Source organism: Poecilia reticulata, chromosome 5 (genome assembly GCF_904066995.2).
Source record: "Poecilia reticulata chromosome 5, P_reticulata-male-v2, whole genome shotgun sequence".
NCBI classification, from domain to species: Eukaryota; Metazoa; Chordata; class Actinopteri; order Cyprinodontiformes; family Poeciliidae; genus Poecilia; species Poecilia reticulata.
The window spans coordinates 10,795,747-10,919,935 of NC_088834.1; the positions used below are offsets into that span (position 1 = coordinate 10,795,747).

Genomic DNA, 124,189 nt, shown 5'->3' on the forward strand with positions numbered 1-124,189 from the left:
TGAGTTGTTTAAATTGCCAAAGCGATCTGTGTGCATCTGTCAAGCTTGTTAACTGTTCACAACTTATCTAAGATTTATTTCACTTCCAACAAACTCAACATGATATAACATTATTCTGAAACTATTGACGCTAATTTTTCACAAAACAATTGCTTCAAAACATGACCCTTAAGCTTTAGTAAAATAATACATCTGGGAGTTTTTTTGTCTTTTTTTTTTTTTTTTACAATTACACAAGTGGGGAGCGGAAACAACTAGGACTTATCATGTCAACACATTCTCCCACATGACCTGTTAATCTACGTAGCTCCTCTAGAGTTACCATCGGCTTCTTGACTGGTTTCTAAAAAGTCTCCTTACTGAGTCTGTTAAATTAGGAGGATGTCATTTCTTTAGAGCTTGGGATTTTTTATAATCTAACCCACCTTTTAACTTATGCGCAGTTTTAACCCTGACGTGTCTGCCTGTCTGCTGTGTTGTTTGTTCACTAATGTTCTGAAAGTTATAAAAAGTTCGTATTTTAAATTATGCATGGGTGAGCTCTGTTTTATAATGAAATGAGTTTTGAAGGCAACAGACTGCAATGGATGTTATTCAGTGTGAAAAAGTAAAAGGGACTTAATGCAAATTCATTTGAAAATATGAAAATACATTTTCACAATTTTAATTAAACACCACTTTTGGTTTGTCTGTCACAAAAAAAAATTGGTCGAAGCAAGTGATTGTAATGTGACAAAATATGAAAAGGTTTAAGGGGAATGAGTATTTATGTATGCTCTGTATTTCAGCTTCAGATGAAATAACTATAGCGATAAAGAACAATCTACATGGAGATCAGTGACTTAAAACCAGAAATATACAAAAGCTTTTTAGAATTAACATTAGCTCATGTGTCTCACGTCTTTTCTAGTTTATTAGACTCGTGTGCTTTCTTCCGAAGATTTTCTTTGATGCTTTGTTTCCTCTCTGACCCCAGTAGAGGGCAGGAGTGCAGGGACCTGAAGGAAGCATCCTTCCCTTGGCCCAGCCCAGCCCACTCTAGCCCGGCTCGGCCTGGGTTCAGCGTGGGCCACATCGCGGTGTCTTTGGTCAGGCAGCCTGGAGCCCTTGGGCGCTGGCAAGGGGTGCGGGCGTCCGGGAGGGGCCCCCTCAAAAGCCATCTACGAGGGGCCACACCCACACGGCCATTACGGTGTAGGCTGTTCTGGGCTTCTCCCGAGGCCGCCCGCCTGCCATTTTTAGAGCAGCAACACAGTAGACCACATACTGTGGCTTCAGGCAAGTGGGGGGAAGGAAAGGTTTCTTCTTTATTTTCAGTCAAAGCGCCAAGGGCTTTGGGAGAATTTCTACAATTGCTCTCCAGTAGAAAAAGTTTGTCAAGAGGAACTGTTTATCTCAGTTTCACTTGGAAAAAAGAATTGAACAATCAACGGCTTTCAGAGTTAGAACCCAAAGTTTTGTCCAGCAGCATCCGGTGGAAATCGAGCCCTCAGTACCTTTAATTGGACTGTTTTACTTGTGTGGTTTGGTCTTTCTCTTGGTAATAAAAGAATAGATGAGCCGAAAGCATCAAGCTCAACTCCAAGATTTGGAGAAGCGAGTTACGGTTGGTTTACACAGTCCTGCACAGTCTCAGTGTTTTTCAGGAGAGTATGTGGGTGAAGCATTGGGTGGTCTAAAGTGGAGAAGACTTGAGCTTCCTCTTGCTCACATATGGTGCGGGTTGGCCTTTTTGTTTTGATTTCAGGGGTTTTAGGTTATAAGAAAGTAAGTCCCCTTTAGGTACAACCTGCTTATTTTACTTACCTATAATGTAATTCTATTTCTGTATACGGTTTCTCCACTCGTTCTGCAGATTCTCCAAGTGCTTTCAGACTTTTCCAATTTGAACTCACGCCACATTTAAGTGTGAACATTTTGCATTATATCAAGCAAAATGTTGATTTAAGCATCAAGCCCTTTACTTTTAATGGTTTTTTGCTCATTTTCATTTCATGCTCTCTTATTGTTGAGCACAGCCCTATAAATCAAAAATAATCAAGAATGCTTAACTGCTTTTCCACACAATTTCTCAGTTGTCTGGGACATCTGATACTCTCAGTCACCCGACTGAAATGTAGAGACAAATGTACTCTTTTGACCCACTTGAAGATCTTATCCCCCTCCTGCAGTGCAATGTGTCTGTCATAAATAAACGATTGTTCCAACCCAACAAACCACATCGTTATGGCTCGAAACGATCTAACGTAAAGCTTTGAACAATCGTCTGCAAAGGAGCAAAGGAGCTGGAAAAGATGGAGGCTTTGTCTTGTGAGTGGCAGACCACAAAACTGGAGTGGATCTCTGAGGGAAAAAAGAAATGCAATACAGACAGAAAAAAATTGAAGAAAAAAAAAGAAGGCCTCCACTAAAACCAGTTTTAGTAGAGGCATTCACCACGTCGTGTTTTGCAAGATGAAAAATGTATGAAAAGTGTAGATTTATAAGTATGAGATGACCTGTTGGTGAAGAACAGGTCAAGACCGAGGGAAAAGTCATACTGTTTTAAAGCTTCAAATGTCTCGATTCTGAGAAATTAGGATAAAAAAGTACAGATGCTAATTCTGGATTTATTGCAATAAGGAGGGAAGTTCATTAAATGAAGAGAGCGGAAATTATTTCCAGGGTGACAGAGAACCAGAGCTGACTGCTGGTGGCACACACACGACACATGGAACAGATCACACCATGCATGGAGCTGGATTTGCCCGTACAAAATAAAGAAACCCAAAAGAGAAAACCTCAATTTACTCCCTTTAAAAAAACCCTTCCTTCTTTTCTGGCGAGGCTCCACCAAGAAGTAATGAGCTCCCACCCAAACCTCAGCAACAGCTGCTGTCAGGGTCTGGGGGCACTGACTAAATAAATCTGAATCGGCGGGGGCAGAGGGTAGGGTGGTCTGCCGAAGCTGGTGGAAATAAGTGAGCATAACTACAGAGATTGTGATGCAAAAATAAATGAATACACCTGAAAAAGCAAAAAATAAAATAAAAATAAAAACAATAAATCTAAAAATAGCAAAAAAATAAATAAAACCCTGAAATTATAAAGTTATTTTGATCCCTACAACACTTACTTTCCACTTACAGGGCCTAAAATATCAGTTTTTTATCATTTAAAAAAATTAATTTTGATAAACTATCTCAAATCTTGTTTCACATATATAGTTGAAGTACATAATTTTTACATTGAAGTTAAAACAAATATATTTGTAAGATGAAGAATAAAAAGCTGCATTAATCTGGTTGCATAGATGTTGTTAAGCTATTGTACAACCATTTTTTATTTCTAGTTTTTATTCTTCACATTTCTGGATTAAGAAGAAAATTTAATGGAGTTGCAATAAAAAAATATACAAAGAACAATTGAAAAAAATTAGATCTCATGAAACCAAATGGGAACATTTTGTTCCAAAAATTATGCAATGTTTGTATGTTTGACAAAAATTCAACACAATGCATCCTGAAAGAGCACAATGTCTATTTTGTAGATGTAACTGAGCCTTTTGCCAATGTGAAACAGGTTAAATTATGCAAGATAAATGACGCAAATGCTAATACAATACAAATGCTAGGTCAAGGAAGAGCTGAGAAATCCATCCATCCATCCATCCATCCATCCATCCATCCATCCATCCATCCATCCATCCATCCATCCATCCATCCATCCATCCATCCATCCATCCATCCATCCATCCATCCATCCATCCATCCATCCATCCATCCATCCATCCATCCATCCATCCATTTTCTTTACACCCTTGTCCCTTGGTGGGGTCAGGAGGGTTGCTGGTGCCCATCTCCAGCTAACGTTCTGGGCGAGAGGCACGGTTCACCCTGGACAGGTCGCCAGTCTGTCGCAGGGCAACACAGAGACACACAGGACAAATAACCATGCACACACACACTCACGAGCTGAGAAATCATTTAGTTAAATTATTCAGTTAAAAATATAATAATTTTTTTTGTTTTATTCTAAAATCTTTGCTCCTTACATCCTAAACCTTTCATCTTAGCCACAGTAAAGACATAATGTTTGTCATAGGGAAATAGAGACCTAGAAAAAAGACAAAATATAACTTCAATAGTCATTCTCATTCCATTGCAGACAATAACACATTTGTTTTGTAAAAACTCCTTCGCAACCAAGAAAAGCAATGCTTAATCTTTCAGATAGCCCATTTAAGTATTTCAAAAGTACTGATTATTTGTTCAGAACTCACAGGTTTTGTTTCGTGTTGTTGTTGTTGAAACACCTCTGTTTTTGTGAGTGTTGTGAGTGATAGCCTCATAACCCATCATGGTAAGTTGAAGTTCCTGTATTTTTGGACCAAGCAGCAGTGGCTCAGTGAACATCACAGTATAGGTATGGTAAAAGTCAATAATGGTGGCTCCAAATTGGTAAGCTGATATAGCTGCAGCAACAGTTGCCAGAAATGTGCAAGTTTTTTGTTCACTAGAACAAAGTCAAAGTCAATATTGGTTATTGACTTTGCTTACCAGTGATGCATTTCAATGAGCCAAGTTTTTGGGGCCAAAAGAGGAAAAATCTTGAATTTGTAAAAGCATATTGAAATGAACTTCCATTACTATGCTTTTTGAGGTTTTGGTTCACTTCTTTTGGAATCAAATAGCAAAAGAGTTTAGTAATCATTTTTTTTTTTTTAATCATGGACAAGAGCAACAATTTATTATTCTTTTTATTTGATTTGATCTACACAAGACTTTGCTAAAGAAATATTTTCTCAGTTTTTCAGTAGCTGTTGAAGAAAAGTATCCCCCCAGCATGATGCTTCCATGTAGATGCTGTGTTCAAGGTCGTGTACAATGTCAGTCTTCCTATGGCTCCTATTTACTTTTAGCCCCAACATGCCAGTTATCTAATTCATTTGCAGCAAATCTGCATTATTTGAGTGTATACACAGCATTTACTCTTGCAAGTAAGAGAATCTTGTGCTTAGGTTGTTTGACTCTACAACTTATTTTCTGAATCTGAAATTTCAGATTTCAGATTTTCTGAATCAGTAACACATAATTAGACTTGGTGCTAATCGTTTATGTAATCCCAGTCTAAATTTGAACCCACCAGTCATTTCCACCACACACCTCACCACTGTCCCTCTGTGGGTGTATTTAGGCTTAATGAAGCAATCACAGAAAAGAAGGAAAATAAAACAAAAATAACAAACTAAAAAAACACCAAGGCAGTTAAAGAGTTGATGAGAAAAAGAAACAATTTCTTGCCATATTCATCTATTCTTTCTTATAGTTCTAAATATGTTCTAAATAAATCATATGGCTCATCAGGGTAAGAAATAATATGTTTTATTTAGAACAAATAGAAAAAAAACAAAAATACATACATTTGTACATACACATACATAATAATACTACTAGTAGTGTCAGAAAGACTTGGATGATTTTCTGGCAAGCATTTTTGATAAACTGCAGGAATAAAATTACTTTCTGAGGTTCAAGTTGAAGTCATGCCACCAGACTTCCAGAAGTTGCCAGTACTTCAAAGCTCTATGTAATTATTCTTAAAAACAACATTTCATATTCTGTCACATACTTTTTTTTATAGAGCATGTTAAATGTTTATTCTAAATGCAAGCTAGTAAATCTTTTGATCTCACAGTTCTAAAAAAAAATAAAAATACAAACAAAAATAACTTTTTTTGGATTTAAATCTGACATCAGAAGTTAATATAAGTTTAATCGTAACTACGTTAAATGCTAGATTTGTTTATCTTCATGCTGCTTACTGGACACCCAGCAGAGTCCAGTCAGAGTCGTGTCTCGGGAGTCCCTCTCATTTTGCATAACATGTATAAAGAGACATTGAAAGACACTGTCATTGCTACTATTGCACCATGCTGAGCAATTGCATGCATGACGCCTGTTTGGGTCATTAGACGGCCACAGGTCTCGTCAACAGACAGCGAGATTACAGGCCAGATGTCAGCTTGTATACAGCATGAAGGCGGCTCACTGGGATTTGTTTAGGGGTAAATGGACTTTTGTATTCCTAGAGCTGATACTTGCTTGTAATACTGTGAATAACAAACAGCACATACTCTATGTTGCTTAACATACTAGCTTAATTATCATTTTGAAAACAGTGAGTGTTTTAAATAAAAGTAAAAACACTACCTTAAAATATGATGTAGGGTTGTTTCTTGTATCAGAGGTATTGTTCATTCGGTTCATAATTCACAAGAATGTAGAAGGATGAAGAAAAGGACATTTTATTTTTTTTAAATTTGCATTTTCTTTTTATGCAGGTATAACAGTTGACAAGAGACGATACGGGTTGTTGATTTACATAAATAAAACGTTATTCGATTCTGTCTGAAAGGAGGATACGAACAACGTGGGTAGTTCTATTTATCATTAACACTTAAATCAAGAGTTAGAGAAAGACTGTAACCATGAATGAATTAATGTAATCAAGTATTAGAAACCGCACAAATAGGCATACAATTGAGACAGTGGTCAGTCCTCGGTTCTGACATGTCTGGGCAAGACTTCTTGGAGCTCCTGTTTCTCTCTGTCAGTGCCAGAACACAGCTGCCTGTCAGCAGCTACTGGGGAAGAAGTTACTGTTTGCTTGTTTCCACTGAAAGAACTATAAGAACAAGTTATGTTCACGTGCCTCAGAACATCTGTGTTTTGTTAAAAGAAAACGCCCTTTTCCATCTGTGTTGGGAACAAAGCATGCATCATCAGCGGGGGGCTTTACACAGCACAGAAGACGAGCATAGCAGTAAGATGATGGACGCCGGTGGAAACATGCAACACCTGATCGGCCATCGGAGGCGGATGCGAGGAAATGAGCGGCCATGTCTAATGCCACTTTCAGCTGACATGCAATCATTTTGTTGAACTTATAAAAGACTAAAGGCTTTCAGAAATTGTAAATTAGCAACATAAAATAATTTATATGAGATTTATAACCTACATGTTCAGAGGAGGCTGTTTTCCTAAGAATTTCAGTCATAAAAACATAAATATTTTTGAAAAATAAGATATTATTATGACTTAAATTGGGGGTATGTAGCTTTTATTTAAAAAATAAAAAGTTTTTTTTTACATATTTGTTAAAACTGTCACTATCCTGACAGGATAATATGAGACAGATAATCTGGGAAAAGAACGAGCTCTTTCACTCCTCCCAGAATTGCTATTGCCATCTGAAGAAATGCTCCCAGTCAAAAGCAACCAATAAGGGCCAGTAGAAAGGTGTTAGTGCTGTTAATCATCCTTGTGTATCAGGAAATCCTTCATCATTGGTGACCATGCTCACTAGTTCTGCTGACGGGGTTATGCTGTTTTCTGTCAGGTAGCATGTGGGAGAGCATGAGCAGCGTGTACATAAGCAGGACTGATGGCGCTAAAAACCTCCTCCTGGCTCTGATTGATTGTCTTTGACTGAGCTGTGTTTTTCTGTAGTTGGCAGTGGGAGAACTAGGAGAAGGCAAAGAAAATCAATTTTGTCACAGATAATCTGTCTCATACTCTACTGTTATGACATAGGAACAGTTTTAGCAAATATGTAAAACATATATTTTTAAAAAAGTGACATACCCAGGTTAAAAGTGTGAAGAGACTTAGTGAAAGCAGTTAAATATGTTTGAATGGTCATATCTGAGGTGTTGGTGTAGACGCTCCTTGCTTCAGCTAATTATCATGATGCATAAAACATGTATTCACTGGTGGAAACGCAGTCTGCTGGTGGTGAAATTCTTTGAAACCACCAATATGGCTTAATGGAGGGAGAGAGCAGTGAAGCAAAGAAGGTCATTATTAAAAGCATGTCATTCCTTTTCATGTATGGCCTTAAGAGAGAGCAGAAACTAGCATCTGATGCCAAAATCAGCATCATCATCAGCATAAATGAACATGAAATTTGATGCTCTGTTGTATAACCTAAAACCCAGTCTCGCTGTCTATTTGTCTCCCCCTCGCCCTCTCCGTCTCTCCCCCATTTCTCTTGCTTCCCCATTTTCCGTTGACAAGCTCTCTGAATCTTTGACCACACAGCCTGGAAAAATAGCACGGAGTCATGCTGCACGGCAAGTCTATCCCTGACCCTGATTCCCCCTCACCACATTTCCATCAGCAGCAAAGTAAAACACATCTAATCATTTCAATTTTCCCCCTCTGTTGCAGTATTATTAACAATGTTAATTTTCTGAGGGCTGCCGCCTGGAGGGGAATGTCAAGGGAAATGCATTATGGCAAGATATTCCATTGATCCACCATTATGCACACTTTCATCGTCCCTGTAATGGCCTAATGTTACCGAGAAAGCAATTTAGCACAAATGTAAAAAACAGCAGGCTATTCAGCCTGAAAAGAAAAATACATTAAAAACTTTTTATGCGGTGTCAAGAAGTAGATGTCATCTAAGATTTGAAGATTTTCCTTCCTTTGAGTCGTACATGTTTGCTCAGCTTTTCTGAATTAGAACCACTATGGAAATGAGCAGTCTTGCTGATTTCTGATGTGTGCACAAAGAATAATTGAAGCCTAACATGACAACACGTCAGTGCTAGGTGCTAGTGCTTACGACATGCACGGCAGTCACGGGGAAGAAGCAGAGTGCACCCTCGTCAGGGCACCAAACGTCAGTAGAGACAGGACCAGAATGGGCTGTGGGAGGAAGATGGAGGAGCTGGAGAGAATCTACACATTCATGGGGAGAACACGCAAACTCAACTCAGAAGGTCCCGAGGCAGGAGCTGAAGCCAAGTCCTTCTTGTTCTGAGGGAACAGTGCTAACCACTAAGCCTCCACGCTGCATGATTTGTTCTATTTGTGTTATTTTGCATGACCTGAACTAGACCCTTGCTATACCTTGATACTTACTCTTTACTGCACTGGAAATACTTTTAAAGTGGTTGATGAAACTTACATTCACATTTTGCAAACCTAAGCTTTAAAAGATAAAATAAAAATGTAATTTCAAGTTAAATATTTTCTTGACAAAAACCTTAGTGATTTGTAGGAACCAGAACTATGAAAGGCAGCTGTGGATTTTAGGCTGCCTTTTTCATAGAAATAAATGTTTGAAAGATGTTGCTAAAAAGTTAAAGTCATGCAAGATTTCAGCCACACGGAGAAGCAGCTAAAGCAGCTGCTGGTAGCAGCTCAAGTGTAATTTTTCTGAATTAATTGACAAATCTTTATCTTTCCTGCCTTCGAAGTCAGCAGTACTCGCAAAAATGTAAAAGGAAAAACATTAAAAGCTATTACTAGTGCTGTGGATCTGTAACTGTTTCCTTGAACACTTACAGATCCAATTTACATCCAGAAATACAGAACATAATTAAATAAAACCAGAATCCTTTGATTGTGCATAGTTATAAATACAACTGTATACAGTTCAGTTTGAAACTTGTTGCAATACAATACAGCTAAATAAAGTTCACAATGACAACTGGGGAAAGTTGTCCAAGCATCCCTAACAGATTGCCCTGAGTCACTGACTTTTTAGCAAGACATCATCTTGCATGTGGCAACAGTGGACAGTTGATTGCATAGAGTTGAGTCATCACAAGATGGCCAAACTCTCCATCAGTTTGTGTTACTTAGCTTTCTACACACCCCTGGTCTGAGAAAAGAGATGATGACAAAGACCAACTGATCCAGAGGATCAGGATGTATTCAGTTATGCCATTTTTGTCAATATTTTTGTAATTGCCTATTTCATATTTAAAAGTAGTTAACATTAAATAAATACTGTTTTCTCTATTTCATCCACCTGGTGTTTATGAGGTATCTTTGCAGCAGAAACCACCTGGGATATCCGATACTACCGTATCTACATAAACATGCCCACCCAGTGCTCCAAGAACCCCCAAGCCTGGAGCGCCCTTACCCAAAAATCCCAACCACACCGGGAAGAAAACAGCAAATAGAGCAGAGAAAGCTTTTTGATGAGGCCGTTATAGGAGCGTAACACGTTCTCTAATTATAGATCTCACTTGCTCTCTTTTGAAGACAACAGTAAATGCGAACACGCCAAGGTTTTAGATTACGACGAGTCTTATAAAATGGGGAAAAGCGTCCCTTTGCGGGACCACTTTGCAGCAACTTTGAAGGCTTTTTTGATTTACCTCCCCTGTCATTTCATCTAAATGTAAAACATTAATGAATCCTACACAGAAAAAAAAGGAGGAAAATTTCACTTAAAGACTGATGCCGGTGACAGACCCTAAGTCAAATGAGAGGGGAGGGAAATGCCTCAAAAAGTGTGAAAAGATTGCCACGTAACACATGTATTCATCAGGATTTGGCAAGATTAAACCAAGATGGATGGACAAACAGATAGATAGATAGATAGATAGATAGATAGATAGATAGATAGATAGATAGATAGATAGATAGATAGATAGATAGATAGATAGATAGATAGATAGATAGATAGATAGATAGATAGATAGATAGATAGATAGATAGATAGATAGATAGATAGATAGATAGATAGATAGATAGATAGATAGATAGATAGATAGATAGATAGATAGATAGATAGATAGATAGATAGATAGATAGATAGATAGATAGATAGATAGATAGATAGATAGATAGATAGATAGATAGATAGATAGATAGATAGATAGATAGATAGATAGATAGATAGATAGATAGATAGATAGATAGATAGATAGATAGATAGATGAGACTGTGTTTATGATTGCATGCAGCAGCCTTTGTTCTTTCGTTCACACCACTTCTGGAAGAAGAAAGCGAAGCAATGAAGGTCAGTTGCAGAGCAGGCTGCCAAATATAGCCGCTGTGTTCATGTGAGGGCCAGACTCTCCAGAACGACAAGCCCTGCTCTGACCATGCCCTGTAATTGAGGAGAAAATAAGGACAGAAATTATATGTTTATTTTTGACAACAATTTTAATCTTCTGTGCTCTCCTTCAGAAAATGAGACGCCTACAAAAAAAGGCGCTGAGAATCTGTTTTCTGCTCGGAGGCTCAGAGTTCAGTTTTTGAACTTTTTGGTGTTGCAATAAATTAAATTCTCAAGAACAAACCTTGTTTGGTGCTTCGAAAAATATTATTTCATTTTGAAGCCTCAAAAATAATGGAGATCTGTTTATTTCAGGAAGATTTTACAGTGTACTTTGAGGTTGTTTTCAAACATGTAATGACAGTATATTTGCCATGAAAAAAAAACTTTGTTATGCATCACTTCAAATGAGCAAAAGTTCAGCGTTCTTGTTGGACAAAGATCTCAATGTTATCTGTCTTTTTTTTTGTATTTGTTAGGTTGCTACTATAAACATATAATTCAATTCCTACACATTATTTAAAATAACAGTGATAATTTATTTGAAAATCTTATTTTTATTCAAAGAAATTAATAAACTGTGGGCTACTTAGGTAACTTAAGGCTAAATGTAATGTTTTATATGTACCAGTTTACTTTTTTAAATAAAATGCATATTTAAAATTGTGGAAAAAATTAATCTGCCTTTACAGATGTCTTCTGTTTTTGCTTTGTTTCATCAAAATGTTTCAAATAAAAAAAAATGTCTACATAACACAAACATATCCTGAGTAAATGCAACATTTCATATATTAAGTGAAAACATCTTTCCAAATCAGCTGCTTATAAAGATGTAATAACTGGTTGTGCTTCCCTTGGCTGTAACAGCTGCACCCAAGCGTTTGCGATAACTGGCAGTGAGTCTTTTATATCTCTGTTCTCCAACTCTTCTTTGCAGAATAGTTTTACTTCAGCCACATTGGAGAGAATCCCAACCTGTTTTACATCAAGCCACAGCAACTGAATCAAACGTAAATCAAAATTTTAAAAGGCTGCTTTACAACTTTCATTTTGTTTTTTGCAGTGCAATCAGAGGTGGGTTTACTGGTGTGCTTCGGGTCACTGTAATGCTGGGTGAATAAAATCACTAGCTAAAGGTCATAAACTGGAAGACGTTTTTCACTAGATTTGTTGCTTAAGAGGAAACTTCAGTTCAATCAATTGCAGCAAATCGCTCAAGCAAAGCAAACCCAGGCCATCACACAACCACCACCATGCTTGACTGAAGGGGAGACCTTTTTCCAAAAAGTTGTGTTCATTTTTTTTCCAGATGTAGTACTAGCACTGCGCAAAAAGTTCCACCTTTGTCTCATTAGTCCACACTATTTTCCCCAAAGACTCTGTGATTATCATGACAGTTTTTATAAATGTGAAACAGGTTTTTGTGATTGGTTTTTGGATATTTTGACCTTAGAGCTCTCCGTGGATTTTTCTTTGTTGTTGGGTGCTAAATTCAGAACTTAATCTATAGCATTGGTGCAGCTATGCCAACAATGCCATAGCTGTTGTCCTGGATTATTTTGTGTTCTTACAGATAAATTGTGGATGCACTAATGGAGTAATTTAGATCTTAAAATTCATGTCCTCCACTCATGGGAAGGTGGGCTCACTGGAGTCCCAAAGCCTCAGTGCTTTGTAGTTACAGGCTGAAAGAGATCAAGAAGACTCTATATTATGGATTTCGGAGTTCCTTTAGATAAGTTATTGATTTTTGAGATCTTTTAATCTTCTTGATGCTGCCACACAGGTTTTACTGACACGTTTTGAGGTCTTTTTTTTTCATATCTGCCCATTTTCAGGCCTTGGTTTACTTGTTGAACTCTAAAATAAATGTTGTTAATAACATGACTTAGCAATATAACATTTTCACACTGGCCACGCTGGTTTGGATGGCTTTTTATCCTTAAATAACAGAACTTTTTGAAACTGTTTTCATATTTGGTTTTAAGTTAGTTTGATTATTTGAAGTGTTACAAAAAATATCTGTAAATGTGTCTCTCTCTTATAGCCAGACAGACAGACAGACAGACAGATATTTTTTTTCTGTTGTTTACTCTAACATTTGTTTCATTTCTAATGAACCTCCAACATATAAAAGGCGATCTTTCCCGTCGTTTCCGCTTCTTGATGTTTGAATTTATTTTTAATTGCTGTGATAATCTCCCTTTTATTTTATTTAACGACTTAATCCTTTTCTTCTCGACTTGCCTCTGTAGTGCTGCCTCTTTAACCATCGCACTAATGTCTGAAAATGCAGTTAACTACATTTGGGAATATTGGAAACAGAGAGAGGTTTTGAACCAGAATAATAAAACCTCGGATATGGAAACCGCAGTCTTGCTCAACTTAATTTCCTTTATTTGTGTGGCGCAGTCGTTCCCGACTCACAGAAAACGCACACGTTTCACATTTATTTCTCTGTAAGTTGCGGGAAAAAGTTTACATTTGTCTAACAACGCGCGTTGTATATAAATGAAACTAATTTTAGGAAGAATACTTTTTCTTCTTTGTTCAGACCCCAAAGGACTAATCTCAGTGGGGAAACAATAAATGAAACCGAGAAATTGAATTAAAGTCCATATGGTGATTGATGAGTAGCCCGTTAACGCATACAGACTAGGGAATTGAAAACTGATTTTCTCTTTTGGGGAGGTGGGATGTCCTCGTTTTTTAAGCCACCAATCTCCGTCCGTTTCCCTCCATCTTTTGGGGTTTTTTATTGCCTCTTAGCAAGTCTTCAAAGAGCCCAGAGCCTATAATTAGGGGGCGGGCCCAGAGCGCCTCAAAACGCTTCCCCGCATTGGAGCCCGACTCCATCCAAAGTGTCCCGGGACTCAGAGCTGCGCCTCTCCCTCTGCCCTCAGCTTCCTAAAGGATTTAGTTTCTCAGGGATGGCCGCATCTGTTCTGGAGGTAGGGAATGTAATTGTAAGTACATTTTCTTCTTTTTCATCTTCTTCTTCTTGGAACAAACCAAACTTGATGATGAGAATATTGTTACATCTTTATTCCGAGATTTTATTGATGTCGCGTTATTAGGACACGCTGTTTTGCATGAATGTATGTTCTGTTACATCAGGTATTGCTGAAGAAAATCTAAAATATTGAAATCAATGCAACAGTTTCAATCTGGAAGAAAGTTTACCATTTACATTTAGGCTAAGCTTTATTAGTCTGGGAATAATATTTTCTTCACTATAGTCACTCCTAACAGAAAATAGTGATTTAAACAATTATAAAGTATTTAAAGTAACTTTATTTCCCGTGGCTTCGACAACATCTACGTTTAAAAGGTTTAGAATATAACCATCACGATTTATATATATATATATATATATATATATATATATATATATATATATATATATATATATATATATATATATATATATATTCTTTATAAACATGGTAAAATATAATTTTTAGAACATAATTAGAACAAAATTAAATCTATTCTGATCAACCCTATTTTTATTCAAATCCTATATCGTAATAATAATAATGTTAGTTAGGTAGTTTAACTAACTACCAAACTAAGACATTTTATTTAGATAAAAAAAAATTTCTTTTCCACCTTTATATATTTGTTGTCTTTATTTTTAAAATTTCTAGAGTACAATATAATCGCAGAAATTATTCAAATGCATCAATGCAGTTAGTTTGTGTCAGTTACAAAGAAATAAACACATTTTTAAAAATAAAATATTTTCATCTGTAAAATGTTTTATTTTAAATGGTTAATTGGGCATCCTCAACATTATAGTATTTAAGCAAAACCAAAGTTATTTGAGTGTTTTGTATGTGTGGGATTTTATAGAATAATGAGTCCACAAATTTGAGTCTGCGTGTTGGAAACATTAAACAGTTGTTAAGGAATTTTAAGCACCATTAATTGTAAATTCAAGAGAAGCTTGTTAAAAGAGGCTTAAAATCAACCGTGCATGATCCAGTGATTTATCAGAACATTTACAAATTTGAGCATCGGCTGCCTTGACCTCTTTGTAAATGTTGAAAGCAGAAAAAAAGCCAAATGTGTCAGTCAGAAATCCATTTTTTATTAGAGCTGACACTTACAGAGGCTGTGGCAAGCAGCCATATCCTGCAGACAGATCATTTCACTCTCCCCCCCTTGTCTTTTTTTTTTCTTTTTTTTTTTACTATTTTGGTCTCCAGGAAGACGCACGCTATGGATCCAGTCCTCTGGCTATGTTAACTGCTACCTGTAACAAGTTCGGTAGCACCAGCCCCATCAGGGATTCAGCTACACCCGGAAAAACCGGCAGCTCTCCAGTGAAGAAGCAGTACACCATGACCTCTGACCTTCAGACAGCAAAGAACGGGCGGGTGTCGGACAGCAGTGGTCTGACGGACTCCTACACCGGCTCTTTCACCACAGCTGGAGGAGGTGGTGGGCTGCTGAGTCCCACTGGAAGCCCTCCACCGTCGGCTGGGGGGTACACTTCAGAGTACAACCCTTTCTCCCACTCCTTCCAGACCTCTGTGTCCCAGGACCCGTCTCTTTTAGTGTCCAAGACCCATGCTACCCCAGCCGACTGTCTCACCAGTGTCTACACCTCTCTGGATATGACACACCCGTATGGCTCCTGGTATAAGGCTGGGATCCACCCCGGCATCACTGCTGCTCCAGCCAACGCCACTTCCTCCTGGTGGGACGTCCACCCCAACTCCAACTGGCTGTCAGCGACACAGCCCCAAGCTGATGGGAGTCTCCAGGCTTCACTTCAGCCTGTGGCCCCACAGGCATCCCTGAGTCCCCAGCTCCCAAGTTACAGCTCCGACTTTACACCACTTAACCCAGCCCCGTATCCCTCTGTTGGACTGGGCTCATCCTCACACCTCCTCCAACCTTCCCAGCACATGTTGCCCCAGGACATGTACAAGCCCAAGCCTGTGTCAAGCGCTGGGCTAATTGAGAATTCAATGGGCCTAAAGCCTGCTAGGGGATCGGGAGGCTACAGCGGAGGGGCTACACCCAGCCGGTCTTCATGTGACTGCCCCAACTGCCAAGAGCTGGAGAGGCTGGGAGCGTCTGCCGCCTCCCTGAGGAAAAAACCTGTGCACAGCTGCCACATCCCAGGCTGTGGGAAAGTTTATGGCAAGGCTTCCCACCTGAAAGCCCACCTGCGCTGGCACACTGGCGAAAGGCCTTTTGTGTGCAACTGGCTGTTCTGCGGGAAGCGCTTCACCCGCTCTGATGAGCTGGAGAGGCACGTGCGCACCCACACAAGGGAGAAGAAGTTTACCTGCCTTCTATGCAACAAACGCTTCACCCGCAGCGACCACCTCTCAAAGCATCAGAAGACCCACGCAGACTCCGCAATGCAGGGCAAAACTTTAGCCGTGGAAGGAGATACGGACCCTCGGACCGAAGACACAACTGAGCTCAACTCCAACGCCGTGCCAACCAACCCTGTTGCTGACCAAATCGCCAACGGGGATGAGAAGACCACCACACCTAATGGAGTGGAAAACAGCAGTGGTCTGTTGGAAATCTGACTGCCTTAAGTTTTTCCTCTAGCATTCTCTTCTTTTTGAAATAAAAACAAACTTTAAACTCCAAACGAAAAGAAAAAATATTCAAGACGTTTGGACTCAATATAATAGATGAGTGAGCGTGCAGCAACCACATGCAAGTCCAAGAAAAGACATGCAAGCCTGCATCCATATTGCCAAAATTGTATGCAGACACACTGCCAAATACACACAACCAAAACCTTGATGTATATGAGCACAAATATTCCATGCACACGTGCACCATTTGCATGCACAATAATAACTATGAGCAAATGCACAAGCATATATAATGCATTCATGTATGCATGGGCACCCACAAAAAGTGTTCCTGCTCAGGCCCACATACGAGTAAACATTCTCATGTGGACATTTAGCAGTCTGCACACATTTTCTGCCTTTTAAATGAGACAAACCACTGGGGAAATGTAATCTGCAAAAGCAGAAGGAAAAAAGCTCAGAGGCTGCAAAAGGAAAGAACAAGACTTATGGTCGGGATGACGGAGTTGATGAAGCATTGCATGCCTGGAGTGAAAAAAAAATAAAAAATCTGATATACAACTGCACTCTGATACTTATTCAATATTCCTGAAATGGACAATCTCACTTAGAGCTACTTGTTGTCAGAGACGCCGTGATGAAGGTGTTGCATTGTAATTGCTGTTCACTTCCTACTTTGTCTAATTTAATTTCATATTTACATTAATAGTCTAATTTATGTTTTAAATTATACAGCAAGGGGGCTTATCTTACATGTTGTGGGACATATTATACCTAAAGGGAAATTAATGGTTGAAGCTGGCCAAGAAGGAAAAATATGGTGCATTAAATTAAGATTTTCTTTTCTTATTTATTAGTTATGAGTTGGAATTTAGGAAGTATGTTATTAAAGTTTTATTTATAGATCTCGAATCTTTTGTGTGCATTACCTAATTCTGTAACATTTCTCTTTGTGAATTCTTCCACACCATGCAAAGCAATGAATAAAAAGGGCTTCTTGGATTGTTTAAACATACTATATATAATAATAACAATATATAGATTTTGTTAGGTGATATTTTTCTACTTTTTTAATTCATTTTCTATTTTTTCCTCATGAAAAGATGTTTATTTTACTGCAGCTGGCAAAAATATTTATCATTTGGTCCACACAGGAGTTGCCAGAGTTTGCTGTCTTGTTGTGAAATGTGTTTAGAAGAGGCTGTAAATAGTGTTAAAGCAGAAAACCTCAGAAATGTACACATGTACGTTGAAAGATTCCTGGAGCAGAATCATGAATTTATGGTGCTTTCAAGAGTAGACAAACTGAAAACAAGTATTTTATTTGATGGTTTTATTTTCTATTCAAAAGCATTCTGACTTGATTGATAAATAAACGAATAATTAAAAATATGTCATTCCTTTTGCATTAACTTCACTCCTCTGTGCTTCATCCTAAATCCCTCCAATCGATGAGCTTCCTTCCACATCCCTCTACATCCTTAGAGCCAAGCAAATACTTTCATTATCTTTTGCAGTAAAAAAAAAAAAAACAAAACAAAGCCATTCACTGAATTGAAGTCTTGACTCGACACAATGACCCCCTTTCAGGGAGCCACTGTAGTTACACTCAGGACAATTATTCCACTCTGCAGCCTGAAAGGGGTAATTACGGCAAGCGATGCTCCAGCAGAGTCCGGCGAAAGAAGAAGAGGGGATTAGGACAGGAGAGCTGCGGTTATACTGTTTATGGAGGGAGGCGGTCAAACAAAGAACCCCAATTAGGGCAGGAGGCATAAAGAAAGATGAGATCTGGAGAAACAATGCAGAGAAGAAGTTAAGCTGACCAACAAGTGTGTTTTGCAAATTGATTTGCCTCTTGTGTGTAGTTCTTCACCGGGTTTCTGCAAGAGTTAACGGTCACAACAAGTGGAAGTTCATCTTTTCCTGTCCGTGTTACTTTCTGGCTTTTCCAGACTAATTAAAATACCTCAGGAGGGAGGACTTCACGTGCTGCCTTAAAAGTTATACCACCTAACAACAAACTAAACTAGACCTTTAAACATAAACTCTGCGCAGTTTAGCAACAACATAATTAAGTCAAATTTTACCTCACTTGTTCAGAGCTATATTGGTGCAGGTGATTTTGCATTACAATCAGGAAGATTAGCAAAATTCACAAGAGTGTTTCTGCTCTGCGAGCTTTTTAAAATTTTGAGCTTTTATGTGGTGCGAAAGGTGGTGCACAATTTGAAGAGGGAGAAAAAAGCTTTTTTTATACACGTTCCACTTAACTGACAGGTTGGGCAATAAGATGACGGAGCTGCAAAGATCCTGAGTTCAGGTGGAAGAATATATTTACAGAAAAAATTATTCCAGAGCAGCCAATGTACTTCAGAAAGTCAAAGAAGAAAGTCATTGCTAAATGAATCTATGTGTAAGCTTATGGATGGCTCAAAAAATTGATGCTGCAAAATATTCTGAACTCATGCTGTAGGGATTTCTTTACCAGGTACTGGGGAGCTCATTAGAGCTGACACTAAGAGAACTGAAGCTAAATACAAAGAAAAAATCGATATCGATATACAACATCCTTTTTTCCATTTCAAAATTTTCACAATTGCACAATTTTCTGTCTATCAAATAACATCTTGATAAAATGAGGAGATGTTTGTGGTTGCAACTTGATGAGATGAGAAAACTAAGTGGATTAAATGCTTTTTGAAGGACCTGCATTTTTCTACCAGATTTATAAACCTTTCAATTTAACTAAAACAGAAGAAATGATAAGAAAGAAAGTTAAAAAAAAGCACTGATTATATTGCATAAGAAGAGACCGGTACAGCTGACGCTCTCTGAAAGCTTCCGACTCTTCTGCTGCAACATTCACACTTCCCAGGCTGCATGGTTCCAATTTAGGGCTTCTAATAGGCTGTAGTTGAGGTCAATTTATATAAAACGTCCCGGGGCCAACTTTGTCATCAGGGACCAATATGTTTACGGTGGTCTGAAGTGGGCGCACGGTCCAGTCCACAGGATAAAAGGCAAACATGGGGAACAGGGAATGGGTTGGGTGTGTCAGACCAGCAAATGAGAGTGGGGTTAGGGGGAGGGGGTTAAGAAGATGGTCAGTGGCTTTTGAAAACCATCCTCTGCTACTGGTAGTTTCTGTCTGTCTAAAATACACTCCTGGTGGTGGCATAATGTAGCCTTTGCTTTATTTTTACTTCTTTTATTTAGAAAGCCAGGAAACATTAAGTGTTGCTTCAAACAAGGTCATAAAAAGAAAAATATACACGCAGTGACACACAGAGGCCGAAGCAGAAACTGGACAATCTGTTCCATATGCTCTTTACCCACAGATCCCCATTTACTCCCTTTAGAAAATCAAATCACTGCAGACTTAATAAAACTGAAAATAGTTATTCCATAGGATCCCAGAAGAAACACCTGTTAAAGCCATCACACATCTCATTTCCAGTCTAACAAGAAGAGGAAACTTTAAAACATTTTCTCATGCTGTGTTTGGTTTATACTCTCAGACTTGATGAGTTATGCAAACTTACTCTAAATGAGTCACTCCTCCTTGGAGGGGGATTGCAGACTTTAATCATTTTCTTTTACAATGCCTTTCAAACACACACACGCACACACACACACACACACACACACACACACACACACACACACACACACACACATATATATATATATATATATATATATATATATATATATATATATATATATATATATATATAATCTCTTTCTATACATACATTTTTTTATTTATTTTTTTTCACATCCTTGCTACAAATATATCCTATTGATATTTGATTATTTGAGGCAGACAAACAAACAGTAGTGCACAACTGAAAGGTTAAATGTTTTACTTTAATATCTCAGAAAAGTGTGGACAGCACATATTTTTAGCTCCCTTAAGTCACTGTTTTATAGAACCACATTTAATGGTGATTATAGCTGCAAGTCTTTTAGCGTTAGTCTAAGATCATTCTCAGTTAGTTTGCATGGAAGTTTGTCTGGGCATTGTTATTCAACTTTTACCACAAATTTTCATTTGGATTTAGGTCTAGAGTTTGACTGGGACATGCTAGTCCATAAATATCCGCATGCATCTTCCTATCAACACAGACCTGCTTCCCTGCTATGAGTTGATAAAGGGCGTTAATTATGAGGTTGAGCAAATAGCTGTCATCTACAACTCTATTTTAGCTCTTTGTTTCATTTTATAACAGCCCTCTAGCAGGTTTGTCATTAAGTATTCACCTCCATCCATCCTTCCGTCAACTTTGACTAGGTTCTCTCTGTCCCTACTGAATCATGCCCTCAGAGTGAAGCCTGCACCAAAATTTTTTGCTAATTAAATTGTGTTTTGAGGATGATGCACAAGCTCTGACCATAAAACATTCATCCTCATGTTTGGTGTATCTCTTGTGGCCACCTGCCAGCAGAGCTTCTTATTGCTTTCTTTCAACAATGACTTTCTTCGTACAGAAAAGGCCAGATTTATTAAGTGCATGAACACATTTTTCCAAATGAACTGTGGATTCTACAGCTCCTGGAACCTAACCCTAGGTTTTGTGGATGCTTGTTGGATTAATGCTTTCATTAATTGCCAGGATTTATATTTTTGGTGGATGGTCATGTCTTGGTAGGTCTGAAGTTGTACCATATCATTCTGTCTTTTAATTAAGATTCAGAGTTTGGAACGACTTGTTTTACATCTTAAATCTGCTATAAAACTAATACATAACTTTATTTCTAACCTTTTTGTTTCTTGATCTTCATGAGGCCTATAAAGAACAGCCTGGCTAGGGGTACCAGAATAAAGGGGCTAAATACAAATGCATGCCACACTTTTATTATTCTTTACTTATTTTTATTAGTAAGAACTGTTGAAAACTATGCATCATTTTACTGCTGCTGGTCTATCTGAAATGCAACAAACTGAAAAAGTAAACAAATGGTGATTAAAGCATCTTTTCCTCCTATTATCTGATCCACACTGCCTTGATAAGTAAAACAACTGACTGTGATTTGACATAGCCACAGGCACAGGCACTTGTGCATTCATGGTAGGAGGGGGAAGACGGGGAGCACGGGGCAGGACAAAAGCACAGGTGTCTGCAGGTGTGACTGAGCCTCTGTGACAGGGAAACAGATAAAGACTGTCATCATGCCTCAGGGCTCAATAGCATGGCTATAAAAGAAACAAGGTAATGCTTTGTTTTGTGCCAGAGAGGTAAAGGTAAAGTGACCAGAGTGAATCATAACATGACCCAGAGACCAGATGGGTTCAGGGCAAAGAAGACAAAGGTTGAAGAGAAAAACAAAAGAGATTAAAAAGGCCAAAAGGTGAAGAGGCAACATTACCTTCCAGGTGTACGTTAGTGTTTTTCTTATCATTTTAGCCATTGTTTACATTTCTGGATAGGAAGCAGTAGCACATTAAATAGATTTTTTTTTCTATCCTGCTACATACTTGCAAAAGTTTTTTCAGTCTCATAATATGTCCACACTGGTCAGATTCCATCAGTTCTTATCAAGAGCACAAACTTTAATGTAGTATATTGCGTTATATACCTGCATAGCTGTGACGTGGAAGGAAAAGGTTTCCAGTTTTTTTATGACTAATAAATTCCGCCTCTTCTAGTAAGAATAAACAAAAAACAAGTGTAACCAATTGCCTTTCAAAGTCTCATATTTGGTTAACAGAATCCACTTGTGCAATGAAAGCATTACCAGACAAAGCAGCCAAGAGCCCAACTGCAAGTATAGGCCAAACACACACATGCGTATGTGTTTGGCCTATGCGTTCGACATGCACACAAATGCATGCATGCCAATCTTTTCAAATTTTATTACAAGATAAAACATTTAATAATCTTCTTTCTTCCACAATAATGTACCACGTTGTGTTGGTCTACCACATGAAATTCTACAATACTGGTTTGCACTTGTGTGAGGTACCATCCTCCTTCTCCCCCAACAAATTAAATAAATAAATACAAATAAATACAGTATTTTCCAAATTTTATTCATCTTCACTTTTTAATCAAAGACACACATTTATGTCTTGCATCATCACGCCTGGAGTGCTTTTCATTCTTGCTGCTCTAATTATATAGTTTTATGACATTTAAAAGCCCCTAAGAACTGCCCTTGAAGTTTAAAGGGGATCCTCGTTTGCTGCCCAACGCACCAAACCCTCCACCAAAATGAGACCATTTCGTTTATAGGTACAGTGTGAGGGTTGTGGGTGACTCTGTGCCCCTTTATAAGATAATGTGCTTCCCATTTAATGGCATCCGGATGACAAATTGCTTCCAGGGGAAAATTAGGTTAAGAAAATAGCCTGTGTGACACATAAAGGCATATTTCGTCTCCTGAAGAGGTCTGACATCCATAATTTCCTGTATGCGGAGCAGTAGGTGCTTTTAAGATTCTTTGAAAAACCACGTTTGCTCCTGAGACTTCTATATTGATAATCGTGTGCTTTGTTTTTTGGTGGGGGTGTTTTCTCTGTTGGTGCAGATAACTTTTAGCCGCAATGGAAATGTCTGTCCTTTAAGAGACTGATGGTCTGATATCTCTTGAAATTGGATTTGGAAGCCCACTCAGAAAACTATTAAAGTATTGACATACTTAAATAGTGTTCCTTCCTTTTTCAAAAAACTACATCCCAGTCCTTTTCTTGCTTGCTCTTTTTTATTATTTGAGTTGAAACTGCTAAAGGGACAAGATTTAAGAGCCAATGTGCAGGGAGAGAGTGGTGGAGGTGCAAAAACACAATGTCCTCAGGAAAAAAGGTACTAATAAAAAAACACTAGGGAGTCCAGCAACCCAACGATTCAGCGGCGAGTCAGAAAAAAAAAAGAGCTCAGCCAGACAGCAAATGATTTTGAATGCGGCTCAAGTGATGAGGAAACAGAAGAAGGAAAAGTTAACCGGGCAGGAAGGAGTGAGACAAAATGGAGAAAAAGAAGTGAGTGATTTGGGTTGGAAGCCGGAGCAGGGAGCCGGGGTTGGCAGGGTTTTGGTGGAGGAGTGTGGTGGTTCAGAAGTCCTCCAGCACGAGGCGCCAGTGTGTCCGGTGGGGGCCCTGACCATGAGCTGCCTCACCCCCCAGAGCCACGGCCACAACGCCCCCCTCCCACTCTTCACCCGTCCAACCCAAAACCCACTGGCAGTCAGAGCTTCACTGAAGCTGCTGCATGTTTATTTAATATTTTCAAGAAATTGAAATATCTTTGTGGGTTCTCTCACACACACACACGCAGACGCACTCACACACAATTACACATCCCTCACACACATTACCACCACAATATATAAATAAATAAAAGGGGAGCAATAATGTTCTCTTGATCTGTGGCCAAGGAAAGAGTTGGAGAAAATCTTTTTCGAATGGTGTTTTCAGAAACGTGGAGGGAGGAGCGTGAATGTTTTACACTTTGTGTTGCCGGAGCAGGCATCGTGTCTCAGTCTCACTCTCCCGCAAAGGAAACAGTACTTTAACAAAGTGGCTGACAAACAAAAAATAGTTTCCATGTGACAAAAGCACAGAAATACGTTCACATCTAAGAGCCAGGATGATGTAGATTTTATATTAAAAAAGGAAGAAGTGTGTGTGGTCTGCTGAATGAGAACATGAGGTGCTAAATGAATACATTTGCATGCCAGTTCTTTACTCTGTGTGTGTGTGTGTGAGTGAGCGCATGATGGCATGCACACACACAATCATCAGAGGCCAATTCCTTCAGACAGAAATCCCTTAACAGCCACGATTTTGGTCTCCATGCTGTACCCCTTTCTGTCTCCTCTCCCCTCAACAGCCACCAACCAGCGCTGCTGCCAAAAATAACACAGGAGCGCCACTCGAACCCGCGCCTCACCACAGAGCAGCCTGGCCGCAAGAGGGGGATCAAAAAACACACAAAAAAGGAAACACATCATATTGTGGAAGGAGGATGGAGGGGGTGGGGGGCATTCACCCAGCCCTGTGCTTAAAGATCTACTGATGATCTGGGCAACCAAAGAACCACACGTGCTGCGCCTTGCAGTATGCATATCTCCATTGCATTGTTTTTTTCTTTTTTTTTCACATTTTGTCCCATTACAACCAGAAATATCGGTATGTTGTAGTGGGATTTTATGTGACAGACCAAGACAAAGTAGAGCATAAAGTCATGAAGGGGAAGAAAGATAAGTAGTTTTTAAAGGGTTTTTTTGTGTGTGTGGGGTGGGGTGGGGGGGTGCGCGCGTGTGTGTGTGTGTGTGTGTGTGTGTGTGTGTGTGTGTGTGTGTGTGTGTGTGTGTGTGTGTGTGCGCGCGTGTGTGCATGTGTGTGTGTGTGTGTGTGTGTGTGTGTGTGTGTGTGCGTGTGTGTGTGTGTGTGTGTGTGTGATGTGCATTTGAATTCAACCCCCTCTACTTTGATACTCCCAAATCAAATGAAACCAGTTTCCTTCAGAAGTCACTTAATTTGTAAACTGAGTCCAGATGTGTGTAATTTAAATTTAGTATAAATGAAGCTAGTTATAGTTAAGTATAGCAGGTAACTCTGATAAAGCGCCAATCAATCCATCAACCAAAGTCTACAAGAATACAGTACAACTGCAAAGCAAAAGGCTTGTGGAAACATTTCAGAGATCCACAGCTCAGGTTATCTGTCACACTCTCCACAAATCTGACTTTTATGAAAGAATTAATTAAGACATTGTTTTTAACAAATGCCACAAAGCATTTAGGGGACAGAGCCAACATGTTCAAGAAAGGGTTTTGGCTAAATGACAACAAAATGAATTTCTTTGGCTGAATGTCATCAGATGTACATGATCACTACTGTTCAGCATCGTGGGGGCAGCTGGAGGAGCTTAAACCAGAAGAAACACTGTTAGAAGCTACAATTAAATTGTTTAGATCATTTAGATCAAAGAATGTTCACGAGTTAGAAAGGTCTCATTGAAGTCCAGACATAAATTCAAATAATCTGTTGCAAAACCTCAGGTTTTATGTCCATAGATGTGCCTTCCAAGCTGACTGTGCTTGAGCTGCTTTATGATAAATAAAAATGGGCATCACTGTTTTTGTCAGAAAATATATGAATGAAAGGAGAGGGGGTGCACACATATGACATGTAAATAATTAAAATTAAAAAACAAATGGAATCGCACAAATTCCGGACATTTTACCACAATGACTTTTTTTTTCACTTTAGCTAAGGCTAGAGCATTTATGTTTAACTATTTCTTAGTAATACCTTTTCGGACCACCAAACATTAAATATCAAAAATGGGCAAAGGTGGCAGGGACGTAGTCCAAAAACTGAGATAATAGCAAAATTGATACATATTCCACTTCACAATTATCTTGTACTTTGTGTTGCTCTATCACATGAAATTCTAATATCATGTATTGACATATGTAGCTGTAACTTGAGAAAACGTGAAAAAGTTCAAGGAATATTAACTCTTTTGAAAAACTCTAATGCCAAGATGAGCCAAAGAAACGCGTTTCCGGATGTGAGTGCAAATTCTATGAAAAGCATCATAACTGCTAAGGTGGCATTTAAATGTCTGATCTCATTCAGACAACGATTTAACCGCCAGATCCATAAAACACTTACTCTATCACGTTATAGGTCAATAAATTAGAGCATTCCGCTGACAAGTGAAGTCACATCAGTACTGAAGCTCAGAGTAATGAGTAGGAGGGATAAACTCTGGTCACAGCTGCTCGTTGTTGGTTTGGGGGGTTCAAATGGGAGACAGCTTCATAACTGCCATGGCCAGTTCTCCTCATGTTGGCAAAATGTGCTTATCCACACTGACATGTTGATGCCAGTGGATAAAGCCATCAAAATCCCTGCTCTGCTTCAGAGGTGGCCAGCAGGGTTTTACAAGCGAGTCATCATGGGATTAATCGTCAAGCCGCAGAAATAAAAGTAACTCGTAGGAAGATGGAAAATGGAACTGCAATATTTTATGGAAGTGCTGCTATATTCATCGGAAAGGTTGTGGGCCCAAAAGGATTTAACTGGTTGGTATGATTCCTTTTACTGACGCAAAAAGATCCAAACTAAACAGAAACTTGGCATAAATCGGTACCACTGTCAGCCTTTAAAGCTATCTAAATTCATTAGGAATAAATGTTGCTATCACAAGAGCAAAGAATCTTCCCATTCACGTCACACTGCAAACATATGTGTTCAGTTCAGCTGTCTTTTTAAATTAATATCATGTGAAGCAGCTTTGTTTTCTTCTGCTATTTTATTGCTACAGTGAACAACTTTAATGTTTAGATTTAAAATCTGGTTTTCTTCTGGATTAAACAGGTAAACAACTTTATCAGAGAAAGCTGGTGACAAGCGAAGACTTCACAATTCATACAATAAAGTCTATTAGGAAAGTATTTGTGAGCATAGTACCAGAAGGATTACAGTTGGATTTTGTTTATGGTATTTAGTTTCATACGCTGGCAGCACATTGGTAATTACTGGAAGAACACTTATTATGATTGCTATTAATTGCCAGAATTAAAGTAACGCTGTTAATAAGTAATAGAGGATTTCATATGTATTTTTCATTTTTCCCAGATAGTCATAAAGTCCTAGGAAAGAAAAAAATAATAATAATCTAAAGCATAAGATGTCATAAGCAGTTGCCAAAACCCCAAACATCCTAAATGAATTACTTTCAAATTAAAGCATAAATAAAAAGCCATGTTTTCAATAATCTACTTCTTAATTTTTTTTATTAAATAAATGGAATCTTAGCTGCAAAGTGAGAAAAACGATGACTAACACAGAGTTTTTGGTACTGCTGCCTGATGGCATTGAGGAGTATTTGGCTTCCTATGTGTCCTATGTAAAAATGTAATTACCCCCTGAACCTCAAAGCAGCTTGTGCTATCCGGCATTTGTGATAACGGGCAATGAGTCTTTTCTGTCACTGTGAATACATTTTGGTCCCTTTTTGTTTCAGAATAGTAAATCAGCTACACTGGATGGTTTTTGAGAATATAAAGCCTGTATCAGGTCACGCCACAGGTTACCAATAGGGTCTGATGGTGAACATTGGGGTTACATAGAGTCAGACATGAACTCATCTGCAACAAAACTAAATGTTTCTGACAATCAACCAACTTATTAAGTGTATTCATTACTGTAGAAGAGGCAAATAAAAGGTCAAACAAATCTACGATAGTGTACTCTTCAGAGTTCACCGATATTGTGGCATCAAATGTGACTTTGAATTGAACTTCTTCCTAATTCTTCTATTAGTATTGTTTTTTTAAGTTAGTTAGTTTGTTTGTTTGTTTGTTTATTGTTTAACAAACTAACTAGAATTTCTTCAAACAAATACCAAGATGAGACTCTTTTTAGGTGAAGCGATTGCACAACAACCAAAAACAAAAAAGAGATCACAATTCTTGAAGCAATAATTTGCTAGAGTTTAAAAGTTTAATTCTCTAACTTCCTGCAATAACTAGCTGTACTGCAGCTAGTTATTGCTTCTAATCCTTCTACCTGATTATGACATCAGGTTTACTGTGCATGTAAACAAGAACAATAAAAGGTTGTTTAGTGAAAGCTGTGCTGTCATGTATGTATTCTTTAACTAACAACCAAATTTATTTTCATTAAAACAAAATCTATCCACATTTTTAACACTGTTGTGCCCTTTTCATTTATATATACCCATCATATTTCCTGATAATATATATTCTGATGAGAGAAAATACCATACTTCCAGTATAAGAAATCTGACCACTGAAGTTTTTCAAATGTTTCTGGACAGATTGTTTAGATCATTTCTATTTTATCATGCATTTCATTGTATCTTGCTTTTTCAAAAAAAAAAAAAAAAAAAAGAAAAGGAGCCAAATAACCTTAAAAATGGGGCTTTCCGCACATATTGGAGATACGGCCTGGGAGACGACAGGTGCTTGACTAATTAAATATATTTACGTTCACAAAGCCTCACGAAACAAGTTGAAAGATAGGTGACTGAATGTCGCCCTCTGCTGGTTAAAATCTAGCACATCAATTATAGTAAAACCATTTTTAAGCAAATACATTTTAAACTTGGAGGCATTTTTTACAAACTCAACAATATAGGTAAAAACTTTAAAAATAAAATAAAGTAAAACAGTAACATATTCCTTTGCTTCTTAAGTCAAGGCTTCAACCTAATAAACAGCCATCAAGCTTTTTTATTGCTTTTGAAAAACAGATGCCTTGCCAAATTCTGCATAGTGGAGTTTAAATATTTGTTAGACTATTTTAATAAATTAGCTTCGCTGTAGGTCTATTCACAATGCTCTCCACAATTACTGGAAGAGATGAGTGTGGTAAACACATCAAAAATGGCTTTGGAATAATGAGTCAGGCTAACAGGCTACAGTTTCTGGAAGAATGGTGATTTTTACCACAGCAGGTCTTAATTACAAAATTAAGAGACAGTGTTTGTTGTAGAGTCAGTCCATTTTGAGAAGGTGTGATTCAAATAAATTACAAAAAATAAAAAGAAATAGTTCCATCACGATTGCGTGCAAACATCTAACCTCAACTCCACATGGGCACTTTTTCTCTGCGGTTTCTTCTAATCCTTCTACCTGATTATGACAGCATGTTGAGGAAATTGTGTTAGGAAATAACAAAAAGAAAGAGTTTCAGGGCTTAAAATACATAGGAAGAAAAGAATCAGTTAGCGGTGATTTTAGGAATAACAAAAACAATAAATGTCCTGGATCAGGGCTTGAGAGAAACATAATCCATATCCATTCATCTGTTTATCCATCTATTGTCTGTATCTGAATAAATTATAACAGAATATAGTAGAATAGAATACACATAAATAAAAAGTAACAAATGAACTAAATAGAAAAATACATTCTAATTACTGTAATTAAGTCAAAAGATGTGCATAATTTGTGCCTATATTTTAAGTTAGCTTAATTTGTACAAAGCAAGTCTTTTTAGCCAAGAAATAGGTTATGTTAAATATGTTAAATTTTAAAAGAATAGAGAAGCTTCATTGTATGAATATCTGGTAAATGTGGTGACATAAATTTTCCTCACAAATGTATGCAATACTGCTTTAATTTTTTGATGGGAACACTACTGGTTATAAAATGGTTACTATAATAGACAAAAAAATGTACTCAAGTAGCATTACTTCAACATATTTTTACTCAATTAAAAGGTTCTGAAGTACTAAGTGTCTTTTTGATCAAAGCAAAAATTTAAAGCCTTACATAAAAAAATGCAAATATATAAATAACATAAATAACAAATTATTTTTAATTTGGAAGAGGTACCTTGAGGAAGCAATATACATGTTAGAGCAGAATATAGACTTTCAGTGACAATATCTGCAGAGCAGATAGAAAAAAACATTAAAAAAATAAGAATTGTGTAAAAACAGCAAGCGTAACTTTAACATAAACTGCAAGTGTGTGTTTGTGTCTGGTGCATTTTTGGTTGAAACAAATTTGTTACTCATTCAGTTAAGTTACTCGTGGATTTGTACAGTAAACAACCAAAGATTTTAAATAAATGTAGTGATACTTTATAATAATTATATAGTATTATATATAGTAATTATACTTTATAATAGTTATATTATTATTATTATTATTATTATTATTATTATTATTATTATTATTAGAACATTATTATTATTATTATTATTATTATTATATCAGTAATATTCTGATATATCACAAGTTATACTGATATAATTTCTTTTTTATGAGAAGTTTTATCAGTATAACTTCTCATAAAAGAACGTTTTCTTTAAAAACTACTCCATTAAATGTAACTGAGTAAATGTAACTAGTTACTCACCTTTGATGGTTTCTATTATATAAGCTGCAGTTTAAATCCATATGTTTCACATTTGTTAAACAATGTTCAACTGTTTTTGTTTTTATTTGTTCAACGTATGTAGATATCTTGCATACCATCTGGTGGGAAAGTTGGAATACAAGCTCAACTTCGAACGCCTTTGGGTCAATCAGCAGTCGACTTTCACAAGGCGTCACGAACTACGTCATCTTTGCGGGCCGAAGCTTAGCAGATGGGGTTCTCTTTTTCTCCTTTCCCTCCTTCCATCATGTTGTAGCCTCATCATCTGCTTGGGGGCAATAATAAATACCGTCTAATGAAAGCTCGTGTATGTTCTGGTGGGGGGGATTTGCCATCCGAAACCGATCGGTTCCGTCTGCACGCTATAGGTAATGAACGACGAGACAGAACCGGAGAGCTGGAAGAGAAACTCCGGGAGCTCCAGGTGAGGCTGATCAGAGCCGCAGGGAGAGTTGAGCATCCAGGCTCACAGTTAAACGACATCATGGTATTATAGGATCTTCAGAATATTTTGATTTTATGTATGTTTTTTTCTAAACTGATCTGTTTATTTCGTTACAAGTTAACTTAATTAACAGGCGGTGTCTTGGATAAGTAAGCATTCATGTTTTATGTGATAAACAGATACAAAGTAGCACTTTATTATGAAGTGGAGAGAAAAAAAATCATAAAGATGTGTCATCCTATTTAATTAGATTCTTTTGAAAAGGGGTCTACAACCTGCTTCTCTGGAGCCTCTATTGGCTCTTTGAACTTTCCACTATGCCGCCTCAATAATTTGGCTAAAAATTATAACAGAGCAAACTGTTGTTCTCATATATATATATTCTAAAAAGCTAAAAAGTTTTAGCTTTTTATTCTGTGAAAAAGCTAAAACTAGCCTATATATATATATATATATATATATATATATATATATATATATATATATATATATATATAAATGCATTGACTTTAAAAGTAGCAGTAATATTTATTTAAATCTATTTTTCTTGTCTTCAGGTTGGAAACGTGCTTTCTTTTTTTTATAATTTTCCACAAAAGTCAACATCCTGTAGAATAAATAGAAAACTGCAGAAGTTTTGTTTTCTCCATTTTAAAACCTTAAATAAATAAATAAAAATGGCTGGCCACATTTCCTTTACTAGATATTTTGTCAAAAATATTTTTATTTATATAGCATTTTTTTAGCAACAAGGCAGTTCAATTGCAACTGACTGGAGCGACTGTGGCTCTGTGGGTAGAGTAGTTGTCTTGTGATCAGAAGGTTGTAGGTTCAATTCCAGCTTCCTCCTGCCACATGTTGATGTGCACTTGGGCAAGGCACTTAAGCCTACCACTCTGCATAGCAGTGTGAATGGGTGAATGTGACTCAAAATGATTGGGAAAAAGTGCTATATAAGTTCAGTCCATTTACCATTCAAAGTGCCTTCAGTTGAAAGTGTTCAAAATATAATTTGTGCTTTTTTAACAGGGTGATTTATTATGTATCAGTTGGAATTTGGGTCTCAGCCATTTAATTTGTAAAGCTGCTATGCTGCATAAAGTGGTGACCCCAAGATTTTTGCTGGAGTTCTCAAACTGTAGCCTGTCTTACTGATCCTTCTCACTGTTGACAGGATAAATTTAAGTCCTCATCTAGTGGACTTAAATTTGTAAGGGTGATTACAAAATCACCCTTTTGTAATCACCCTTACAAAAGGGTGATTGATAGTAATTAGAAGTTCCTGGAAATCCTGATCAACTTAGATCACTAAGATATTAATTGAAAAAAAAATTCCTCTCCATGTACAAAAAAAAATAATTTTATGCTTCTGCTCAAAAACACACCTATGTGTGCATTCATACTTACTCACACATGCAGGTGAGCGCTAAAAAGAAACATCAGCAAAGTGATTAATATTTCTTTTAACAGTATTATGAAATTTGTATGTTTAAAGACACACGCTGGCCTTGTTCTTTTGTATTACTATCAATTTCAGGATTTAGCTATTTTTACAGATTTGTTCTTATTGTGACAAGCTTATTTCTCCAACATGTCCTTCTATTGTCATTACCACCCTGGGAATGTTTTTCCTTTCTTTAAATCCCCATAAACCTTTTGAACTGCCCACAACTTAATGTCTTCAGCACCATAGTTTCTTTGGTAAGCATCCATTTTGAAAGCTCAGTAAAACAATACTTAATTTCCTTCCTAATTATGTCCCAAAACTATGTCAAGAAACAACAGCATGACTGTTATTCTACTGTATTTTGTCTTAAATGATTGTTTCAGGATGCCGCATCTGCCTGTTGATCTCAGTGTGAAGAGTGAATATTTGTGCAGGGAATGCTGATTTAATTTGCAATGAACTTAGATTTACTTTTAATTACATGTAAACAGACAGAAATGCTTGTAAAAGGCAGCATATGGTGAAATTAAACTTTGTTTTCTTGATCTTACTGTGCTAATGTGTGCACAACATGTTGACTGACATTTTCTTGCTTCTTTTAGAAACATTAAAACCAAGCTCTTTTTTTTTATTTTGACTGTTGCTGGAATCAATTTGCAACTTTACAAGATGGTAGTTTAGACTTTTATGTACAAAAAAAGTCAAAACAAAAAGTGCTTCCATTACTCTCGACATCATGCAGGGTAAAATGTGTTCTTTGTTTTTGTTGTTTGTAGTATTGAGCAAATGCTGGCTGTGAATCCCGGAAAGACGCCCATCAGTCTGCTGCAGGAGTATGGAACGCGGATAGGCAAAACCCCAGTGTACGACCTGCTGAAGGCCGAGGGACAGGCCCATCAGCCCAACTTCACATTCCGTGTCTCTGTTGGAGAGATCAGCTGCACCGGCCAAGGGCCCAGCAAGAAAGCAGCCAAGCACAAAGCAGCCGAGGCTGCTCTGAAGATGCTCAAGGGAGGCCTCGGAGGCCCAGTTGGAGTCGCTCTTGGAGAAGACGGTTTTACTGAAGTTGATGTGTCTGTGGATGGAGACAGGTCAGACCTCTGAGTGATTTATGCGGACAAATGTTAATTCGGCATAAATATTTTCACATAGCTTGAAATTCTCAATGACTTGCAAGCCAACCTAAATGACAGCTCAACATTTAGCAGATGCAAGATAATGGTTTGTGTGGTTTGAGTGTTTCCTTCTCTGTTTTGTGTAGCTCTCAGTCAGAGATGAAGACTTCAAATAGTTCCCAGCAGTCTGAATGTAACCCTGTAGGAGCCCTGCAGGTAAAAAATCTTTGTCTGCTATACAGTTGTATCGCAATAAATGACAATATCATTGTAAAGTTAATCTACATCAGTAACTTATGTAGATTCCTTATACACATGATGATTAAATTAGATTTTTATGGTTTGCACCTAATAAAACCCAAAATTAACATATTGCATCATATCTATTCATTAAAAAAGTGTCATGTTTAGGCCTGTCACGATAACAAATTTTGCTGGACGATTAATTGTCTAAAAAAATTTTGCGATAAACGATAATATTGTTTCAAGACCTTCTGACACTGATTTAATGGAAATGACTAATAATCCATGTGATTTCCTGCCATAGATAGATACACTTTATTTTCAAAAGAACACATAACACTGGAACTGATAAACTAAGTAAACAAAACAACCAAAAACAAAAATAAAATGGATTCTCAGTCTCCATTAACAAAAAACGTACTTGAATAAAAACTAGACAACATAAAGCCAAAATGGAAATAAATACTGCATTCAACCAAAAGAGTGCAGATTATGAAGTCTGTATATTATATGCACGACTGGGCCCTTGGCCGGTGCAGCTGATCTCTCCAACAGAGACGCGGAATGTGAAGTTGGGCTGATGGGCCTGTCCCTCGGCCTTCAGCAATCACTAGATTTAAATAGAGAAGATGAGCACATCTGACTATTTATTGATTTATTGTTTATCGCGACAGGCCTAGTCATGTTTTGATCCACAAAATCTTATGAAAGACATATAAATTGACAGGCAGAATGTCACAAAAGGTCAAAGAAGTTGCTCATCCAGTGTTCTATCTAAACAAAACCATGGAAAGTTGAGTGAACGGAAAAAAGATTAAAATTGCACTGCAGAACTAGGCTTCACAATGTATACAAATTTATTATCACTGCACACAAAATGAATTTGGAAAAGAACTGCTTGAACTACAATAAATATTAGTTAAGTATTTAATGCCAGGCATTCTGGCTCTTTATACAAGTAATATTTTGGTGAAACTTGTTTATTACAAAATTAAAACATTTTAGAATGTAAATAAATGGTAAAGAGCACACAATGGACAGAAACAACATTTGCAATGAAACCTTGTTGTAAAATCCAGGTTTCTCTATCACACGTTTTTCCTCTGCTTAACTTTTTAGTCTTGTACTCTGTGAACATCAATGACCTTGTGAAGGAACTCAATTATTATGATTGGTTAAGTTACAACATGACCATAAGATTTTAGTAGTAAGCATCCTGGTTGTTTTGGTTTGATGTAATATTCCATCTAAAAAAAGACGGTGTGTGTAATGAATCTATGTAATATACCAGTTTAACTTTTGAAATTTATAATTGAATTAAATTAACTTTTGACTAATGTTCTACTTTATTGCGATGCATCTTTTTGGTTATATTTTGTGGTTTTTTGGGGGGGGTTTTGGTGTTAATTTCTGTCAGGAGTTGGTGGTGCAGAAAGGATGGCGTTTGCCAGAGTACACAGTCACTCAGGAGTCCGGCCCAGCTCATCGCAAGGAGTTCACTATGACCTGCAGAGTCGAGAGATTTGTAGAAATCGGTACATTTAAAAATGTTTGACTTATTGAATACATACTTCATGTGTTTGCTTCTGTCTCGCAAATGTGTGTTTTCTTTTTGATTTTATGTCCCACTGGATGACAATGGCTGATCAGTTTTTTTTTCTGCTCAGGAAGCGGCACATCTAAGAAACTCGCCAAGAGAAATGCTGCCGCCAAGATGCTTTCACGGATACACAACGTGCCGGTGGATCTGAGGAGTAGCAATGACGCAGAAACAGAGGAGGACACATTTAATATTGTAAGAATCAAACAGGCGTTACGAAAATTAATAAAGATCAGAAAAAGATGGCTGTTGAGGTAGAAAATGCTATACTGTAACCAGCATAATTAGTCAGGAAATTTAATGTCTGCTAACTGATGTTGAATCTGTGTCTCCTGTAATTAAAGCACATGGGAAGCAGGGTGGAGTCGGGTAAAAGTAAAGGCTACAGCTGCACGTGGGACTCCCTGCGCAACTCTGCTGGAGAGAAGATCCTGCAGCTCCGCAGCCACCCTCTGGGCATGCCTTCTGACTCCAACTTCTGCTCCCTGCTGAGCGACCTTTCTGCAGAGCAGCGCTTCGACATCAGCTACCTTGATCTAGGTGAACTCTTGAACTCTGAGACAGAGCTCTAATATCACTTCAGTTTGCTGCAGTCGGGCTGCACCATATATATGCCTCAGCTGAGCTTCTAATGAACCTGAGTTAAGACTAATTTGTTGCAAAAATATTTATACATCTCAATTTTTGGGGAAGCATTTTGTCACATTACAACCACCTGAAAATGTTTTATTTAACTTTTAGGTGGGAAATTAACAACATGTAGTGCATAGCTGTGATATGGAAGGAAAATTGTATCTTTAATTTCATCTAAGGGTAAATACAGCTGTTCTCTGAAGTCCTTGGAAGTTTATTTGAGAACAAACGGCAACATGAAGATGACTAAAACATATTAGGGATTAAGTTCTAGATAGGTTTAAAGCAGACTCAGTATATAAAACAACATCCTGTTCAATCCATCATCTGAAAATTGAAAGTTTTGGACAACTGCAAACTTACAAAGACTTTCTGTCCACCTATGATGACAGGTAGGGGGAAATGTGTGTTAGGAAAGCTAAGACACAGTTTCCATTGTGAAATTCCATATTAGTTGCAACATCATGGTGTGGAGGAAGCTGCTCGGAGTTGTTAGGAAGTTTAATATTGCCAGATGTCCTGGAAGAAAACCCATCAAAGGGTGCAAAATACTTAAGACTGGCAGGGAGGTTCACCTTCTACTGTGATAACGACCTGAAACATAGATTTAGATTGGCCTGGTCAAAGGTCAAACCAAAATCCAGTTGAGAATTTGTTGCAAAACAAGGAACAACAATTCTGATGTCTTGTCAGAAAGAAAGGGCAAAAGTATCAGTCTCCAGATGGACAAAGCACATTACAAGAAAATAATAATAATTTAGGGAAAAATTGAACAGGTGGATATTGATTTATATTATGACTCCAAAGGCTTTTGGTTTTGTTTCCTCCAGAACCCATAAAACACATTAGGTTTCTATTTACCTTTAAAAAGTTTGACCTCTTTACTGTACCTATCCTGGTTGCTTTGACTGAAAACTATAAAAATCAATTTCTATTTTAAGTGATATTATGCAAACGCCCATATCTGGTGCAACAGTGGGACGAAGGTTGTAACCTAGTTCTGTTTGCAAATGTATCCACTCAGACTGTCTAATGGAAAATAACAACAGTCAAGCATAACAGAAAAGAAGCAGTAATAACGTGTTCCTGTCCTGTCGTTTCTGTTTTCAGAGGAGCGCAGCCTCAGCGGCCTCTGTCAGTGTTTGGTGGAGCTGTCCACGCAGCCAATCACAGTGTGCCATGGCTTCGCTCAGAACATAGACGCTGCTCGAGCCAACGCGGCTCACAACGCACTGCAGTACCTGAAAATCATGGCAGGAGGGAAATGACACGCCTTCTCCGTTTCCTAGCCACAGACTCGAACTCACCAGTACACAGTATGCCATCAAACATCTCCTCTTTGGACGAAGGAGGTATTTTTGTGACATATTTAGAAAACAAAAACAAGAAAACCTCAGATTTGACAATGAGAGACTTTTTCTGCCCTGAAATTTACACATGGAGTCATTTGTTTTTATTTTTTACTGATTAATGGGTGCCACTATTCATATTGCTGTCTAAAATTTCTAAACATATTATGTACAATTTTGTCATAAATTGTTTTAAAAAAAAACTTTTCCCCCTTTTTTAAACTTCTGACTTCATGTAGTCCAATATATTTTCCTAAATATGACCAATAAATACATATATCTCAGAAACTTTAAAATGTTGCTGTATCAGAGTAGGCAATGTTTTGCAGCAAAATATAAAAAAAAATTAGGTTATTTGACTAGCTAGATATAGAGTTAACTATTTATTAGTCCCAGAATGAAATCCATGTGAATGAATGTGTGAAAGAAACTCCCACTCTGTCGAGAAATTGAATTATGTCAGCTGCTATCCCTTAAAAATGAGCTTCCCCGAGTCTTAAAAAAAATAAGACTCAAGTGACTGTTTGTCGCTGTCATTTTCTACATGTTTAAGACTGAAAACTGTACAAAACTCTACACATTTGGTGAACCTGTGTTAAAAGCCTTAAAACGTAGTCGCCACTGCATTTTAAAAACTTTTTTTAAAAATCCAACTTTGATGTTATTTTAATCAGTGAGTGGGGAAAAAAAATATTTGGAAAAGAAATAAGTTGCAGCAACATCACTATAAATATGAAATAATCTTTGTATTGTTATTTATACAGATATTAATAATAATGGATTACTAAACAGTAGGGATGCTCTGATCAGGTTTTCTGCTGCTGATTCCGATATCGATCACCAATGAGGCCGATCTCTGCCGGTCACCTGGATTGACTGTTAACTTTTTGCTTTAGGTATAAATGCTACTGTGTGATCTGACAAAATAAAAAAAATGATCTGGCAATAAATTCACCTAATTTAGGCATAAAACATGCAAAAATACTTGTAGGTACAATACAGCAGTCAAAAGGACAACTGAAAAACCTGCAATCAGTAAAATAATATTTAATAGTCTCAGTACCATAAATTATACATGAGTCAAATAAAGCTGCCTATATCAAATAATGTCAAGTAAAAAAGGAAACATTCACTCAAAGTCAAACGCAGGCTGCATCAAAATAAACAATCCTTCCTGATAGCATGTCTAGCTGATTAATGCTGGTTCTGATTGGTTGTTTCTGACCGAGCGGAGTAATTCAGCAGAACACAGGAGGAGGCAGAGGAGATCGATTCTTTTTTCAGAGATTATCTGTCTTGTGTTAGGACAACGAAAGTTTTAATACATATCTAAAATCGTTTCTTTTTTTAAGTTACGTGCTGGAGCTTTAAGCAGAGGTAGAGGAGGATGGTAATGCAGGCGAAACAAATCCCCAGTTTAAAGATGAATTTAAGGCTTTTTACACCTTCTTATCAGTTGCAAATCTGTTTTTCTTGACAAGTTTCAGAAGTATGACCTTCACACATGTCTATTAATAGTCTGTGAATTAGAAGCTTTGTGTCCACAGCTGTTCTGAAGTACATTAACTCCTGAATTAAAGACTTATTATACAATGACTCTCAACTGTGAACACATCCTTGTTAAAAGACCAGGTTTTTATGTAAAAAAGAAAATAAACAATCATAAATTATTTTAGTTACAATTCAAGTGAAACATTATTAGAGGAAAATGTAAATACCTAAGCGAATACCCATTTAAAGCACCTTTTGATTCAGTGTTCCAACAATTATAATAATCCTTTAATAAAGTTCTACATCTCAGAAAGACATTTTTGAATTAGCTATTACTAACTTTCAGCCAATGCTACAGGTTCCAAAGGATTAAACAATCATTGTTTGAAGGTATCGGTCAGGAGTAGGTCTAAAAAAAAAATCAAAGTTGTACAGGAAGGTTTTACAACAATTTATTAGGGTCTTGTTTTTACAGGTGAGTTTGTCAGGTGAGAGCTGCTGTAATTGTAACAAAATACATCCACTCTTTCTCACAGACCCAGCACATAAAGCTACCACAAATTATAACGTCACCTCTAAAACATTGTGCATGTAATGACCATCATTGACTTGCGTTTTGTTTTGGTTTCTTGAACTTTGACTTGATTTGTAATTATCAGAAACTGTTGTGTCTCTGTGTAAAACCTTTCTCCACTACTAAGAAATCCCTCCCTCTTCTACAGTATGTATTGACAAGTAGTTTTAGCTATCTTCTGTTTCATGTGTTTGCCTACAAAATGCATGTGAGACATTTCTGTGGGTTGTAACCCTTCTCAGAAAAGGTTGATATGCAAACTGTTCTTTTGATCATTAAAGGAGGAAGTTAGGAGCTGGTTTTATTCGACTTCAGTTGAAACTCACCATCTCTCTTTGCTGGCACTTTTATACATTATGAAAATGAAAAGAAATACAATCTCTACTGGACGTCAATGTTTCTTTTCTTTTTTTTTCGATAAAACATTTTTTTTGTAAGAAATGAAGTTGTTTTTACCCTAATTAAAGTACCATTCCATTACATTTCACTGTCCAAGTCTTTGCTCGTTAACACAGTTCTGTTTCACATAATCATTTTTTGCACATTTTCTTTTTTATCTGTAGCCTCTGAAACGATCACATTTTAAGAGTTCAAGCAAAGTCAATGTGGGGATCTGCTTTCCAAATAGAAAAGGTTTCCAGATCTTGTGGTACGTTTTAGTCCTGCTTTTTTCTCTCCGTCACCTGCTGTGTCTGTCTATCGAGGGGCTGACTTCTTCGTCTGCGTAGCCACTGCTGTCGGACTGCACGCTGTCGCCCCGCACCACTTCACCTACATAAGCAGAAAACAAAACAAAACACATTCAGCTCTTCTCCAAGTTCTGCAAACTACAGACTGTTTAGCAGCTGCAGTCTAACCTGAATTTGGCACAGAAAATGCATCGTTTTCTCCTTGAAGACACCTGCTCATTGACCTGAATATGCATGTGTCACTCATCATGCTCAGTGCCTTGAAAAAGTATTCACTCCCCTTGAACTTGTATTGGAATCTTATGTGATAAACCAAAAACAAAGTAGTGGGTAGTAAAAAGGAAAATGACAACTGTTTGTTTTTTATCTTAATAGTGTGGCATGTATTTATATTCAGCCCCCTGAGGCAACACTTTTTTTCAGAAAGTACAGCTGCTAGTCTTTCCACAAACTTTGCACATGTAGAGATGGAAGTTTTTTTTATATGTTTCTCTGCAATTTAGCTGAAGCTTAGTTGGAATAGATGGAGAACGTCTGTGAGTCTCAGTTATTAAAACCTGCCACTGATGTGATCTTTAGACTTTGACTGTGCCGTTCTGACCCATTATTTGACCAATTTCATGATCACTCTGGCTGTTTTTTGAGGGTTACTGTCCTACCAAAGATGAATCTGCAACCCAGTCTCATATATTTTGCAGTATTGCTCTGTTTAGCTCTATTCATCTTCCTATCAACTCTGACCAAGTTCTCTTCTTCCCACAGCATGATATTCCTTTGTTAGTGGCATTTCAGGGGAATGTACAGTAGTTTTCCACCTCACCTAGCATTTTGGATGCATCTGACAAAAGAACTAACCTCTACGTTAGTTCTGATCCCTAGTTTCTGGTAAATTGCAGGATTTTTTTGGCCTTTCTTTCTTGACTCACTTCTGTAGAGGCTGGATTAGTGCTGTCCTCAATTAATAGTTGACTTTACTTAGAACAAGTGGATTTATTAGAACAAGTGAGATTAAAATAAGAATAAATCTGATTGCAGACTTTTAATCAAGTGACCCTTGAAGTAAATTGGTTATGCAGGATGTTATTGAGGGGTATCAGCCTACAGCCCTGGATTGGTTTCTTTCCACTTTACAATTATGCCGTTTTTATTTACCTAAAACATAAAACTACCCTAACCCTACGTTGAAGTTTGTAGCTGAAATTTGACAAAAAGTTTAAGGGATGAGAATACTTTTCCAGTCACACAGCTGCTTTTACACAAGTTGTCAGAATCCATTAGCTGACCGCTGCTAATGACTATATGACACCCTAAAGTGAGCCATAAATGAAGTGTTGCTTTCTATCACTGAGAAAGAAGAAGCATAGAAATAAAACATGCAAACTCATTTAACACATGTGTGAGCTGATAACATCCTTCTCCTCACCCATTTATATGTACATGCACCCTGCTGTTGTGGACCAAAAAATAATCCCCCTCAGAGTGAACAACAAAACTTTCATTAAAGTCTTTCTGCAAAAAGTCACACAAATAAATATAAGCATTTGTCACCTTTGCATGAATGTTTTCTAGAGAGTGACGAAGTGACGGTACTCGCTTCTGGTTGTCCAAAATCTTCCTCTCCTGCGCTATGCACCTAAGAGGAGAGCAAATTAAAAATATTTAACCAAGATACACTTTGTTCTACCAAGGAAAGAAATGGGAGCAACGACAAACCAAGAGTTTTTAGTGCTTCAGTTTAGCTTTGCTAAAAGCTAAACTGAAGCTTATTTACTGATTCAAAGCTTCATTTGACTTTTCTTTTTGTCCTCTTTGTCTATTGGTGTTCAGGTTTTGCTAGTATCCCAACATACTGGCCGAGACGTGCAAAACAACATAAGCATTGCAGAACATATATTTTCAAAATCAAATATCCTTGTAGAAAACACTAGATAGTTTCAAAAGAGAAAATACTGATAAATGCAAAAACATAAATTACTTTGTTTTGTCCAACTAAAAATTTCAAACTAGAAATGTTTTATCTGAAATAAAACATTACTAAAAATGTAAACTTAAACTTAAAATTTAAGCAATTTAGATTTTAAATCATTGCAACATTTTCAGTAAAACTGTGTTTTCCATGAGGGGTGACTAGCTAAGAAATAGATTCAGGCTTATTTGTTATGGGCTGCTGGTGTTTCTACCAAAGTGATGAATTGATCCAAAGTCGTTTTCACAACTGTTTTAATTAAGTTCAGATTAGTTATTAATTAAGTATCTTCTTCAGTTAGTTCCCATGCAGTTTTTTTAGAGTTTTCCTACAAGCACATTACATTTGTCTTTTTTTTGTTATGCTTTGCTCCTATGGGCCTCCATGTCCCATGCCTGAATTGCAAGTAAACCAAAATGACTTCAAAAGAAAATGATGCAAAAGAATGTACAACAACAACGAAGCAGTTTAAAATAGATCCTCACAAAACAGCACTGGTACACGAACCAGTGACCAAAACTAAATATAAGCATGAAGTTCAGGAGGAAATTTCCATTTGTCATGCCAACAATCTTTCAGCCCTGATAATAATTATAGTTTACTTAGTTATTGATTGACTGATGATTGTGTAATTAATTTGTCTCACTCACTGAGTTAAGACTGATTGAAACGTCCTAAGTGCAGTTTAGATTCATCATCAAATCATATGCTAGATTTTCAAACCATTAAAAGTTTCTGTACCTCCTCCAGCTCGAATGAGTTGACCTGCTGACGATTGCTGGAGAATTTGCCCAGGCCCGGATGGGTTAACGGGTTCAGGTACTGTCCCTCTCCCTCATTACACAGCTCTGCAGGAGTCCGCTTGGATAAGGCAGGTGAAGCATGACAGGAGTTCATGGAGGACGAGGACGCGTCCTCGTCTTCCAAGCCCGTCACTGTGATGCAGCAGTGAGCGTTGCTGTCTCTAGGCTCGAGAACCTGAGGTGATCCAGATCCATCCACCTGCAGGCTCTTTCTAGAAGATTCAGGGTGTAGGTCCTCATTAGGCTCAGAGGTAGGGGTTTGCACTGGAGAGCTTAGTCTGTCTCTACTTTCTGTCCCAGAGATATGAAGGAAGCGGTTTTGGTTTTGACAACAGAAAGAAGCCTGATGTACACGCTCCACTATCGGAGGGCAGATTAGATCATATGAAACTTTGGCGGCAGGAGTCAGTTCAGCTGTCCTTGTGTTCCTTTGTGTCAAACATGAGTCCAGCTCTGACCGATTCGTGGCTAGCAGAGTTTCTGTTTCTATCACGGTTTCTCTTGACAACGATGACGTTAGAGATGTTCTTTCACAATATTCTTGCCTGACATTATCAGCATTATCTGCCTCTTCGTTGTCAGGCGTCTCCTCCTTGCAGGTTTTATTCCCCTCCTGATAAATGTCTGTGTCCTCTACAGTCTGCTTCACTTGTGCTATATCTCCACCATCTGATAGCAGCCTAAAATCCTCACAAGATCCACACCTGTCATGTTCCCCCAAATCCAGCTTCTTGGCACTCCCGGTTTTGAATTTCAGCATTATATCCACCACGTCAGGGAGGCTGGATCTCTTTCTGGGTGAGGGCTGTGGAGAGTTGGAGTCCGACCCACGAGGAGAGCCTGTGTAAAGGCACATTTTGTTTACAGTGTCCTTCAGCCTCTCCACAGGAGAGCGAGGCTCGCTGCGAACGCTGGTCCTAAACCGTTCAATCCTCTCCACAGGAGAGGAGAAGCTGAACTCTGGCGTGGCCAGCTTCTGGAGAGGGGTGCGGGACACGTGGGAGTAGAGGGAATAGAAAGCATTGGCCATGGCTGTAAGCACTTGCACTTGTCTGAAACGACCTGTAAGAAGAATAGAATGCAAATAAACAGATGCAAACCACTTCGCTTCATCACACTTCTAGCAATGCAAGATCACTGCACTGACATATAGATAGAGAGATGTAACGAATCCATACTGGCAAGTGAAAGGCTGGGGTCCTCCTCTCTTATTCGCCGGATCTGGGCGTCCAGGAAGAGGCGGAAGTTGATGCCTTGAGCCTGAGAGGGGAAGGTGAAGAATCGAGGAGGGATGCGAACGGTGACCTGCGGTTCTTCACAGCCAAAGCCCAGTTCGTACAGAGTCTCCTCTGCATCCTCTGAACATATCTGCAGAACCTCTGATACACTGAAAGAAGACATACATTCAGGCGCATCTCAATTATTTCACATCAAACAATTTATTTCAGAAATAGATGTATTTTAAAAGTGAAGCTCATACATGCTTTACACACAGATATGTGCATTTATGGCTCTCAGAAAATTATAAAACAAGATGGGGCCACAAAAAGTGATGTTCTGACCCTCACAATCAGAGGGAGAAGTGCTGACTTGATCATTTTCCAATTCATTATGCAAAGCTGTTTAAAAAAATTCTATTCTCAGACTTTTAGTTATAGTTTAGCATTACTATACTGATTATATTATGTTTGTCATTTATGTTATCTGAACAGTGTTTTGTTGAGCTGTATAACTTTCTGTTTGTTACTGATTACTTTCTACTTAAACTGTTTTGTTTCAATGTGCTATAGAAATAAAATTAACTGACTGTAAAAACTAAGTGGCAGGAAAAAGAGTGACAGAATAAGTTCAACAAACAAAAGGTGTGATACAGTTAAGTTACTGAACAGTCTGCTTCTTTAGAAAAAAACTTAGCTGTATTAAAATGGTTACTACATAAAATGTCTGGGTTAAACCAATTTCCAAACCTCACCTTGACACTGTTTTCCAAGTGGAGGAGGAAAGGCCGCTGGAGGCCATGCTGTGGCCCAGGTTGAGTGTCGGTGGGCATAGTTTCTGAAGAGGAGTACTAAAAAAAAAAAACATGTGAAATGTTACAATACCTAAAACTTTTTAAAGTGGTCAGGTGACTCACTCACTCCTTTCCAGGGGGAGAAATGCCCCCCAAAAAAGTTAGATTTTGAATTTGAGAAGCAAGTAAACAACAAACCTGCTGTTGACCCTGCTGAGTTGTTTCGTGAAGGAACGATTTCTGGACAGGGATTATGGAGAACAATAAAAAAAAATAAGAAAAATAGTTCAGCAAGAACGTTTTTGCAAATTCAGAAATTCAAATAGTTTTGGTGCAACATTTCCAGAAATTTTACAGTAACTTCCAGGTAAGCTACAGCAAAGAAATAGCTTCAGGGTGTGAATGTGTGAAACATGTATTTTTACCAGGACTTTCATTATTTTGCAAAAATAAAAACTATATTAGTAATGTGAGATATGTAGAAAACAGTTGAACCAGTGGAAAGTTTCTACTTACCGATAGTTAGTTGTAGTTCCTCCAAAGTTTAGAACTGAGGCTGAGGAAAAAATATTAAGCATTAATTATTGCTGTTGACAATAAGAACTACTTTAGTGTGACAATAAAGAAATTAGCAATTTAGCATCTGTAATATGATTTTAACAGAATTAATCTGAAGAGAAAACATCTATTTTATTACTTCATTTTAAGATTTAAATGTTACTTGGATAACCATTCGTTTTCTGGGTTGTTTTACATCCAGTCGAGAACTGCAGCTGTTATTTTACTTTTACGATCTACAAAAATGTGGCAACTTCACCGCTTATCTTTGCGGCTTAGTTCTAGTTTGGCGTAAATGTTAAATTATCTCTCTGAAATGATTATTGCATAATACCTAGATTGCAACGACACGCAATATTCTAACAAGATAAGGAGGCAAAAAAATACTTGAGACAAGCTTTTCTTTTTCACATGTGAAAAGTCCTGCCTACTGATCCATGAGCGGAGTTTAAAAATAACCATAACCAAACAATACCCAATTTGCTTATTTAAAACTTTTGCCGACTCATTACTTCCCCTTACTTGCCTGTGTGTGCAAATTTAGGTTGACAGTGAAGCCATATTTCAGATAATCAAATTAAATAGAGATCGTCATGAATATTGCCCTTTGAGGACATAGAAACCATTTTGTGCCATGAGTGTTTGCGTGTTTGAGTTCATGTCTGATCATACCATCAGCTCCAAGGCTCAGGTCGTCACAAAAGGTGTTGGCTTGCAGTGCAGACTCTTAAAAATCAATCAGATATGGAAATGTTACACTTTAAACATGTTACATTTTAAATTAGACACTGTGCAAATTATGCAGATGATAAATTAAGGTTTCTAAACTTACATATTTAAAGCTTTTGCATTTATTTATTTCAACCTCACCAGTTGAAACAGATTTTAGCTTATCGCAATAAACATGATACAGAAAATGCTAAACAACCCAGTTTGAGATTCAATCCCCTCAATATGATGAATAAGGAAAATCAGCAGACATCTAACCAAACTTTTTCTGGATATTATCAAGTAATAGAGCTTTGATTTCATTATACAGCATTTTTAATTGCAGAGGCTGTTTTTAGGTAAAATCCCCACATGAAAATAAGAAATATGAGGCGTTGTACTGAACGCCATACATTTGAATTGATTCTGCTCTTTTTTCAACATTTTCTCAAGCAGCCTCATGGTAAGGTGTTCATGGTACGGTGTGTGTGTCTCACCGAAACTTAGCTGGCTGCTGTTCTCCAAGCGGGCATCAGATCTGCAAGACACGTTAGTTTTAAACACAGATGCACAAACACAATCGAGTCATTTGCATGCTTCTGTCAAACATGGTGCTGCGTTTGCATCTCTGGTTTTATGTGAAAAAGGATAGCAGGCAAGGTTACAGTGAAAGTTTGTTCCACTCTTCATAATCAGCATTCTGCTGAAGTCTTGCAACTTCCTCTTGTAGATAAATATTAACATTCAGGTTAACGCCAAGCAAATCTACTCATTTTCATTTTCACTTCTGAGAATGCATTCAGGCACCAGCCATTCCGATAAATGCTCTCAGCAGGAGAGTAAAAGCCCATTTAGAATGTGATTTACTGTCATCTGGGGTGTTTCTGCATTCCAGAACTGCTTCTCTCTCAGTGACTGACACTAAACCATAAAGTATTGTTTCTTCTTTCTATAGTCTGTTCCATTAAAAAAAGAAGAAACTGTTATTTCCTATACCTCAAGGTAATTTCAGATACGTCAAAGAGTTGAAGCTTTACTCATGAGTTATTTTTGTACTATGAACTTTTACACCTTTTAAATCATGACACCCCTGGTGAAACAGCTGAAAAGGAAAAAAAAATCTAACTCAAGAGAAGGTCCCCTCAGCGATTTCAGTTTGTGGTTGATTGAAAGCTTATTTTTCTTTTTCTCTTTTTCCAGTGGAACTATAAGAATGCAGCACCTCAGGCTACTGCAGCAGAAAAAAAAAACTTCTGTGGTAACCTCACAACATCACCTTGCTGCACCACCTGACTTCAGAGAGAGTTTCCATTCTCGCCGCACTCTGTTGTCTGCTGTAGTTTCCATTGATATACATCTTACCAGCTGGAAAATGTGAAAGTCAGCAGTTATGAACTTATATATAAAAAAAACAGGTTAACTCACCCACAACCAAGGAGCCAGTTCTCAATCTTTCCAGTGAAGCTGGCTGTGAAAATGACACATATGAGTACTCTTATTAAGTAAATTGACGGCTCTGATCAGAGTGAACTAATTAGTTTTTCCATCTAGAAAAGTTAAAAACTAATCAAATAAAATACAGTGGGTAAAGTACTTAAAGAGTCGTGTTTGCCCTCACCATCAGAAAAGACATCATCATCATCTGCTATGGAGGCAGAGGCTGCGAGGTTACACAGCGGCCCCTCTATGTCCTCCACTGTCGGCCATTGTCGGCTGCTGTTGATCCAGGCTCGCCGCCTAACGGTGGACGATGACCTATCCATCACCTCAATTCATAAATGGCTGCAGGGCATGACGGGTTCAAAGCTCTGAAACAAAAGAAATTAAAAGTAATTCTAGATTTTTATTGTTGTTTGATGTATGAGCCTGATGATATTTTCAAGATATTTTAAGACTATTTCCAAAAAATATTTAAAAATCTGTTGTTTTCATTTTTCTGTATGAGCAAACACATTCCCAGAAAAGCTGAGAAGATTGTCAAAACATGTTTCAATGTGTGACATGTTCATTTGCTTGAATCTTTATAGTCAAAGCCAAAGTGCAGATCGAATACAAACAAAACAGTTTTTTTTGCGGATGCAGTTCATCTTAACTGCTAAGAACTGCTCAGAATGACAAAATTGTGCATAAAACAAGAATCCACCATATGTTTAGTATTTCCAGGTACGGACTGATTGTGGCTCACCTCATTGCTCCAACTCAGAAAAAGATCATAGATAAAAAAAAAAAAATGACATATCAAATTTACCAAAAATGTGTCTTTCACCATCTAAAGAGCATAATGAAGTCTTCAAGACATGAAGTCACAGCTGCACAAGAATTTTTGGCAGCAAAGATTCAGTAGCAACTAAGACAAACTGTATTCATAAAAACTGTCCGACTCTGTACCTTGAAGTTACATTTGGAATTATATTTGGGAGTGAAGAAGGTAAATAATGCCAATCTCAAGATTTAAGGGACGAGAGAATCTCAAAAACAAAGAGAGCAGAGAGCAGTTCTGTGCTCAGAAAGGTCCATGCAACAGCTGTGTTTGGGGGAAGAAAAGAACATGAGGACATAAGAGCTGAAAGAAGTGCTAGTAGTGGTATAATGGTTGAATCAGTTGCCATGAGGTCCTTGAACGAGTGAGTAGTTATGACTTTTCCAGAGCTGACAGGCATGGGCCAGTTACCAGTATCAAAGTAATCCAAAGTTTCAAGTTATGGTTACAAAACTACTACATTTTTACCTAATACTGTCCCAGTTTGAAGACATTTCATCAACACGCCATAAAGTACTGGAGTTTTCTTGGTTGTATGGCACTAAGTCACTATTGACCATCTACTAGCTGTTGCTTCACAAGAGATGGACAAGATAGACAAATTTGGCAGATGGGAAGTATAATCTGTAGTGAGAAACACAAACAATTGAACAAAAGGATCACAGGGTGTAAATCTTATTAAGATAATTCTGCTTTAAAACTACAGTTGACTCTAGGCCAGCTACCTGAGCTGATAGCCTAATTAATTGCCAGCAAATATCAGCTCATCATTCTTTCTCTAATATGACGAGACTGACAAAAAAAAGCGTTTTTATTCTGTGCAGAAAGTACCTAATATTGTTGCTTATTCTATATCTTTGCTTGTGTCTTACTATTGACACACAAGCAAGATTACTTTTCATAACTGTAACAATCAATAAGTTTTATTTTGTTTCCAAAAGTATCAGCAAATGTCTTGCTTTTCAGTTTTAGATGAAAGCAATTGTGGCATCTTTCGAGTTCACTTTTACAAGTCTGGGAGAACATTAGCAGGTGATGTTCAGAGCAGATTATGTTACTGTGGCTTCTCTGACACACAGCGTACATTTGTTCTCCTGCCAATTTCCTGCTGTTCCGGTCAGTGGAGTCATCTGAAAACTGTTGCGAGTTGGAAAATCTGACCAGAAGAACTGGAAAATGCTGAGAAGTTAAAACCTGGAGTCGAGCAAGAATGGAGACAGATAGCGCTTGCAAATTAACACTTTATGTCTTAAGTTTCCAAATGCAAATGATGAAATTAAGTAAGCGTTGGAGTAAGTGTATTCCATTACTTTTTTAAAAATATGTTTAAATATTTAAACTTTCTTAACAAAAGTGAAGCAATAAAAACTATGTCTTTTGTGTTCGATTTAGCTTGTTTTTTGCATTTTCAAAAGCTTCCCCGCCTTTTTAGCGGAAATGTGGCATGACTTGGCAGCCCACACAACTGAAATCCTCTTCCACAGTGTTTGAATATGGATGTTGTGTTGTAAGATTTCAGAAAAAATAGATCTGTTAAAAGATTGTACAGTTGTATGCCACTACTAAAATGTATATTATATAAAACATATATATAGAACAAAAACAATGAAAGCATCTCTGCACCAAGCCAAAACTAGGGTAAAATAACAATATTGCAGATCAGGTATACGAAATATGCACAAGTTGAGATAAAATATTCCCATGAAGAGATCATGTTACCATAAACCTTATTTCTTCACAAAATTGTACTGATTAGTCTCTTCCAAACTTAAGACAGTTCAAATTAAACCATAATAAAAGAGGAACATGCCTGAAAACAAAATGATTCCAGTCCAGGCAACATTGTACAGAAAATAATGATTTGACTTACTGTGTGGTTATATTGCAGTGCAGACTAGTGCAAGCATAGGAAGCATTAATGATAAAATCAGCACGACCGTAGATCATTTTCACCGAGGTTTATGGCAAACCTTAATAAAAGAACTTGAAGGATTTACCTTGATATAAACAGATATATTCGACTTTCGGAAGGTGCTTCCCAGAATATCAAGTGCGCAGATCAAATGTAAAAGTAGAAATATCTTCAAAATGTTGAGTTAAAATACATTTACCTTTCTACACTACTAAGCAGCGAGTAAACTTTCAAAAGAGACGAGAGTTTTTACCTTCATGCACGCTGCAGGTTTCAGTTCTGTAAGCGGCGCACTTGCTCTGGTTTCCTGTTGAACCGGACTCACTGAGGCAGACAGTATGAGCGCCTTCATCCGCCGTCTTTAAGCGGTCTGTTAAAATAGCCTCCGCTCAGCGCGCCTGCCTCTTCTCAGAGATGGGCCCAGAGATAAATAGCCGGGATTTGAGCTGATTTCCAGCGAAGCCTGTCCCCTGCTCAGCGCGGACAGGTTGGATCATTGCTTGGCCGTGGCGCGTCGGAGGAAGTGAGTTTGCATCTCATCTGACAGACTGAAGTTATCAGCGTGGCGTGGGACGCAGCTGCGGCACATCCTGCATGAAACAAGCGCTCACCCTGACAGGTTGCTGGAAATGTCAGGGGTAACGCTGTTAGTACAACACGATGTTTTTTTGTGTGTGTGTGTGTGTGTGAGAGAGTTTTTTATTTTTTTTTTATTCTCTGCTTTACAAATCAGGAAAATGTAAGCTTAGTTTCCGCAAAGTAACTGTGTGGCATTGTTTTATTTTTATTTGGGGTTTTCCGCATTACAGTAATGTATTTAGCATCCTCTAAATAGACAGTCCGTAAGTACGAAGAGCATTAATGTCAGATTTAAACAATTGCCTGCGGTTAATGTTACGTATTTCCACTTTTGGTATGAGTAAGACCACAATGTATAACTTTGGTATGACCTTCCCGAAAGTGCAACAGTTTTTTTTTGTTTGTTTGTTTGTTTTATTTTGTTTTTTTTCTCGCATACAAAAATAGAGATTTTGTAAGGAAGTTTCTTGGTGAGTCAAGTACAAGCATATTTTAACCAAAAATGCATCAGACACATTTTTACAGTTTAAGACAAAGTTAGACTTCTTGTTTGTACACAAATGTTGCGGTTCTAATATTTTTATCTGTTTAGCCTAAAGTGCCATTTAGAGGCCAAGTGGATATACAGCAGGCATTTGTGTAACGTTACAATATAATATATTACCTACTGTAATTATTGGTTTTAAAAGCCTTTGTTGTGAAAGAAAATAATCTGTAAATGTATCTCTTACATCTGAATTTGTTATCCGGTAATGACACTTACTTGAGTACTTTTTTTTGGCTATTAATAAAAAGTCATTTAACTTAACTGAAGATGTTTTTTATTCTAACAAGGCTTACACCACGAGTTAATCACTTCAAACACTTTTTATGTATTTTTATTATTCTTTGCCCCGTAACACTTTAAATTCATACTTATTATCTACAAGGCATAGAAGCCTTTCAATTGATGCAAGTAATTGATGACTCATGTCATAAATCCACTTGATGAATGCTTGTGGTTTGGTTCCTCTGTGCCTAACTGGGTCATGTCGGGTTCTCTAGAGAGCTTGGTGGAACTCCCCTGACATTCCCATGTTGCACTCTGTTCTTATAGTCTCTGCTACATGGGTTGCTCCAGTGTTGTTTGCATTTCAGCCACAGTCTGCTAGTGGCTTCCTCTGCCTCCTTTCTGAGTGATTTTGGTCACAAGCTTTGAGCTGCTTTAACGTCTGACTCCACGTCTAGACAGAATACCCCAAAGAAGTTGTAATATTTTGACTGAAAATCCCCCTGCCCACATTTTGTTGCTCTGGATAACAAAACATTTGTATACAATTTTCAGAGTAACACCAAAATAGCTCATTGTTACTGCTGTTAGCTGCAGTTGGTCTATGTATATTTACATTTTTCTTAAACTCGAAGGTGTTACCAACATGTATTTTTAAACTTATGCTTGTATAAGCTTTTACTTAAACATACTTCAAGAAAACATTTTTATTTTTCAGTCTTTTTTCCCCAAACATAAAAGGACAGCTTGAACATAGTGTGTTGGAGAGTCTAAGACTTTTTACTCTGCAGCAGTGATTGAGATTCACGACTAATATCCAGACAAAGGTTATTCAAAACTTGTGGTATACCTAGAAATTGAGACATACTGTAATATGGAATACAGCAAAATTACATGGGCTAATCTTTTGTGCCCACACTACTGAAATAGTGGGGTAAAAAGAATGTAAACGGTTTTGGTGTATTAGAAAATGTCTTGCTCATCACACACAACTTTAAATTCCTGTGTCACGTGAACATAGCAATCAGAGAATAAGTTTTCAGTGAGTAGAAGGGGGTCAGAATGTTTTTTTTATCTTGATGTGGGAAAAAAAATCTGAAAAACACAAGGTCAGAGGTCAACAATTAATTAGATTCAAAGTTGCTAACACTTGCAGATCATTCCCTACAAGAAGTTAAAATCTTTAGATATCATTTTACAACTTATCTTTCCATTAAATATCCATTACTTTATCCTTGACCTCCCAAGTGTATTCATTGGTATTTGTTCACTAAAGTTAAGTAAAAAACCTGAGGCCTTCAAAGAAAAGTTGCATTTACACTGGGATTAAATCCCACCCAAACTGACTCTAGACTAAACTCTAAACGTGACTTCTAGACTTCTACAGGCTATTGGTTGCATTTTATTTGGTGCTATCAGAGAAACAAGAACCCTTTCTATTTGTAAGCAAAATTTTCAAAAACCATTATGATTTTTTTTCCACTTCACAGTTATGCTCAGGAATTGTGATATGAAAGTATAAAATGCTGTGTATTTCATATCATTTCATATAAATAATTAGATGTTACAATATGTCCTCTTTTGTACATTACTTCAGGCTGGGATATCCTCCTGACTACCAGTAGTTCCTTTTTGTCCTCTGTAGAGGACATTTCTAAACTTGAACATCTCCCACCCCCTGCATTCTACTGAATTAATTCCTTTTGGTATCTGGAGAGGACATTTAGGGCTTTTCAATGATACCACATGTGAAGGGGTGGGACTTTTGTATGTACCTTTTTCTAATTCATAAAAATTGCATTTATCAGTAATAACACATTTTATGGGAAGAGACAAAGTAAGTGCATAAAACCTTTTATTACCTTACAAAGATTGTGGGATTGGACAATATTGTTTTTCCTGGTAGTCAGGAGGATATATGTACAAATTATGGTATTGAATAAACTTCCTTTGCACTGATTAATGTATACTTTATTAGACTACATCCAGTTTCAAATTAGTCAGGGTGTTCGTATTTATAACCATTCTGTTATATGCAGCAGCCTGTAATGCCTCTGGGTGACTCCAGACAGACCGGGGTGGGTCCATCTTGGACTGAGGATTCACTCCACCCTCTGTTATGTTTACATGGGCACATGTGCTGCTTCATTGACATCCCTCTCATAGTGATAAAAGCCCTCCCACCACAGGACAATGTTCCACTCCCAGTGCGGCTTCAGCCAGTGTGTGTGAGCATGATATGGGGGTTCATCTCCTCCTCAACGGGTGACTCCTCCCGCCACTACACTGTTTAGCGACCCACCGGCCTCCGCTAGGGAGTGGCCAGCAGCCACGGAGGCAAGACTCAAACAGCCAGTCCGCCCTCCTTTTTCCCCACCTCCGTGTTCAAGGCTCCAGATGTGTCTCAGTAAAAAATATATTCTTTTGTATGATAAGATTGGCTTTGATCGAGAAAGAAACGTATCAGTATTTACTTAGATTATTTGCTGGTGACGCTGTTTATGGGAAAAACAGATGACCAAACGTCAATCATGTTCAGGAGCGCAACCTACCATGCTTGATCCCGCCCAGTTAAATGCACGTTCCTTCATCTCATTGGTTGATTCGCTGGCACAGGCGGTTCCACGCTCTTCAATTCGGTATGAAATGTGTCATTTAAAAGGAAGTTAGAACGAGGTGCGCTTCTTTTATAATTAGTGATAGCTCAAGTAACGTTCAATTAAAGGTAAAAATAAAATAAAAACACATCAAAACTAACTATGTTTAATGTGTAAAACAGCAATCACTAATGTTTTTTGTTTTGTTTTGTTTTTTACATTGCTGTGGGGAAAATATGTTCCACTCTTTTGGCACAATGATTTAAATAAAGCTACGTTGGAGGTGTTTTTCAACATGAATGTCCAAAGTCAGAGTTGGAGTTGGTGGTGCTTTGGGTCATTGACCTGCTGAGAAATAATGGGCTTTTGGGGTTAAGTTCAGAAAGTTATGACTTGACTCCTTCAGGATACAGTCACTAAACATTGACACACCATTTTTCTAACAATTCCAAATTCAACTGTAGGTATAATGTTGTTTTTCTGAAATATTGTGGTATTTTTTTTATTCCAGATATATCAAGATACAAACCTTCTAAAAATATGATGTTTCTGTCACCTTGGTCCTCAGAACGCTTTCCCATGAATCTTGAAGATCATCAAGATCTTTTTTTGGCAAATGAGTTTAAGCCTGTGTTCTTTTTGGTCAGTAGTCTTTTTGGCCTTTGGTGCCATTTTTTGTCCAGTCTTTGTTTTTAATGAATTGTGAATATTAACTGAGTAGGTCCTTCAGTGCTTTAAATTTTAATGTCAATTTAATAGTGCTAAAAATTATACACAGATTTAAATTTATGTCACACTGAGTAATCAAATAAGTTGGGAATGTTTTTATTTTTGGATGGGACCTTTTGCACATTAGTGAGTTTATCAAGCCGTTTATTTATTTCTCTGTTTATTGCTAATTTTGACACTATCAGTCCTCCTTATATTGATACATAATGAATTATATTCGGAGGTCTTTTATACTACTTCATGTAATTACACAGATGTTATTTAAGTTATTACTTCATTTTGCAGCAGTGTCACAAAAATGTTGTTGTTAAAATTCAACTCAGTTTCTCAAAAAGATGTTATTTACAAACTTTATATATGTGTAATTCTTTGAAACAACTAGCGGTTTCATTCACCATTTCATCTCTTTACGATTAAATAACCAAAATGGAAACCAGACTAAACTTACATCAACAAATACCGGAAAGGGTCAGTGAGTTTGTTCCAGCAACCTAGTGGTGAATAAATTGAACGCACCACAGTTCCTTCTTCAAAGAGAGGGGGGAGGCGTTAAGTTTGTGTGAAGTTGTGAAAAGTTGTCAAGCCGAAAAAGAGCAAAGAAACTCCTCCCGTCTTCAAATTATGAGCAGTAAGTGAACTTTTAAAAACTCGGTGACCTAATTAGGAGAGTACATGTATATCACCACCATGAAGTAACGGCAGAGCGCAGTGTTTTACTCAGATTTAATACGACATCGTTTTGTTATCGATCGGACGTTGGAAGCATTTTAAAAGTGAGAAACTGACGCTTATTTATAGCTACTTGTTGGATACACCACTAACATTTATGTAAAGAAACGTTTTCGTTTTCATACTGTATAATTATGGGTTCGTTTTACACTTTTATTTTAATGTAGACAACTTGCTGTGTTTTACCGAGCAGTTGGGAGCTGTGTCGGTCACTTTAGCTAATGCCTAGCGAGTTTTCTACACATTACTTAGCTAATCGGCTAGCTGGCAGTGTAAGCAACCCGACGTAGGTTTCCTTGCTATAACCCCCACAAAACAAATCCAAACCTCACAAAAGTCACTTTATTTGAGTGTATTTGATTGAGTTTATACTTTGTTGCTAAATGCTACTCGGTTTGTGCCTTTGCCGCTTGAGAAGTCGGTGATCTTCCAACTCTTCTTCCGCAGATCAGCAGCAGGGTGAAATGGCCGCTGTGGAGAGCGGTGGAGGATTCAGTCAGAAGCGAAACACAAACTCACAAGTAGGTTAACCTGTCACACAAAGCTGCACTGTTTGCAAAATTGCATGGCTTTCTCTTTGATGGTGTTGGGTGTTGTTGGAGTGATTCTGTGATCCGTCTGTGTTTGAAACTGTGCGGGATGTTGATTTTTCTCCCCGGAGCACATGTCACCGGGGTGGGGAATGGGCAGGTAAATTTCGCCCACACGGGGTGTTCCCGTCTTAGCCGGGCACTTCGTGTGCGTTTCGCTCGGCCCATTTGGCTGGCCTCGGAGGGGGTGGCTAGAGGAGTGTGATAGTTTATAGGGCAGAATAAAGTGTGGGAGGGCGATGGGTGGGTTTGGGGGGAGGGGAAGCCGAGCCCGCCGCCGCTCCTGAAAAATGTGGTCCCTCCCAAACTCAGCCCCCCATGTTTTCTCTCTTAAAAACCAACTAAACCAGAAGTGCTACAATTGTAATATAGTAAGCATGAAAGTGATTTTAATGCAGTGTCTCTCTGTGGTTTTGCACACACAAAGCAAGCCACAGATCCACAGATCATCATTGTGGTAAATTTAAAAATCAAATCCTTTCTTCCTAAAATATTTAGGTTTGGAGTCTTAACTTTAAAAGCTGATTATCATCCTTATGCTATTGAATCTACTTTAAACATTCAGTCTCGCATAAATACCTGATATATTTATTTAAGCAATTCTGCTTAAGATATTAGTTTTGTTTGATACTTAAGTCTCAGGTTTTTTTTCTTGTCTTACTTTGTCCACAATCTCCTGTGAATTTGTCTATTTAAATAAACATTTTAAACTGTTAAAGATCTAAATTTTTGCAAAGATGGTAAGGTATCTTTTGGTTTAGTTTAATTTGTGAACTACGTGATTTTTTTTATGTGTGTACATGCTCAAAATGTCCAGAAACGGTCTCACCAGTCTTTATTTTGTGCTCAGAAAGGAAAGACTATTGATCAGAGAAATTGCCTGAAAACATAATCTCTTGGCATGCTGTTTACTACGCCCCTTTAAACTACGAACTCAGTTTTTTTCTTGCACACAAATACTAATGCAAAGACAAATACCAACTGAAGATGGTGTAGTTTAGGACAAAATGTCTCAGGTTCTCAACCGGCTGCTGGATTATATGGGACTTGTCAAACACCAGGCTCAGCATCAACAGACTGACTCTGGATGCTGGGACTTCATGGCAGAATTAGCTAGAAAAAGCAGTTTCTCACAGTGGCCAATTTAAAAAGGACTAAAAGATCTGAGATGGACATTGAAGAGTAGAAAACTGAAAAAGTGTGTTATTTACCGGTGAGAGCTTCAAATGAAACGACAGAACATTTATGAGCTGCAGAACAAATTAAAAGATCTAGCCAAGAGTGGTGGAGGAAGCTTGAGGATTGTCTGGAGGTGGTAAAATAGAAGATTTCTATGAGCAGTCAGATTTTATGGAAGATGCATCAGGATGTGTAGGATGAAATCTCATCTGATTAGCGTGAAAAATTAACTATTAAAATTTCTTAGCTTTAGTTGCTGTAAAATCTGCCGTTTTTGTTTTTCCTTAAAACCAAAATTCAAAGTTAACATCTGCGATTTTAGTTCATATCTTAATGTCCAACTCTTGATAGTGACTGCATGTCCTATTCCGTCGCTATTTTTTTTTCTTTCCTCTTATTAGGCAATTTTATTTTATTTTTACTGGAAAGAAGAAAATCTTGAAGTAATTCTGGTAATTTCAGTCATAGTGTATGTTACAGTGCAACACAATACGCTACAGATCTTTTAAAGATTAAGACATTTAAAGATCCAAATCTTTAAATGTTTGTGCTTTTTCTATTGGCAGGACTCACAGCAGCCGTCTCCTCTGGCCCTGTTGGCCGCTACGTGCAGTCGAATCGACACCCCTGGAGAGAACGACTCTTCAGCCGAGCAGCAACAAAATAATCAGCAGCAGCTGGAAATAAATCAGGGCGTCTTTACCTCCACTGCCAACGGTTGGCAGGTTGTCCCCCTCAATGTTCAGGCATCCTCAGGCTCCAACACCATCACCACTGACTCGTCAGGGGTGATGGCCGGAGGAGACAACTGCAAGAGCAGACAGGTGCTGTCAACATCAGCAGCAGCTGTGAGCACTCAGGGTCAGCAGCAACAGCAGTACGTAGTAGCCCAGGCTCCATCAGTGCCAGGTCAGCAATTGCTTACCACTATATCAGGCGTGATGCCCAACATCCAGTACCAAGTTATACCGCAGTTTCAGACAGTAGACGGTCAACCACTGCATTTTGCACATGCTCAGCAGGACCCGGCCGTATCCGCCGCTGCAGCACAAGGGCAGCAGTTTCAGATCGTGTCCTCTCCCAGCGGCCAGCAGATCATAGCTGCGACCAACAGAGCCGGCGCCGCGGGGAACATCATAACCATGCCCAGCGTCCTTCAGGGGGCAATCCCCATACAAAATATAAGCTTAGGCAACGGTGTGTTGCAAAACCAGGCCCAGTTCCTGGCAAACATGCCACTGTCTCTGAATGGAAACATCACGTTGTTGCCTGTTGCCACGGGTGCAGCGGGGGGAGATGTTAACGGTAGCGTGGAGGCTGGAGGCAATCAGCTGGTTCAGCAGCAGCCAGCCTCCTCTGGCGGTTTGACGGGGTACATGACCACCGTCTCCACTGCTACAACGCAGACCTCATCCTCTTATGGCGCCACCCAAACACAGAAGAGTAACGGCTCGGCGACGGGCACGTTCCAGCAGAACGTCCCCATTCAGCCGGACAACAGAGACGGCCAGCAGCCGCAACAAATCCTCATCCAGCCTCAGCAGGTCATCCAGGGTGGAGCGTCTCTTCAGGCCATCCAGGCCACGCCAGGCGGTCCGGTGTTTGCAACTCCAACACTCAGTCAAGAGGGGCTTCAAAACCTTCAAATTATGCCAAACACGGGGCCCATCCTCTTGCGCACGGTGGGCCCTAACGGCCAGGTTAGCTGGCAGACCATTCAGATCCAGAGTCCAACAGGGACGCAGTTAACTCTGGCCCCGGTGCAGTCCCTGCCCCAGCTGGGGCAGAATCAGGGGGCGGCTGGTGCTGCAGGGATTCCGGTCAACGCGGTGCAGATCCCGAGCCTTCAGACCATCAACCTGAACACACTGGGCAGCACTGGGCTGCAGATGCATCAGCTGCCGGGAGTTCCCATCCCCATCACCAGCACAACAGGTCCGTCATTTACCAGCGTATTAAACTGCTGGGATAGTTTCTAAAAGTCTTTAGTACTAATGCTGTAACTAATGTTTGTTTGTTCCATTTTTGTGAATTATTACAAATTTTTCAGGAGATTTTTGATAATTTTGTTCCCAACTGTCATGTTGTCACCTTGCTAAAATAATGACCTATGTTAAGTTTGGTCAAAAGTGATTTTTGCAAAAAAAAAAAAAAAAAATCACCTTTTTTGCCAAAAGATGGTTTAGGCCAAAAAAACAAAATCACTTGATAAAAATACAGGCAAAATTGAAGACGGCTTCTGCATTTCCTAATCCGGTGCTCAAATCTGGTTGGACCGGTTTAGCCGTTAGTTTTCATGTGAAACTTTAACCACACTGTGAATGATGCCGTCAGGTTTTTTTTTTTTTTTTTTTTTTTTTCTATTTCCACTCACTTTTTAATATTTTACTGCAGTTGTGGTTTGGCTACACCAGCAGGTTTTTAGCAAGGTTGCAGCTTCACTACTGATGAACCACTTTGACCCACAGGCAGCCAGAGCTGAAAATAATCAAATGTTTGCGTAATGGTAAAAGTGAACAGGGTGTGCAGCATTTACAATTCTTTTACAAAGAATTAAGTTGCTGTAACATCATTGTTTTATATCTTTTTGTTTCTCATTTAAAGGAAATGTTAAAAAAAAATAAAATGTAGTTCCCAAACGTTTCTTTATCATAATGATCGCTGCACAAAAAAAAAAAAAGTAAAACCTTTTTAGAAGTTGATAAATGGTTTGTTTGCATTTAGGCTGGAAGGTTTCACAACCTTACACTTGGATTATTTCTCCTCATTTATTACAGGGGACCAGGTATTGCAGACAGGCGGAGACGGTTTGGAGGATGGCGCACCTCTAGAGGATGAGGATTTAAGCCCTCAACCTCAGGGACGACGAAATCGAAGAGAAGCTTGCACCTGTCCGATGTGCAAAGACGGGGAGCCACGGTACGTCGCCGATCTGTATGGCTGGTGTCTTGGGTAAATGTGTTAACACAATAATGAAATGTATGAAGGTGCTTTACTCCTTTGAGTAAGTTTTATTTTATCACAATTTAGTGTTTTGTCTAGCTTTCAAAATTTAGTGCGATTAATAATGTCTTAACTTCAGAAATGGTTAAACTGAAGTATCAGTCTGAAGGATTTGGCGACATCTAGTGGTCATGTTAGACATGGTAGAGATGTGATTAAAGAAAGGGGGAAAATCCTGTTAATAATCCTGGGGGACGGAGAGGTAAATTTCCAGGAGGTTTTTGGACTTTTGTGAAATTTGAGATTATTTTTAAACCTCAGATAAACCGATGACGTTTTTTATGCAAAATGAATTTTGCTGCATATTTAATTAAAATATAATAGCCATGCAACAAATGAAAAAATTAATAATCTTGTCAGTTTATTTTAACGTACCCTAGATAGCTGTATGCGTTGATGCAGTCTTTACCCTGAAACTCAGATACTTCATTGTAGATTTTTCACTTTAGTGGATTAGGCAAACCTCCAAATATCAGACCAGGTTAAAAATTAACTCCTAAACATTTTTGACTTTGTACAGTGACCCAAATAAGAAGAAGCAGCACATCTGTCACATTAGTGGCTGTGGGAAGATCTACGGCAAGACGTCCCACCTCAGAGCCCATCTTCGTTGGCACACAGGAGAGCGCCCCTTCGTTTGCGGTTGGTCTTTTTGTGGCAAACGATTCACGCGTTCAGATGAGCTTCAGCGCCATAAGAGGACACACACAGGTGAGGAGTTCAGTGTCCAGGCCAGGGATTACATTCAAATGACTGAGCACAAATTTTAAGATGTTCTAATTGCACAGCCGTCAGTGCGCAGCCCTTTAACATACTTTCCTCCTCTTACTTTCAGGAGAGAAGAAATTTGCGTGCCACGAGTGTCCCAAACGCTTCATGCGCAGCGACCACCTCTCCAAGCACATCAAAACCCACCTGAACAAGAAAGTACCCGTCACAGGCAACAGCATCACCGTGTCAGCCGATGCTGCTTCTCCGTCGGCGGGAACAGAAAGCAGCGCTGGAGCCGGCTCAAACAATGACCAGCACACCATTGTCACCATGGAAACCTTATCTGCAGAAAGCCTTGCTCGGTTAGCCAGCAGTGGCATCAACATGATGCAGGTGGACCTTCACCAGCTCAATGGCAGCAGTTACTAGGAACGGTGTGAGAGAGCTGCTGAACGATAAATTTGGACATATGGGAGGGATTGGGGTGGGGGGGGGGGGTCAAAGGGCATGTTCCAGCAGGAACAGAACCTCTTGGAGGTGTCGGTCTGAAGGGGGTTCTCCGATGCTAATAATTTGTAGAACTGAGACAGAAATTTGATTTGCATTCTTGTATGTAGAGGCTTGTGGTATTTAGGTTTCTGAGGTGGACAGCTGGGATTAAAATCTCAATCTACAGAAATCACTGTGAAATCCTATTTCCTCTGAAGGGAAATGGTTTTACACTAACATCTGCAGCCTTAAATGGTGGAAGGCTGCAACAGAAAACACAGCTGGAATTCTGTTGAGGTTCTCCAATGAAGAGATGACACTAAGTCAGACTCTTGATCTTTTTCTCTCGCCGTTTTAAGCTTTGCCCCATTTTTTCTTCGACACCTCAGAGTTTCCTGACCGGCCGGCCCAGGCCGACGTTTCATGTCCCTCAGGCTAACCGACACATCATCTCAAAATGAAACGTCTACAAATAATGGAAAACGTCTTGCAAATTTTCACTTGTCATTTTGTTGAAGCCAGAAGCACAAATGTGTTGGAGCATATTTGTCGTGAAATTCTGAGAGTAACTCTTTAACTTCTTTTGTGAAAACATTCAAGCCATCATGCTTTATTGTCGGGATAGAAGCAAAGCATATTGTCTATGTATATATACTTTTTTTCTAGTAAACAGTACAGAAATTCTTAGCACAAACAGGAATATATAACATGGTTGCAGGTGATTGCCTTTCTGTTGTCTGTACATCTTATGCACAATCAATCTTAATCTTATTTTTATATATATATGTAGATTTAATTTGTAAACTTCAAAGCTTTTCATATAATGTTATAAGATCCAGATCTTCCAGTCTTTTTTCCATCTTATATCTTCCTCACAGCCATGTCAGTGGTTCGTTTTCCCCTCTTTGGTTAACAGTTTTCAGGTATGGTCAGAATTCTTCGCAATAATGTTAAATACTAAATATACAAGCTCAAGACCAAAGGTTTATGCTCCTTTTTATAAAAACTACTTGGGGAATCTTTCTTTGGTCCATAAGCTTTTAAAAGTACTCACCTAGTGATGCAAATGCCAAAATTATAACTGGAAAACATCCAGCAAGGCCGACTGTGTGTACTCTTCCTTTACTTGTTCAAACGAGTAGCAAAAGGCATTGTCAGAATGTATTTGCCTAAGTTGTTTTTTCCTTCATAATTATGCTCTGTATGAATTGTAACCTGTACAATGCATGTTTAAAACTTCAACTCATTGGACAGTAAGTGCTCTTACCTCCTTTCCCTGCCACCCCCCTCCCGTTTTTAAATAAGGGATTTTTTAACATGTTTATACAATTACTGCAAATGCCAACAGCTGGATTAAAAGGAAATCTTTCCAATTTCTTTGCGAACATGTCTTTAGCTTTATTCACAATATACAAAGCAGGACAGCGAAAACTTGGTTAAATTTATAAAAATGGTAAAAAAACAGAAAAACTTCACAAGATGCAACAAACTGAATAAACGTTCACCCAGAGTTAAAATCACATGTCGTCCTCCTCGTCTTTCAGTTTTTCACGGAGGCTGCAAGAACAAAAACAAAAAAACATTAAATATTTAGCCATTCTAACTGGTTAACAGCATAATCAGGTTACAGGAGTCTGAATCTCACCTGCTGAGGTAGGAGTGGACGTCAGAGAAGCCATGGTACTGAGCCAGAGGGAACAGGATGCCAGTAGGGCATCGGCCCTCGCGCTGGCGGCAGAAACTACAGTTGCAAATACCGCGACACGGGGGGCACTTCCAGTCCTGAGGAGACGCCGCAAAGTTTAGAAGGATAAGTGATGCAAACTAAAAATAAACGTGATTACATGATGCTGTTAACTTCAGCCTTGCCTGCATTTTGTAATATGGTATATTCTCAATGATTTTTAAAAGTAATAAAACAAGCCACGCGGGGCGTTTACATTCCTGTAAAGGGGGAAGGTAATCTGAATTTTGGCTACTCGTTTCTCCAGAAAATGGTCTTCAGGATTTTCCTTTATTTTGCTTCATTCATTGTAACTTCAAAAACCTTAACCTTTTTGATACTGTAATAAGGATTAGAGTTGGACTACACTCCCCCCTTTACTTTTTCCATAATATCTAAACCTAGAATAAAAATAATTAAATAAGCTAATGAGAACAGGAAGCCTTATAGTAAAAGATGTCCTAAAAAAAATAGCATCAACAACAAGCAGAAAAATCTTACGTTTCAACATAAAGTTGCACAAATGGAAATACTAGGAGAAGCACACAATACAAACGTCACTGAAACCTCCTCCAAAGTTTGCAACCAAACATTTAAGGGTAATTTGTGGTTTCAGGGTGTGGAAGCCAAGCGGTGTTTATGGGAACAACCCTTTTCTGGGCAGCAGTTCATGACCTGAATCTTAAGATAGGTTTTATGCCAAAATAATGAACCAAAGGTATGCAAGACAGTCAACAACAGAAAAATTTCTATCAATTAACGTTTTAAAAATAGTAAAAGGAAAAACATTGTTTATCTTTTTACTGCCTCATCTTAACAAAAGCAATTCCTGATAAGAATTCGATTAATATTTTCATTAATTCCAAGTTCTTCACCGTTTCTCCATTATGAATGTAAACACCACTTCTTAAATAAAACCATAACAAAGTCAACATAAGAGTTTATTGCAGCTGCCAATTTTATTTATGGAATATAATCTATCATCAAAATGGAAACCCTGTGGCTGTATGTTATTTACACCAAAGCAGTAGAGAGCACTGACCGGATTAAGCAGCGCCTTCCTGACGTCCTCTCCATATCGGTTCCTCAGGCACGGCCCGCAGAACTGACCCTGAATCCCTCGACAGTTCTCATTGCGGCAGCAAGTCTTTGTGTCGACAGTTTTCTGCCGGCACTGATGGCACGTAGAGCCCTGACAAAAAAAAATAAAGACATTATTAACTTTATGCAGTGCCAATGAAAAATGTTAACCTGTGTATTTAACCCGTTAATTGCTTTTATAAATCAATCATGATCAATGAAACGTGGCTTAGGATTAGGCCAAGAGGCATATTGGAGACTACATGGTCAAGTGGAAAAAGTTTCTTTGGTGTTTTTGGCTATTGGATAAGACACTTCTGTTGGGTGGACACCAAATGCTGTGCATCACCACAAAATCATCACAAGCATGGTGGGGGCAGCATCATGCTGTGGGAACGCTTCTCAGCAGCAGGCCCTGGAAGGCTTGCAAAGGTACAATGAATGAAGCAAAATGGAGGAAAATTCTGGAGGGCATTTTCTTTCCATTTTCAAGAGAACTATGATCCATTATTTCCCTGCAAGATAACAACCCACGCCATTAAGCTAAAGCTACACAGAAATGGTTTGAAGAAAACCTGACTGAGCTTGAAGAGTTTCGCAAGGAAAATTTGGAGCAAAACTGCAGCATCCAGATGTGCAGTTCTGATTGAAATGTGCATCCAGTAAAAGCAGCCTTGAAGGGGGCAAATATTTATGCAATCAATGATTTTATGTTACATATTTCTGAGCCATGTTAGACTTGGATTTTAAAGAGCTGAATGACTTGTTGCATCTTTACAAATGATAAGATGAACACGTCCTTTACAGATCTGACTGGAGGAATAAACTTTGAGTGAATTTGTAAGTGTTACGTTCACCACTGAACTTACTGTGACACTGTTGTAAACCTTGTCAGTCATGTTGTCAGCCACCAACTCCAGCTCGTCTTCTGTGATGTCATCTACTGGACGGATGACGTGAGGGTTGTTCTGATTGGGTCGTGGAGTGCCGCGGCGACGTGGAGCTCGGCGAACCTAAAACAGGTCGAGAAGGTGTGCATTACTTCTGTAAACATCTAAATAACCATATTTAGCTCTCATTGATTACCAATGTTAATTATACAAATATCAGAATTAACCTGTAGAGCAAAACAAACATGGTTTCACCAACTACTTTATCGTTCAGTTTGTTGTTTAACTAACCTCCAGTAGCTCTTCCTCCAAGCTGAGCTCCACAACTGCTTCCAGAGGAGATGAAGGGTCCTCGATTCCCCCCATAGAGCGGGTCTGTCTGCGAGAAGCCCGTTCTGGGTTCCTCCTGGTTTCCCTGTCACTTTGACCAGAGCGAGGCGGGTGCTGGAAATTGGAAATGAATCCACATAATCAGTTAGTCTCAAAGGAATATTCAGGTTAAGAATCTTGAATTTATTAAATCTGTACTTGAATTTCAAATTCAGCACTAACTATTTGAATATATACCAATTTGAAAGTCTACTTTTAGTTTGTTCTTTATGTTTAATAAAAACACATTTTTATACCTTGGTTTTCAACACACTGTGATATTGTCTTGTATGGCACTTTAAAATACATCTGCCATGTTGTATGTCTATATATATATTTTTTTTTTGCTATTTTTTTTAACACATTTCTGTTTTAATGTGCAGTACTTTGGCTACCCCAGTGGTTTTTAAAATGTGCTATTGAAATAAAGGCACCTCTTACTCAGACATTCAGTCTACTGCTAAACTGTGAAGACTAGCAGTGAAGACTCACGTCCATTTATGATTTTTACCATCATACTAACATAGCTTTTTCCTTTTGTCATCGGTCTGCCTGCTTTTTTCTTAAGAAAGCCAGCTCCTCCAGGCATTTTCTGTAGGTCTGCCATCAGCTGGGCCAACTGTTGGGAAATTGATATGAAGACAATAAATGGTAAATTAATACCAGCACGTAATTCACCAACCCTAAAACTGATATAAGAAGTAATATATTATGACAACTGTAGTGTAGCAGGCTCATTGATCATAATTGTAAGACTTAGTCTAATGTGAAGCATGAGGATTCATAAAATACACATATTGGTATCCCTATAACTTAGACTTGTATTTGGCAATTTTCCACATGTTAAATTGATAATCAAGGAGACATGTCCATTAACACAGTAACAGCGCAGACTGTAAAAATTATGGTTGCACAACCTCCTGTCAATCCATCAGTTACAGTCAAATCTGCAGGGGACAATAATGTTCACACAGCTTAGGTCTAGTGACCAATGGCTTCAGACCAGAAAACGTCTTAGTCATTCTCATCTAAGGCAGAGATTTTCAGGTGATTCACATGCTTAAGAGGTCATGTGTGACATGACCACTTAAGCAGCTGATTCACATGCATTCATTGCATGTGAATCAGCTGAAAAATCTTCATAACCTAACGAGGAGGGAAAAAAATCTGCTGTTTCAGATTATTCTTCTTTGGTGGTTTCATGCTCAAAGAAATCTGATTCCAGATTATATTGAAATTACCTATATAAATAAAAATACACAAACTGGTCAAATCAAAGAAACAATCAGAGTTAAATACTCAAACATCTAGTATCAACACTTATTTTTTGTGTCAGAAGTTCAACTTTAGTGCATTTAGAAAAATATTTGACACATTTTTAGTGAATGTTTTCCTTAGATGTCTTATAGCACTAATTACAACCTCTACATCCAAGAAAACTCTTTAATTTAACATACAAAATTTACAAACGTCACCACAAGGCATGTGTTTTTGGTTTACCATTGCTTTGTTGGCCTTGATGTTCTGCTCTCTCTTGGCCAGGAAATTATCCGACTCATCTTTTGCAGGACCTGATTCATTATCCTCAGCCTGATGCGGTTGACTCACAGCCTTCTCCTCATCCTCAAATTTCACATGCTTGCCCTTCTTTGACCTTTTGGGCTCTCTTGGCCTCTTCACTCCTCTCTTTGCTGCAATATTTTCTTCTTCATCCTCAAACTCTGAGAGCTGGAAAGAAGAGGAAGAGCCAGATCGAAGTGCAATCCTCAGCCTGAAGGGCTGACAGGCAGCAGGTGGTTTAGATGTGATCTTTAGCTTCATGGGAGAAGAGTCAGGTTGTGATTCAAGATGCAAATCCAAATTCTGTAGGCAAACAGCAAGGATTTGTCATAAGAGGCAGATTTCTAATATATTCATCAGTCGAATTTATTAATAAAAAAGGAGGGAAAATGGATTTAGTCGTGGAATAATTAAAATTTGTCAACATATTACAAGTAATAGTTTCTATGCCATACCTAATGTTACGTGTGTTGGCAATAAGTGCAAAAACATACCGTTTCTGTGAGCTCAGAGTCAGAAAAGCCATCAAATGTCTCATCACTTTCTGAGTCCTCTGCAAATACATCCACTAGTTTCTTCATATCAGCTTCACACTCCGCCTGTAAATAAAGAGTAAAAACAGCTTGAAAAACTTGTATTAATGTTCAGCTTAAATACAGTAGGCATTCAGTGAGTAAAAAAATAAATACATTTTGATTCATGACTTCAGTTCAAACCTCTCCAGTTTAGCTAGGTTCTCCAACAGACAAACCTGTCGTTCAAACCTGATTGGAAATTAGTGGCGCTTGTTATGAAGATTCGGACAGCACGAACACAACCGAGAGGGGCGGTGTTTTGTTTGCTGACGACCTGTTTTAACTCCGCCCTCATAGAAAGACGTGGACACTAAAACAGGCTCCAAAACATATTTAAAATGTAATTTTCAAAACTGCAGTTTTTAAATTTATATTTTAGGTATCTTTGACCTCAGTTCTGAGGTTAAACAGAAGATATGTAAAAATAAAGGTTTATACTTCTAAAACGCAAGAGGGTTGTGGACAAAAGCTGTACTTACAATCTGATAGATTTGGAGACTTGCTTTGCAAATTAAACTGGACTAAAGATTATCAAATCAACATTTGGCATGTATATTGCTTTCTATCAAGAAAGCCTCAATGCTGTGTTTGATTAAAACCCTTGGATGTGATCACTCATGCAAGCAGGTTATTTTATTTTATTTTTTTCAGACTTTTCTTTTCTTTTCTTCTTTGATTTTGAAGTAGCTCAAGTTCAATTAACCAGTTCAGTTCTATATATAACATAATGTTATGTATTTGAATCCTGCTATGTCATTAAGTCCTCCATTTTCAACCAGAGGGAGGTGCAGTTTCAGAGGATGTCATGGGAACTTGGCCTCTGGCCACACCTGCAGGCTCAGATTCACACCTTGCATTGATTGGAGGGTAGGATGATGACTACTACAGAAGACTTATAACACAGGGGATTCCTTCTAAGTATAATGGTTCCTCTTTCCTCCACATCTGTGACACCCTCCTCTATTACTACTGCCAATTTCTGTCTTCACTTCTGAGCACACTTACAAGCACAGACACGCAGAACAATCCCTATTCATGGTGCAATCACATATGCACAGGCAGCAGCGTAAAAAAAAATCTACATTATCTACTTGAATACCTATAGTTGCAGCAAACACATTTAGTTCATTGTTTCTTGTTCTTTTTATTTTATTTGTATTTTTGTTGTTTTATTTTTCTTTCTTTATCAGTGTATTTCTTTTGTTTTGTTCCTCACTTATTTTGCTGTTGTTTTATCTGATTTCAGCAACTGTCTCCTTCTAATTGCTATGACCTGTCACAGGTTTAAATAATCCTTTAGTTTTTTTTCTAACTACGGGAAAGTGTTTTTGTTGTTGTTTCTAATGATTCCATATGATGTAACGGGTTTCTGATAAAATAAGAAGTAGTAATGCTTGTGTAATTCATATCCGCTGAATCATCTCACTATATTTCAGTTATTTTACAAGAATGCTGCATTTCTGCCATTGCGTACACGACGTACGTATCCTTTAAGGGAGGGCGTGGCTTCCTGCTGCATATAGGCTGCCTCAATGCGGAAGATAAACAAAAGCCTTCCTATTTCTAACTTTTCAAGAACAGAGACGAGGTCCTCAGGTAAACCTTAAAAATATCTTTTACAGACATGATATTTGGCTATCAAATCAAGTACATATGAATTACAATAATTAGAAGGCTAAAATTACTTTAGGATGTCTTGCTTGCAAAACAGACAAATATCTTCCTGTATTCGAAAAATTATTTTGAACTTGTTGTTTAACGTTGTTTTAACAGTTTCGAGTGTTTTAACCCCCGCATTCAGTTTGAAGGGTAATATGCTTTTGTAAACTGTTTCTTATTGTAATCCTTTTAACCACATTAAAGCAACTGTAATGGTGAAATCAGCCATTACATCAGCCATTACTCGTTGCTATCTCTTAAGAACCATGCTTTACAGGAAACACCCACTGTGGTCTGTAAGTGCTTGGAAATCTGGTAGAGGTTAAATCACAATAATGATCTAAAAATTATGCAGATTTTCTTTAGTTTTTGTCAAAATCATTCCTTTTATTTATTTTTAACTGGTCACTTCATAAATAAAGTATAATACACTTACTGGCCCATTTATTAGGTATGTCTTGCTAACACAATGGACAGCCTTTTACTTTCTGAACCACCTTAATTCTTCATAGCTTGATTCAAGAAGCTATGTCAGAAACATTCGACTGAGATTTTGGTTCATGTTTATAAGATAGAATTCCAAATATGTCACTTAAACAATGTTGGTACCAAAAGATTCAAAGTGTGCCAAGAAAGTATTTCCCAGACCAAACACAAAGCCACCACAAAAGGCAGGATGGATTCATGCTTTCCTGTTGTCAAATTCAACTTCTGACTCCACCATTTTAATGTTGCAGCTACAATCATCATTTATTGGACTAGGCAGCATTTTTCCAATCTGTTTCTGTCCAATTTTGATGTGTCCCAGTTTCCTGTTCTTATGAGTGACACACAGATGTTGTCTCTTGGTGGTGTGTAGCTTGTGTGTTTCAAAGTTTGATGTGAGGACTGCTGCTAGCTTGTTTTCCCAAACCTGTAACCTGTGGCCTGCTCATTGTCCTCTGACTTTACTATGAGATTTTTAACAGCACAACTTCCTCTTGGTGAACATGTTACAATCTGATTGACTGATTCACTATTTCTAGAGACAAGTAATGAAGTAGGGATAATTATTAAAAGTGGCTAGTGAATGTATGTTTAGGAAAATCATTCTAGAAAACTTTCATTTTGAATACATTTTCATTTTTACCATCAGTTTCTTCTCAACAACCATCTGTTTTTGATTAGGATAGAGAATGTAGAGTTGTGGTTAAAATAAGTTATTGTGCAAAATGTTAATGTGGACATTGTCAAAGACTCAACAATATAAATCTTTTGCAGGAGGTTTTTTGAGACCTAAACTCTTCATCTAAGCAACTTAATACACAGACTATGTGGCCAAATCAAGGTGGGATTTCACACCAAGCCATAACAACATTTTTGACAAGTTTGATGCCAGTTATATCTGATCACTTTTCTAAGGTCCATAATTGTGCTGCTTTTCCATATTAGGTCCTCCTCCTCCTCAAATGGGTCCCCAAAACCCTGCCTACCCTCCAGGCTACAACCCTTCATTTCCCGCTGCTCCTGCATCAGGAATGTTCCCCCAGGGTCCAAACCCTGCATACCCTGCAGGCCAATTCCCAGCTCCCATGAACCCAGCCATGGTTCCCATTGCACCTCCAGGGGCTCCTGGACCCCATGCATATCCCATGGCTCCTGGAGGTGTTCATCCAGGTCCATATCCCCACTCTCCCAAAGGGGGCCACCACAAGGGCCATCACAATGATCCTCATCATGGTGGGTTACACCCAGGGCCTGGAATGGTTGTAGGAGCTCATGGACACAAAAAGCATAAGAAGATGAAGAAGATGAAGAAGGAACACAAGCATGGACACCACAAACATGGCAAGGTGAGGTTTGACTTGGTTTAAGATGGAAGTGATTGTGAATAAAACATTGTAAAAATTTTAAAGATCCTTTTTTTAATGATCATCTTGACATTGTTGTAGTCACCCAGGTCAGAGAATATAACATTGTGCAAATGTTATTATAATCTGATTAAAACAAACTTTACAAATTGCTTATTGGAACATTGAACAAAAATATGCTGATCTAAACCAGAAGCAGAAATTACTCAGCAAACAACATGTTCAAATGAATGTTTTAAGAAATAATCTGATACACAATGTAAAGACGAAAATTGTGAGTGGTACCATCCTTAATTTTTGACATTAAGGAATACACTGCCCTCACCCAGTATGACTGATTATTTTTATTGATTAATTTTTTATGCCCTAATTTAACTGCAACTATGTTTTTTTGTTATTCTGACTCACGTGACTCCAGTTGTTTATATTGTCAGTTGTGTACTAAATGTAACAGTTTATTGCATAAACTTTGATTGAAACATCTGTAAATTCTGTTTAAACCTGGTAATATGAATAGTTTTAATGTTTCGTTATGTATGATTTTTTTGTCTTTACAGCATTCAAGCAGCAGCAGCAGCAGTAGTAGCAGCAGCAGCAGTGACTCAGACTAATGAATCTTCAAGATCAACACTCAGCATTCATGCTTATTCCAAAAGTGCAACTGATCTTATAAACTTAATCAAATCATATCACTTTTACATGCACTAGTATTTCATAAACTCCCTTTAAAGTTAATTTATGACACTAAAGCAGCACGTACACTAGTAGTTGTTACCTTCAGTTTCTGAGATTCAGTTTATTTCCATTTCTTTTACAGGACACAGGACTTCATTTTGTAAAGTGAGGTCATTAGTTTTCTGCTACTGCAGTACAGAAATTCTCCGTTTGTGTAAATGTAAATGATCAAAAAAAAAGTGTGCAACTATGACGTGTTTTGTTTTTTAAGATGTCATAGGAAATTAGTACAATTGTTATGATAAACAGTTTTATGTTCTAAGTAGAATATCAGCTAAGTGCAAAGTTGGAGCCATTATGTTGTTGTCAACATCTGATTGTATGCTCATTACTACATGACTTCAAAATAAATAAATTGATCAACTACATAGTAGTGTGTTTTTTCCCCATTTGGTTTCAATACTTCACATTACAAAATAATTTCTATTACATTGCATTGAGGTAAAATTGCTTTGTGAATTGCAGATTCTTCTTATATCTGATAAAATACCTTTGTCTCATTTAACTGAATGTTTATCATGCGAGATGTGACTATTAGCTTGCAAATTGAACATCTTAATGCTTTTATTTTATATATAAGAATCACTTGAGAGACCAACACATCAAGAGGCCAAAGTAATATAACTATTCTTTATTCTGACTAAATTCCGTCTGTTTGGTAAATTGTGGGTATTGTAAAATATGCTCCAGTAAGATTATTTACTTTTTTCCAGCTAAATGTTACAATTATTTTTTTATGGAGGAAAATGGTGCAATCGTTTTATTATTTAATGCTGAGCAGCTATTTCTTTCAATTTCTCTATCTGCCGTGCTTGACATAACATATTTTGCTCTGCCACTCGCACAATGACTTCTAGAGATCGGTTCCTGTAACCCTCGAAGGAAAAAAGATTTGTAAATGATAGAAAAAGGCCTACAATAAAATTTGAACACATTTGTACCTTCAGGATCACAAACCTCAGTTGTGGAAGCCATAAACTCTGACTTTGAACTCGTCAGACCACAAAACAGGTAATAAAAGTTAAATTGTAACCACTAAACAATGACCTGAGCTGGAAAGTATTGACTTGAGTGTTTTGGGCTTGGTCAGTATCAGCAAAGAGGGAACCGTTATTATATTTAAACATTGTTAGCACTGAATTCCTTTCTCACATGATCACTGTGGTGAACAGATTAGTCACTGAGATTTTCCTCTTTGTCCGGTAATATTAAATATAAAATTGTTCTGCATTAGAACATGCTTGCACGGCTGTGTAAACCTTCTTCTTCCAGTCTGTTCTTTGATGCTGTTTTAAAGAATTACAACATAGTGAAACTAATTTTAATTATACATGTAGACAGTAAAAGTGTCTAACAGGCCTGCATTTGTTTTATATTTTTTATGTTCGATTTAAAAATATATATCTATTTTGATTAACACTGATTTAGAATGCTTACTTTAAGGTTTTTCCATTTATAATCTCTGTTCTTATCACATAGAAAAACACAAACACGCCACTGATAAAGATAATGATTAATGAAATAGGTGTTCAGTTTTATTCCTATGTTTAGACTTGCTGACTCATCGCCATTCTGGTATGATTCAATCACATAAGTTAAACAATTTAAATAAAAGTAAAAAAACACAAACACTCACACACATGATTTAAATCTTAAATCATTTATTTTGGTCCTATTTTGGTCCTGTATCACAGAAAGAGCATATTTCTGTGATACAGGACCTTTCTGAAAATTAAAGTTTAATTCTAAAATAATTGTTTGGTTATGTCGCATAAGTGTTGGAGATCATCAAAATGTACAACCACAACAATAATAAATAATTTATACTGTCATGATTGTCTGAATAGACTGAATATTTTCTTTTTATATGTTTTCCTGATTTTGATTTTTATAAAAGCATGTGATTCTGTCTCTAAAGCATTTTTTGTGGCACAGTTGTCCATGATGTAATGGTGTTCTGGTACAGGTACCATTCACAGGTGTGAATATCCTACAAAGAGGTCATGTGAGTGTTTCTATGGTAACTCCTGACTCCTCCCGGTGGAAACATCCTCCACCGACGAGTGTTATCGTAGCTTCCGTGTGTGACAAAGCAAAACAGAACAAGTCTTTCAACTTTTCATTCCCCGTCAGCTGCTGCATTTTGCCATTACGTACGTGTCCTTTAAGGGAAGGCGTGGCATCTTTTTGCATTTGAATACAGCTTCAATGCGGAAGACTAACAAGACCTGTAAGTTTCTGGCAAAAGCCTTTCAAGAACAGAGACAACTTCCTCAGGTAAGCTTGCACACTTAAGTTTACGGATACTAGAGCTTTGCTGATATACAAAACAGTGCTAAACTTCCATAGTTACAGGATTCGTGTACTTTGTGGTGTTTGTTTTGCTTGTAAAACTAGCGTACATGTAGAAAGTGCTGGTTGTTAGAGTTTAAATACGGACTAATGATTGAGACGTAATTAAACAATTTTGTCGCTAATTTCTTTATATGTGTGAATAAACACGTAATGTGAATAAACACTAATCTTACGCTTCATTAAAATTAGTTTTTAAAATTATTTGTTGTTTTAAAACAGCTATCTTTCTATTGTAAAGCTTATTTTAGTGGGTTCGTACATTCCTTTTAAAGGATAATGTGTTGCTGTCATTTGTCATTCAACCTTACAGAAAAGCATTTTTATCATTTAGCCCATATGTGTTGAACATAACACGGAGATAAAAAAAAAAGAAAAAAAGCATTCAAATATGTGGAAAAGTACAATCTTTTCTTATCTGAACATCTCAGTATCAGAATCTCATTGACAAGTTGATTTCTACCCATTAAGTCCATCACAGGGCACAAGTTATTTTCTTAATTCAGTTCAAAAAGTCCTTTATAGCATTAACTTCTCTATACTCTTTCTTAGAAAGTTTGAATAATTTAAATGAGGGCAGTGGAGTACAGTATATGTTATGGTATCCTTTTGCTTGAATTATTACATCAATGTAGCATAACTTTGGGTCAGGATTAGTTTAAGCACAAGAACTTAGTTGTTGCCCATGTTCTCACTTCTTCTGTGTCTGGTGACTCCTGAAGCAGCAGTCTGTGCTTTGCAAAGTTCCTCAAAGTTTTGTACAGGCTCTGGCTTCATAATCTTCTTAAAGCTGGAGTTATTCTTGTCTTTTTGGTTACAAAATGCTTGTTGAACAAATAATTTTTAGAGCCTTTATTTTTAATTAGGGTACACTTTGTTAAGGTAGTTGAACCACTGAATATGTACAACATAAAATGAGACAGAGTTTGAAATAGACTTTTTACAATCAGTTTTTTTTACTGCATGTTTGTGATTTAACCCATAAATGTTCCTTATTTTTAGGACTATTTCTGAGACTTGTGCTTATCTGCTGATCAAGCTAAAACACAAGCCATGTGGCCAAATCAAGGTAAGCATACAAAGCTTTCTATCACATTTTAACATTTATGAAGTAGAAGGTGTGTGATTGTGCTTCTTTTGTGCATCAGCTCTTCCCCCTCCAATGGGTCAACAAAATCCTGCATTCCCTCCTGGATACAGTGCTCCATATTTACCTGCGCCTGGACCTGGGGTCTACCCCCAGGCTCCACCTCCTGCTTACCCTGGATACCCTACAGCGCAGTATCCTCCAGGCCACTACTCCGCTCCTGTGAGCCCGGCCATGATCCATTATGGGCCTCCAGGACCGATGCCCCATGGACCTCCAGGGGTTATGCCCTATGGACCTCCTGGACCTCATGCATATCCCATGCATCCTGCAGGACATGATTGCCATCCTAAAGGTGTTCATCTGGGTCACCTCCTGCACTACCCAAAAGGTTTCGGTCATGGCCCACACAAAGGTCATCATCATCATCATCATCACCATGATGGGTTTAACCCTTCGGCTGGAATATTAGCTGGAGGAATGGCAGTGGGAATGGGCTTAGTTTCTCACAAAGCTAATAAGAAAATGAGGAAAAAGATGAAGAAGGCTCACAAATACCACATGCATGGTCACTACAAGCATGGCAAGGTGAGGCTTGGTTAAAAAGCATGCATGTTAATTAAAATGACTATTCTGAAATAATAATACAAGGGTATAGGTTAGTCCTGAAGCAACTATCTTTATCTGAAAGCAATAGAAACTCGGTCAGCAACTTTTTTTAAAAGTTTGTTGCGCTTTAGACATTAAAAGGAATTCTGATTCATAAAACAAGCTTAGGTTGCTTATTAATGTAAACGGTATCCTGACAGAATAAAACATGAGGCTGCTTTCACCTCCCTTTGGCCTTTTAGCTCTATTTATATCCCTATCTAAATAGAAGTTCAATGTCAACAGTTTCATTTTCACTGGAAGTTTTTCCTCTATCAAATACAACATAAGTTGTTTTGTGTGTAAAATATGCATTTATTTGTTTTCTTCACAGTGGTCCAGCAGCAGCAGTGACTCCGATTGAGGCCTTCAGAGAGCGAATCATCCAATAATCCAACTAAAATGACTGCACAAGTACATTATGTTATAATATCAGTTACAGTGCATTTGTGACATTTGAAGTCACACAAGCTATGTCTTCAGGGCCTAAATTTAAATTTCAGTCGGTGTGTACCGTTGAAGTAAAGGATTTTGGCGTATGGATTTGTTTGCTACTGCTTTTTTTGTTGTTGTTTTTTGTTTCATTAGTCTAAATGCAAGAATTTACACTTTTAACAGTCATCAAATATGAAGTTGTCTTTTACTTGAATTTGTAAATGTATTTAATAGTTTTGTATTACAATTACAGTACTAGATAACTGGTAGGGTGCAGAGTATAATATAATGTCATGTTGAGTATTAACAAGGTCTAGTTTTTTTTTCTTGGATTTCTATTCTAATTTCTTTCAAAACTTATTAAAATATTTAAAAATGTTACTCTATAGTTGGATGTACAGTCACACTCATAACAGATTCACATTTTGTCTTGTTACAGTCACAAACTGCTGAGTGTTTTGTTATTTTGTGTAAATAAATCAATACAATAAAAACTAAAATCTACAAATTGTGGCATTCTTGTACTGTGTATACAGCTCCTTGAGTCGATGCCTTTTTAAACCACCTCCTGCTGCAATTACAACTGCAAGTATTTTTGGGGGATACATCTCTACCTGCTTTGTGTATCTACAAGTGTTTTTTTTTACCTAGTTTCTTTGCAAAATAGCTAAACCTTAGCCTGGCTGAACGGAGGTGCATCTCTGAGCATCAGTTTTCAAGTCTTGCCACAGGTTGTCAGGTATTTGAATGCGATGTTTTAACACATGAATATGCTTTGATCTACGCCAGTCCATCAGAGCTGTGGCAGTATATTTAGGGTTGTTATTCTCCTGGAAGCTTGACATCTGTTCAAGTGTCAAAGTCGTTGGCCACCTATAACATTTCACAGAACCGATCTATATTTAACTGCATCCATCTTCATATTCACTGGCCAACTTCTCTTTGTTTGTAGAAGAAAAGGTTCCTCACCCCATGGTGCCACTACCTCCATATTGTTATTCATGGTATCATGCAGTGTTTGTTTTCCTCCCCACACACCACACCGTTTTGCATGTAGATCAAAAAGTGAATCACACAAATAATATTCTACCACCAAGGCTGAGGATCTCTACAACTCCTCCAAAGTCTTCATGGCTGCTTCTCTGATTGATTCATCCTTCCCAAGTCTGTTGGCTTATGTGAACATTCATATTATGGTAGGTTTGAGTTGGGAATTATCTTCCCAACTCAGATAATTGATTGCATGTTTTAAACACATCCAGGAGTTTATCTGTGCCCCCTCTGGTGTGTTTCTTAGTCTTTAAAAAGCTGTTAATTCACTAATGTGCTCATATAAACCTCTGTATTGCACTGGCCTATCACATAAAATTTATAAAATAAAGTTAAAAAAATCTTTCTACTTTGTTGTTGGACCTTGACAAAATATTTAAATGTTTTATGGATATTTTTTGTTATGCATTTTTTAAATGTATTTTATTTTTGTTTTAAAGCAGAGCAATACTGCTTTAAGCATCATTGGTCTAAATTTTAAATATCTTATTTTGAACACTTGATCAAACCTTGCCTAAGATATTTTCATTTTTGTAATTTGTCATTTCTGACGATCAATTTGAATTTTATTTTAGCTGGTTGTAACCTACTTTTAATCACAAAACGTTTATGTATCATTTTAAAAAACAACAAAAAATAGAATTGGTTTTGAATGTAATTATTATTTACCATACGGTAGCATCACATGTGGATAAAGTGATATTTTTCTGGAGCATCTTCAGTTCAAACTCCTGGCTGGCGATGGTTTGTGATGGGTGAAGGGTGGTAGTTCAAAGGTTACAGTTTTGTTGTCTTTGTGTAAAGGAGTGGAGCTCGATCTCGCATCACTCTTCCCTCTTCCCCGAGTCCTTTCTAAACTCTCCCCCGGGTTTTTACCCTCCCGAACCTCTCCCCTTCTACCCTTACAACCCCAACCCTCCCCCCGATCAGTCGGCAGCGCTCTAAGCAGGTGAGTTTTTTTGTAATGTTTCTTATTTTATGACATATTTGTTATGGTCAGAAGTAGCGGAAACAAATCGCGCCTGTGCAGCGTGCTAATAGGCCGCGTGAGGACGATGAGCACGCAATCTGCGCTCGGAGTGATGTGGCTAGCTTAGCCTAGCCTAGCTTATTTTAAAGAACTACAACAGATAGTCCCTTTGTGGCACTTTTAGTTGCTAATTTTCATAGTTTACCAAGCACGTTTGTTTAAGAGATAACAACAATGCAATTCAATTCACCTTGATTTGAGTTAGAATCTGTTCATAATTGCTGACGAAGTAAGCTAACTAGCTAAATATGCTAACAAGCACATGCATGCTCCATTCATTTTCCTAGCACGGCTACAGAGGGCTAAGAGACTTTCATCTTTCTTAATAATTTAGCATTTCTCCTTAAATCTTCAAAATAAGCGTTTAGCGTTTATTTTAAATCGAATTAATTTATGTGTGTTGCAAATAAAACAGTCGTCCAGATGAGCCTTTAGAAGAAACACGGCGATCAGTTTGTTACTAAACTTGTTTCAAGGCTAGCGAACATAGTTAGCATGTCACCATATGTTATTTTTTGACCTGGAGGTAATAGATTTACTATTGAAGACCTTCCACCTAGCTGGTGATGTGGATAGATCAACATTCATCCACATTTTGAAAGCCTGCAATAAAACTGCAGAAAAACCTTAAAGCTTAGGATTTTTTCTCGTGGTATCCATCAGTGTGCTTGATAATTAACATTTTAATTAGCGACTTGTAAACCAATTACTTAATTGTGTGGTATAATATACATTTGAAAGTTAAAGATGAATCACTTAAGTTTGTCATTTAGTCTGAAATATGAATTTTAAGGCAGTGTGGATATTTTCTGATTTATTTTAAACAAAATATTTACGGAGTTTATTAAATACTCTCCCATGCCTTGAAATACCAATACCAATAGAATTATGAACTTTTAATAAAATTTGAAGCATGATGCAAAACTGCTGTAACACTGCTGTGTTTATAGCATACATTTCATTTTTCATTCTTATGCATAATGATGTTTTTCTGTATTTATGCAGTTTAGATCCATCTCTGTGACCAAAGACTCTCAGTTTCTGTACGGACCACTATAGTTGCAGTTATGGACTCCGGAGTAATTGAAGGCGGACTCAATGTCACCCTTACTATAAGGCTGCTCATGCATGGCAAGGTGAGATCACTCAGCAGCAGCTCATGTGGACACTCTGATACAGCATGATGCTTTATTGATGAAATTGATGTTCAACAGGATATGCAGGTGTATGGGAGTAGTGAAAGTAAATGGTAATGGAATCCTTGATCTCAAGAGAAAATGGAGAGACCGAGTTTGATCTCCTTTGTAGCAGTATTTGTGATTTTCTTTTGCAGTCAGGCCGAGTCTCGGTTTAATCGTGTGTTGTGCATCGTGTAGTATACCGGGGGCAACGAGAAGCAATTAACACCCCACAACAAGATCCCAAAAACCAATTGTACGAATTGCGTACGCCCCTCGTGTTGCAGGGCCGTATGCAGTGTTGAAGCAGCGCCAGGTGCCAGTTTTACCTGAGGCTCACACTCTCAAGTCACTCACTGGAATGCTACTCAAAGTATATAGACAACTGGCTTACTGCCATTAAGTAACACAAGCAACATAATATATATTACTATTGTAATTCAATGTTGCATGGACATGACCGTATAAAAGAAGCCGAAATTGAAATATTGGAGTTTATGAACTTCACACGTCTTAAAGCAACATAAGGATATATACTATTTTCCCCTAAGCATTTCTCCTTCCATATTTAATTTATGGTCCATACATCTCTCTCACTTTAACATTCATCAGTTTATTATTTAACAATAAAAAGCTTAAGTTTCTCCACACGGAATGGCGAGGATTGCTAAGGAAGCATGTTTGTTTTTGTTGAGCATTTTCTTATTCTTGGATGGAAATCTCTTTTTTTTTTTTCATTTTCTTTGTAGTTTCAGGTTCAAGGCTGCGATGTGTAGTACAGTGTGAGCAGTCGGGTTGCATCCGAACGTTGAGTCATACAGTGCGACGTATTCACACAAGTTGAGCTGGAGTTGAATGTAACGACTCAAAATACCGGGCGTGCAGTGTTTGTAGCTGTAGGCTGTCAAATGCTCAATGGGTTTTTACTGGAATATCCTTCAGCAATAGCAACAACAGTCAATTTACAATTTGTTATGTAAATTGAAGGGAAACATTTTGCGTAATAAACTATTCTTATTCTTATTTTTAGTGCGTTTTTTGCCAATTAAATTCTTTTCAGTTCTCATTCATCTTGAGTTTATGCTGGCCTCTGTAACAAATACTGTATTTATTAAAAACAATTTCGAGGTGCACCAATCTGTTGCTCAGAGACTGAATGTTTCCTTTTATCAACTTTACCTGCTCATTAACATATAGAAAATGTTTGTATTTTCATTAAATGTACAAACTAATAACTCTCACCATTTTACTCTATAGAGATAGACTAAAATGGTCTATACTTATAGACTTTGATGTATTATTTTTAATAGATTATTAAAAATCTAATAGATTTTAGGGGCATTTAAAACTACTTATCCCATCAATAAGCATCTTTTCTTTTTATTTTTGTGCTAAATTGGAAAAAAAAACATTGAAAGCCTTAATGGTGCATCTCTAATCAAAATCTACCTGGTATTTTAATTAATGGATTCTGATTGGATGTACAGAAGTTGGACTTAGTAATACAACTGTATCCATGGATTTAAAAAAAATTTTTTTTGCTTTTCTGTTTTCTTTTTTTAAAATTATTTTAGCACCATCTCTTAGTGCTTAAAAATTTGCAGCCTGAGGCATTGCCTGGCATTTGTCCCCAGGCCATCTGGCCCTTTTGACAGCATAGCTGCACACGCTCCATGGTGTGAGTTCTGCTGTAGCCTCGTATGGCGGTTTCAAAGGCAGCTGCACATTCTTGGTATTTTTAACTGCAGATTCACCAAACTGGTGAGATATAAAAAAAAAAAATTACCACAGTCAAAACTGTGCTAAATTATGTTGCATTAATAGAAACATGTTTTTCATCTGTATTTTTGTCAAACCCTACTTTGTAGACATCATTTCCTGAGGTCCAGAAAAAATATTTGCAACTAAGAGAAATTCTCACCAATATGTTTATATCGAGCTCAAACTGGCAGACGTTAGAAATGAACATGATAGAAGTTGTATTCCCAAATTCCTAAACATTATTTCTCTGTAACTTTTCTGTTAATGGTAAATAATTCTGCCAGTTTGTGTTGAGCTGGTTTTAGATATTAAATCACTTTGCAATAGATACTAATAGGTTCGCTAATGCTGGTTTATTCAGTATTAACACATGTATTGCAACATCCCCTGTTGCGGGGGTACACTGACTCAGTGTACCCTGGATTGCTACATTTACATCAAGCTCCAATTCTTCAATAGGCTAATTTATAGAAACATAATTTTTCATCTCGATGAATTAAAAAAAAAAAAAAAGTCTTACAATATATATATATTTTTTCCAATTTCAGGAGGTTGGAAGTATAATTGGAAAGGTAAGACTTTTCCAATTATGTTCTTTTAATGTTGTTTTCTTTTATAAACATTAAACATATCTTTGATTCTTTGCAAACAGAAGGGTGAATCTGTGAAGAAGATGAGAGAAGAGGTTAGTCCTTTCAAGCTCACAGTGTTTCTTTAATTACTACAATGAGTCATATTATTGACAGATCTTTTCACAGCTACTGAATACTTTTGTAAATTTTTTTGCTTCTCTCCTGTTTAGAGTGGAGCTCGTATTAACATCTCTGAAGGCAATTGTCCTGAACGGATCATCACTTTGGCAGGTCCGACGACGGCCATCTTTAAAGCGTTCTCTATGATCATAGAGAAGTTGGAAGAGGTTTGCTTCCAGTTTTATTTGTTTTTCTTCTGTAGATCAACGGAGACCACCCCATTTTCTAGCTGTATTAATTTATCTTTTCTATATTTCATACCAGGATATCAGCAGCTCTATGACGAACAGCACAGCCACCAGCAAGCCTCCAGTGACTCTACGCATCGTAGTGCCTGCCAGCCAGTGTGGCTCGCTCATTGGGAAAGGTGGCTGCAAGATCAAAGAAATTCGAGAGGTATGCCCTAAAATCTGTTCACCTTTACATGTTACGCTTTTAATAACTCAACATTAATGAGGTTTTGTTTAATCTTTCTCCTCTTGTGCGTTCAAGTCAACCGGTGCTCAGGTACAAGTGGCGGGAGACATGCTTCCCAACTCCACAGAGCGTGCCATCACCATTGCTGGAACTCCGCAGTCAATAATTGAGTGTGTTAAGCAGATCTGCGTGGTCATGCTTGAGGTGAGCGGACAGGTGCAGATGTTGCTATGTCGACTGGAGACAGTAGGAGATTCTCAATGTGAGACAAAGTTCAGAAAAATACCCCAGTTTAACAGTATTTGAGCAAAAAATTAAAACAATAATGCAAAACATCATTTATTTACTTTTTTTTTTAAAGAGAAAGGTGACAATTATTTGCACTTTTGTCAATATAATGTGTCAGTTCTGCTCTTTATAGAGTAACACCAAGAGAAAAACAGGCTTGTTGTTTTAGTCTGTGCATAATAATGCAAGACTAATAACCCAATAAACTTTCATTTTGTAAAGAACACTTAACTCTAGAACTGGAAAATATTTTAAATGACCAAAATAAAGCACAACAACCTGAAGCAATAAATCTCCGCCTCTGTCAGTCGCCGTAAACAAAATAAACCTTCCAAAAACATTAATCATAATGGGATTTATTGAGCACATCTTAATTCAACATGCAGTTAATTGCATATTGCAACAGGCTTCTATGCACCTTGTATTTTTCTAAGTAAGATTTAAAAACGGCTGCTAATTTAATAAATGATCTGTAGCATTACCTTCAGTTTCCACCTTGTGACTGTCTGTAGTTTTTGTTGGAGTTGTGGTGATGCATTAAAGCCAGGGAAACTGCAATCACTTTCTTTGCCTTCTGTCTTAAAGGACTGAATATTAAGACAAAGTTTTACTTTTCAAAGTTAATGGTTTTAACATGATGTAGTAGAGATTGTAATAAAACCCACCTTCTTTCCCCTGTGCAGTCTCCCCCTAAGGGGGTCACCATCCCCTACCGACCCAAGCCTTCAGGATCACCTGTCATCTTTGCAGGCGGACAGGTATAAACAGCTTCTCTGACGGACACACGGTTTATTTATGCAGGGTTTGATTTCCTCTTATATCAACCACTGAAAAGACTTGAGGAGGTTTAGAGTTCCTTGCTAACTAACCATTGTAAAAATATATATTTTTATGTTTGATGATTTAACAAGCTTAACTTTGATTTGTGAATTTACAGGCGCTAACATAAGGTTCATCTTAAATAGATGCTTCACTTTGTATTTACCTTGAGAAAACAGATGCATCAAGAGTCACTAAAAGCTTGGAGAACAAGTAAAGCTCTAAAATCTTGGTTTCCTTTAATGTTTTCCTTTTGTCAAAGACTTTTAGTTTGTCATTTCCCTTTCATCCTGACTTGAACTTAAACGCTTTCTGGTGCTTGTTCTCTTAACACTACAAAGCCTTTAAACTTAACCAAGTACTGTGTTGTATTTTTTGTAATAATTTTCCGTTTGGATTTTTCCTCTAATTCTTATGAAAAGTCACAAAAATACTTCACTGCTCTCAGAAATGTGGAGACTTTGGACAAGAGGTGCATGTTAATATTTGTTGAGTATCATCAAGTTGACTTTTGATATGCAGGAGTCATCTGGTTGTCATCTAACGGTGACGTACCTGGAGAAGTAAGTGACCCAATAAAACCAGATGTGAGGTCTATGAAAGCTTTGTTTCCATATGTTTCAGGCCTATGCTGTACAAGGACAGCACGCGATCCCACAGCCAGATGTAAGTGCAGTAGGACTTTTTTTTTTTTTTTTTTTTCCCCCCTTGATCCTCGCCACCACCACTTCCACTCCCACTCATAATTACAGCCCCGACCCAAAATGAATAATCACCCACCCAGCCATGCAGTGTTTTCCACATATAACTATAGTTAGTTACCTTGTTTACCCTTCATTTAATCTGCAGTCATCAGTCCTTTTTATATCAACCATTTAGAAGAGTTGTAACTTTTCTCACTGTCTGTTCAGTTTTTGCAGTCGGAAGCGAATTTAATTGACATTTGTTGTTTGTCCAGACTCTCCACTGTTCCATGAATAATAATCTGTCCCTGCTGCTCACTCCTCCCTGCTCTTCCTCTTTGTGCAGTATTGTCTCATTTATTGGTCTGTCCTGAATAAACACACTGTTTTAGTCTTTTCCTTTGTCACTTTGTCCTCTGGTCGCTTTTTGCTTCATACAATCAATACTTATTTTTCTTTTTTTTCTTTAAGAAAGAAAGATACGTTGGGTCAGGATCTTTTAACATGTAGATGATTGTTGTAAATGCTTCTTAGGCCAAAAAGTTGTTTGCTTAAATGTATTCTATCACTATCTAATGGTTATTGATTATTAGACCTGATGTGTTTTTAGATGTAGCATAAAAGTTTCTTCTCAGCTCTCCTGAAGCTAAGTTGAAGCAGTCTGTTGTTCTGCTTTGGAAACCCCCTCTGTACAGGGAGTGTGTATTGTAGCTTTGTTTTGACCCCGAAGATGGCAGGAAAAGTTTACCAAGAGGTGGAGCCTGACAAGAGAGGAAAGCAGATTTGGTTTCCCATATGGACTTGAATTAGACACATAGAAAGAGAATAAGAGATCTAAAGATCATAGAACAAAGTCTTGTGTGTTAAGTTTTCCTTTGTTTGCGCTTCTTTGTGTAGCCGTCTGTACTGATTGTGATTTTTATGTGCTCTGTTTTTTTTTTCCTCTCTTCCTGTGTTTTCCCATTTCCTCTGTTTCTTCTCTCCCCGCCTCCTCCTCTCACTCTCACAGTCTTCCTCTGCTGCTATTTCTCCACAGCTCACCAAGCTTCACCAGCTGGCTATGCAGCAGAGCCCTTTCCCTATTGCACCAGGCAACCAGGGATTCACTGGTATGCAGCACAGCAAGGCCCGTGGGCTTTCACGCCGCCATTCCAGCTGATTCGACTCGAATGTTTCGCATTGCCACACCACGTTGACAGTCGCTATCACATTCCCTGAAATAGGGAGGGCTTTGCTGTACACTATAAAATAATGCAGCATTTAAAAAAAGCAAAAAGATCTGGTGTGCTCTAGTATCCATTTAATTTATATAAAAATGACACTTTCCTTTCTTGCTGCAGTTTAGAATAAAAAGATTACTCAGACCTCATAAAATTAACCAGTGTCTATAATAAGAAATAAACAAGGCTTACTACTCTCTGATAAAGTATAGTATGCAGTTCAGGTATTACTCAAATTTAGACAGGTATGGAAAACTGTCTGTACTTCCAGACTTTGTTGCATCTTATTGTCTGAAATATATAAAACGCAAACAAAGATGCCGGAATATTGCTTTCTTTATGCATCTAGATCCAATGAAGATCCACAGTGGCACAGAGTTTTTTTCTTTTGAGGGTTTATTGCCAGTTTTTGTCAAATATTAATTTTGAAAAAAAAAAAAAAAAAAAAAAAGGAATTTCACTTTCTGTCAGAATTTCAACACAAACTGTATTTGAAGTTTATTCTTGTCACTGTGTGGCCTTAAAAAGTGAGGATGTTGTTGCTTGTTTGAGTTACTGACGTATTTTTCTTGTCAGGGATAGATGCTTCTGCTCAGACTAGTTCACATGAGATGACCATTCCAAATGATGTAAGTCAGACATTCAATTACTTTTACACACTCTTGTCAGTTTAGTAATAAGCAAGATTTCTACTAAAGATTTTTGGGAGCATTATTTTTATGAAGGGATTACATTAAATCACCAAAGGGAAAAAAAAATATGTTTGCAGTGTCTGAAAATATGATCTATTTTGTGTTAAATTTGGTTCTAATTGAAATAGATGTAATAGAATTTGATTGGTTTGATCTGATTTCTGCTTAACAATTGTACATTTTTATGTGCATGGAGATTGATTGAAATATACGCACCATATAATCTAATCTAAATGATTAGCTTTACTTCCAAAACGAATATCTTAAGGTTTGTGATTTTTTTTCATAAACCTTTCAATGTTTTTATTCAATCAAATGCATTTTGTATTTTAAAATATGAATTTTAACCTGCTAAGTCATAAAATAAAGCTGTCCTTGTTTGTGCACGTTGAAAATAAAATAAAAATTGGAATGAGACTGAACTTGAACTGAATAAAAATAGGAACTTTTAACATTTTGATGTTTATTTATAGTCCGTTTTATTGAGATATTTAAATTTAGACATTCACTTTATCTACACAATTAAATGTGAATGAAAAGGACTGAAGTAAAATTATTTTTTAGGTTTTGCTCAACGTCTGCACGTCAATACACATATGAAACAAATCGGTTTTCGTAACCCTTTAAAAGTTTTTATAATGTTGCTCATTGGAGAGTATTTGGATTATCCATGCACCCTGTTTTGAAATAAATAAATAAAAATGGTGCCATAAACCAGGAGCTGAAATCTCTGCAGCTCTGACTGGATGTGCATAAAAACGCTCCAACTGTGGGACTGGGACAGCTTTCAAAACATGTTTTCTCACCGTAGCATGATGAGTTCTTTTTTTACTAGCAGACATTTTGTAGAACTGGAAAACCTCTAAAGCTTGAATCACTGATGGAAAGATTTCTTTTCAACAATTTTCTGTCATTACAAGGCCATGCTTGAGTAGTGTTATTGTAAACAGTCGTCCATTTGTGTGTCTATTCCCCCCCACCCCTCATTCGCTCCTCTCTTCACCAGCTGATTGGATGCATCATTGGCCGCCAGGGAGCCAAAATCAATGAGATCAGGCAAATGTCTGGAGCCCAGATCAAGATCGCAAATCCAGTGGATGGATCTACTGACCGGCAGGTTACCATCACAGGCTCGCCTGCCAGCATCAGTCTGGCAGAGTACCTCATCAATGCAAGGTGAGATAATCCGAACATAATTACGACGTCCCCATAGTGGTTAAACAGTCACTCATTGCAGATGCTTAATTTAACATGTGAATAGAAGGCACAGGTTTAAATGTGGTCATGCTGTTGTGTTGGATCAAAAAAAAAAAAAAAAAAACAATTCAAGAATCTTCTGACCTACTAAACTTCAGTAGCTTTGTTCAGTTTCTATAATTTAGCTGAAGGTGTTTTCTTTTTCTTGGTATTTGTTAATAATCCCCCTCTCCCTCCCTCCGTCCTTGACTCCCACATTGATCCACCACTACAGTTATGATGAGTCGTTCCACTCCTAGTTTAACTCATTAATTACAAATAACACGTCTGCTGTTTTGGTCGCATCCCTGAGTGATTTTTATCCCCGCACCCGACCCCATCCCCCCCTCCTCCTCCCCCTCACCCATTGCTCACCAGCCTGCCCTGTGACCCATCCCGACTGTGTTGTCCCTCTCTCCTTGTCTCTCTTTCTACAGTGTAGAGTCCTCTAAACCTCCTCCCTCCTCCTCTTCCTCCTCCTCCTTGAACCCTGAACAGACCAGCTTGTGCCCTCCTTCCACCTCTACTACTACTACTACTACCACTACTACTACTACTACCACCACCACCTCCTCTGCCGCTACCTCCTCCTTCTCCTCTTCCTCCTCCTCTTCTTCCTCTTCCTCCTGTGTGGCGCCCCCTACAGCCCCCATCCCTCTGTCCTTGTTGGCTCCAGGGCCACCTCCTTCCTCCTCCTCCTCCTCCTCTTGCTCCTCCACCGACTCCCTGCTCCCCAGCTCACCCGCCTGTGTGTCGAGTCTCCTCAGTCTCAAGCCCCTGCCTCTCCTGGCCCTCCATGTTGTCAGTGGGGCCAGTAACCCCCCACACCCAATTCCCACTGAGCCCAAAGTGGCCCCCGAGCTGGGCTCCAAGTCCAAAAGGCGAAGGCTCTCCCCTTACTAATGAAGGAAACATAAGTCATCTCCTCCTGAAGTGCTGACAGTGCTCTTTGTTGTCTGTACCTGCACTTGCTTTTGTATCTGGCTGCGCCATGCCTCGCTTACAGCACAAAGCAGCCCCCTGTTACCAAGCCAGAGAGGTGGTTAACGCCATATTTATAAAATATCTGTAGCTTGACTCTACCTGTCTCTTTAAAATGTGACATGTCGAGTGCATTATATTTTTCAAAGACTGAATTTAGCATGGACAGGGAGTAGTTTAACCGAATCTCTCTCTCTCGTTGTGTAAGCTCTGCTCAGGTAGCAGCTCCTTTAAGATGTCACGTTGTACCTGTGGACTTAGTTTTCTCTCCAGTTATTTTTACGTGACTGTTGTTGGTTTACGAAAAGGGTTGTCTTGTCATGATTTGTTTGCTGATTTAAGAAAAAAAAACAAAACAGTAATTTTAAATCAAAGTAAATCTTCCCTCAGGTATCAAAGCCACTTATTCATGCTTTGGGTTTTGTTGGTTATTAAAAAATCTAAAACGACCCATCTGCTTTAATAGCTTACCAATAAGAGATGATTAATAATAAGGCGCCAGATTTATGGAGGTAATTTCGACTAATCTCAAGAAGATGAAAATAAATTTCTGGGAGCTTCAGGATTTAGCTCATAGGTTTAGCTAGTAAACCTGAAAACAGGAGCAAAACAAGAGCAGAATCATGTCAAAGTCCCACTTGAGCATTTTTGATCTATCCTCATAGTATTTACATCAAATGTGAAAAGTTGTCTGGAAACATTGCAATGAAATGATCTATGAATGAAAAAAGTCAAATTTAATCAGATCAGCATCAAATAGGCCCATATTTGTGAAGGCAAGGAGTTTTCAGCAAAAGATGATCAGTCAGTAATATATTTGGGCACATAAAAGTTGGGCACTAATTATAGAAAAGGTTAGGTTACCATACCTGATTAGATAATTAAGGCTTTTCATTTGATTATTGAGGAAGATATTCATTATTTTCAACATTTAAAAAAATAACCCTTGAAAAATATTTTATGTTTTGAGAAATGTTGGTGTCATTTCTAACCAGAAAATCTTTCTGGTTAAATGAAAACAACACAAAATCTAAATCAGAATAATTATGAGTCAACCTGTAATTTTTATATATATATATATATATATATATATATATATATATATATATATAATTCTGTAAATCAATTAAACAACAAAAAAGGCCAAAAATCAAAAATAGTTGTCATGTAGCTTTGAGAAGAGCTAGGCTGTTTGCTCCTGTTTTGCAGTTTCCTCTAAGCCTGTGCAGCTTCATTTTTATCTGTAACCATAAGTAGCGCGAGTCCCCTTTACTAAGTCTTTGATTATTTAATCCCTTTGCTAGTACATTCAGATTTTGCCAGATTTTGATCAGCTGCTGACTTGAGATGTATCTTTATTTGTAACAACCTCCCTAACCCCCAGGCTAGACATGTAATGGGTTTCTGTAAGAGCACATTTCCTGGTATATAAAGCCAGATGACCTCCTTCCAGAGGTTTTTATGGTAATGATGTAATAATGTAGAGTAAATATTGATGTTTTCTCTGTTCTGTCTGATTGCATGCCTTCCTCTCTCTCCTCCCCTGCTCTGTGGGTGTGTATCTGTTTTCTCCAGGCTTTCCTCTGAGGCCACGGGACTGGCAGCCAACTGATAAGACACAGCATCTGCACTAAATCACACTTTTATATCATTGGCTACCGTAAAAATTCAGGCAATGCAACTATACAACTTCAGAGTTTATATAATGTACATCCTCTTTTTCTCATTTGAAATCATGTCAACTGATTTGATCTGCTGAGTTCCTTATTTATTTTCTTTGTTTGGGTTTGATTTTAGTACAAGGAAAAAAAAGAAAAGAAGCAGAAAATTAGGTTTTTAATTCCGTTTTTGAGTCGAGTTACAGATTTTAATGTTATTAGGCTTGTTTTCTCACTTCCTCTTGAGTTTTTTTTTTTTTTTTTTTGCCATGACAGAAAGTAGAGTTGGAAAACTCTCATTTAGGGCATATAGACTTAGTTCTGTACAGTCATTTATTTTTTTCTTTGAACAGGAAAAGAGGAAAAATAAAACGTATCAAAAGTAAGAATAGAGTGACTGTTTTATTCTGTCTATATACATGATTCTTTTCCTTCTTTTTATTCCTACCTGTTGGGTTTTTCATGTACTTGCTTTAAGAATACACAGCATCCTCACCCTGTGTCACCTTCTTCAACTGAAGTGCATCCGAAGTGCTTGTAACACTTAATATCACCTGACGAGAAGACGTAGCTGTAGCTGCACTATCACAGAATATATTTGGTTATGAAGACAAATGTTCTAACACTCAGATTAATTTATTCAGATGTGTATTACAAAGCATGTCATGTTTCCTCTCCTCCATGTCATTCCGTTGTATTTTCACTCCCCCCCCCACCCCCCCACCCCCCTCTTTCTCCTGGTCCTCAGATCATTTGTTGATTATTTTTTGCTGGTTTTGGAGGATTTTGTTGGGGGGTGGTGGGGGATGTGTTTCGGGCTTGGCTCAAGGGATCAGGATCAGAGGGTTATCCTCAAAAATTTTTTTTGTATAAATTGATATATACTGAAAAAGAAAAAAAAGTTGGAATATTTGTTTTAAATGGAAGAATTATTTTTTTTAACTACCAAAGTGGAAATAACTTCTGGACACTGAATTTTTGTCTAATAAATGTAAACTAGGCTGAGGAATGAACCCGTATGAAGTAGACAAAGAAAAGGGTTGTGAGTTAACACTAAATTCCTGCTCTTTGCTTTGCTCAACTCAGAACTTATTTTATTTTTTATTTGCAGGACAGAAAAAAATAAATTGTGCACGTTCTTTGAGACTGTAGACCTGGGTGCCACATTGTTTAAAAAAAATGCAGAAATAAAGATGTGAAATGCTCAAAACCACCAGCCTCCTGTTTTCCTCTTGTAAAGCATTTAAGAACAAAGGTTGAGATTTTGCAAGTTGGATTTTATTTTTAAATTGTTTCTTAAATATATTTATTGTACAGTTACATTGATGCAGTAGAAAATGTTTCAGTTCAGCCCAGTGTTATATTACTTCCGGCCGCTAGAGGGCAGTAGTTTGGCTCATTGACAACATTTTATCTTAAGGATTTCAAATTTTGAGGGGGATGAGTTAATTATAAAAGGTCTACCAATGTAAGCAGGAAACAAAACATTTGACAAAAAGCTGCATATTTTATCAAGTGTTCTGATCAGGTATTGAAATGTGGAACGGATCCGAGTTGAAGTGCAAGGTAAAAAGACATCAGCACCAGTTTTATGATCACTTGATTCTTGGCTGAAAAAAACAAATAGACCAACAAAAAGGCTCAAAACTCGAGCATCGAGTGTGTCGTTTGTGCAAGCGTTGAAACGATGGTTAGTAAAGCTTTGTGTTCTTGGTTTCTCTTAACAGTCCATGCCCATCTTATGACATGGGAGGGGAATAAAAATGTACTTGGTAATTTCTCCACAAGTATCTCCTTTGCATTAATAAGTTTGCAGTAAATAACCGAGCCTCTATCTGTTCATATTTCCTTTAGTTGAACAATATTGCATTCAGTAAACTTGAACTATTGCCTGTAATGGGCCTCAATTATCTTGTCTAAGTTGCCAACTGACTATAAGTAACGCTCAATTTATTTGCCAAAAAGGCGCCTCTCAATAAATTAGAATATCATCAAAAGGTTTCTTAATTTTAAAAAAATGAATCCAGTGTATTTATTACACAGTGATATAAGCATTACTTTGTTAGTTTTGATGATTATGGCCAAAATTCAGTTTGTTGGAATACTATACGAAGCCAATTCTATACATCCTGTACATGATAGCTAACACTATCATGTACAGGATAGCTAATTCGTCTTTCTTCCTGCAGATAGTCACTGACTCCTCCATAATGAGACTGAAAAACTTAATTGCTAAAGATGACCGCAATTATTTAAACTTTCTGAGAAGCTGGGGTTTGGTGTTTTCATTCACTATAATCTATAATCATCAAAATAAATAAATTGCTGAAAAATATAGGCCTCCGTGTAATAAATCTATATAGTACATGAGTTTCACCTCTTGCATTGAATTACTGAGAAAAATTACCTTTCAGATGATGGTTTTTAAATGTACTGAGGTGCACCTGTACATGCTTTATGAGCATTTGTTCATCTAAGGGTTGGTTTAATTTTCACAAAAACGATATTTTCTGGACTGAAATATCAAAACATCTTAAATATGCATACTTTTTTCTTACAAACATGCTTTTTAAATATTACAAACCCCTCAGACTCTCCAAAAACACATTTGCCCCTGCAAAATACTTAAATACTGCAATACTTTTTATGTTTTAGATCAGACATGAACAGCAGGTAAAGTTACATTCTACCAGCAAAAGCTTTATGAGGTTCTTATATAATAGCGCCACCTGCTGAGGAATGTCAGCACCTTCAGTTATACAATCTCAAGTATAAAAACATTTGTTCATTTTACAACATCTTATATTAACAGTGGCGATGAATGGAAGTCAAAAACTATGATAATAAATAATTGCAAACAACCTTAAATGTAAACTGTTTTTCTTTTATCAGCCGTTTCACATTAAAATAATAAGTGCATAATATTTAAAGGAAAAAGATTATGACACAGTAGATCTTAAGAAATAAGTGCAGGTCAAACTTGTTATAAAAACCCTGAAATGATCTCCTAATCATATTTTCACTGGACAGTATAAAATAAATACATATAAAAATCAACGTGGCAGATGACAGAAGACATGAACGGACAGTCTTGTTACTGGCCTCTCTGAGATGTGTTGTTCTGGAGCTGAAAACGGATTGCTTTGCTGTCTGTCAGAGTGCCTCTAGTTTTATATCCACAGATTTTCTGATAAGGTTTTCATTTCCTTTCTGCATTCAATCCCTCCTGTGGTTGCGTCTGTGGATTTCCTAATGTCTGACAGAGTAAAAGAAGGATGCAGAGATGCAGATGTATAGATCTTATGGGTTCAGATGTTTGGGTTTCACCAGTTGGTTGGAGGCTGATTCGGCTCTGCGCCGCATGAATGGTCCAGTTCTGCACTGTCGCAGTCCGAGTCGTCGTACAGGCCCTAACAGATCAAACAAGCACAGATTCTCTGAATTAGCACATTTACTGGGTAATGTCACCAAAGATTACCTGTTTTTACACAATCAAGTCTAATAGTTACATTTTCTGACATGGGGTTCTGTTGAGGCAATCAGTATCTTACCTGAAGTAGACAGAAGACAAAGTTGTCTCTGTCTAGAGTCGAGTGTCAAGCTCATTTTCATTTTAGGCTTTATCAAGACCACAAATGTCCTCAAAGGGCTGGTTGTGGGAAATATATTTAGAAATCTAACCAATAACAAACTTAAAATATTAATAACTAACTGTCTCTGGATCCGATGAGTACTTCTCAAAGTTAAATAATACTGAAGACCTTTTCACATTAATGTAATTTGGCAGCAAACAGACACATTCAATAAAGTAGAATATTATTGAATAGCCCATTTATTTTAGAAACTTAATCACTAAATGAGACACATTATATGGATTAACTAAACAGATGAATGTTATAAAGCCTTAATTTCAATTGTGACTATTTTCCTATTTAGAAAAATTATTATTTTCTATTTAGCTAAAGAAAACATGATATTTAAAATTAGAATGTTACATCAGACCAATAAAAAAGTATTTTTAAAAACAGAAATGTGACCTTAATGAAAAGTGCATTATTTTCAAAAGGTACATTCAATCTGATAAATGAGACTGATCAAGACACATATTGCAATTCATTGACTATCACTTCTGATTAAAAACTGCCTTGATTGATAAACTAATACTTAAGAACACAACTATTACCTTTAAGGTTCTATTTATGTCTCCCTCTAGAGGACCACATAAATACTTATGGCGGGCTGGTTTTGGACCCCGGACCTTGAGTTTGACACACGTGGTTTAGAGAAATGAAGAGAAGTTCTAACAGGGGGGGTTATGCTAATAGCTTGTAGGACGGCGGCATGTTTCCTGATTGGGTATGATCAACATATTGGGTATGGGAAACTACTGTTATCTAAACTTAATATAACCAAACACATCCCCAGAGTTAACATGGGCTCCGGTCTTACTAGCTCTTTGATTAATTCCTTGGAGAGACCTAATCTCTGATTCTCCAAACACTAAAATACTCAAATTAACTCCATGTTGCTCTTGTTTAGATAAAGCGGAAATAATCCCTTCAGTCTTTATTTCTGGCGTACCTCACAGTTATGTTCACTCAAAGCGAGCTGCGTCTTGACTTGTCGTACTTCAGCTTCCCTCTCAGACAGTCCATCGGAGCCCAGCTGGCTCGGATCACAGGGGTCAGCTGGGATTTCTGAGCCCTGAGACAGCAAGTCGTCGCTTTTGTCATCCAGCCGCTCGTCCGTGTTGGTGCTGACCACGTCGGGTGTGCCGCTGTGGGAGTGGTCGGTGGTGTTTCCCTCCTCGCCGTCTGACACTGATAGGTTTTCTAGGCTGAAGTTTGACAGCGACTGACATTTGGAGATGCTCACTGGCCGCCTGTGTAAGAAACAGAACAGACATATGCAGAATTAGAAATATTAGCTTATTGTTAGGAGACAGACAAGTGAATGTGAGTTCCAGAAATAAATAAACATCACTATGAAATACAGCATGTGTGGCAAAAAAAAAATTACCATCATTTCAATCATTTGAAACAAAATGTTGGCCAACTGCAAAGTATGTCCATGTTGTACAGTTTATGCAACTTGATACTTGGTCAGGCTTCCTTATATAGTATGTTCTAAGACTGAAGCACTAATGTCTCAGCTAGAGAAACATAACCCTGTCTTTAACCAGACTGATTACTGCAACAGTTTCCTCACACGTCTGCCTAAAAACATAAATCCTCCAGCTGCAGCTGATCCAGAATGCTGCTGCTCGCATTCTCACTAAAACCAGGAAGAAAGAGCACATAACCCCAGTTATAAAATCCTTAAACAGGCTCCCTGTAGCTCAGAGAGTATACTTTAAAATATTTTTGTCAGTTTATAAATTACTGAATGGCTTAGGACCAAAATATATTAACGATTTGTTGTTTGACTTATTAACCTTCCAGATCATATAGATGTTCTAATTCTAGTCTCCTCTGCATCCCCAATATCACAACCAAACATGAAGAAACAGGATTCAGTTTTATGCTCCAATAACCTGGAACAAACTGCCAGAAATCGACAAAATTGTTGAAACACTGAGCACCTTCAAATCAGGGCTAAAACCTCTTTTGCTTAGAGCTGCTTTTGATTAATAATAACTGGAACATTGATGGATTCTGTCTGGATTAAACCTTTTTATTACTTCTCTTCATTTTGCAACTATTCTGTAATGTTTTTATTTCTCTTTATTTCGTTGTGTTTTTTTTCATATAAAGCACTCTCAAGTGTATGGCTTATTTGCTTTCATGTAGTAAAATGTACATCTTGGCTGTCATATTTTACTGATAAGACAGAGAAAAATGTTGCCATATTTGTCTTTGACAATGTGACTACAATCCATTTAGCTGGTTTTCAAATGTTACTTGGTGTTATTATTTTTAAATAACATATCTAATTAGCACAAAGTATCTTGATTCATGTTATGGTCAGCTCTAATGAGATAATACAGTCAACTGAGCAAAATGACAATCATGAAAATTAAATTTCTAAATAATTGTTCAAGTCTTTGCAACTCTCACCGTCTCCTGGGCAGCTCCACCTCACTGTCCACTTCTCCCTCCTCTTCCTCTGAAGAAAGTCCACGTCTCTGTGGAGAAAAGCATCAACAAGGACATATAGCTTAACACTATTCTGAATAATTTCATTGAAGATTTTTGAGATTCCTCATGAGAAAATACATTTTTGAAAAGAGAAACAGAAAAATAAACCTGAAATATGAAAGTACAGCTTCTCTAAAAAATTCACTACCATTAATTCACAGAGATCAAACATTCAAATCTTTTAAGCCTGTTGCTTAAATCAACTTGTGGTTCTACATTCTGTGAACTAAATACATTAAGATATTAATTTACCAGTCATGGTAGTAAAACCACTTTACAGTGACAGCTGCAGGCTCACGTGCACTTTTAAATAAAATGCAAGAATCAGATTTGTAATCTGTTACTTTATTATCCTGAAGCATCTCCCTGTAGATTAGTTTCTGCTGTCTTTGTAAAAGTGATTCCAATGGGAGCAGCTTACCTGACTGCGTGTGACCGCCGCCCTGTACAGCAAGGCTGCAGGCGTGAGGCGGCGCTGACTTCTGGGTGAGCGTGTGATCACTGTCCCTTCCTCCTTGTCCTCCACTTCATGGGAGACCCGAGCATTCCCCAGAACAGACGCTCTCCCTGCAGCGGCCCCTCTTCCACACGGTGAATCTGGGCTGCTGGAGAATGGGATGGATGCTGCATCTTCGCTGGGCGTGTCGCTCCGTGGGGGCGTCTCCACCAGGTCATCGCCCCCCACGCCCACATCTTGCCTGTCCCTCGGCCCCTCCGTTTCTCCGCTGTCTTCCAGCCCAGCGGAGGCGCTCTGACTGCCTGCTCTGTCCAGTCCAGGCCTTAGCTGCCCCCTCCTGCGGACCTCTGCCTCCAGGGTGGTTGAAATGAGATCGGGGCTGGAGGAGGACATCTTCTTTAGCAGCAGGTCATGCTGGAGGCCCCTGATTGCCGCGGTGGGGTCCAGACGGTGCTTGCTGCTGGGAACGGATGAGGTGGCATTGATCATTGCTAGGGAGGAGGACAGAGTGGCTTTCAGCTGAGCCAGGTCGCTGCTGCTGCCCTTGCCGGCCTTCCTGTAGCGGGGCTTTCCTCGGCGAGAGCGGCCAGGGGAGGTGGAGCCTTTGTTGGGGATGGTGACCTGGGTCATAGAGGAGTCCAGTTTGGGCAGGATGACTTCTGACTTCAGTAAATCTGGTCTGCAAACAGAAGAAACACGCTATGTTTATAAAAAGTTTGTCTTTTTATACTATAATTGCTTAAGGTTTTCCTTAACAGTGAAGGTTTTTGGTTATGCATTAACGCCTACTTTGGGTCTAAGGCTGTAGAAATAGCAGAACTTCTAATTGACTTCTTTTTAATAAATAAGCCAAAAAAAAAGAAAAAAAAAGAAAATATTATTTAATAGTTTTGAATTGATCTTGCAAACAAAAATGCCTAAAAACCTTGCTTTGATGTGTTATAAAGAACCCCGTCATCTCAAATTCTGTATGCTTACTGACTGATTTGGTATTACCACAAACATAATGAGTTTGAACAAACATTCATATATCATGTCCAGGTATGGAAAACTGTGTGCCTTGCTGTTTCACCTCTTGCTGTGTGAAGGTAGTTTCTGCGGTACATTGCGTTTCTTCATGAGCTTCTCCATGGAGTTGGAGGAGGCCGACTGTCTGGAGCTGTGGTGCTTGAAGCAGCTGGGGTATTTTTTGTCCAGTGACTGCTCCCTCCTGGGGAGGGACATAAGAACATCAGACATAAAGAACATCACTAGTTAGACACAAAATACGGTCTGTACTTCATGACTGACAATGTCCCGTTAGTAACAAATTTACAGCACAAAACATCTATAATTAGCAGCAAAACATCTACAATTAGTCCATTAATTTCTCAGTTTTAGGGCAGGTTTATTTTTAAACAGAATGACCCCAATCACATATTTCTTTAATGTAAATGTTTTAAAAGCATGTCAAGAATAAAAATGAAGCAGCAAAGTTTCATACTTGAGAAGCTCCTTCTCTTTGATCTCCAGCTGCAGCATGATGGCGTTAAGCTCCATGTAGAGATTATTGGCTCGCTCCAGTTTCCGCTCGTAGTGCTCCCGGATGTCCAGTGCATGTCTGCATGTAGAGGAAAGCTCAATAACGTCCAGACACACGCACTGTGCACAACAATTACTGAGATGATGGGAGCTATATTTAAATCTGAGGATACAGAGTATGAATTTTTTAGATAACTTGAGATTGTTGTTTCTACTTTACATTCCAAATCTTTTAACTATAAAAATCATTCACAGAACTACTAATAATATATTAAACAGATATTTGCTTTAATCTTTAAATGCATGTGCTAAAACAGGCAATGTTAAACAATAAAATCCAGGAAACGTATAACAAGTTGCACATATTTTACAGTACTAATGAGAAGAATGTATGCTAAACTTTAATGTTAAATATAAGATATCAAAAATACTAAGATTGGAGTCAGGTCCTAAACAACACACAATGTTTAACATAAACCAATTCTGCAGCCATGCAATGCTTAGCTGATGCTATTTTATTTTATTTATTTTTTTAGCAAATTTCAGGAATCAGTTTACTTTTTCTTAAAGGAGATCCATGAATGCTTTTTAGTACATTAGCGCGCTGCCTAATGTACTGAGTCCTTCTAAAATCTTTTACATTTATTTCGACAGACATATGCCTTACTGGGATAGTTTGTGGAGTAACACAGTCATCAGAGTGAATTACTACGTCCTTGTATCTTAATAATGATCTAAAGCTAATAGCATGGCAATTTAAAGGCTTTGAAAAATAATATCAGTGCAGCTGAATAGAAATACACGCTACAGTTGACAGCACAATTTTCTTTACAATTCTAACCTGAGTTCTTCTCTGCGTCGTTTGATGAGTTCCTCATCCAGTCTGTGAAGACATGTCCCCTCTGACTTAATCTTCTCAAAGTTATGTCTCACCTCGTCTCTCCACTCCGCCTGGAGAAACACAGAACGAAACACCGTCAGGAGAAAGTGTTAATGACCCGGAGCGACTGCACACTTTGAAGTGTCAAACATCAAATTTGTCTATGTGATGACGAGACTTTGTTAGCAGGTTTTCACGACAAAGAGAGAAATAAGCCAGAGAAAAGTTGAACGACATAAGCATGCATCAGTATATGCAGCAGAAGCATAGGGTATGTGGTGAAGGATGTAAAGTCATACCAAATGAACAAATAAAAATATATAATTGTAATGGTGATGGGCATGTGGACACAGCAGGAAACCATTTATCCCTTTTATACATGTTTTTAAACTCCTTCACCTTTGCAAACATGGAGTATTTTGTCAGTTCTCTCGTTTGCACTGCGATAATTAACTGTGACTCAAGTTCGCGGTGCTAATATTAACATAAAATGATACCAACACCACAAGACAACTTCTTTGCACCTTGATTTAGATAGAGAAATGCTTTCAATTTGCAGAGCAATTAGCTTTTTTTTTTTTTGTCACTGAAACCAAACCCATTAAGCTGTCAGATAAAAATCAATACCCAAAGAGCGAAACCAAACGTACACTGACGTGACGTGAATCTTAAAAGAAAAGAAAAGAAATGCGGCATGGGCATTTTCTTGTGTGCGGCAGAGCATGACAACTGTTATCTGATACCTGTCATAGCAGAGAACTAAGTAAGTCAGATTTATGAGCGCATGGAGGCACATGCATGTGTATTAGACTCGCGCACGAAAGATGCTCTTCTTATTAACCTAATGGACTCTGTGCGCACTCTTCTATGTCTCCAGTCCCCTCTTTTTTCCACTCTCTTTTCTCTGCTCTCTACCATTAAGGCAATCAATACACTCTGGCAGCAAATACTTCTTTCTAATGTCACAAGAAAAATCCATTATGGGGCAGAGAGGAGGAAAAAACTGGGCAGGGATTCAACCGGGAGAAGGGGGCAGGGAGAAATAAAGGATCAAGGATAAGTGGACAGAGTGATGGAGGTTTACGTTTCGCATGAAGAGATTCAACCAGATAAGATGAGTTATAAATAGATATGCACAAAGACATATTTTCCACACAATTATACCTCCATACTTCATCTCTTTGGTCAAGCACATTTGTACTATGCCTCCATCCCCCACCCAGACACAGGTAGACACACAGCGTCCTTCCCCATCACACTCAATATGAAGAAAAGGTTCTTTCCTTGACCCGTGAACCGAAGCTTGAATAAAAGACCACAAATCAGCAGAAGCATGTGACACGGAAAGAAAAAGGGAGGAAAAAAAAAAAAGCAAGCAACAATAATGCGGTGTGATTGAAAGGACAGGTATTATTAGTGGGCTCCCTGGAGACCTGGGGCTCGGGTGCAGCTGTGTACTTGCCACTGCATATAGTTACTGCAGTGGACTGGAAAAAAATGGTGGCAGCTTGTCAGCAAAATGAGAATTAGTGATGTTGGCAGGGGAGAGATACAGACCTCATGTGCACTTCACTAAACGGTCATTTATTTCTCAATCTGACTTAATGAATAGATTTCCTGTAAATAAATCTATGAAATGTATTTTATAAAGGTTGACTTAATCCTCCGACTCCGTCTGATTTTCCATCAACATAAATTGTCACACCAGTTTTTGCAGGGAATAAGTATTTATTTCCTTAAGGATTTGTTTTATGTTTTTTTCTTTGTCTATTGCAACTGAATGTTTCAGATCAAATGAAATTTAATATTGGACAAAGATAAACTGAATACATACAGAAATACCTGATTGGGCGAGAGGCAGAGGCACCATTAGTTTCTAACAATTACTTTGTTTACTTTGTAAAAACAAAAAAGCTTTCCATGATGGTGTGAAAATAAAAATGCCAACTTGTCAAATCATTCATTATCTGTGATTAACAACATTTTTGACTCAATTTCAGCAGCCAAACCTACATAGTCAAGAATCACATAACTAGAACCTGTGTGACAACATCAGGACAGTCTACAATATATATATATATATATATATATATATATATATATATATATATATATATATATATATATATATATATATATATATATATATATATATATATATATATATATATATAACTAAATTATATATATATTTTTTTATTTATTTTTTTTTATATTGGACCGGGTAGGTCTTAACTTTTTTTAGGAGAAATTATCTCTAAAACTCCTTTCTGCATTTATTTAGATTGTCACTGTTTGTCATCGCATGTTTTTGCAAAGCACTTTAATGATCTTGAACATTTAAGAGTGACAAGAAAGCAAAAACTGAAAAAAATGAAATGAAATTACTTTTGAATGTCTCTCCTACAACAAACATATGACTCTTCTGTTTTCTCGTGCTACAATTATCTTACCTGAGACTGAAAATAAGTTTCTTGTGGAGTAGACAGTATGTCTGCAGAGGCAATATCAAGATGTAGGAGGATTTGTCGAAATGAAGGCCTGTTTCTTGGCTTGCAGTTCCTGTAAAAAAAGGGTAAATTCAAATTTTACTACCCGCCTGCTTAAATGACTTCTTTGATGTGTTTTTTTTAATTTATTTTTTTATCTCTTCATCTTCCTCACCAGCATTGCTTCAGGAGTAGCTTGAAGCTGTCTGGACAGCTATCGGGCACAGGCAGCTGCAGGCTGTTGTTTCCCACTCCCCAGATGATAGCGGAGGAGTCCACGTCCTTGTAGGGCACCTCCCCCGTCAGCATCTCCCACAGCACAACGCCAAATGACCTTCAAAAAAATGGGACACAGCTTCTTTCAGACGCACGGAAGTTACTGATGTAGGCTGAACAGACGAAAGTAAACCAAAAAGGAGACTGTGTCAGATTTTTAGCAAAGTCAAATTGTATGCTTTCTATTAATTTTAGAACAATAATATATAACAGAATAATACAAACAACATGTTCAACTTTTTTTAAGATTATAAAGATAGTAGACTCAAGTAGGCAAAAACAAAAATAGAGCTATGTCTTCACTTAGACTTATGTTTTAATGTAAGAACACAACAACAGGCCTACAGGGATGGTAACTACAGAAATTGCTCTAAGTGACTCCTCCTGGTTTTCATGTGCCGTATCCAAGGTGCCAGTTGCATCACATGTAATAATGCATGTGTATTTTTAGCATCCCTTCAGCCCCACACTTATTATTCTTCTTGGTGTCACGCATGAAGAGAAGACCGTTAAGAACAGATGAGTGTAGTTTTTTTTTTTTGTTCTCAAGATTTGGATCGAAACTCAACATTTGTTCTGACAGTTTTAATGACAGTGTATAAATGCACTCATTGTTATCAAAACACGAAAAAATGTTATTTAAAAAGCAGCGTGATTTGTTTGCCGTTTCACATCAAACAGAGGAAATGTGAAATAATACTAAAGTTTATTATCATTATTATTTTACTGTTACACTGAGTTCTGAAATTCTACAATCAGATTCCCTATAGAACCATGTTTTCATGCAAATACTGACTGATTTTTTTTGTTATAAAAACAAAGTAAAATACAAAAGGAATCACAAGACTGAGATATAATACCAACTGTTTTATAGCCTTTGGCAACATCTTGAGGAAGCACCAGCTGTGGTTACTGCAAGAGCCATTTTATCTGAAACAGGCCACGGCCATGATTTATGATTTGGAATAGATTTATCACTGTTCTAATTTAACTCTTAAAGAAAAAATACTGCGAATAAAATAGCAAGTAATTATGAATCAGTGTGAATCCCATGCACAATACATTTCTAAAGGTTAGGGCATCAACATTACTTCTATGGAGCAGGGAGACAGCAAAAGGAAGCAGCTTTTCAGCTGTAAAACACTGAGATTTCCAGGAGCACGCTTGGAGACAAAGGAGTTGGAGGATGGCTGACAAATGTTGTATTATACAATTATATAATTTAAAAACACAGATGTTAATATTTTCCACATAAACAAATGCTTAATTCCAGAACATCCACGCCAAGATTTGGTTGTCCAAATATATCATATTTGGACAACCAATATGATATATTGGTTTTTGAGGAAAATATCAAGATCCTTACATCACGCATTATAATGTGTCGTTTGATGCATGCTAATTTTTTTTTTTTTCTCCAATCTATTACATCTGTGTTATTTTCTTAGTGGCAATAAAATGCTTGAAGTTGTTCATCAGTATATTTGGGGTTTACTATTTCATTTTTAAGTAACTAGTTCAATTTGCATATATATTTATTTTTTTCTTTTAATTAAATTTATTACATTTCCCCCACTGCTCCTCTGTATTAATGCAACAAAAACAAAATGTGTTCAACATCTGACAAAGCTTAACCTTTCTTACTCTTTTTGTGCTATGGATGCATTTCAAGTGATTTAAATAGGTTTAAGCAAAAATGTACACGACACACAAAGGCTTTGCTTTCTTTTTGCATCAAAAGCTTTTTAATCCTATTTTCACTTCCCAGCTAATGCACTGCTGGCCGAGGGCCAACCCATCCAAAGGCTTGGAAGGTTATTCCAGCCTCTCCTGAGCACTGCAGCATCTGGCAGATCAATTATTAAATTAGCTGGCGTTCCTTTCAGGATGGAGAGGAAGACTGATGGAGGGATTGTAGTAAAGGAGAAAAAGGGAGGTAGAAAATGTAGCAAGCTGGGGGGGATTAAAGCTTAGCATAGGGCAACCCATCAGATACGGCAGAGACCCTATAGAGTTTCATGTAATGAGATATTATACATCATATTGAATAGATTTTCTAGAAATAGGATCCTTTGCGCTGCACTGTGGTAGACTAGAGCTAATGAGATTCTATGCTGATTTGGTGGCTGAAAAGACAAATCATCTGGGAAATTTTTTAAGGGCTCACAAAGGGGAAAAGCACAGTTCAAGAGGGTCATGACACTTACCAAATATCCACCTTCTCTGAAACGGGTTCATTGCGGATGACCTCGGGAGCCATCCAGGCCACAGTCCCAGCAAAAGACATCTTGGTGCTCTTGTCATTAAGCTCCTTGGACGTTCCAAAATCTGAGATCTTCACTGCATCATCATAGGTGATGAGCATGCTGGTACACAAAACTTATGTTTAATTAAAACCAACTGCATCACACATTCAAACGCTGAATTAACATGATCATTTCTGAATTTGACATTTTTCTCAAATAGTTTTCTGCCTTTACTGCATGTTGACAACTAAATATTGAGCTTTCATGCATGTTTATGGTACTTTTTCACATTCAGATTACAGTGTTCCAGTCAAACAACTTTTTTTTTTTTTTTTTAAAGCAAACTTACTTAGGTGACTTGAGGTCTCTGTGGATGATCTTGTGGAGATGAAGGTAGTTCATTCCCCCGGCGATGCCCATGGCCCAGTCCATGAGCAGGGACGGGGTGATCTTCCTGCCCGCTCTCAGGACTTCGTACAGCTGTCCTTGAGCACAGTACTCCATAATGATGCAGTAACAAGGAGCCTGAGTACAAATACCTCTGAAAAAGTAGAACGAAAGTGGTTGTTAAAGACAATGTCTGTGCTAAAACTGAATTAGTTATGCTCCCATCATGTGGACACCTAAAGCAAGTAAACAATACAAGAAAAAAACACTTATGTAAGTGATATGCTACAGTAAATATATATTCTAAATAAATATACTGTATGGTATATAAATCATCTAATAAGTTCAGTCAGAAGTCTGCCTTTTCTGGTTCTAAAAAAACCACAAAATCACGTCGACCTACTTGAAAGTGATTATGTTGGGATGCTTGAGCTTCCTCAGGTGCTTGATATCAGTCTCTTTGATGTTTCGTACTTTTTTCACAGCCACTTCCTGTCCGTGGAGTTTCCCCAGAAAAACAGCACCCTGGGCTCCGCTGCCCACCCACTGTAGGTCCGAAATCTCCTCAAACGGGACTTCCCACTCCTCTGAAGCAACAGAAAGATAAAGCAAAAGCTCTCTGTGAGTTTACCTGGTGAGGTAGCAGCATGTAAGCTAAAATTACGACATGATCAATGTACTGACCTCCACTGACTACATATCAGTGTTACTTGAATGATGAAACACTGAAGCAACAACATGTCTGTGAATCCTCGTTCTATTCTTAGTGAGTTTAATAAGGCCAAGAAGAAGATCTTACACTGTTGGTAAGAGTTTAGTAATCCTCAATCTTTCTGGAAAGCATCATTGCTTTGACATTTAAAAATCTAAGCGCCTATGTCAGTGCCATATCAGTGGCAAGAAAAAGCAAATGCAAATCAAATGCAGCAGCCTTTTGTTCACTAAATACATTTACAACATGACAAGAAATTTGCTCCAGATATTGTCAGCGACATAAGTAACCCACATGTGCAAAGAAATAAATGAGCAAGTCCATAAATTATGTGCCATAAATAGAGCAAGTGCTGAATACACGTTGCTTAATCTAAATGACAGCCTGCAAAAAGGTTTCTCATTGTTAAAGTAATCACGCAAGGAAAGTCAGTTTTATTTGTTTTGTAACATTCACACATGAGGGAGTTCAAAGTGTTTCAGATATAAACAAAGAAACACTGACAGGACAAAGAAAATACGGCAATTGCATAAGCATGAAATACACAAGCGTGAGATTCAAAAAGGTCTGGTGAGAATCAGCAAATATAAACTCTCTGGAAATGGCATTGCACATCACATCAAATAAATCAACAGCGTCTTGGAGATGGCAACATCATGGGGTTGAAGTGATTTTTAGTACGGCTCTGGCAGGCTTCATACAAATGAATAAAGGAAAAATGGATAAATTAGTGAGAGTTGATGCAAATCTGATGTAAAATGGAGTGGGTTTACAGAAAGACATTGAACCTCACACACACACAGCCAAGGCAACTCTCAGATTGTGTCAGTGTGAAAAATAACTACCAGAAAGACTGTATTCTATATAAAAACCTATTTTTATATGGAATAAAAATGTATTCTATATAAAGATCTGAAAATCAGAGTGCATAGAAGAACCTTCAAGATTTGAAGACAGTTTGAAGGTTGGTACTAAAATCACACCTGTAATGGTTCAGCACTTATTCCCCTGTCATTCCACTTTATTATTAAACTTAATTTGTGACCTTACTTGATTTTAATTTATTTGTTTGCGTGACTTGGTGTGATTTTCATTTCAATCCTCTCATTACAATAGTATGTAATGTCTGATCATTATTAGCATCATAGCTATTAGCACAATCGTGCGATTCTTTATCGGACAGTAAAAGAGGTCAGTTATTAAATACAGAGGCTGAAAATTGAGGCAAATTTTGATTGAAAAAATATAACTTGATGGAGTGAAACTTGTAAAAACTACTTGAAGCCTAAACAACACATGACCTCAGCTGATATCTTCATGCACCACCTAACCTGCGATTCGGATGTGCGAGCAGGCCGACAGACAGACAGGGAAGCTCTAATCTCCTGTGGGTAATTCTCCCTCAGCCTCCTAAATCCTGCTTAGTGCCATTGTGGGGCTGACGCGAAACAGGGGTCCGACAACTCAGAAGGGGTTTGGAGGAAGGAGAGGATTTGAGAGGCTAATGGCTGGTTGTAGGGTGAATAGAGAGGTGGAGAAGTCTTACTGGTGTTGGTAAGTAAGGAGACAGTTAGCAGGAAAGGGGGAATTCCCCACGGTACTGCAGGGGTCTGGGCTAATATACGGAAGACATACAACCCCTTCGCTCTGCTGCTGTTCTTAACCCGGGGAGAACAGCAGCAGAGTGAGCTGTACTGACACACATTTATCATATTAATGAGGATGATATGAATGATTAATGCCCAGCAGTGATCGATAGAGTGCTCCGCCTCTAATGAGGGTCTCAGATTTTGTTGTAGTAAAGACATCAGTCCAGATCTGACACGTTTCCAAATCAGCTCGGCTTTGATTTGGTACTCCTCCATCTCTATGATCAGTAAAACGAATATAGGATTGGGCTTAAAAGTTTTATCACAATATTTTGTGGTACTGTTGTGTTGATGATAAAAGTGGCGATAGCATCTAGTTATTACTCCTTTTTATGGTAACTGTATGGCTGTGACTAAATAGCACAACAATCATAGCCCCACAAACACAAATACTGCACTTGAAAAACATTCACATTTGTAATATACCGCTTTACGACTCCAGTCTCATAAAAAGTGTGATTCAACTGCTGCTCACAGTCATTGCATTTCATTATATATCTTAAATTTATTGATATTTATTGGTACTCTCATTGAGCAGACAGTGGAGAAAATAGCAAACAATACGGACAGTTTTGGGATCGTTAATTGAAATTCAATAAAACAATAATGAATCAAAATTCATATCATGACAATAAATGTATCATAAATGATAAGTAATAAACGATATGATAAATGCCCACCCCTAGGAGGATTCACATTTTTTCCTAATTTTCATGGCAAAATGCAATTAATTACATACAAAGGTTGAAAACAAGGACTTGTTACAAGTTGGGAAGCAGTTCAGTTGTATAAGCTACTCTCTATTGTAGAGATGAGGGGAGCATCGAAGTGCAGATGGGCTGGGAGCAATAACACAGGGATGAAAAGGGGAGACAATGAGAGACAGAAGGAGGGGAGATGAGGGGAGACACTGGAGTCAATGGGTGATAAAACATTAGAAGGCAATACAGTCAGGGAGAAGTGTGAAGGTGCCAGCTCCATCTCTGATGTGAGGTGCAATATTTTTCTATCACATTCTGCATGTTATCTAACTTAAAATGCTAATATCAGTGTTTCTGCTCGCAAACGAGCTGCTCTGTGTGCGTGCATCTGTCCTCGTGCGTGCGTGTCAGGTTTGCGTTAATAGAGATGAGAGGTGCGGGGTCAGAGCGTGGCCATGCATAATTCATGAGGCAGATTTGGCAGAGGAGTCTCTGGGGAGTCCTGTGCTTTTGTAGTGGCTGCAGACATAAACAACACAGCGTCACGGGGAGCGGGTTTCACTGAGGGGGTGGGTGGTGCTAGAGGGAGGTGGGCACGAGCAGGCAAATGGATGGGATGGGATGGGATGGTGGGGGGTTTGGGGGGGGGGTATCAGGGGAGAATGAGCACGCTGCAGCTTTGATAGAGTCTCCTGATGTAGATGCATCTCACTCCTGTCAGGGAGAGTGTTTATTTACAACATGGCCTTTGTGGGAGTCATTTTTCTACCCACTGCTTAATGTAATTAAACTGAGAGATAAGATCATTTAATTAGCATATCAAGGCTTAACTGGAAAATTTAATTGGGGAAAGTGGCTGCTTTCATAGTCAGAATTAAAGCCACCATTGACCCTGAAGTTTATAGAAGCAAGTTCACTTTACACACAGAAACAGACTTACCGTCCAGAACGTGTTTGTGCTCTGTAGAGTAAGCTTTGCCAATCATAGTCCAGACAGGCCGCAGGCACCCAAACAGCCCCTCCAGAAACCCTCCTCCCCCTCCCGTGGACTGGCACTGCAACCTGGCGTCGTCCGCCTGGCTCCTGACCACAGGGCGGTCCGGATCCTGTCCCTCTCCCTCTGTCCTTCCACTGCTCCCCTCATGCTCGTGGAGTTTCAGCACACTGTTGGCAAAGTGCTCCTGTTGTTCTTCGCCAGGTGTCTGATTGTGCCCGGGGGTCTTCCCCTCTCCTCCTCCGCCTCCTCCCCCAGGCTCCACAGCAGCCCCGGTGTCTATGGAGAGGACGTTCCGGAGGACGCACTGGGTCGGGGTCAGGTCCATTTCTGGAGTGCAGGGAGTCTCGGCATCGAGCCGGCGAAAGGATGGCGGGTCAGAGATGGGTGTGTTGAAGCCAGACAGGGATGGGGAGGAGGCACGGGGTTCATGAATGAGCGCCATCAAGAAGACCGGAGCAATGGAAGCTTTAAAGAGACCAAAAAGATAGAAATAAACATTACAAAATTAGATAAAATGAATTACACTTCTAGTGGGCCTGACATGATCACTAAACTATCATAAACTGCAAACAATTAATTTCAAAGCTTCTTTTCCTGCCAAGATCAGGAACTTCATACATCACAAACTGTGTGAAACATACACAGATTAAATATGACAACACAAAACGTCTCACATTTCTCTCACTAAACAGGTGAGAATCTGTCAAACACGGGAAGAAAGAGAGAATTATCTCTCTCCTTCTATTACGTCAATCAAACTGAGTTATAACATTCAGACATGGAGAAACTGCTTAACACATCAGGTATGTTAAATGCTCCAAAATGAATTCAGTTTCTAGTACAGTAAATTTCACACTAAAATTTTGAGAAACAGCCAACCTGTAATTCATTTATTCATGAGGGGAACTTCTAATTAGTTTTCCAATACTTTCTTTTTGCCATTAGGTTGAACAAGGACTTGTGATTTTTATGTGTGTATCTGTGCTTCTAGATGCCTGTTTTTATTATTCTGTACACTGGAAATTTCCCCACTATGTAAGGATTATTCTATTCTATTCTATTCTATTCTATTCTATTCTATTCTATTCTATTCTATTCTATTCTGTTCTATTCTATTCTATTCTATTCTATTCTATTCTGCTGAGGATGTAAAGAAATCTAAAAACTTTGTTAGAAAACTCCAGGGACATCTTGAGGCACACTGTGTTACTATCTGCAACCAACCAGTAATTCGGGAGTGATGCCAACAAAATCCTTTTTTGTCTTAGCATTACAAACATAAAAGTTGTTAGTATTGGGACATGGACTGGAAGTCTGTCATCCAGTCAGATAAGACGAAAATCTGACGGGAAACACTTCAGGTGAGTTTGGAATAACATAAAGAATGAATATTTGGAAAAGTATCTTATGTCCAAGTACAGCGGAGGATATTTGATGTTTATTTCTCTCTTCCAAATGCCCTCTAAGTTAAGAGTGGATGATATCAGGAACTCTTAAACAAAACAGGTCATGTTAAATATACAATTCTGGTGGTTTCAACTAGAAACATTAAAATGGATCATTGTTGGGCATTCAGCTGGATAATGATAGCTCTCAAAAAAATAAAAAATAAAATAAAATAACTTTCTCAGTTTGAAGAGCTAAATCCTATAGAACATTTGTGGAGTAAATTGAAAAGTATAAGAGATAAGAGAGCAGCAAAACTCTGAGTTATCAAAACATTAACAGTTGGAGTACTGGTGCTTTTATTTAAAAATAATGAATCAGAGCAGAGGCTAAATCAAAGGCTAAACAGCTTTTGAGGTTATTTTAGTATTAAAAAATGTGAAATGTTAATTTTTACCAGGAGTGGCAACAAATTTATCAGCATGTGTTGGTCATAGTTTACCCAATGAAAGATGTGACAACAGGTTCAGGTAATAAAGAACAAAATGGCATCTCTCTGCCCCATAATCTGACGGCGCCTCTGCGACCAAGAGCACAACAAATAAACAAAAATATCTCTTTTTTTAACTGAACTGACAACTGTTTGCCCTCCAACATCATAGTAAACACAACAGTTGGTTGTTTACATAAAGCAGAATCACTTGTGTATTCAAATGATAAGAATAGTTCATTGAATTCAGCCCGCTTCTTCAAAGCCCTAGGTATCTCTAAGGACAACGGCGCCTGCACGCTAAACAAGGAAAGGAAATGTATTATTTCTTGTGAGAGGCTTTTGACGTGTTTCCAAGCTGGAAGGGCTTTCACTGATGAAGAGGACAAAGAGGAAAGAGATTTTTACCAGTTTGGCTAATTAATAACACCAACTAAAATCTATGACAGTTTGCTGTGTATTAAAACAAAGAATCGATATTGTTTTAGGGAACACCAAACCTGGAGAAGATCAGTTTCTATATCAGAGACATTTGAAAGAAAGTGCACACAGTTATTTTTCAACCTAAGATTCAGAATTTTTTTTTTTTTTACAATATAATAGTAGATTAAGTCTATTAGTCATGTGTGATAACATCATAATGTACCTTTGTATCTGATGCATAAGCTGTCAGCAGGCTGTCTGCATCCCATAGCTGCAATTATCATTCTTAATTCCTATATTAGTCATACAGATGGTACAGAGCCAATACAAAACTGACTGCAGGAATCATTAACCCAGAGAAGCTAAAAAAAAAAAGAATCATTCTAATTATAATTTTCTGCGCCAGTAGAAACCCCCAGAAGTCAGACACATCTGTTGTAACACATCATTCACATCAGACCGATCCTGCTTCTTAATAGTCCTGCTTTGCTGGGGTGATGGAGGTATCAGCTGCTGGAGCTGCAGGAGGAAGAGGAGGAGGAGGAGGAGGCTGCGCTCTGTTACAGGCCACTGCATCCAGGATGTTTCCGAAGCGCATCGCCGCCTCTTCTCCCACCTCCGCTGCCTCTCTGAAGATGCGCTGACAGCATCAAATAAAAACACAATCTGACTCTAATATACCAACAATAAAGGAAGACGCCTCTTTCTGTCCTCTCATTTCTTCTGTGTTTGCAAAGGAACGGTTCCTACCTCAGTGCGGAAAACAGGACTCCATCGCTGCTGATTGCATGTCTGATCCTCGATAGTTTAGGCTCGTATTTTAAATAATGACCACCTAAAAGGAGGCAAATTCTTCCGTGCTTTGGTTTCCTCCTCCTCTGCATCCAGAGCACCTTCACAGCTGCGGTTAAATCCAGTAAACGGTAAATAGAGTAAAGCTAAACGTTTCCCTGCTCCCTATTTCTCCTCCTTCTTTTTCATCACCTTCTGAGGACGCAAACTGCGCACTCTCAAGAATTTATACCACGGCCTCATATAGTAAACACGACTGATACGGAGAAGAGGAGAGAGAGAGAGAGAGAGAGAGAGAGAGAGAGAGAGAGAGAGAGAGAGAGAGAGAGAGAAATGGTAGGGAAGGAGGGATGCAGGGCTCCTCCAATCAGAGGAGAGCTGCGCTGTGACGCGTTGAGCCCGGTGAGACAGGACCAGTGCAGGTATATTCTGGCCACAGAGGGGTTTGTGTGTGAGTGAGACCTCACAGTGAAACAGGGAGGAGGAGGTCAGCCGGTATGTGAGGTGATCAAAATGATGTCATTCCCAAGGCATGCAGCATTTAACTGGACAGCACCATCTAAATCCCTTCAAACCCTATTAACGCCCTGTGTATGGAGGGCGCTTTAATTGCCGCATAATCTGCCAGCTCCGTCTGCCACAGCCTGGAGATGAAGGGCAGGTTTTCCATTATTATCATCGGATGGCACATGAGAGGCGCCTTCCCATTGTTGTGATCAGTATCTTTGAACAACTTGAATCGGTAGAAATGATGATAAAATATAAGAAACAATTGGTCATCCAACACAAGTCTTCTTCTTCTTTTTGTGTTTTAGTAGTTTTTAGTTAGTTCCCTCCTGTTTCTACTTTGGACAGCTTTTCATAGACATCTAGAAAACCTGCAGTTTTGGAGAGACTATGAGCCCAATTATACAATCATCACAATTTAGACCCTGTAAAGTCTGTAAAATCAACTGGCCTCTGCTTTTAAAACATAACTTTCACCTAAAGTGGTCATAATGTTATGTTGTAGACGCCATAAAAACTAAATCTAAGCATGAACATCTAGACACGTAAAATAAAATTATACAATACACTGATAAAAACACAGGACTGTAGCAAAACATCATCTTTGTATGAATCTTCATATTTTAGTTATTTGTAAAATTATTTTATGTGCAGCATAAAAAGAGAAAAGAACTCAAAAGTCAGGAAAATCCTGCCTCATGACCTCTGCATAAAATCAGAGCAAAATCTGATGAAACTTCTTCAACATTTTATGAACAATTGGGATATCCCATGTCTAAACTCTGGATGACTGCCGAGACTAAACAGTTGCAGCTCCATGACCCTTTTTTGAGAGCTAAATCCAAATCCAGCCCTTATCTCCCAGATTAAGCCCACGTTGGGCTTAAACCCATAATGATGACCTCATCGTGTTGCTTGTAGACAGTGGGGGAAATCTCGACTAATGCACATAGCAACTGTAACAGAAGTCCACAAAAACAAGCAGTGAAAGCCTCAAAACTCTCCACTTGTGCTGGGGATTACAAAAACACAAGGACAGATTTTAGCAGTTCTTCCTGTCTTTATGTTAAACCACGTCTTGGTATCTTGGAGTCAGAAAATCTAAAAATCTTAAAAGCATGACACAATAAATCAAAGTAAGTTCTCCTTTTATTTTTCAAGGAAGAAAAGTAATTTTATTTAACCTATCTTATTTTTAGTCGTGCTTCACGTTTCTGTCACAAAAAGGGCTTTTGGATACATGCCAGGTTATGACAACATACTGCTGAAAATAGAACTAGTTGCTTCTGTCAAAAACATTTTAGTTTCTATGAAGAACTTTTTAGTTGCTGTCATTTCCTGTTACATTTTAGGTAATGATTTCACAGTTTTCTAATCAAAAAACGTTTGGGGACTTAGTTCCAACAAGAATAAAAGGGAGTAAAATTAAATTGTCGACCTGAACATTGCAAGAAAGGTTTCTGTGATTACTATGAAATCTACAGGCAGACTGATCTTCATAGTGCTTTTAAAACAGTGTGTAAGGTGCTGGTCTATCTGGTCTCCATGTTATTTAGATAAACTTTCTCCTGACTTCCAACTCCTGACTGGATAAATCACAGCATATATATTAGACTTTGAACTCACCTTTGAGCTGGAAACTTTATTGCTGATTTTGTTTTAGATTGCCTTTGTTGCACATTAAGCATAATCCACATGAAATGTCATGACTTTATAGAAACTTTGAGCTGCACTCTTGGCTCACTTGTCTTTCATTGTCTTGTACCTTTTTAATAATTTCTCCAGTGAGCATGTCTAATGGAACTAGAACCTCAAACACAATTGTAATTTAGCAAAAATTTGGATATACTGTATGGAGATAGTTTTTACATGGAAAAAAGGAGCAAAAATAAAAATTTATTTTGTAATCATTTCAAATGTATGGGAGAAAGAAAGCAAAACAAAATACAGAACTATTTTGTTTTTGTCCAGACACAGATGACACACAGATATAGAAGCATTTTCTATGAAACAATAGTCAGACATCAACATTGAAGCATTTAAGAATATCTGTACAAATTAATACGACAGCTTAGCTTCACACTTTGAATCTTTAGTTTAGCCGTTTTTCATCTTAAATTCTCATATTAACAGCTTAAGAGTCAAGGCTCAAAACTGGGTTCATAAAAGTTGCATGCTGTGTTTAATGTAACATGAAAAAGAAGCAGAAAGAACAGCTTCCTATTCTATGATTCCTGGTCCCACTCTGTCTTAAGGCAATCTAAACAGAGAAGCATCCTCTATGTATATTTTTAATCTTTTTCTGAAAATGTTCCTCATAATTTATTTATTAGGGTTCAGTTAGTAAGAAAGTTTTATCTGCGTTCAGGCTTTGAGGATCATTACTGCTTCTGATGTCGAGTGCCGTTTATGCTGTTATTGTGGGGAACTTTATGAGAAACGGACACTGAATATGAAACCTGCAGGATATCAAAACAGAAGAATAAAAAAGGCCCACTCCACAAAGACACACACTTTTAACAAGATTGGAAAGTAATATTTTGATATCCCATGTTCACCTGATAGCAAAATCAGCTGGACAACCGATGGGATTCTTTCATTTTAAGCTAAATGAGTTATTGTGAGACCTTTAGTGGAACTACAGCACTCTGTGGCATCTAGCCAAATAACTGATGTAAAATGCTGCATTGCTTGGCAACATGAATCATTATCCGCAGGAGGGAATTAACAGACGTCTGCAGTGGAAAATGTAGAGAGGAATGTCACGTAGATACCTCGGATTGTCAGAGTACAGTATGTGGTGTAAGAACCAGCGCCAAGTGGACACAGATTGTCCCAGTGTGGATGTGGGGGGAAGGTGGCAGTGGAGAGGTGTGTTCACATGTTTGAGTGGGGTTGGATTTGGACTAGAGAATGAGGGGGAGGGCGGATTCTGTCTCTTTGAAGCTTTGAGCCTATTTATGGGTTCTCATTAAGAGCCTCTTGTGTTACTCATCGTCACTTTCACTCATACAGAGCTGAATAGGTGGCCAATCATCAAATCCACTTAACTTAATTCCTAACAGGAATGTAAACAAAGAGGGAAACGATAAGCGGGACCCTCATGTTCACAACTAACAGTAGACTAACATCAGATTTCCAATTCATATAGAAATCTGATGTATTTGGATATTTATTATGGAATCATATGGAAATGAGCATTACAGTGTGACACCAGCCAATGCTATCATCATTCAGGTTGCCCCAAATAATGTGCTTCATATCATTCAGCGTTGGGATTCATTAAGTCTGGCGCCAACGAGTATTGGTGGGAGGGTAGGAGGATGTTGTGGGTGAGGGGGCGGCGGGGGGATTCTCCATTTCAGCAGGATGACCTCACCTCCCTGTCTGCAGCTCAGGAAGAAGACTTTTCATTCATGAAGTTCACCCATTCACACATAGGCATGCACAAAAATATGCACACAAACACACACACAGATGCAACCTAGCCTTGTCTGCTGAGGATGCTGAGGAAGGCGGCCGTGCCAATGAAGCAACTTTCAGGTGAGATCATCCCCGGATGCTAAGCTTCCTCCCTGTTTTTAAAAACATTGTAAAACAGTGAGTGCTATGTTCCATTACATCATTTGATTTTGTTTGCAGTCCAGCACCACATCTTTACATGCAGTATGAAGATGTTAATGAAAACTGATGGGGATCTCTTTACACACTCAACAACTGTGTATTAATTTTGTCCACCTGGAAGACACTGGAATCAAAATCAACCAGAACAGTTAATTTCAAGAGCACAAACCTTTAGAATTTGATAATCAACAACTGAGAAAAAAGACCAGAAAGAGCATTTTAGTCAACTTTTGTGGATTTAATTCATACCGTCAGTGGCGCAACTACACATTATTCAGGTGGATGCGAAAACATAGATCGGCGCCCCCGACCGAGGGAAGGAATGTCAGGGTAAAGGAGCGACGCTCCTTTACCCTGACCATTCCACAGTGGAAAGACCATTCCACAGTGGAAGGATGAGTCACAGCTCCAACTACTTTTTTCCTTTTTTTCATTCTTCATATATATTATTAGCTAATTCTATACACAAAACTATAAGGAAGCTGATTACAGGAAAACTTCTGAAAAAACAAACAAGCCTTTAGAAATTCTTTAGCAGTTAGCTGAATAAAATAAGTCAGTAATTTTCTTTCATGAATGGGTTTAGGTAAATGTGATGAACCGCTTCAAGTAAATACATTAAAAAGAGAAGAAACTCATTTTGCCCTTGACCTGGAATATACAAAACATTTTGGTGTCACCACATTTCATGCAATTTATGTAATTTTAGCCCATTGTAAATAACATATATGTTTCTTTTACATAGCAGGACACATGATAAAATAGCTTTATTCCTGTACTTCTGCACCACTGTAAAAAAAAGATTTTAAATTTGGGGACTAGGATTACAAAACACTGAGACAGAACCTTGGAACTGAGTAGCTGTCACCAAAGACCCACAGTGGGATCCTGACTTTATATTGGAGAATCATCGATTTGAAGGAATCAAAATTTTGACACTCCAGTGTTTTTAGAGCAGAACAGTCCATGCAACTCTGACACTATCATTTGGTTTGGCTTACATTCATCCCTGCACTTTAGAATGAAAACTAAATGGACAATCTTATCCACCTACTTCAGCTGCTTGCTTGGAGTGATATTAGTAGATGATGCTTATGCATAGTATTTATTAGCTTTAAATTAAACGTATGTCTGTAAATTACATGAGAATTCACTTCCCCCATTTTGGTTCTCTTTGTCTCTCTGGAGTGCTAGATGGTCTGTTTGGTTGTGACACGTTCCTCTTGCAAGACGGACTAGAGTTTTATTAATTGGTCCGATGAGTTTTCACACATGCCCATACAAAACAGCCAATTTGAGAAATCAAACTGGTTAATTTAAAGTGAACGCAGCTTTATAATGATTTGAGTTTGACACCGGTCCCCAACAATCGCTTTGTGAATTATTTGACTATTCAAATAAAAAGTCTTGGATAAAGTAAGTTACAATAACATTTAATTTCCCTTTGGGATGAATAAAGTATTTTAATTGCATTTTAATTAATGTAAAAGAACATCCTTGGAGTTGGTGTTTTCATATAAAATATTGTAAGTTCTTACTATGTGCAAACTGTTAAAATAAAGTAGTTAAAACCTTCTTAGAATTTTAATGGAAACAGCTTTAAGAGTTCCACCTAAAAACATCTAAACTCATGCCATCATGCCACAAAATACAATAATGCAACACTCAGATGTTGCTTTGATCTCACAAAGAGATTAGGGAAGTGTTTGATTTTGCTTTGAAACCTCCTCAGAAACAGGGATGGAATCAGGCGGGATCAGGCGGGATCAGGCGGCCTGCAGCGGCTCGGTCAGGAGAGGGTTAAAAACAATAAAGGCAGAGGCTGGAGAAGCCTTCCTGAAAGTCACGTGCTCTGTGCCAGGAAGAAGGGGAAGAAGTACGGAGAGAGGGAACGGATGGATGGGTGATGGAGATGAGCGGGGGAGGAGTCTGGACCATGTTGCCGTAGAAACTGAATCCTCAGTTGGCCGGTGTGAAGTCAGAGGCGTAATATTAGGTGGTGACTGCACTTCAATGCAGGGGGTGCTGTGAGGTGGGTGGGATGGTGATGGTGGGGAGCAGCAGTGGTGACTCACGCTGGAGAACACGCTCTGCATTCTAATGGAGGTAGAAGCTGTCCTCACACACCTCCATCAGCTACATCACCTTCAGTCCTCAGCCCCTTCTCCTGTGCAAAATAACCCCCTAGCTGATCCCCATCCTGAGCCTCCCTTCTTTTGAGCACATAATTAAGTCATTATGACAGTGAAGGAACCATTAGTTTGAGTTTTGATGGCTTTTTCTGCTCATGCTGCTGAAGGGGCTCTAATAGAGGGAACCAAATGCTTAGACAGGCAAGTAAACAGCAACCATGTAATTGGTGATGGTATAATTGCACAGTATGGGTAGCAATTAAAGGAATAATATGTGTAAACCACGCTCAAGATTATCATTGGATTAACTACACTTCCCAAATACCCTTTGAGTGTGGAACCTCACCAGCTGGTAGGGAGGAGGTGTTGTTAATTATACTGACCATATTTATGCTGTTTTTTTTGTGCATGTCTGTGTTTAGAAATGGGGGCCTTTTAATTTTAGCTTCAGGGAAACTGGTTTGTATCTCATTAATGTTTTGTGGAAAAACAGTCGACAAATGTACTTTTTTCTCTGAGGGTTTAAGATGAGAAACAATGATCTGCAATGATAAACAGCTTGTTAACTATGAAAGAAAAGCCTCAAGGATGATAATTAATTTTAACAGGCAAGATACTCATAAGCCTGGGATATATTGTATACATGGAATAACCAATTTAAGTTAACAAACTAAAAAATAAACTAAAATTTCATATAATTTTTTGAATTTATGGTAACTGAGTGATATTTACAGCCATAATGTGGCGTAGAATAATTACATTAAGACATGTTCAGAAATGTTAGCCAACATATTAAAAAATACCAAATATATGCTCTTTGCTGTTTTATTTCATAGTCAAAACAACTAAACCTGTACTGTTGACATCGGGGGAGATGACGTTCCCTCGCCTGACTGTAAATAATTGACTTTACATCGAGCAATGCTCTGCTCTGCTCTTCCTTATAAGGAAACACGTTGTACTGTGGGTTCATTTCCCATCATTGCTGTGTAAAACTGGAAGCAGCAGGGAGGGAGGCTGAAAAAAAAATCCCAAGCACGATGACGTTCCTTTGGTCTCCACCCACAAGTCAATCTCACGGTGTGACAAGAGCCAATGGAAAACAGGTTGGCTTATTGGAGATGTAGGAAGTGCTGCAGCTGTGGAGAGATGTTCCCTCCAAGTTTGTGTGTCTCCTTGCTGGTGACAGTGACTCATGTGATTTTTGGGAGGAGGTAGAGGCTGCTGTGCCGCCTGCAGTGAAGCAGAAAAACCCTGGACATCCCCTGAATATTTCATTTTACATTCTCATGGATTCTTTGTAAGTTTCAGCGCTGATGTTTGGAGGTTTTGGTCCCAAGAAGTAACTTTAACCTCCTGTTATCATTTTGTGAGCACTAATTGGATTTAGCATGGATCTTTTTGGTTTGTACCTAACAGTCGACAACATACAGTAAAACCAAATAACTTTCAAACACTAAGAGTTGTCATTGTACTGGAAAAATTTGTAAAGGTTCTCACCCATCGCATAATTTTGACAGTTCTTCAACAACAAAAATATCAAAATAAATCACTGTCACAATCTTTCAGGTATTGCCAATACGCTTCTCTTGATATGAAGAAATATTAGCATAACGGATCAGCCTCTTAGGAGTCCCGAATGAATCTGATAGAGAATTTGTGAAGAGAGATAAAGATTAGGGTGATGGAAGGAACAGCTTCCAACCTCAAAGCACTGTGGCTCAGAATAAAGGATGAATTGCCAGAAATACTATTAGAAATGTATAAGAAGCCAATCAGCAACCATTACATGTAACTAAGGAAACCTCCTGAAGTTTTTCCAAGTCTACCTCCCATGAATTTGAAAATATGAATATATGTCTGCAGTGACCACTCACAATATTTTTATTCATTTACCTAACTCTCCTGCTATTCTAACAAGTCAAAGTAATTAATAAAGAACATCTTTGGGACTTCAATGTGTTTTCTTTGCTCTGTATTTGAGGGATCTACTGCCTTTCTGCTTGGTGGAGAAATGCTTTAATATCGAGGTCTATTGTGATGAAAGGGAGGAGGGTCTTTACAGCAAAATGCATAAACATGGGTCTCCTGCCCCATGAAGGTCAAATGTCAAAATCACAATTTATGTGAATGCTAATAAGCAAAACATCTTTTTTCACCATATCATGGGAGGAATCAAACCAAAAAATGTAATAGTTTTTGTTTATGTTTTTACGTGTAGTATGTCAACAGTTTTTGTCTTGTCACAGTTTATCTAATCTGTCCAAAAATATGAGACAATCTTATTTTTATCTGATATATGCTGCACAGAATTGCCTACTAAATTTGTAATCTAGAAGAATACCAGTGTCTAATTATACAGATTTATGCAAATGATCTGCTTCACTGGATCACATGTTAGCAGTATTATGAGTCATTAATTCAGCTAAGGGACAATTATAATTTTATATGATACTGTGATGAAACCGATGTTCCCATGAGGTCAGGACTATGTTTGTGGCAGAAGTGACTAAAGCTTGTTTAAACAGCAATGGAAAAAAATCAAAGGACATTTTTTACTCTGGACAAAAAAAAAAGAAAATGGTTATCATTTTATAAAATAGTGGTGCTATTTTAAATTTTTTTTTAGATTTAATGAATATTTCGACAGTAATAAAACATCACAAAGAAGAGTTTAACACCTCAGAAAAAGATGTTTTCAGGAGCAATGAAACACTGCCGAGTAGGATAAACATCTGGAAAGATCATCAATTCTTAACAGTTGGCTAATCTTCAATGAGACATATTACTCACAGATGGACAGCATTAAATACAACTGATAATCTTCAGTGAACCATTTATTCCACAAACTCCAAGCGAAACATACATGAAAAGAAACCCTAGAAGCAACATAAAGGTCTCGGTTAGGATGAGAAGGATGTTAAAGCAATAAAAAAAAAATAAAAAATAATAATTATTCACTCTGTATACACACTTAATCTTTGCAGCATAGACAAGTCAGGGGTCCATAAAAAGACATTCAACCTTTCACATACAGACACACACCCATGCACTCCTACCTCAGACCAGTTTTAGAAAGTGCACAATCATGCATTTTAGGAAAAAGCTTGAGTACCCATGGAGTACCAGTTAATGCATGTGGTGAACATACACACTTCACACAGACAAATTCCTGCAGGGAATTGAACCCCTTCTTACTGCTACGCAACAGTGCTGATAACTAAACCGCAGGGAGGCAAATAGAAAAAGGAGGAAAATGAAAAAGCTTCTCTCTACAAAGGAAGTGGCTGCATTACTTAGCCTGGTTTAGATAAATTACATAGGGCTAAAACAGATCAGACCAGAATGGAGATGTCCGGCTGCAATTTACAGACATATGCTGAGTTATTCCAACTCTCAGGCACCAAGTTTTAGCAGTGTGTTATAAACATAATCTGGGCAAGTTAAAGTCCCTGAATCTATCATAAAAGCTTCTGTATACCAGAGTAAATGTAATCCATTATACATTAAGTCCATAATAAAAAATGCTTTCAAACCTTAATAAACAAATGCCACATTCAAAGGATCATACAGAAGAATTACTTCATATTATTGATTTTGAGAACAAACTACCCAATTAGGTCATTGTAGAAAGTAATAGAGTTATTTTTGTGATGTCACATTTTCCTTATTTCAATAGCTAGTAAGGATAAGAAAAAAAATTGTTTTAATTCCCTGAACAGAAAACCTTACAGGCCTAAAGTGACTCAGTGAATACTAAAATAAACTGCAGTAGCCTGTAGTGGAGTCATGGAGTTAGTATATTAACAATTTAAACACTTTTAAGTCAACAATCATATTAAAACTAATATTTGGCAAGTTTACAGGAGTTTGCTGTTGGAAAACAGGCAGCATTTTTCATTTGAAATAAAACCCTGAACACCCTGAACACTAAAGAGGATGGAATATGCCACTCCGAATCAATGACTAAATTTCATTAAGCTAAAATTACGTTTTGTAAACTTGCTTATTGGTTCTCTAAAATAAAGACACACACTGCCCGCTGCTCCACCTAGTGTTGTGAAGTAAACCAACCGCTCCAGATTATAACAGATTACTCAGAAAATACATTTTTAAGATGCACCTCTCAAACAACACATGCTGTTTTGGTGTGGACGTATTGCAGATCAACAATTCAGGGTCTGGAATATAAGCAGAAGAAAAAATCAGGATAAGATAGAAAATAAGATGTTTACTCCACATGGAAAAGACACAATATCTGTTACTGTCTAATAGTAGCAACTAACCCATCTGGTTAATTACCTTGTCAATAAACTTTAAAGGCCATAACGAGAGAAAGTGATTTAAAGCGAGAGTTTATTTGCATTTTTTATGAAAAAAAGAGAAGAAAAATATGATTTTATAGGTTGTACAATTAGAGAACACTACAAAACATGCATCTATTTGTGCATCATTAATAATAATGTTAGCATGTTTTACACACAATTTACACAAATTTTTACATGCATTTTTTCCCCCAATTTTTGAAACACCCTTGGAAGAATTTCTTGACTCTCTTCAGCCATTATGACAGACATTTTTCTATAGGTTTTAAAAACCTGTGTAAAAACAGTTTTTGCTACAAGCAATGTAAAGCGCAAAAATTATTACTTAGAAAAAAATGGAGTTGGTTGCCATGAGCACAAATACTAATTCGATTTACAAAAAAGCATCTTATTTCCAGAAATTAAAAATAAAACACAACTGCAAATATCAAACACGGTATAAATAAAATAATAAGAAATAAATAAACTAAGATCTGAAATGAATAATACTCCTTTTACTTAGAACTGTTCTTTTCCTAGCATAAAAAGTCCTAAGCATTTAATGGCAATAGTTCTCTGACTAAAGACTTTTCATCCTGCCTCCAGAGCTTTGGTCTCCAGCAGTTCATCAATGTTCCCACTCATTCTAGGGGTCATGTCCTGGATCTAGTCTGTTGTTCTGGTGTTTCCCCCTCTGATTGTACAGCTGATGAACTTGCCATAACTGACCATTTCCTCCTCTCATTTAATATTTGTCTCCCTCTCTCAATCACTAAGCTTTCCCGTCTTATCTCCTTCCGTAACATTAAGGATATTAATTTAAATTCTCTCTCCTTTGGCGTCAATTCACTCATGGACAATATATACTCAACTCTAAATTCAACCACCCTTGATGACCTGGTCTCACATTACAACACTGGTCTTCACTCAATACTCAACTCTCTTGCTCCGTTAAAAACCAGATCTGTTTCTTTTGCTCGTTCTGCCCCCTGGTTTACTCCTGAACTTCGGCTCATGAAGGCCAAAGGACGGCAACTTGAGAGGCTCCACCGGAAAACTGGACTAGTTGTTCATAAAGACATTTACAAAAATCACATATTACATTATAAGGACTGTATCACTCAAGCCAAATCCTTTTACTACACTGGTTTAATCTGTTCAAATGAAGGCTCCACCAAGTCAATATTCTCACTTTATAAGAACATCATTCAAGTTCCGGACTCTCTACCTTCATATTTGTGTTCAACTGATTTTTGTAATTCCCTCATGTCATTTTTTGACAGTAAAATTCTTAAGATCCACCAGCATCTCAGCTCACAACCCTCCCGTGTCCTACTCTTGAACTTTCTCCTCCAGCCCACTCCTTCTCTTCCTTCCAGCTCCCAACAACATCAGAAATTACAACCCTTATACACAAATCCAAGTCGTCCACCTGTCTGCTTGACCCCCTTCCCACAGTCCTGGTTAAAGCCTGTGCCCCATCCATACTCCCTCTTATCTCTGCCATTATTCACTCCTCTCTCTCCACTGGAACAGTTCCTGCTTCATTTAAAATTGCTGCCATAACCCCTATCTTAAAAAAACCTGGTGCTGATCACTATAATCTGAATAATTTCCGTCCTATCTCCAACTTGCCTTTCATCTCCAAAATTCTTGAGAAGGTAGTAGCATCCCAACTTCACACTTATTTATCCAACAATAACCTGTATGAACTGTTTCAGTCTGGTTTTCGTCCCCTCCATAGTACAGAAACAGCTCTCATTAAAATCACCAATGACCTCCTTATGGCAGCTGACTCCGGCTTGCTGTCCATTCTCATCCTACTTGATTTGAGTGCAGCGTTTGACACTATCTGCCATACCACCCTACTCAACAGACTTTCCT

At 37.9% G+C, this 124,189-nt stretch overlaps 9 protein-coding genes across 20 annotated transcripts; 6 read left to right on the forward strand and 3 right to left on the reverse strand.

The window, feature by feature from the left end:
- The first annotated feature begins 13,580 nt into the window (after positions 1 to 13,580).
- Positions 13,581 to 17,807, forward strand: sp7 (Sp7 transcription factor). 2 transcript variants are annotated; one of them, XM_008408481.2, is made up of 2 exons: positions 13,581 to 13,796; positions 15,057 to 17,807. In XM_008408481.2, the coding sequence occupies exons 1-2, from the start codon at positions 13,776 to 13,778 to the stop codon at positions 16,398 to 16,400; spliced, it is 1,365 nt and encodes a 454-aa protein (XP_008406703.1). In that variant the 5' UTR covers positions 13,581 to 13,775; the 3' UTR covers positions 16,401 to 17,807. The 2 variants fall into 2 exon arrangements, with proteins under 2 accessions (XP_008406703.1, XP_008406701.1); XM_008408479.2 differs by having other exon boundaries at positions 13,612 to 13,811.
- Positions 17,808 to 30,455: 12,648 nt separating this feature from the next.
- Positions 30,456 to 39,667, forward strand: tarbp2 (TAR (HIV) RNA binding protein 2). The gene is made up of 7 exons (XM_008408482.3): positions 30,456 to 30,712; positions 32,957 to 33,271; positions 33,442 to 33,511; positions 34,956 to 35,073; positions 35,206 to 35,333; positions 35,483 to 35,678; positions 36,882 to 39,667. The coding sequence occupies exons 1-7, from the start codon at positions 30,660 to 30,662 to the stop codon at positions 37,037 to 37,039; spliced, it is 1,038 nt and encodes a 345-aa protein (XP_008406704.2). The 5' UTR covers positions 30,456 to 30,659; the 3' UTR covers positions 37,040 to 39,667.
- tespa1 (thymocyte expressed, positive selection associated 1) lies at positions 39,048 to 50,728 on the reverse strand. The gene is made up of 12 exons (XM_017305031.2): positions 50,346 to 50,728; positions 47,539 to 47,728; positions 47,346 to 47,388; positions 46,418 to 46,458; positions 45,885 to 45,938; positions 45,171 to 45,210; positions 44,853 to 44,894; positions 44,616 to 44,711; positions 43,822 to 44,030; positions 42,582 to 43,705; positions 41,423 to 41,507; positions 39,048 to 39,956 (listed from the first exon to the last, which is right to left on the reverse strand). The coding sequence occupies exons 2-12, from the start codon at positions 47,681 to 47,683 to the stop codon at positions 39,865 to 39,867; spliced, it is 1,971 nt and encodes a 656-aa protein (XP_017160520.2). The 5' UTR covers positions 47,684 to 47,728; positions 50,346 to 50,728; the 3' UTR covers positions 39,048 to 39,864.
- Positions 50,729 to 55,247: 4,519 nt separating this feature from the next.
- On the forward strand, positions 55,248 to 62,840 carry sp1 (sp1 transcription factor). 2 transcript variants are annotated; one of them, XM_008408484.3, is made up of 6 exons: positions 55,248 to 55,394; positions 55,943 to 56,016; positions 57,831 to 59,199; positions 60,042 to 60,183; positions 60,788 to 60,978; positions 61,103 to 62,840. In XM_008408484.3, exons 1-6 carry the CDS (start codon positions 55,388 to 55,390, stop codon positions 61,405 to 61,407), a joined length of 2,088 nt encoding a protein of 695 aa, XP_008406706.1. In that variant the 5' UTR covers positions 55,248 to 55,387; the 3' UTR covers positions 61,408 to 62,840. The 2 variants fall into 2 exon arrangements, with proteins under 2 accessions (XP_008406706.1, XP_008406707.1); XM_008408485.3 differs by lacking the exon at positions 55,248 to 55,394 and adding an exon at positions 55,401 to 55,539.
- LOC103464411 (cell division cycle-associated protein 7-like) lies at positions 62,841 to 67,930 on the reverse strand. The gene is made up of 9 exons (XM_008408483.3): positions 67,779 to 67,930; positions 67,584 to 67,688; positions 67,030 to 67,392; positions 66,053 to 66,148; positions 65,452 to 65,604; positions 65,140 to 65,283; positions 64,233 to 64,382; positions 63,113 to 63,249; positions 62,841 to 63,024 (listed from the first exon to the last, which is right to left on the reverse strand). The coding sequence occupies exons 1-9, from the start codon at positions 67,788 to 67,790 to the stop codon at positions 62,985 to 62,987; spliced, it is 1,200 nt and encodes a 399-aa protein (XP_008406705.1). The 5' UTR covers positions 67,791 to 67,930; the 3' UTR covers positions 62,841 to 62,984.
- A 1,122-nt stretch (positions 67,931 to 69,052) lies between these two features.
- LOC103464413 (uncharacterized) lies at positions 69,053 to 72,276 on the forward strand. The gene is made up of 4 exons (XM_008408486.3): positions 69,053 to 69,260; positions 70,584 to 70,650; positions 70,755 to 71,155; positions 71,731 to 72,276. Exons 2-4 carry the CDS (start codon positions 70,635 to 70,637, stop codon positions 71,782 to 71,784), a joined length of 471 nt encoding a protein of 156 aa, XP_008406708.1. The 5' UTR covers positions 69,053 to 69,260; positions 70,584 to 70,634; the 3' UTR covers positions 71,785 to 72,276.
- Positions 72,277 to 73,941: 1,665 nt separating this feature from the next.
- Positions 73,942 to 76,938, forward strand: LOC103464414 (uncharacterized). The gene is made up of 4 exons (XM_008408487.2): positions 73,942 to 74,185; positions 75,263 to 75,329; positions 75,409 to 75,935; positions 76,330 to 76,938. The coding sequence occupies exons 2-4, from the start codon at positions 75,314 to 75,316 to the stop codon at positions 76,357 to 76,359; spliced, it is 573 nt and encodes a 190-aa protein (XP_008406709.2). The 5' UTR covers positions 73,942 to 74,185; positions 75,263 to 75,313; the 3' UTR covers positions 76,360 to 76,938.
- A 1,222-nt stretch (positions 76,939 to 78,160) lies between these two features.
- LOC103464415 (poly(rC)-binding protein 2) lies at positions 78,161 to 91,408 on the forward strand. Of its 10 annotated transcripts, none has more exons than XM_008408491.3 (13): positions 78,162 to 78,429; positions 79,516 to 79,646; positions 81,998 to 82,021; positions 82,102 to 82,134; positions 82,252 to 82,368; positions 82,466 to 82,597; positions 82,694 to 82,822; positions 83,590 to 83,664; positions 84,350 to 84,391; positions 85,418 to 85,517; positions 86,211 to 86,257; positions 87,327 to 87,496; positions 87,994 to 89,614. In XM_008408491.3, exons 2-13 carry the CDS (start codon positions 79,578 to 79,580, stop codon positions 88,457 to 88,459), a joined length of 1,404 nt encoding a protein of 467 aa, XP_008406713.1. In that variant the 5' UTR covers positions 78,162 to 78,429; positions 79,516 to 79,577; the 3' UTR covers positions 88,460 to 89,614. The 10 variants fall into 10 exon arrangements, with proteins under 10 accessions (XP_081463133.1, XP_008406713.1, XP_008406712.1 ...); XM_008408490.3 differs by having other exon boundaries at positions 79,521 to 79,646; positions 86,205 to 86,257; XM_008408493.3 differs by having other exon boundaries at positions 78,163 to 78,429; positions 85,445 to 85,517.
- Positions 91,409 to 91,451: 43 nt separating this feature from the next.
- On the reverse strand, positions 91,452 to 112,002 carry LOC103464416 (mitogen-activated protein kinase kinase kinase 12). The gene is made up of 14 exons (XM_008408497.3): positions 111,697 to 112,002; positions 108,591 to 109,112; positions 104,992 to 105,175; positions 104,551 to 104,742; positions 104,163 to 104,321; positions 101,855 to 102,013; positions 101,644 to 101,752; positions 99,152 to 99,261; positions 98,273 to 98,389; positions 97,862 to 97,999; positions 96,754 to 97,468; positions 96,252 to 96,319; positions 94,777 to 95,077; positions 91,452 to 93,605 (listed from the first exon to the last, which is right to left on the reverse strand). Exons 2-14 carry the CDS (start codon positions 109,087 to 109,089, stop codon positions 93,519 to 93,521), a joined length of 2,838 nt encoding a protein of 945 aa, XP_008406719.1. The 5' UTR covers positions 109,090 to 109,112; positions 111,697 to 112,002; the 3' UTR covers positions 91,452 to 93,518.
- Positions 112,003 to 124,189: the final 12,187 nt, after the last annotated feature.

What these genes read in the sequence shown, in the direction of transcription:
- tespa1 (XM_017305031.2), bottom strand. Translation starts at nt 47,683, where the DNA reads ATGGATAGGTCATCGTCCACCGTTAGGCGGCGAGCCTGGATCAACAGC. An exon ending in ACTTGGAAAACAGTGTCAAG is followed by an intron (nt 44,031 to 44,615) that starts GTGAGGTTTGGA and finishes GTCTTCTTTCAG; the next exon opens with TGTATCAGAGGTTCTGCAGA. An exon ending in ACTCATTCGAGCTGGAGGAG is followed by an intron (nt 41,508 to 42,581) that starts GTACAGAAACTT and finishes CTCTCCTCTTAG; the next exon opens with GTGCATAGCGCAGGAGAGGA.
- sp7 (XM_008408479.2), top strand. Translation starts at nt 13,776, where the DNA reads ATGGCCGCATCTGTTCTGGAGGTAGGGAATGTAATT. An exon ending in TGGAGGTAGGGAATGTAATT is followed by an intron (nt 13,812 to 15,056) that starts GTAAGTACATTT and finishes TTTGGTCTCCAG; the next exon opens with GAAGACGCACGCTATGGATC.
- LOC103464414 (XM_008408487.2), top strand. An exon ending in GTCACTACAAGCATGGCAAG is followed by an intron (nt 75,936 to 76,329) that starts GTGAGGCTTGGT and finishes TTTTCTTCACAG; the next exon opens with TGGTCCAGCAGCAGCAGTGA.
- tarbp2 (XM_008408482.3), top strand. Translation starts at nt 30,660, where the DNA reads ATGAACGACGAGACAGAACCGGAGAGCTGGAAGAGAAACTCCGGGAGC. An exon ending in AGAAACTCCGGGAGCTCCAG is followed by an intron (nt 30,713 to 32,956) that starts GTGAGGCTGATC and finishes TGTTGTTTGTAG; the next exon opens with TATTGAGCAAATGCTGGCTG. An exon ending in AGGAGGACACATTTAATATT is followed by an intron (nt 35,334 to 35,482) that starts GTAAGAATCAAA and finishes CTGTAATTAAAG; the next exon opens with CACATGGGAAGCAGGGTGGA.
- LOC103464411 (XM_008408483.3), bottom strand. An exon ending in TCAAGGCCAACAAAGCAATG is followed by an intron (nt 66,149 to 67,029) that starts GTAAACCAAAAA and finishes ATTTCCCAACAG; the next exon opens with TTGGCCCAGCTGATGGCAGA. An exon ending in AGGTTTACAACAGTGTCACA is followed by an intron (nt 64,383 to 65,139) that starts GTAAGTTCAGTG and finishes TTTTTTTGTCAG; the next exon opens with GGCTCTACGTGCCATCAGTG.
- LOC103464416 (XM_008408497.3), bottom strand. Translation starts at nt 109,089, where the DNA reads ATGGCGCTCATTCATGAACCCCGTGCCTCCTCCCCATCCCTGTCTGGC. An exon ending in GCACAAACACGTTCTGGACG is followed by an intron (nt 105,176 to 108,590) that starts GTAAGTCTGTTT and finishes CTGTTGCTTCAG; the next exon opens with AGGAGTGGGAAGTCCCGTTT. An exon ending in AAACTTATTTTCAGTCTCAG is followed by an intron (nt 99,262 to 101,643) that starts GTAAGATAATTG and finishes GTGTTTCTCCAG; the next exon opens with GCGGAGTGGAGAGACGAGGT.
- sp1 (XM_008408484.3), top strand. An exon ending in CCCCATCACCAGCACAACAG is followed by an intron (nt 59,200 to 60,041) that starts GTCCGTCATTTA and finishes CATTTATTACAG; the next exon opens with GGGACCAGGTATTGCAGACA. An exon ending in CCATAAGAGGACACACACAG is followed by an intron (nt 60,979 to 61,102) that starts GTGAGGAGTTCA and finishes TCTTACTTTCAG; the next exon opens with GAGAGAAGAAATTTGCGTGC.
- LOC103464413 (XM_008408486.3), top strand. An exon ending in GACACCACAAACATGGCAAG is followed by an intron (nt 71,156 to 71,730) that starts GTGAGGTTTGAC and finishes TTGTCTTTACAG; the next exon opens with CATTCAAGCAGCAGCAGCAG.
- LOC103464415 (XM_008408490.3), top strand. Translation starts at nt 79,578, where the DNA reads ATGGACTCCGGAGTAATTGAAGGCGGACTCAATGTCACCCTTACTATA. An exon ending in TTGGAAGTATAATTGGAAAG is followed by an intron (nt 82,022 to 82,101) that starts GTAAGACTTTTC and finishes CTTTGCAAACAG; the next exon opens with AAGGGTGAATCTGTGAAGAA. An exon ending in TCATAGAGAAGTTGGAAGAG is followed by an intron (nt 82,369 to 82,465) that starts GTTTGCTTCCAG and finishes ATTTCATACCAG; the next exon opens with GATATCAGCAGCTCTATGAC.